Here is a 144,179-nt window from a genome sequence, read left to right as displayed (position 1 = left end):
TGCATGCATGTGCTGTGTTTTAAATCACGCTGTGAAAGCTGACAAAGCCAGGAGAGAGAGTGGAATAATGACCAGCGATAACAGAAACCAGTGAGGAGATCATCCCCCCTCCCCCCAACATACACACACACACACACACACACACACACACGCACACACACACACACACACTCAAACACTTACTGCTTGGAGCACACTAGTCTCAAGGCACAGCTCGAGGCCATGTGCTCATCATCAGTGTCCTGTCGAGCTGGTCAGGTGGTCCAAGTTTCCAGTATAAATGCTCAGCTAAATTACCTCCTCAGACTCATTACATTACATTACATTACATTTTTGGCATTAGGCAGATGCTCTTATGCAGGGTGACTTACACGGGTTACAATTTTTACATGTTATCCATGTATACAGCTGGATATTTACTGAGGCAATTCTGGGTTAAGTACCTTGCCAAAGAGTACAACAGCAGTGACCCAGCAGGGAATCAAACCAGCAACCTTTCAGTTACAAGTCCTGTTCCTTACCACTATGCTACACTGCCGCCCAATTCAGATATCAGGTACCACTTTCGGTCTGATTGAGTCATGGTCTTTTTCAGTTACGGTCTGATTTGGATTTGATTCGGTTCAGCCATGGTCTGATTCAGTTGCCGTCTGATTTAGTAGCGATTTGGTTCAGTCACAGTTTGATTCAGTTGTGGTTTGCTTCAGCCGTGGTTTCACTGGGCCCACCAACAGAGAAGCAAATGCATTTTAGAGAAATGCCTATATGACAGAGCTGAAGGAATGCAACATTTTACTGTTGCCTACTCTGTTCCTCCATGTAGTCAGTTCTATAAAAAATGTACATGCAAAAGAAAGGCCCAGATGTTTTGGAAAGCAGGTCTTTCTTTTCACACCACAGAGCTTTGTCCCCAGGCAAGCAGCGTCACCCATCTCAGCAGGGTGAGAAGGACACACTCCCTGTGACTCATTGAACTTTTTAACCGTTCTCCACTGCTACTGCACAGATAACACACACCATTCCACTGGTGTCTCTGTCCAGCAGTCCTACAGACATAACACACACCATTCCACTGGTGTCTTTGCCTCTCCCCAAAGGGCAATGTAATCAAAATTCCGCAGAGCCCAATTGAACTGCAGCGTATAACTCATGGCATCACTCTTAAATCTTGCAGTCACCTGTCACATATTCTTGACACAACATCACGTATGTTATATGTTCATACTATTGGTCGGGGTGTAAAGAACATAACAGCGAGCGTGACCAATATCTGTAAGAGCCCTCTGAGGTGCGGGTCCGAGGATAAATCACTGTGTCTGGGGAAGGTGCTGAGAGATGAGGAGTGAGGAGGGGTGTGTGTGGGGGGTGTGGACTGAACCTGTGTACGGAAACAGCCGGCTGCATTGGTGCATCGTGAAGCTGTAACATTCGGGATAACGTCCCGAATGAATTAAGAGGGGAGTGAATAAATACCATGCGACACGTCCGCTGTGAGACAGATTGAGGTTTCAGGCCCCCCTCCCCTCCAGAGGGCTCTGACGCGGGCCGATGAGTCACACCTCCGGGGGGTTCAGCCTCCCCTCTGTGCCTGGCGGACCCGTTCCGTACCCCGTCGGGACGTCTGACTGGACCGCGTCGAGCCCTGTCCCGATTAGAACATAGTGATCTTTGACCGTGTCTGCGTGACACAATAGAGGGAGGCTTAATTTGACGTACGACTGTGTCCCGTGCCGTGATGGCTGCGATGGTGCATTATGTGTGCGGGAGTTAGCACGCCAAACGTGATTACGGCCGACATCGAACAGTCCAACACCTGTCCAAGCATTTATTTCCGCACCGCTGCGCTGGCTGGCATTTGCATAATGTGGATGCGTGATGCATTTTTTGTGTGTTTAAGCGTTGATTAGCTAATGGAGGGGTTGCAAAGTGCCGAATGATTACTGGCTGACTACACTATTAGAGCCGGCCGACCCCTGAGCCTGCACTGCTAAGTTTTGTAATATGTCATAATTGTTGTGCAACATGCCTTGCATACAGTTTGACTTGACCTGAATAGCAAGGGGATGCTCTTGGCTTTGGGGATTATAGTTTTCAGCTTTAAATAGCAGCTTTTTACTTGCGAACATCCCTGGCAGGAAAGCTGGGAGGTGGGGGGGGGGGTGTGCCAGGGATGTCAAAGAGGGCAGAGGGGAGGATGGGAGGATGGGAGGATGAAAAAAGTAGAGAGACAGGGCCCCGCCCACCTCCTCCATCCGAAAGAAACAACGCCACGGTGTATTAACTGCCAGCCACATGGTGCCCGGTCACGTGGACGACCAATCACGGGGCAGAATGCACCGCTAATGTAGTAGGTGATACAGAGAGAGGGCGAGGGAGAGTTAACGAGAGAGCGAGGGAGGGCGTGAGAGGCTGAGGGGTGGCAAGAAGGAGGGTGGTGAGACAGGGCGCTGAGCTGAGAGAGAGCAACACAGGACCTTCCCGACAGCCTTCAAGGGCTCAAATACGTATTGCCAGGGGGGGAAGTTTACGCATATCATTCTGCATGGCCGATATTCCACCGCATGAATATTGAGTGTGTATAATTACAATGACCTATCTTCCTGCTGATTCAGCGATGAATTTCACTGCTGCGATATGCAGTTGTGGAGGTGCACCTAATGTAAAACAGATGGACTTGTGAGCCCTGGCTCATTCTGCATCTTGGGATTAAGCATTTGAATTTAGATTGTACACCGGCGTCCTGGAAATGTGTTGAATTAGATTTTGAATAATTGCCGGATTCTCGTAATGCTGTTATCTGTCAGGCCGCTCCATCTAAAACAAACCCATTGTTGATGAGGCTATAAGACGGGCATATAAATGCTGGAGTTAATTACTGATGGGAGTTTGCAGGCATATGATGGATTTATTGATGTCTGTCACTGTTTACGTGTTTGCTATTACAGTTGTTTAAGCCTGTGGTGATATTGCCTTTTGTACAAGCAGGCGCTCTAGGTAACAGATCTTCCTGATCTGAGCTCCTCTTGTGATGGTGACATCTGACAGCCTCTGGCTTGTTGATAAAAATATAAAAAATAAGTTAGAAGAAGCATTATAAGGTCAATCCGGGCCCCAGGAATATTCATTTAAAGGGTACGCAGGGATTCGACTGCAGGCACCAGAAATTAACATGAAACAACCATCAGCTTCTTAATTCTCATTTACTCTTTATTTAACAAAAAGGGTTTCAGTGTGTATTTTATTAACCAAAGAAAGGTGCTCATTCCACCAAGATGCATGAAATAAGTGTAGATAAAAATGTTCTGCACCAATTTGAGTTATTGAATATGGAAGAGTCAAAGAATATATTTTGATTATTAACAAAAAAATAGGCTGAAATCTCTGTTTATATTGTTGTCTGGTATAGGCACTGCCCCAATGAAGGCTTTTAGCCAAAAGCATTGATCTTTAAATAACTGGAATATATTCTTTCACTCTTCCATCTGCATTTTATTGAAAGGCTGTGTAAATAATAAAGGTAGTAGGGAATGAATGTCAATGGTGTAATTCGGGGAACTTCCTGTCAGACAGTGGTGGGCGGGGCTTCAGAGGGTGTGCTCAGTGACTAAAGACACTCTGGGCTTGTTAGCCTGCCCCTTAAGCTGCGTCATGCTGATCCACGTTGGCTGTTATGCTCTGCTGCCACCCTGCTCACATCTCCAGGAGGTCAGGACCATTGCTTTCGTTAAACTCCAGGCTGATGTTGTGTGGCCAGTCCAGAGACGCTGAACTCTGTTCCCCCATCAGCTTCACAGCGGTGCCCGCAATAGGAAAATTACCTTGGTGTTTCTTAAGTTGCTGATTGGTGCAGTGCAGGCTTTGGAGCAGTGGCTAGTTAGAACATGGGTTGACTGGGAAAGAGAGCGACCGGTGAAGGCGACGGTTGGAGCTCGGAAAGGTTGGAGCAGCTGAGGATCTGAGCAGTGGCTGATCGGAGCAACGACTGGTTGAGGCAGAAGTTGATTGGAGGAGAAAATGGTTGGGGCAGAAGCTGATTGGAGCAGAGGCTTGTTGGAGCAGTGCAGGGCTGTAGCAGGGCAGTGCTGGAGCAGGGGCTGGTTTGAGCAGGGTCAGTGACTCGGGTTTAATCTCTCTCTGAGAGCTCTGGAGCAAGCAGGACATGAGGAGAGCTGCAGGGGGCCACTAATCTGAAAAAAAAAACACACTAAAACACTGCGCAGTGATATGACCTGGCTGTGGAGAGTGACACACATTTCAGCTCTCACACACACACACTTGAGACACACACCCACACATACGCATACATAGATGCATGCTTATGCACATGCGCATGTACACATACACACACAAATACACAAAGTGAGAGAGAGTGATAGAGAGGGACCGAGAGATAAAACAATGTTCTCAGTTGTAGATTTAGAAAGAGTGGATTACATCACTCGAGAGAGCAGAAACCACTGATCTGGAGTGCTCTCGATAAACCAAGCCACAGATTTCAGATTCTCAATCTACAGACCTTGACGGACCCCCAGTATCCTGCTGTTAAATCTCTCATTGTGCCCCCTCCCTGACTAGCTGGACACTATTGTGCTTGATGATGAAGGCTGTCTGGTGACTCCATTTACAGTACTAACATAAAACATACATGCTGCAGAAATTTGACAGTGCTTTGAAAAATGGTGTAACTGGCAAATGCACACAATCCAAACAAGAAAGAAGGACAAACTGTAAATGCGAGAGAAAGGCTGCAGGAAAATTGAGAGAAATCGAGAGAAAGGCTGCAGGAAAATTGAGAGAAATCGAGAGAAAGGCTGCAGGAAAATTGAACGATCTTTTGAAAAGCAGTCGCTGTCAGGAGTCAGGGTGAGAAAGAATGACGGTTTATTTGGTTGCATAAAAACACTCCTACAATCTGACAGCTGTTGACTGAATAATTTCTTCTTAATTTAAAATGAATAAAAAAAAACAGCTGCACCAACAGATAAAAAAACCATATATTTATATTCTACAGAAGTTCTAAGAGAAAAATAGATGTGCCCTGACCTTTTGATCTCAAACACACTGAAACCTGGGACCAAAGTAAGATATCTGGAGACTTTAGTGAGGTACCTGCAAGGCCTATTCTACTTACTAAAGCTCCATCACTCAGCACAACCTTGACTGTGCTTAGGGGCTCTGTGATGATGAGGAAAAATCAACACAGTACGACACTTTGATTATGTCAATAATGTCTCTGCTGCTGTAGGTGTTTGAATTCCACTGAGTTCTGTATGCATATACATTTACATTTACATTTATTTATTTAGCAGATATACTAGTTTTCCATATACTGTATATATACCACAGTAATTCTCCAAATGATAATCTGCCTTGATTAAAGGAAAGTTAAGACAGGGAAAGTACCAACAAATATAGCAATTTTTAGCCAATATAGCTTTTAGTCAATGTCAACGTTTAACCTGGGAACATTAAACTTTTCAAAATGCTTTTCCTCACAGTGGGACATTATTTCATGCACATTATGTAAAGTATGTCATATTTTTAATAAAAAAAAACATCTTACATCGGAATCTCCATTTCACATTGGCCACCTTGATAATGACTTTTTCTATAATGGGCTCACATTACAGGTAAATAAAAATGCACCCACCAATTGCTAAACATGATGGCATAGTAGTGTAAATTTCATCCCTGGGACCTTTGTTGCCTCTGTTACCTTTCTACTCCCCGCCACAGAGTACTGGAGCCTGAGCAACTACATTCTAACACTGTTCTACGATAATTCAGGACCAGAAGAAACTGGTTCTAGACTGATTCATACACTGCAAACACTGTTTCCAGACCAATTCAGAGGCAGCAGGTACTGAACCCACACTGATTCCAGTGCTGCACACCATGCTGGAAGGTGACTAAGGAGTTACAGACGCTGACCCCAGACCAATTCAGGCAGACTGAGTCTGGATAGAGACGCTTGACCTCCTATTTGTCTGGACACACAGCATGATGCATATTTATGAGATATTCTTTCCACAGCTTGGACATAAAATAAGACAGGTAATAACATAACGGTGCAGTCCAGTGGTACAAAGTAGACATGTGTGACCTGACAATACACCCACCGGCAATAAAGAAAAACACATTACCGGCCAAAATCACAGCAATGTCATTTCACATTCAGATGCTTTATAGCAGCTGGGATAAAACTTGTCCAGTGAGGTTTTCCTGTCACCCAAGAATGCTTATTAAGGTGACAGAATCACGCCGGGGTTGCGACCCCACTCCAGGGGGGATTACAGGGGGGATTACAAGGCTTTAACCCACTGTTATTTAAACACACTGAAAATCTGGCGCCCATGACGAGATCGCACGGGCCAAGTGGTGACCAATGAGGGATCACATAGACCATGACACGGGGCCAGGTGCCACAGACCGGCCAATCAGGAGCTGCCACTGCAAAGCTCTGGCAGTGGCGTTTCATCCCAGAGGAGAGCCCATAGAAACATGCTGATCAACCTAATGTTCTAATATCTGTAATACCTAATGTTCTAATATCCATAATATCTCCCCTTCTGCTATCTGCAATAGCTAAGAACATAAGGCAATTGTTGGCAATTGCTTCTTTTTTGTGTTTTGCATCAACAGCGAGTGAACTAGAAAACACTGAGATTAAGAACATTTCAGGAAGGGATAAGTAACTTTAAAAGTAAAGTAATACATATTTATATATTAGTAAAGTAATATATAACAGACTATTACTATATAATAATAATATGGAATGTATATAAATACAGTATGTAAATATGCAAAGTAATATATAAAGTAACATTACTTCAGATGATTAATATCATTTTGACATTTCTGGGTACCTGCTACACGCCTATGCTGCCATAAATATATTTCTCATGTTTTTTTCAATCATTTTACCTCTAAACAAGAATGCATAACAACACTATTAATAGGACCTTTTGAGTGAATCTTATCTTTGTATTACAGTCTACAGAACATAGGAAAGTTTAAATTAATGTTATACATTCCAGAAGCGAAATAAATGTAATTAGGAGACTTCCATTAATGATTATTTTTGCAGTGTGATGAGTTTGTAGTGGATGTTAATACCACATACCACGCGGATTCCCTTGGGTACAGCAGAAAATTGAACACAAGTGCTGACAGTCTCTTTATGCTGGATCCATATCTGAGGTTGTAGCAGATACTGTAGTTTAACTTGTGTGGCACAGGCCTGGCGGCAGTGGAAAGTCAGGGTCATGGCTTTATCGTCACTGCGGGTGGGAACGAGCTGCTAACATTGTGAGTATTGTGGCAAAAGCAGAGACACAAGCAGGAGGAGACGCTAATCTCCCTTGCTCTGGATTTGTTTTGTTTTTTGAAAAAGAGAGATGGTTTTCTGCAGTCGCCCACCATCTGCTTGGGCTCCTGAGGGGGGGGGGGGGGGGTTCGGCAGCTGACCGGTGGCCCGTGGCGGCTCAGTGGCACGGCACGCGGGACGCCCTAATCGGCCCGTCCCCTCCGCCCGCTCTAATCGCCCTGTCCCTCTGCCCGCTGCGCCCTGCTGCGGCCGCCCCATTAACAGGCTCAAATGAGACAAATGAGACGGGGGGTAGTGGAGAGAGGGGCCCAGAGTGGGAACTGATGGGGCGTTTGTCAAAAACCAGACGGGTCAACTCAAAACGAAGGGCTCGTCTGGTGGGATTACAGAACATTATCATAACATTCTGATGAAAAATAAAATAAGAAAAAAAAGACAGCGTGCTCATCTAATATTCCTGACCTCTCTCTGTGTCTCTCTCTCTCTCTCAAATTCAAATGGACTTCATTAGTTTTATTTTATCAAGCAGATTGCCAAAGCATCCTAATAAATATGTTGAATCAAATATCATACATACAAAATAGTAAATCAAACAATTCCTTTCCTCCTGTCCTTCCCTCTGGATATTTTTATCTCCTTCAGTCTCTCCATCTCTCTCCCTTTATTTCACTATCTCCCCCTCCCACACTCTGTTTTAGGCAGTAGGTGGCTGAGATGGGAGTTCCACTAGGGTGGTTGAGAGCCTTCCTGTGGCTGTTGCTGCTGCTGCTGCTGCTCTCTGCTGCCCCCTGCTGTCTGGGTCGTCCGTTCGGGCAGCCGGCGCCCACCGTCAACGTGGCGGTGGTGTTCAGCGGCTCCGCCTACCAGACGGAGATCAAGGGCCGGCTGAGTCGCGAGAACTTCCTGGACCTGCCGCTGGAGGTCAACCCCATCACGGTGCTGGTCAACGACACCAACCCCCGCGCTCTGCTGACGCGCATCTGCGACACGCTGGCCACCAACCGTGTCCACGGGATCGTCTTCGAGGACAACATCGGCTCCGAGGCCGTGGCGCAGATCCTGGACTTCATCTCCACGCAGACAGGAGTGCCCATCGTGGGCATCAGCGGGGGCTCGACCGTCGTTCTGCCGCACAAGGTCAGCGCTTTAGAATCAGGGCCATCCTTTCAGAATCAGAGCCAGTGCTTTAGCATCATCAGTATTATTTCAGCATCAGAGCCAGCGCTTTAGATTCAGAGCCAGCATTTCAGCATCAGACCCAGTGCTTGAGAATCATCACCATTATTTCAGCATCAGAGCCAGTTCTTTAGAATCATCAGCATTATTTCAGCATCAGAGGCAGTGCTTTAGATTCAGAGCCAGTATTTCAGCAACAGAGCCAGTGTTTTAGATTCAAAGCCACCACTCTAGCATCACAGCAAATGATTCAGGATCAGAGTCTGTTTTTCCATCATCTGAACCATTGTTGATGCATCAGAGTCAGTTTTTCAGTGTGAAAGTAACTGCATGTCTTAACTGCATGTCTTAGCCTGCTGGTACTAAAGCAACTTGGTTAATCCACAATAAAAGCTTGTCATTTGTCATTGTGAGTGATACACAGCCCAGTTCATGATTTGTAATGAATTGATTCAATAACAACACAATCAATTGATTCAACAATGACTTGTTTTCCTGGTCACTGACTCGTGATAAAGTAAAATAATATATAGAATGTAAGTAGTATATAAGTATAAAGTATCTAATCGTATGTAGGATAAGGTTTCCCACCAATACATCAGTGAATATAAGCACTTCTGTTTGCATTCACGTACTGTTTGCTAAATCCACTTTACACCAAACCGCGTTAGGGAGAGAAGCACTTTGATTGGCTTAGAATAGCCCAGGTTCAAGGTGCCCTGAAGAGGCAGAGGCATTATAAGTATTATTATTATATATATTAAACTAGCTCGCAGTCAGAAAAAACATCACATCAAAGGCAGCTACGGTGGAAGCAACCGCAATTATAATGAAATCACCGCGCACACGAGCCACCCGGTATTAATTTTTCTCGTAGGCGAGACGCAGCCATAAATAATGCTGGCCATCGGGAACGTAACGGGATGATGAGCAGGACAGTGTCCACTGTAATATGGATTTTTTAAAAAAGGGCCAGCGCGGTGCGAGTATCGCGGCTTTATTAGTTCTATGCAAATCGCACTGCGGCGAGAGCGAGGCGGATTCTCCGGCCGGGGATTTTCAATCTGTAACAATAAACAAAGCGTTTGTGCCCGGGAAATGGGGAGCGATAAAGCAGGCCTCTGACCTCCCGTTGTGAATACGGGAGGAGCCCGGCGATGTAATGTTTAATCAACGCTGCTCATTTCCGCAGAAACCGCGGTCCTGCTCGAATTTACAGCCTGCAGAGATCTGACCGGCAGAAAGTATGAAGTCTGCCCCGCACCTTCGATTTCCATTAGTTCTTTTGCAGATTACGCGTCTCCTCTGTTTCCCGCTGTCTCTCTCTGTCTCCCACTGTGCCGTTCTGCCTCCCTCTTTCTCTCCCGCTGTCCCCCCTGCCTCTTTCTATCTGCCACTGTCTCACTCTTTCCGTCTGTCTCCTACTATCTCCAGTTGTCTTCCCCCTGTTTCTCTCTGTGTCCCCGTACCTCTCTCCATTTCTCCCTGTCTCCAGGCATCTCCCACTGTCTCTCACTGTCTCTCCATGTCTCTCTGTCTCTCACTGTCTGCATCTGTGCACATGTCACTATCTTCCTCTGCCTCTCCATGTTTCTCTCTGTCTCTCACTATCTCCAGGTGTCTCCCACTTTCAATTCAATTCAACATGATTTAGTGGACTCTAAAATATCGCCAAGACAGAGCATTCCATATACACAAAAGTTAAATTAAATAGCATAAACCAATGTGATTATAATAAAATCCAATGCACATATTTGTATTATATGGGCTCCTGAATGGATCCATGGTTAAGGTGTGTGGTTTCAATGCGTACTGAGGTTTGCGGCCTGGGCTCAATCCCAGCCATGTCATGAGCTGATAATGACCAGGACCCCACAGCAGTGGAACAAATTAGTTTCATTCTGACAGGGATAGAGGTGGACAGGTCACCGAGGTTTTACTCCTCTCACTGTTCCTCACAGTCACTGTTTCTCTCTGTCTTGTAGTTTGACTTAGACTCAACACATTGATTTCAAATTCAGACAGAGTCTGGTGTAAAATTTTAAAGGCCACCCTGACTGTTCAGTGAAAAAATTAAATACAAAGAAGCTATCTGTTTAGACATGCCAAGCATTGGGAAATGAGCCTCGGAGGGGACATTGGCTTCGTGTGTTTCTTATGCCTCTAACTAACCACACACACAAAACATCTAAATAAAATATCAGTGCATGGTCAGATGTCATTATGTTAATAACAATTTAACCTGACGTCTGACAAGCTCAAAGTCTGGAAATTGTGAGTTATGTTTGTCTGTGCCCCACGGCAGTACAGAAACAGCTGCAGCTGTAGTTTGGTATTCTTTGTTCTAGGGCGCACATTATTGGAAGCTGTCAAGTAGCTGGATTAATTTCAGGAAAAATATTTTGTAATCTAACTGCTAAACACGGTCTGGATAAGCAATAGAATCATGGCTTAGTAAATACCTCCTGAAAATCCTTTAAACTCTAATTACCTGATCAGAAAACACAAAAGCTAATCACTTGAGATAAATTAGAAAATTAATACACTATGAAAAAAACGCAATTACCAAAAGGTTGGCGGCCATAATTGAAAGTCTCTTGTTTATCTGAATGAAAAGAGCCGCCAAAGGCAAATGATTTCATCCAGAGAGACTTGGCTTTTAAGTGTGTATAGGGCACACGAACCTGGCTGCAGGAAAGTCTATGTGTGCATATTTGTCTGTCTGGGTGGGTGGAGCGTGGAACATCGAGGCTGGTGGAAGAGTCTGACTGAGGGGGAACAGGGCAGAATACCGAAACTGAAGGAAGAGTCTGATTGGGTGGGAGAAGAGTGGAACATTTATTCTCCACTCAGGTTAGACTTAAAGAATAATTTGTAAAAATTATGAAAAAAGTATTTGTGTTTGTGGAACTGACAAGCTCCTAAAAATTTTAAGACTTCAAAAATGACAGCACTTTTTAAACATCATGATGGCATTTTCTGCAGCAGGAAGAAATAGGAGTGCAGACATTTCACCTCTAAGTGGTCTCATCACGTTCCACTGATAAAAGCCCTCTGCAGGAGGCTGATGAAGAGAGGAGCAGTGAGAGAGACATTATCAATAGTGCAGACACACACCTTCTGCATTCATCTAGCATTTGGGTCAGAGCATCTGTGTGAACATCAGACATGCCATTATTATGGCAGCTGGAAGAACTCTCCTATTGTTGAAGAACTGTTATTATTATTGGAAGAACTACTGCGGAACAACTCAGCATGTAGCTTAAATGATTAGCTTTAGATTTAGTACAAATATGTAATCAAACATTCCACATTGATCTATTCCCTATTTTTCATTCAGGAGAGACTGGTGCCTCTCTCTCCATGTCTCTCCTTCTCTTGAAGTCAAATTCAAATAGACTTAATTTACATGAGAAGAATTGTTTAAGATAATTGACAGGGTATTTTGTACTACAGTGTACAAAGTACTACAATGTTTATGCATATATACACATACATAAACTCTCAGTTTCTCTTTCTTTGACAATGTGGGCAACAGCTGACATTACGTTGGTCATTTATGACATAAAAGTTTTCAATTTAAAAAAGCATTAGTTATCCTGTTTGAGAAAGAGAAATCGGCAGTGGTTACATGGTTGTTTTTCCATTTAAAACCTCTGAAGATATGACATGCCTGTTGTTGGAGAGGTTTAGCACAAATTTTCTCATCCTAGTGTTCATATATATCTACATAAACACAAATACATTATTCTTTAATTTAGTTATCACACTGCATTTATACATGTTATGATGAAATACACTACCCCCTACATCCCTTGGAAGACATTTAAATAGTCCTGTAGTCTAAAATATCAGAAGCTAATCTGTTTTACTTTATTATTTTGGTGGGCATGCTTGTTTATTATCTTGAGATGTGAATTTGGTGAGATGAGACAATTGTGATTGGTGATTAAGGACAGTAATTGAACTCTCTATATGTAATATTTCATTTTTGACTACTCTGTTGAGCAATTTCTCTCAGAGAAATGGTTGACTAGTTCATGTTTCCTATGAGACAGGTATTGGGTCCATCTTATAGAGTAACTTGATTGGCTGGAGAATTTTGTGCCCTTCTCATCTGGAGGTCCAATGGCAGCTCTCCCCAGCCTGCTCTCAGAGCTGTGTCCTTGAATCTCATGGCAGTCAAGATGGCAGCAGCCTATCAGGGCTCTCATATAAAGATCCAGGTGGTGGGGAGACCACCACAGAGGACTTGCTGGAGGAATCCTTCTCTTTCTGGAAATGATACTGAAAATGAGAGAAACATATGATAAGAAAGAACAGAAAAATCAAACAAATTTAGTCCAAGCAACTGTACTGATCTGGGAATCTCTGCTGAATTTAGGCCAGTTAATTGTAATTGTCTGTGAATAGTGTTGAACTCAGTCATGTGACTGTTCCGATCTAGGAACACTGCCGGTGTCCATGGATTCCAATCTCACAGAGCAATGCGAGTCCATACATCAAGATCATATGAAATTCAAACCACAGCGCCCTGGCTGTCAGCTATCAGTCACCAATAGATCATTACTCACAGTCATGTTTGTGCAGACAGCAGGACAGATCAATAGTATTGATGGTGCTACATATACACATGGAATCATAAACCTTCAGGGTCTTGCTGCTTTGGGCCTGTTTTGCACAAAATCACCTGGACAGGTAGGACATGCCAGCAGCAACAGGAAGGGAAGAAAGAAATTCATTCACAAAATGTGTTCATAATGTACAAGTGAACACAAGTGAAACTCTTTACCTCTTGCCATACCCCTAGAATGTGCTCAGTTATCCAAATAACTGTCAGTAGACAAAAGGTCAGCAGCGCAGTGTAATGATAAGGAGCAGATCTTGCAACTGAAAAGTTGCTGGTTCGATTCTCTACTAGGGCACTGCTGTTGTACCCTTGGGGAAGGTACTTAACCCACATATGCCTCAGTACATATCCAGCTGTACAAATTGATAAAATAGTAACCTACTGTATGTAAGTCACTCTGGATAAGAGTGTCTGCTAAATGACTGTAATGTAATATCTTTTCTTGGTATTATCAGTGTGCATTAGGACCTAGTTCAACTGCCACATTGACTTCCCTCTGTCTACTTTTCAGTCCTTTTAATTACTATTTTCCAAATTCATATGTTTGCAGTCATTTGATACTGCCTCTTGGCCAGGGCTCCCTCATAAATGATTTTAAATCTCAACAGGACTTTTCCTGGTAAAATACAGAAAAAAATCAAGTACAAAATATAAATCATAAAATTCTCATCCTTTAATAGCAACATATTTGGAATAACATGTTAATTAACTGCTATATCAATGTAATTATCATACAGATAATAATTCATATGCTACACGTGAATGAAAAAGCTCGTCCCCACCCAGCTGATCATGGGAAAAGAACATTCAGGAATGTCTGCAGAGCATGTGACTGAATGGGACTCTCTCTCTGCTGGAGTTAGGTCCAGTGGACCCAGAGGGGCACACACCCATCTCCCCCACTGCTGCGCATAGCTGTTTTGGTGGCTGTGACACATTGAGCTCTTTCCTCTAATCTGATCCCAATTCCAGCCCTTTCTCACTATCCCTATCAGCCGCTGCTCCTCGCTCACGCAGATAAATCTGCTCACTTCCACTCACTTCCCCTCAGAAAGAGGAAACGGCGTCACGCTCAGCTAACCCCCCCAAATAAAACAAACCTGGATAAATACCTAACGGGAACGTTTCTGCATAAGCGGTGTGCAGGGGTGTTTTTCCTCCCTCCTTTTCACATTAGTTCAGAGATACGATACGGTAATTTTCCCCACCGGCTCCTGTTAACTTGACCGTGACTGCGGTGGGATTAGCGGGAGAGTAAATGCCTCTAATCTCTCAGAAATGCACACCATGTCTGCACTTTACATATTCATCTCTCTATACTTAGTGACGTGTGTTAGCTATCCGCAGCCCTGACACTCAGCTCCCTGCTGCAGCGGGCCAGCTCCTGGCTGTTCGACACGCCGCGCTGCGACGCGGCTGCACACAGACGCTCAGCACGCGCCCTGGGATTTTCCTCACTCGTTGTGTGGTTAAGATTATCGTGATGCGTTTGACCCCTAACCTGTCTCCCACTGCCTCTGCGCTGGCCCTCTCCCTCCCCCCTCCCCCGAACCCAGCGACCCCAAAAAACGTGACTGGCGCCTGCCAACATCTGGCTTAGATTTTTCCCAGATCATCCCCCTGCACTTTGATCCTCCCCTGGAGCTTCTGCCACCCAGCCTGTAACACTCTCAGAGACAGACAGCCTGTAACATGCCCAGAGGCAGACAGCCTATAACATGCTGAGAGACAGACAGCCTGTAACACTCTCAGAGACAGACAGCCTGTAACATGCCCAGAGGCAGACAGCCTGTAACACTCTCAGAAACAGACAGTCTGTAACTCCGAGACAGAAAGTCTGTAATACACTCAGTGTAGTCGGTAGCTCTTAATTTTCTCAGAAACAGACAACCAGAATCAGTGACATCAGCAGTATTTAATAGGGTACAAGTGGAGTGTCACATCTGTGTGGCACTACAGAGAGTCTGGGCGGTCCTATTAACTGGAGAAGTGTTTCACAGCCTTGGTCCAGGTGGACTACTGTGTGTGCTGGTCTGGAAGAGACCAGCTGCATTTCAATGAGTGCAAATTAAAGAGAACTTAAAAAGCCCTCTGTGTTGCATATGAGACAACACAAGAGACAACCCCCATTGACAATGTACACCCCCATTGCCACACACACACACACACACACACACACACAACCACAAACGCACATTAAAGCACACATTAAATAGCATACCACACATTAACACACACCATTTGCATCGACAAACACACACACACACTGCACACATCAGTACATACAGTACAGTAATATATAATATACAGTGCCCACAGAAATAAGCAGGCCCAGAAGCAAATGTGCTTCTCTCTGCTGGACAAACTCTCACAGCCTGAAAGCACCGAGAACAAGCGGCGCACAGAACCGCAAGCCAACAGTACTGAGAGATTCTGCGCTGACAGCGAGGGGTGGTGGAGACAGATTTATGACCCCTCCTGTAGTGGCTCCGTGCCTCACCTGCAGAGGAGATCTGGTCTGAGGGCCGGGGAGAGCGCCGGGAGCTGTTCCCTTGGGCCTCCATCTGCACAGAGGGAAAAGTGTCAGAAACAAGCCCCGAGCGGGCCGTGTCTTCAGACCCTGCCATAGGACACACCCGTCACCGGCACATAGCGTACACAACCTTTCAATCACAGAAAGGATTCAAGCAAATGGGAAGGTAAACAGCTCTGTTCACAGCGCGGGAGACTCTTAGAGCGATGAAAAGCATCAGCAGGCACAAGCTGAACCCTGAACACACGGTCACCTCACGCAATCCCCATGCGATCCAGCAGCTCCGAGCTGAACGGAGCACTGAAGCACAGCTCCGCACAGAAGTGTGATGATGAACCTCAAACACAACGCATACCGCTGATTTGTGTGTCTGTATATAGCTCCTGACCCAAGGTGTGGAGAAGACCAGGTGAGTAGGAAGGCAGGCTGCGGGCAGATAGACAGCCACGTGTGTGGAAGATAAAGGGTAAACACTATGAGTTACAATAAATCATGCTCGGGTCAGTGTTCCACTCACTGAAGAGCCTGACCACAGAGGGAGAGATGGTCCCTTCTGACCCGTCGGGCCCACTGTTCTGGACTCAGCTCTGCCGCGCACTGTGTCTGGAACAGACAGAGCAAGGAGCTACTGTAGCCATCAGGCTAGCGTTCCCACCACTGTGAAGGCCACCGCTGTCACACCGGTTCTGAGAGAGCCAGGTCTCCACACGGGTGTCCTCAATAGCCACCGGCCCATGTCTAATCTGCTCCCTTTTTCAAGCAAAGACATTGAAACATGTGGCTGCATCTCAGATTGATTGCTTTATGTCTCGCAATCCAATGTTAGACCTCTGGATTTCAGCTTAATCGCTTCACTGAAACCTGCATTGTTAAGAATCCAAATGACCTCTTATCTTGTCTCTTAATATTCTCAGACTGTATGATGTAAAAGGAGTTTTTGACATTGTGATACCACTAAATATTAATAAGTTTAGTACCTCCCTTAAATGTTTCAGGTCCTGCTTGACCAACAGAAAAATATTTCAGACCCATACACGGCAACTCAGACCTGGATACCCATTAAGAGATTTAACTTATCAAATTAATGTGGCCTGCAGAACTTGTTCAACCAGTTGGAAAAAAGCATAACTTGAGTCCCTGCCCTTATGTGTCCCTTTTAGGAAGAGGGCTCTGCCTTCCTCCAGCTGGGCTCCTCCATTGAGCAGCAGATCAATGGCATGTTCAAAGTGATGGAGGAGTACAACTGGGACAGCTTCGTGGTCATCACCAGCCTCTACCCCGGGTACGAGGCCTTCGTGGACTACATCCACTCCTTCACGGACACCAGCTACTTCCTGTGGGAGCTGCAGGATGTGCTGACCTTCGACATGTCAGACGGGCTGAGCGAGATCCGGGCGCGGCGGGTGCTGCAGCAGATTGACGCCCAGGTGCTGCTGGTGTACTGCTCCCACGAGGAGGCGCAGTACCTGTTCCGCGTGGCGGCCACCGTGGGCCTGGTGGGGCCCGGCTACATCTGGATGCTGCCCAGCCTGGCAGTGGGGAACCCGGACGGGCCACCGCCGGACAGCTTCCCCGTGGGCCTGATCAGCATCATCACGGCCCACTGGAAGACCAGCCTGAGGAAGCGGGTGCGGGACGGGGTGGCCATTGTGGTCAAGGGGGTACAGAGCTTCCGCAAGCACCAGGGGCCCCTCCCCGATGAGGACGCGGACTGTCGGGGGCCCCCCAAGCCCCCCAGCAATGACACTCTCTTCAGGTGAGCTGAGGCAGGAAGAAAGAGGCAGAGGCCAAAGAGGCCAGGGGGAGGAGTCAGGGAAGAAGTACTGATTGGAGGAGCAGGAGGGGGAGTGGCCAAAAATGAAACAAAACGGGGAGGGGCCAAGAGGGGAGGAGGAAAGGGGTCTGTGAAGTTTCCTGTGCCTTTTTTGTTAAGGTGTCAAGGTTGAGACGGGCTCTGGCGTGGCATGCACAGTGTGTAATGTACTTTTTGGCAGGGGGAAAATCGGATGGGCGTCACGCTTCCCAAAATTAGGCGACCGTGCCTCTGATTCTGGAGGAGTTACCAACAAAGTGCCACGGTGGGGAGGCGTGACAAAACTGTGTGACGAAATCAGAACCTGGCTGAGTGAGGCACGGCGTGTGACAGGACCGGAGCACCGGCCAAAATGACTGGGGCCCGAGCCTGTCCGTGCATAGTTACATCTGCCAGGTGTAGTGGACAGGCAGTAACAAAAAGCAGATTGACCCCCTGTTTTAACCCCTACCCCCTGTCCCTGACCCTCTCCCTCTCCCCCGCCCCCCCAACCCCCACCTCTCTTTGTGCTCGCTATGCCCACGCTGCTTGGATCAGAGACAGAAAGAGAGAGCGAGAGAGATGAACACTCATGCCAGCCCAACCCAAAAGAGCAATCTGGTACCATCTGTGCCAGGAAACACACAGCTAATCCTATTGGATCAGAAAATATTAATCAGCCAAAAGCAGGCTCAGCTTCGGGGGAAAATGGAGTCAGTGTTTGGCACTAGAGGAGGTCAGGTGATTGGGGAGACTGGAAGGGGGAAGGGTTTTGCGTGAACGCGGGATCAAGAGGGCGGAGCTCTAGAAAGTGAAATTATAATAACAGGAGCCTGACTGATTATAATATTTATGAAATTCCAGGTATGTGTCAGAAGTGGTGTCCTTTAGAGCAGCAAACTGTATGAACTGAGTAAAAACTGCCACCTGAACCTGACGATAATTTCAGGTTCTGTTTCCTTGGCGTCACATCAGATATCAACCCCCACACACACACACGCCACAGACAGATTGACCTGTGGTGAACCATAGCAACTTTGGTGATTGCACGGGATGTGTTACTACAGATATAACCCGCCTTTCTCTCTTTTTTCCATAAATAATTTTTTATTATGATTCCTTACACCTGCTAATGGGATTACAGAGATTAACAGATTAAGATGGCTTTTTACCCTGACTGGCATCACTAAACATGTGTTAATCACCTCTACTGGACAGGGAGGTTGGAGGAGGGGGAGGTTGCTGACAATATATTTTTAAAAATTATGGTCAAAATTATCCCCTGAACCCTTCTTCAAGACAAAGACCTGGAAAATTGTGGCATATTAAAAATTGCAAATTAATTAATATGCAAACACGTTGAGATGCCAAATAAATTGATACTTCCACAAAACATGCATATTTATTAACACATTACAGAAATATTAAACACATCAAATGCATTTAGGTGACACTTCCCTTTACTCACTTCTAGGCTGCAAAGGTCCTGAAGAGACAAAAAAGGAGACAAAAGGCATCTTGCACAGGATGCAAACCCTCTTAAACTTGTCTGTTTCAGACACATGCTGAATGTAACCTGGGAACACAGGGACTTCTCCTTCAACAGTGACGGTTACCTGGTCAATCCCTCGATGGTCGTCATCACCTTGGACCGCGAGCGACAGTGGGACAAGGTAAGATCCTCCCCAAGCTCTCTGAGATTATGTTTTCTTGTTGCTGTTACCACTAGTTGATACGTCTTTTAAATTCATTGGCGCATTTTCATTGACAAAGACAAAAAAAAAATCAACATTTCACATTGTTGTATGTTTCAGTTGCCTGCAATGGGGTCAGAAGTATCACTTTAGTTTCAGTAGTACACTGCCAGAACATTCTTTCAAACATTTAAACATAACATAATGTACGTTTCAAATTTGATGCTCCTGTACATCAGTATTTCATTTATATGCTAAACCTATTCTACTTACGATTACATATAATCATTTGGGGCATTGCATTTTAATTAAACAACACATCAGGAAAAATAAAACAAAAAAAACTCAATGTACAACATTTAATTAAAGCTGTTGTTAATCAATAAGCCTAGTCAGTAACTACAGCCCAATTAAAACTTGCGTGGAGGGGGACTACTTCTTGCTGATGGACAGAAACATCTGAAAAGCCAGTCTGTCAAAAAAGAAAACTCAACACACAGCTTCCATTCAAAGGTCATCCTGGTGGCCTGGTGCTGCTGTGCCAGGGGCAGTTTGTCTTTGTCACTCATTAATAGCAAACCCACGGTCACGGTTCTATCGCCACATTGTAGTCTGGGCCTGCTGTCTGCACTGGATTAAATGTCAGCTCCAGCATCTCTGGTGTAACGCCGCCCTCAGTTAACAGGCATTTTGGCCTCATTTAAGGTTATTTCGGCCCTCTGTGCACGGTCCTTAGACATCACACTGCCATGGTTTCCTGGGCTGAGAGTGGCTGTGTCACCTGGTGAAGTGTTGCGTCTTCAGGCAGTACTTTTTTAGTCACAGCTGACAGAGGGCTGCGCATCAGATCCCTGCTAGAGAGAGAACACAGCTCCCGGCCTCAGACTTACTAATTACCTCCTTATTGATGTTTTCCAGGGTTGGTTTAATTTAATTTCATTAATTTCAAATACTCTGTTACAACCCCAGGCAAGGTGTCTGTAATTGGAAGACCTGACAGATCAAGCTGACTCGGTCGGATCTGAGAGGGAAGTGGATGTAACAATTTGCAATAGGCAGATATGGGTGGACTCAGTGGAATAAAAAAATGAACTTATCTACTACAGTATATGTGTACAGCTTGTACACATGATTCTATAACAAGATTCCCTCCTTCCTTCACAGCTGATAAATGTTCTGTACCTCTCCCTCTCTATCACTTTACATACAGCGCATCTCCCTCCATCACTATAAGTACAGTACCCCTCTCTCTCTGTCACTATAGGTACTGTCCCTCAATCATTACATTATGCTACATTACATGCATTTAGCAGGTGCTCTCATCCAGAGTGACTTCCAGCACAAAGGAACATATGTGTATCCATTCAAGCTGAATGAGCAACATTGTCAGACCAGGCTAACAACATGCCCACACCAGTGAGTGTGAGCATAACACTATTCAAGCTCTACCACAAGTTAACTTGTGCAACCTGACTAGACAAGGGAAGTCAAGTATACTAAAATACATCCCAGTCACTATATCAGAGAATACAAAACACATCATAATACTACACATAAAATGAACAGCAAGTAATACAATCACTCTAAGTACAGCACATCTCAATCTCTCTGCATAGCACACCTCTCTATATATAAGTCTAGTACATCTCTGTCTATCACTATATGTATAGTACATCTCCTTCTCTATCATTATATGTATAGTATATCTCTTTCTCTATCATGATATGTAAAGTACATCTCTGTCTGTCACTGTATGTGGAGGGCATCTTCCTCTGTGTCATTTCATTTATACACAGTCTCCCTCTCTGTGAGAATACTGATCTCGTTTTTGCTCAGTCCTCCCCTCCGTGTCTTGTCATTTCCTTCTGCTCTGTGATCTTTCCAAGAGTAAACACAATCTCCGGTCTCTGTCCCGTTCCTGTGCAAGAAACGCAAACAGTGATGTATTTATTGACTTCCCGGAGCCTTTGTGCCTTGGCAGTTTGAAATCATCGTACTGAGATAATGGCTTATTTAAAAAATCATGGAACCTATTTGAGCATGACTGTAATAAGGAACCCTGGGAGACACCACCATTGAAAGTGTGGATTGTGCTCTCGCTTCCCCAAAAAGTTGTGACTCTTCTCAAGCAGAACAAAGGGTTTGCCTCTGAAAAGAACACAAAGGAGACTACAAAGTGCAGCCAGGGCTTTTGTGTACGGTGTCTGTACTCCGACTTTGGTTTCTAATCAATCACTCCACCTGGATCCTTTTGCTGCCGCCGTTTTCCGCTCTTGTGCTCTGCTTCGCTGTCTCTAAACCCCTCGGCCTCTCTCCCACACCGATCTGAGAACTGTACCACTGAGAAAGACATCCGGCTTTCTCGATCTCAGCCGCCACGCAGCCCGTGTTCTGTCACCGTTTTACAATCCGGATAAATCACCGGCCCGCTGTTTTCAAACGCCGTGCGCCTCAGCGCTGACAGCCGCTGTTCTTTAATGTGTCTGAGGAGTAGTCCTTCAAACTCCGTAACCTTTGCTCCCGCCCGGCTCCTCCACCTCCTTCTAAGATAACTTTTCGAAGAGAGGAGTGTGGAACATTAATAGGGGGAGGAGACAGAGAAAGTATTCTGGGGATTGAGAGTAGGGATATGTCTTAGTTTGACTGTTCTTGTTTTGTTGCAATGTTCTCTGCACATCTGTGCTCATAGCAACACAAGCTAATTGTTGTGCAAATAAAGCAATGTTTTATTATTTGAATTTGAAGGAGTATATAATTCAGGTAAACAGAAAGGGTGAAATATTACTATGAGAAAATGCTAAAACCATGCAGATGACAGCTCAATTTGTCCATTTATGACATAACATTATGGTCATAATTACCACGAATTCATTACTTTAGCGTCTTGGGAAAAGGAATAAGGAGGCATTTCAGTTTGACTTTTCTTTATTGTAATACTGTGTTTTTCCTTGTATAGTGTTCAGTGTATCTATAATTGCTTCTGCTACACAAGCGACCATGAGCAATAAATGCAAATAAAATGCAATAAAGCATTTGTGATTTTGGAAACGAATTTTAAGTGGGCGAGAGAGAAACGGAGACAGGCAGAAATCGAGAGAAAGAAAGGAGAGAGAAAAGATAATATGGCGCTCAGTCAGGAAGATATAGTTCAGAGAGTACGTTGTTTGCATTCGAACTCAAACACTGATATTTGTCATACACGTCGGCATTACTCCTCTCTGAAATTGCACTTCACCCCAAGTTCCAAGTTCCAGTGAAAAGTATCCATACGGACAGAAAGGTTATTATCAAGAGGAAAAGGCAATTTGGGGTGAAGCGTTTGTTCAGCTCAGCACCGCCGGGCCCGGCAGCTCAGGTGAGGGACCCCATTTATTTTGCTGACCCGCTGATTTTCGCCATAATTAACCGTTCAGGAACGGAGCGGCACTGATTTGCGTTTGAGACGGTCCGCGCCGCTCCACGGTCTATGCTCTCGCTCTCACTCTAATGAGCCACAGGGAGCTCATGTACCCAGGCCTGAATTTCCAGAACAAAACAGCAGGGATTTCAGAAGGATTAAAAGGGCAGAAGCCGCCCGAACCACTTTCTCTCCAGATAATAAATTCTTCCATCTACAGTACGCAGTACTACGCTGCATAATAGTTGCAGCGTGAAGATTCAAGTTAAGATTGTGATCATTTTCTTAGTTTAAAAAAAGAGACAGAACGTGCCATAAAAGTAAAATGGACTTTCATCTCTGTTTTGATTATGATTTTCGCATTTCTGCGCCGGGCTTTTCGGTTAACGGTGCCCCGCGGTCAGAATTAGAACCTTCTGTCTGAGCACAGTGGGGCTTTAATAAGCCACAGCGTTGAGAAACGGCGTCCCGAGCAGAATTTGATGAGATTGGAAAATCTGATGCATTCCACAGGACCTAAAGTCTGTGAGGAAAAGCAACAAAGAGTACGAACAGCAATACAGTCTCTCCAGAACATTCCTGCCAAAGCAGTACTGATCAGACCATTTCCGGTGGAATCGCTGAGAGATCAGGCATGCTGAGGTTAAGGGGAGAAACAATATTTGGTCTTCCTTCGTGGACCTGTGTTGGTGAACTTCTTTACCGAATGTGGAACCGGGAGCTGTCAGTCACAGCTGGAGGCAGGAGGGGCAGAGAGAGATGGAAATAGAAAGAGAGAGAGAAGGGAGATACAGAGATCAGTGAGGGAGATACTGTATGATGGAGAGAGGCACTGTTCCCATTATAACTCAAAAAGGAAAGATACACAGAAAGAATGACATTTATAATAAGTCATTTACAAAGAAGTTTGTCTTCAGTTGCCATCAGTGAACCAGGATGAAAGAAAGGTGTTATTCTTTGTTTGATCGTTGTATTTTTTTTTTTTTTTTTTTTTTTTTGGGGGGGGGGGGGGGGGGGGTGTTGGGGACGTTTCAGAGTGAATCCTTTATGCAGTACTCTATAATTAACATTCAACATAAATGTAAATGCAAGAGCTACATCTAATATCATCACTCTTGCTGCTTCGATCTCTCTTCCTGTGTCATTTCTGTCTTTTTCATTGCTACTAAGTAATGTGGTCTGCCGCAGTGTGTGACAATGTATGTGAATGCTATATTGACCAGTTTGATTTACTGATTCTCTATCTTCGCCAGCTTGAAACAGATCACAATACAAGTTGATTTTTTTTTTTTTTTAGTTGCGTCAGCATAATGGAGAGGCAATTACTGAGAGAAGCATTGTTTTGCATAATAAATCTATAATTGCAGAAATGAAACTACTCCATGATTGAGGAAAAGAATGAGGTACGACTTTTTTAGACGCTCATTTCAGAAAATTACACCTGCGGCATATGGTAATACTTTATGATTTATAACACCTGCAATCAAAGGTTCACTTAGGGAATAAACTACATTCAAAATATCTAACGATGTTTTTTAAAAAAACAGGACTAACAAAGGTGGGATTGCACTTGCACAGATGAATATATCCAAACACATAAAATCCCCAGAAGATTTTATATGCGAAATCTATTTCCTCCAAATGATTTACATCCTGGATATCGTTTTTAATGACTTTCCCAATGCTATTTGCACCCTTGATTCAGATCAATTTCAGTTTGTAGAGACAGGGAGGCAGAGAGAGGCGCTCTCCCATTTGGTCACAGTCATGGGCTCTCAACATTAGCAGGAAGATTGGAGACACACTGTGGAATAGAGAGTGTGGAAGTCTTTGATGTGAGCATTACACACACACACACACACACACACACACACACACACACAGCACACAGAGCTCCTCCTGGGTGCTGGGCTTGTGAGTGAAATTGGGATAGAGGAACTTGAGTTCGCAACAGCAACACCTATTAGACCCTCAGTCACTCTAGCTATTGAGTGTGTAATGCTGTTATAGTGCCAACCGTTTAGTGCGGGAAACCAGGTCAACGCAAATGTTTGAGATAGACAGGCTGTTTATTTAGTAAATCAATCACTCATATATATTATGTTCCTTAAAGTGACTTCAATGTAATTGTAAATTTAATTACATCATTCCCGACTTTTACTGTAGCAGGAACCATTTGTTTCAATAACTAGCAATAACAAGCAAAAAATGCAGGCTTTTCATGGTCACAGCCCTTTTACACAAAGCACAGAATGCATTGGTCCACCTCTTCCTCTGTCTGTGTGCTGCAGCAAATTATATTCTTTCTTAAAAATAATGTTTTTGCCACTCAAATGCATAAACAGCAGAGCTACCAAGTGATTCACCTTTGACCGTCCCACCTTCAATTCCGTCCATGTTATCAGACAACAAAGACTGGTAGCCCACAGCAGCACAATAAATTGGCTGCGTTCTGCAGGGGTTCAGGGTGATTAGGTCAGCAGGGTCTTGTCCCGCTGCTCTCAGACACCCTGCGAGTCATCTGTCTCCTGTTCCTCAGGTACTGTCAGCGGAACAGCACCTATTGTCTAACTGGCGCCCACTTCGCTGTGGTGCACTGTGGGATTTGTAGTGTGAAAAACAGCAGCTGGCTGCAGAACTGTATGAGGGGGCTGCTTTTGTCTAGCTCCAGCATTCCCATACTGCTGCAGAGGCTGCTGCAGCGAGATGGGCCAAATGTGCAAACAGCGATTCCAAAAGAGGGGTGCATAAAGGGAAGCAAGCATTTAAAAGTAGCAAGAGGAAAATTTTTTAGCAAAAACCAAACATGTAAACAATTCAATAAAAAAGGCTCAGATGGCATAGAAGGCAACCACCTGTACGTGATTTGATGTCTCATCTGGAGACCACAAAAACTGACTTGTTGGGAGTTGTTACATTTGCATTTACATTTATTCATTTGGCAGGTGCCCTTATCCAAAGTGACTTACAAGAAGTGCATTCACAAGGGCTAGGCAATTATTTGCACAGATATTGAATCATTAGTGCCATCTATGAAATATAATGCCATTTTGGGAATGGACTGCTGTCATAGGCTGTACAACCTTAAAGTATTACAGCTAATTTCCATCCATCAAGCCATCAAGTTTGTAGCGCCACAAGTTACTATTGCTACAGTGCTTTTACCACTTACGCTTTTAGTGCTACCAGATTTTTATCTTCTACCTTCTGCTTAAATCACAATCCGTTTTACAACCTGAATTCGAACAGTGGTTTCTGTGTCTGCACTGAAAGAATGAGGAGCTCATTCCACCCCTGGGGGGCAAAAGTAGAGAAGGGATGTGAACGAGATGAGGGGCTCTTCCAGGAAGGGGGGACTAGGGGACCAGAGAATGCAGGAATGCAGGGTGTGATGACAGTTTGTAAGTATGGGGGTGCTGTTTTTGTTAGTGCTCGGTAACATCCAGAATTTAATCCAAGCTGTAACCGGTAGCCAGTGTAGAGAGATGGGGAAAGTTGTAAATCAAGTGTCCTTTCATTCCTCATGAATTAGAGAGGGGGATAGACATGCACTGATGTGACCCCCCCGCCCTCTGTCCCTTTCTCTCCCTCTTCCTCATTCTCTTCTTTCCTCTTCCTCCCTAACTCTTTCTTCCTCCTTCTCTTCCCTCTCCCTTCCTCTCTCCTTCCCTCCCTCTCTTCCTCTTACCTCCCTCTCGCTCTTCCTATCTTTCTCCCTCTCTCTCTCTTTCGTTCTTCCTCTTCCTACCTCGAATCTATTCCTCTTCTTTTCCTTCTCTCTTCCTCTCACTCTCCCCCCCTTCTCTCTTCCTCTCACTCCCCCCCACTCTCTCTCCCCTTCTCTCCTCTTCCCTCCCTCCTTCTCCCTCTCTCGTTCTCTCTCCGTCTCCCTCGCCCTCTCTCCCCTTCTCTCCTCTTCCTTCCCTCCCTCTCCCTCTCTCGTTCTCTCTCCCTCTCACCCTCTCTCTCTCTCAGGTAGGGGACTACGAATCGGGGATCCTGCAGATGCGCTATCCCGTGTGGCCGCGCTACGGCAGGTACCTGGAGCCGGTGTCGGACAACCGTCACCTGACCGTGGCCACGCTGGAGGAGCGGCCCTTTGTCATCGTGGAGAGCGTGGATCCCGTCACGGGCACCTGCGGCAGCAACACTGTGCCATGCCGACGCCAATCCAACAAGACTGAAACGTGAGCGTTCGTCACATGAGTAACACAGCGCAGCATCTACTCATTCACTGTGTCTAAATCAGTAACATTTACACATTAACTGTGTAGCGGTCTACAGCATCCACCATTCACTGTTTAACAATGTAAAGCATTTACACATTCACTGTGTTACAATCTAAGGCATTTATTTAACATTGTGTAACAGAGTATAGCATCCACCCATTCATTGCATAATGCAGCACCACATCCACCCATTCAGTGTGTAACACAGTACAGCATCCATCCCTGCTACCGTGTAACAGTTACAGCATTCACATTGACTGTGTTTCATGCAGTAATACATCAACACGTTCACTCTGTCTAATGAATGTTGTTATGTAAAGTGTCTGACAAATAGCTTCAATCGATCTCTTTTACATACAGAATAGTTTATCACTTTGTGACATCCAGTGAACAGATTCAGCAATTCCCCGTGCTGTAGCTAGAACATAGCTTTAATTGTTTTCTTTCTTACCATTCAGCCTGTAGATCTGGATCTGTGTAGCTCTGAATCAGGCACAGGGGGCAAGGCAGTGCGGGGTTAAACCGAAAGAGCACGTTCGCAGCACTGCTGTAGTGTCCGTTACAATGAGCGAGCTTCTACCCAGAATTCCCCCGGGGGAGTCCGGTGAGGACGCCGGCCGGGCTGACCTCTGTGTCGCAGCATTGTGACTCAGCCTTTGACCCTGGGACTTCACCCAGCCGCAGCGCAATGTCACCGGCCCCGAGCGCTGGCAGCCCGTGGGCGAGGGGACGCTATGCCAGACAGGGGAGCGGGGGGTGGGGTGCAGCGTGACCCGGTCGGTTGTGACCCGGAGAAACGGGATTAGATCGTGTTTAAAGGTGAGAGGAGGATACCTGCAAGGCGCGTGACCAAACCTGTCCTAGGCCCCCACTCCGAGCCAATCATCACCAGGGCTAACACCTTTTTTACACGCGCAGACAGGGCCAGGGAGACGGGCCAATCGCGGGGCGGGACACCTCATATCCGGCTCTTGTGGCTGTTTACACCTCACGTCTCCCGCACACTGAGACACGGTGCGCTGCAATGAGGACCTGGACGCCCCGAAGCCCCCTCTCATCTGCACTCTGCCACTGCTCGAACCTGGCACCTCTCCTCCTCTTGGCGGTTAGCCTGCCTAGCACACATCTACTGAATTTAACAAGGGAATCAGAGAGTCACTGGGGCAGCAGTGTAGCATAGTGGTAAGGAGCAGGACTCGTAATGAAACGATTGCCAGTTCAATTCCCCCGCTGCTGTTGTACTGTTGGGCAAGGTATTTAACCTAGAATTGCCTCAGTAAATATCCAGCTGAGTAAATGGGTACCATGTAAAACCGTAACCTATGTAAGTCTGTCTGGATAAGAGCGTCTGCTAAACGCCAATAATGTAATGTAATGAGAAGTGGTCTTATCTGTTTGCCGCACTCACAAACAGTCCCCCCTGTGATGGGCCCGACCACCTCGACGCTGTCCCTGGGGGGCGGTGCTTGGTTGTAGAGGCTCCGGCTTGCTGTAGGTGTTGCCGGCACGGCAGCCTGTGGAATGCACCGAGGCCAGATGGCTCCGCGTCTCCGAAGACGGATTAGAGAACGGCGGTGGCAGAAACGTAACCTGGGCGGTAACGCAAAGCTAACACCAGATCTTTAACAGCGGAACAGGCTCCGGCCTCGGCCTAAAACAGCCTCATCAGGAGGGAACAGAAACTCACCACTTCTTTTCCTTGTTTGCCATACACACAGAAGTCATTTGCAGTCCCCTCCACTGACTCCTGCCCCCACCCCCTTCATTTAACTCAGACCCCTCCCCCCAACCCCGATGAAGCGCAAACACACTCCCTCCTATGGCGGTAAATTACACTAAAAAGTGAGGTAAATGGGAAGGTGCGGTATCTCCCGCCGGCTGCACGCGCCTCCCGCAGATTTATCTTACCACAGCCACGGTATTAATCACGGCAGGGCAGGGAGCGATCGTGCGCTGACCGCCGTTAAGCAGGATGTATGTGCGACCGGCGGGGACATCCATTACCAGCTGATGGACGGATTGTGGCCGTCTCCTCCATCTCTCAGCGTCGGCCCGCTAACAGCGGCATTTATTAACCATCCAGAGAAAGACAGACGGACCCGGCTTTGAAAGCTGTACGTGTAAAAGCCAAACTTCAGTACGGAATATTGCTGTGCGTCACGAGGCAGTCCTGTGAGGCATGAAGTCATAGAAACTTTAAATGAACAATGAAGGGGGCAGTAAAGATTTAAAAAGGGATTAAAAGCCAGACCTGATGGTTCATGCTGTTTAGACACAAGCACTTCTTGCACCTCTTGCATTGTGAGAGGTTTATTACACTGAAGTGATAATATTGTTCTCGGCATCGTTTTTATTTTCGATATTGAAAAACAGCGTGGTAAAACACAGATAAAACTCTGGAAGCACAATAAAAAGGTAACTGTGTTTGATACTCATCCAAATTAGCTCCTACTTTCATAAATCAGATATGGTACTCACAAATCCTGCTAAAACCCATTACGGCTAGACAGAACTATAAAGCATATTCTCTAAAGCTCATTCTATTCCATTTAATAAAATGTTTTCAGTGGTTGGTTCTCCTGTGAATTCCCCAGCCCCTCCCCAGTAGGGACAGATGGACAGAGAGGGCACCAGCTCCACAGGGCGAACTCGGTCATGTCTGACCATACAAATCCCCAACTTCTATATACCAGTTACCAAGGCCCAAACCACAGACCTCACCTGTCTGTAGACCAAGAGTCAAGGCCCAAAATTCAGACCTCACCTGTCTATAGACCAAGGGTCAAAGCCCAAACTGCAAAGCACACCTGTCTGTAGAGTCAAAATCTACATCACAATCAGTCAGCTTGCAACGATTAGATGCTTTCATTGTGAATACAGCAATCATTTTCATATGTAAAACAATTTTCAGAATGTGTCAATAACTATGATGCTACATTTGTAAGGTGAACATTATGACAAAGAAATGACAAAGCCAGATTCTTTACTGATTACAAAGCCAATATAAGGAGTTGAAGGACATGGCTTGTTGTCCAGTTTTATGGAAAGGAAGCTGTGTTCCTGTGTTGTCTTCTCTGCAGAGTGCCAGTTAGGCTGTGTTTTTGAGTAATAGAAGTTCTCTACTTTACCTAAGGTTTTGTTTTTTTGCTTTGTTTTGTTTTTACTCCTGTGATGATCGCGCATGTTTTCCAGGAACTCACAGGTGAATAGAGAAGGCAGTTTTATTAACTCTACAAAGCGGAACAAATAAAAATCTGCTAAATCAAATGAGGGAGTAAATCTCGGATTCAGAGGGGAGTGAGAAGGGGAGGGGGGGGGGGGGGGGGGAGAGACACCCCTGATCAATACCAGTAATGTACTGATGGTATTACACCGACAGTAATCTCGCTGCTGTGGTGCACTGACAGTAATGGGCTCCCTGCATGCAGAGACACTTTAAATCCAACGCACCGCTCATATATTTCGGAGATGAGGACTCTGAGCGGGCTGCAGTTTGTTACCCATGAGCCCTTGTGCCTTTTGGAAACTACGCAGCTCTGTCAGGGTGGCATGAGTTGGAATGCACATGCGTCACATTGTCACAAAGCCCCAGGCATCCCAGGCACTCTGTGTGTGTGTGAGTGTGTGTGTGTGTATGGCTGCTAGGAGAGCTTCAGTCCAATCGCTGTAAGGCCCACAAGGGATCCAGACAGGTGTGTTTGTGACTCTCTCATTGCTGCTCCCTTAACCCCCTGCTGAACACTGGCACAGAAATGATGTATACTAAAAAACCCTGCAGGGCTTTCATATAAGGAGACAGCTTTACAGCTGTTTCAGTCCACTGTCCCTGTTGCTCCTGCAGTTCTGTTTTCACAACCTAAAGAACTCATATAGAGTAAATGTCTGTTTGTGGGGCTGAACCTAATAACAAGCAGTCGTTTTGGGAATAGGTGTGGGATGTTCTGATGACCCCTCTGATGTGGCTGGTCTCAGAACAGTCCCAGTACCCTGATGCTTCTGATGTGGCCTGTTCTCAGAGCAGCGTCAGTCTCCCGATGCCTCTGATGAGCTCTGTTCTCAGATCAGCGTCGGTCCTGATGGCTCTAATGCGGGCCGGTTTCAGATGAACAGCTGGCAATGGGTCACTGGTGACTCTGCACTAATGACAGCCACGGCGGTCAGAGCGCTACCGAGTCACCACTGTGAGCTGGATGGCAGCGAATCGCAAATAAAGCACCTGTTTCTGCATTCTGCTCCCCTCATAATGATGAAGCGGCAGGCGAGCAACCCGAACCGAAGGCAGGGCTCGTATGCTGGCCCACAGGCAGCTGGTGGGGGGGGACGAGAGGCAGCGGAACAGGTGTGTGGAGGTTCTGATATCAGGCCACTACAGACCCACCCCTGGTGCTGTTCCATTACAATCCCATCGCCTGTGGATGGCGATCATGCCAGTTTGATTCAGATAAGAATCTTGTTTACGTCAGTGCAAAACCTAATGCATCAGCATTTTTCACCCCTGCCAGTGGAAATTAAGGTTACCAATCCAATCCATTTTATTCAGATTATTCCACAGTGGCCCAAATATTGGCCCCTTCTTCATATATCTGTTATCTCTCCCTATATCTGAAGACTGGTGAAATTTGGTAGTGCTGTTGCTAAGGGGTAATGTGGAGCCCTTCACCAAAGCAGTCGATGGGGAGCACATTCAACAGCTATGGCTGGTTTTTATCATTATTTTTCCCCTTCTCACCCTGACTTTGGACTTGCTCCTTGAGCACCGGGCTCACCACACTGCAACCCCTTCCTGCACTTACACAGGGAAGTGCTTCAGTGAGGCCTGTGCCAGCAACAATCCTCTGATGCAACTGCCTGCAGCCAAGGAAAAAAAGCATTTTCTTACTGGTCAACATTTAAGTTGTCAGGAGTCCAGGAGACCTTGTGTTTGTAATACAATAACAAGGTTTGAAATCCAGCAAACCACCTAAATCTAGGTACATGTTTTGGACAATCCAACACTGAATTTTCTTGACTGTGGTAGGAATAAGTGGTAAAACAAGGGTCTTCCTTAGGCATCGTCTTGTTAAGTTTCCATCAGTTGGAGAGGCAGAAAATCCTCCATTTCCTATTGGAAAACCGTGCTTAGACATGCCTTACTTACCATGACTGCATCCCTCCCTCCCAGTAATTGTTGAAGTTGTGTTTAATTTTTGTTTTATATAAATTCCTTAAGAGAAAACAAATTCAGAACTTATCAGGCAACTATAAACACCGTGGGCCAATATGGTATTTTTTTCCCCATTCTAACTTTCATCTGTTCATAAGAACCAATCATACCAGGTCAAGACCTTTAAAGAAGCAATGCACAAGGGCCATGCAGCTCTCTGCATCTGAAAGGAAAGTTTCTGGAGAGAATGTCTGTAGCACTGTAAGGGAGTTTGCAGGGTTGGGCTGAGGTTGGGGGGAGTGTGTGTGTGTGTGTCCCAAGAGTCCTAGTCTGTGTGTATGCGTGTGTGTGTGTGTGTGCGCCCAAAGCGTCCCAGTCTGTGTGTATGTGTGTGTGTGTGTGTGTGTGTGTGTTGGCACAGAGGGTACAGTATGGAAGTGCAGCATTTTAACCTGAGCGCGCCGTGTCTCGGTTCGGGGCTGCAGGCAGTGCGTACGGCGTGCAGGCTCTGTCCGTCCAGAGAGGTTTCCATTTGCCCCGGCAGGCTAATCCAGCATTTTGCTTTATTTCTGCCTTTGTTTGTTTGTGATTAATTTGTGTCGGATTTGTTTTCGGTCATCCCCGGCTGTCAGCCCATCTGTCGCCGCGGTGACATAATGCAGTGCCCTGCCGTGCCACTCCCTGCCTCCGCGCTCCTGACGTCACCCAGCCTCGCGTTGTGGAGAGGGGAGGGCTTTTTTTGTCCCCCCCACCCCCCCTCCTCTAGTTGGTTTTGCTGCCGACAGAACTCCTGGCCTGGGTCTGTGGCAGCACACTCATGGCTCTGTCAGCTCAGGCTACAGATGGATAAAGATAAGATGGGCATCTTTGCTGCTCTAACAAGTGCACAGCACCCCCCCATCCTTCTCAGATGCACAGCTCTTCTTGTAAGACCTCTGCCTGTGCCTCGTCTCTTCTCCTCTAATGGCTATTTTTCCAGCCATTATTATACATTTCTGGTCATTTATTCTGTATTTCACCCAAAGGGAAAAAATCCCCCTTGATCCAGATTTGTTAGGGGATGAAAAAAGCGTGTTGGACCTTAAGCTCGCCCACTGAGTCGTAAAGTGCAGCCGATTCCTAACGATCGCCTCCATTAAAATACACCCATTGTAAAAAGCAAGCTGATACACAGCGTCCGTCAGCAGCAGGCCCTGAGGCAATCGATATCTGACAGAAAACAAGAGCGGCCCCACATTTCATCAACGGCGCTGAGGGGGGAAAAAAAAACTGGCATGACTTCGAAGAACATTCTGTTGTTTTTTTCTTTTTGGTTTCCGACAAACTTTTGCAGTTGGAGAATACTATCCTTCTGCAGTAAATGCTGAATTACAACCCGTTCGGGCTCTCCTGGGACACTGCTGAAACCTGAAACTTCAGTAAATAGATTTATAAAATGTCTGCAACTGAAGCGGCCCCAGGAGGACCAGAGCGTTGCCTGGCGTGCTGATGATGTCACGTCCTGTTCAGAGCTGTACTGTCCTGTCTTGACAGCATTGTGGGGCACACGGAACCCTACACCAAACTCTGCTGCAAGGGCTTCTGCATCGACATCCTGAAGAAGCTGTCCCGCAACATCAAGTTCTCCTACGACCTCTACCTGGTCACCAATGGCAAACACGGCAAGCTGGTCCGGGGGACCTGGAACGGGATGATCGGAGAGGTGAGAGGTCATGGCCACGCCCTTTACCGGTGCTGTGAACCTATGAATACTGTAAACTGTCTGTGGTAATGTAATACTGTTACCTGTATACGATAATATGTAATACATATAATAATATATGGTAATACAATACAACTACTTGCACTGTCAACACTACAATGCCTGTCACCTGTCTATAGTACTGAAATACCATTACTGCAATACTCTCTTTTCTACACTATTGCATTGCTACTATATCTATATTACTACAATGCTATTACTTGTCTGTAACACTTAAATACTATAAAATCTGTACTATTGCAATGCTATTATCTGTCTATACTGCTGTAATACTATGACCTGTCTATGTTAGTACAGTACTGTAACTTGTTTATACTGCTAATATACCACTACCTGTCTATACTACACAAAATGAAATTATACTAACAACTACAACACAGAACTAAAAATGCGAAATAGCTTGTCAAGATGAATTATTTTCATTTTTCCATTCAATTTTTCATAGTTTTTATCTCATTGAGAAAGTTGTCTTACGCATAGACTCCGTTAACTTGTCATACGAACTGACTCAGTTAACTTGTTTTAGGATTAAACTCTGCTGAGATCATTTGTCTGCTCGCCTGACAAGGGAAGAGAAGCACAGAACTATAAAAGTACAGTGCGGCGGTAAACAAAAGTGCTACTTTAAAGTTCGAGGAGCGAAGCAAAAGTATAAGTAGCATGAAGGATAAGTTTATGACCCGCGCTTTAAAAAAAAGAAGAAAAAGGAAGCGGTCCAAATTGAGGGAACAAAGCGCAATAAAAATGTAACCGTCCTTGTAAATAATCTCCTGTCATCAGATGAATAGATTTTCCCCCCCGCGCGCGGTTCCGGAGGAGTAGAGATTACGGCACCGGTTTCTAACATTACCGCTCTCTCCGCCGCGGCGAACCTATCGTGCTCAATGGGGCGTCGGGCGAAGACGAAGACGAAGTAAACGGCGCGGCGGGTACCGAGCGCAGGGTATCCGCGCTGTAAACACACAGGCGAGCTCACCGGCATGACAAATGTTAGCGCTGGTGCGGGAAAGGACGTCAGCGGGGGATATTTATAGAAGACCGGGGGAGTTAAGCATAATCGCTGCTGCGGGATCGGGGCTGACTGGAAATAAGGCTTCTTCCGATCTGACTTACAATGACCTTTTGCAGAGGGATTAAGAGTCCCACGCTCAGATCCTTGTTCATAACCTTCCTCTGCTGCAGGGAGAGCACTTGTGTTTCTAGAAATCTAGCACATATGGAGATGATGTCCAAGATTTGTATTCCCGTACAAGGCCTTGGAATAGTTATCCTGCTTTCCCTGTACTGAGGGGCGTATATAGGCACAGCCAACCTGCTGGGATTCGAACCCGGGCTGCTTGGTGAAGCACCCCTGCTCAAATGTAGACTGCACACCTTTCGCTCGTGGAATATATATTAGAATTCAACTGCTTGTAGTCGATAGTGTGCTTGAGTAAGACAAATACTACAGACTGAACATGACATACTGTAAGATCAGACTAAGCTAATAAGGCATTTATTCATCCAAAGCCCTCCTGACTTCAGCACCACTCAGAGAGGTATATCACTGTACTGTAGATGACTCCTTATACTCACTTAGTGAGTGTGTTTAAGTGTGTCGGCAGCCCCAGAGAGGAATCTGAGCTGACAGCTGGGCCCATTATGGATCTGCTGAGATGAAGCGCTGCTCCGCTCTGTTTGTGCACAGGTGGTCTACAAGCGAGCCGACATGGCCATCGGATCCCTCACCATTAACGAGGAGCGCTCGGAAATCATCGACTTCTCCGTGCCGTTTGTGGAGACAGGGATCAGCGTGATGGTCGCCAGGAGCAACGGCACCGTCTCCCCCTCAGCGTTTTTGGGTGAGGGCGTTTCCTCTCGCCTATCCTTCCATCCAGGGAGGGCATAGTCATTAGGCTGGATTCACTAGTCAGAGATTCCCCCTTGCAGAAATCTGACTCAGTCCAACATAAGCAGATGAATAAATCTCATAACAGGATCAAATGAATTGCAAAGTTAAAAGTCACACACTTGGCACAGCTCAGATAAAGCCTCCATCTTATGATCAGATCACCAGTTGGCAGCAAGCGGAAGCTCATTAACCCTTTCCTTTCTCCTCCTGCTGTGGTTGGCTGCTCTGATTTGCAACAGAAAGTAGCTTATTAACCCTATCCTCTCTGCTCCAGCTCTGATTGGCTAAAGACAGAGGCCCATTAACCCTTTCCTTTCTCTTCTCAGAGCCCTACAGTCCTGCAGTTTGGGTGATGATGTTCGTCATGTGTCTGACAGTGGTGGCCATCACTGTCTTTGTCTTCGAGTATTTCAGTCCCGTCGGCTACAACCGTAGCCTCGTCAGTGCCAAAGGTTAGTTTATCTGTTTGTCTGTCTGCCTGTCTGTATGTCGACCATTTGAGAGGACAAATGGACAAAGATGTAGAGATGTTAAACTGCCTGTGCTGTCACTTCACAGGACTCAGTTTAATCCATTCTTGATTAATGATTCCTCAATTTACATTTGACTTAATTGATTTTTAACTTTTGACTAATTTATCATGACCGAAGCCTCAGACCAGTATCATTTATGTACTTCACTATTGAGATATGAAAGATCAAAAAGCCAGCTTCACAAACACTTATTGTAGTTATGAGCAGGTAAAGTCCTTCCTGTATTCAGAACACTGACACGTAAGTGATAAGCCTTGTGAGGTAATCCAGGATTTTGTGGGTTAGGAAATAATGCCGTTTTCTGTGTAAAATTTCAGCGTAATTTGATTCCAGGTGCTGTGTGGTGAAAGAGGTTTTCATTAATGTGACTGCTGGAAGGAGGAGGAAAATAAAAATGTGTGCGAATACAAATGCATACAGCTATAGATGATGATATTAATCTGCATTACATTACATTACATTCACACATATCATGTGTCAATGAAAGATTCAAACAGAATGTGGTTGGGCTTAGCTCAGAATGAGCTAATATCCAAATATGTCAAATAGCCGCATTCAAAGACAAGTGCACAAGCACCTGCCCGAAGGCTTGCCTCTTGATCGGCAGCTGAATATAAATTCTCATCAACCTACATAAAGCTTTTCACCTCTCAATCTATGGCTGAAAGTGAAAAATATTGGTACTCCTGTAGAACGGCACTGTCCTACTTCAGTTCTCTCAGTGTTCTCAAAAGAGGGCAATCTAGAAAAATGGTTAGAAACACTTTAATGATATGAAAAATATCCTGCCATAACCTCTACCTTCCTGGTGGCCATTTCCCCTCCCCCATCATCCAGACCCTGGTGGCCCCACCTTCACCATTGGGAAGTCGGTCTGGCTGTTGTGGGGCATCGTCTTCAACAACTCGGTCCCCATCGAGAACCCCAAGGGCACCACCAGCAAGATCATGGTCCTGGTCTGGGCCTTTTTCGCTGTCATCTTCCTGGCCAGCTACACGGCCAACCTGGCCGCCTTCATGATCCAGGAGCAGTATATCGACACTGTGTCGGGACTCAGCGACAAGAAGGTACCTGCTGGGGGCAGTGAGGATGATTGGGGGGAGAGATGTATTTTATCAGCATGGAAGTGTAAGAAATCCAGCTCATCAGAGAGGAATCTATCCAAGGGAAAATAAAATATTTACGATCAAAATCATATACAGAGCACAGTGAGTGAACTGGATACGAATAGGACAGATCTAAAAAAATACAACTACATCCTCCTATGAGTCAGGGCCAGGGGCTGGGGTATGTGGGCGCAGATGAGGGGTAGTATTGGGGTGGCGGGGGGGGCTCTAAGGACATGCCACTGGAGCAAATGGGTGTTGTGAGAGTGTCACTGGTGACACCCCTAAGCATCAACATCTCAATATTTGTCGAGGTATAACCATGAAGGTTGTCTGATATTGCATTGACTAGGAAATCCATGCTTAAATGGCTGTGGCTCAGGGTCTGAATCCCCGACGCTTTGATTTTGGAGTCTTGGGGATTAGCGGATTCCCGGCTGTCCATTGTGCATTAGAATTCTCCCCGCGGCGTCTAGTCACTTATCGGGCTCCCCATAATTCTGTGTGAAAAACAAGAAGCCTGAACTCAACGCCCACAAACTATCTGAGGGTGTTTGTCAGGAGTCTGGCGGGACATTGTTGAATCGATCCAAGCCACAGGAAAACAGAGTATTCACTGTTCCTGGACCTACACTACCCTCAGCTGGACTGTTTCCAAGGTCTCTTTAGCTCTAATAATAAAATAAATCTTTTGATGTTTCAGCTGGTCCCGTTTCTCAACCGCTGCTCAGTGAGAATTCCACCTGATGTAACTACATTTACCCAAACCCGTACAATTTTTGTGGCCCTGCAGCCAGTTCGGCCGAACATAAATCAAGTTTTCCGACCTGATAAAAATGATGCATTGCGTTGGTATAGCTCTTTCAATAAGATCTCAGAGCGCTCCGTTTCTCATCTGAGAGATGGCACGTCCTACAGTGCAATGTCCCCATTACCATTCTGGGCCGCTGGCTTCATGACCACATTCGGAGAAAAGACTGCCCCCTGTCTGTCAGTTACTGCGCCCTCCAGCAGATATTCATACCTTCTCTCCACTGGTCAGGCACCTCTCCCCGGTATTTGCCACCAATCTTTGAGGAAATGAGAGAGCATTTAATTTCAGAAATGAAAAAAAAGTAATCACGTCTGAGATCAATTCTGTTAATTGTGCCCTCTAATCATTGGCTGCATTACAAATTTAACAGAAGAGGACCAGATTGAAATCGTTACCTTAGCTGACCAATTAATCAGCAGCTTGGCCCCTGGGGGCAGAGAGACAGAGGGGGGGGATGAGCACTCTCACTGTGTAGACAGATTGATCGGCGTTAGCCCTAGTGAATATTACTGTCGGTGGCCTAGGTGATGGTGTGTGAAGTCCAGTGAAACTGCAGTCCAATGCCAAAACCTCTGCAAACCTCGACCCCTTAAACCCTTTGTTTTGCTGTAGTATAACATGGACCTCCTCAGACATCATCTTTCAAAACTATGCCTGTTTTCATAAACTGCAGTCCCAGCCTCTGAAGTGAGGAGACCTGACCTTCAGTTTCTTAATTGCGGGAAACAGTGGCTACAGCATGCCTGCAATGTTATGAATAACAATTATGTATTAGCGTAGCAACAACATTATCCAGGCACTTACGTAGAACATTATCCATTTATACAGCTGAATATTTACTGAGGAAACAAGAAGTAGAAGCAGAGTGGTCACACTAGGGAATCAAACTGTCAAACCTCTGGTTATAAGTGTGGTTCCCATACTGCTGTGCTCCATTGCTACCATAAAGCAATGCATCGCATGACATTCTGTGTTCCTTTTATACAGTTCCAGAAGCCTCAGGAGCAGTACCCACCCTTCCGGTTTGGCACAGTTCCCAACGGGAGTACAGAGAGGAACATACGCAGCAACTACCCCGAGATGCACTCCCACATGGTCAAGTACAACCAGAAGGGGGTAGAGGACGCCCTCAACAGCCTCAAAACAGGGTACCTGCACCCCCCCCCCCCTCCTCCTCCCTGTATACGAACAGCTCCAGCCTATCAGCTGCAGGAATGTAGGTCATGTTATCCAATGGTTAAATCTAATCACAGCAAAGGCACAAGCAATGCATCCTCACTATCACATTGGGATCAGTTCTGCGTCTTCTCAGTATCCAGGGTTTTTTACAGTGCAGATTTGAGTTATGATTGAATAAAGAACAGAGGAATGAAGGGATAAAGAGGAACGAAAAGCAAACAAGCAAATGAATAGATTTCCTGTGGGGTTAAAGCCTGCCTGTCCTCTAATGCCTGCGTTGTGGTGGTTTTGCGGGCAGGAAGCTGGACGCGTTCATCTACGACGCGGCCGTGCTGAACTACATGGCCGGCAAGGACGAGGGCTGCAAGCTGGTGACCATTGGCAGCGGGAAGGTCTTCGCCACCACGGGTTATGGCATCGCGCTGCAGAAGGGGTCGCCGTGGAAACGGCCCATCGACCTCGCCCTCCTCCAGTTCCTCGCGGATGGTAAATCAACGTGGAGAGGATTCTGTTTATCTCACTGTTAATCAGTGAGCCGTTTAACCCCAGGGACTTGGGGCAGGGCACCATAAAACTATCAGTTCTTGTACCCCTTCTGTCAATGCTTTGTGCTTTATGATGTACACGTGCCTGGAGCCTGGGTTCTGCCTGGAGCCTGGAGCCTGGGTTCTGCTCTTTGTACCTACAGTGCTTGGAGCAAGACATGACCTTCGGCCTAAGTGATTTGTTTGAAAACCTTTACTATCTTGCAGGTCCTCCAGGACACTGTAGTTTATACATAAAAAACACATAAAAATCTAATAGTGGTTGAGCATTAAAGATGTAGTAAAATGTCATAATCATGGATGCTGTGTGGTAGAAATCCATATATCTGAGTAAAGACACCAGCCCCTGCCCGTGGTCTCCGAGTAGAAGCTGTTGAGTAGAAGGTCAGATAGGGACATAGGGAAGGATGTGTTATTGAAGATGATACAAGACGTTGATGAGAACAGCAGTTTCTATACTGAAGCATGCCCACGTGCAGAGCAGTGAAGCATTCTGGGATTTGGAGTCTCAGACCCAATCTGTGTCCCTCAGGCGACACTCAGAAGCTCCAGACAGTGTGGCTGACGGGGATCTGCCGGAACGAGAAAAAGGAGGTGATGAGCTCCAAGCTGGACATCGACAATATGGCGGGCGTCTTCTACATGCTGCTGGTGGCCATGGGCCTGAGCCTGCTGGTGTTCGCCTGGGAGCACCTGCTCTACTGGAAGCTGCGTCACTCCGTCCGCAAGTCTGAGCGGCTGGACTTCCTGCTGGCCATCAGCAGGGTAAGCAGCCTGTGTCCTGGGTACGGGGGTGGTGCAGAGGAACAGGGGGTGGGTTTTACTTCTTAATTTCTCTGGATCCGTGAGTGGCCCACAAGCACAGCCTTGAACATCTCCTCTCCTGTGTACTACCAAACCAGCAAATGGCCTTTGCCTGTTTTCCAAGATGAGTCCCAATATCGTTAAAAGTTCAAGCATCCGTTTCTATAACTTAATCAGTTAATTCTGTTTGTGTGGGAACAATTGACTGATGATATAACCTAATGCAGGCAGAAAGATCTACATGGAATTCTGGGAGAAGTGGCATTTCCCTGGGCTTTTAATCAAAGAGGTGTGAGGAATTACATCTATCATAGGGACACATATTGGGCTCCATAGACCACAGTTCATTGTCAGTCCAGACAGTCTTTACCCTCTGAACTTTCCCAGCAGGAAACATCCTGATGAGTGGACATCACAAAACAGGAACAGTGTATCTTTGCAATTGTTAACAACAGGATCAAATGCTAACACTCCAGCAGAAACGGGTTTGAAGTATGTGACACGTCTATTGTGTTTCTCCTATGCGAGGATACTAGCGTTTCTCTCCGAATCCTGAGGGCTTTCAGAATTTGCATGCCCACAGCAGAGTAAGACATAAATTACAGCGTGAGAAAATTAGGGGCAAATGTCTAATAACAACAGGGTCACTCCAACGAACTTAAACACTTGCATACACATTTAGGGGGGGAAAAAGCAATAAAGCGATCCCTTTTATGAGGGTGTAGGCAACGCTGTCATGGTTTAGATCCCCCTGAAACTGAATTCTAATGACCTCATTAACGGCGACACAGCCTTCATCTGAGAGCGCCGTTTTTGCGACGGGGAGAGAATCCTGATCGAGCACTCGCCCCAGACCCCGTCTGAGAATAAACAGGGAAACTAATATAACAAACCACACGGTCAGCTCCTTATTCCATTATTGGCTGTGACCCCTGCCGGGGAATGACAAACACGAGCAGCAAGGCAAAGGCGCGTTTTCTCGAACAGACGGTGCTCCTGAAGGAGGCCCAGACGCCTAAATCTAATTCCGCTCTGATGCCTCACTATGTAATTGTCTCAACTTTATTTGCCGGCGGACTTACTAAACATTGATTTGCTTGGTGGGTATCGAAAAGCAAGGGGAGAAGGGACTGTTTTTATCTCATGGGGGGATTAAAGTTGAAGATTCGCAATTGGGACCCCTGTGCGTCGGAGCTGAGGTGCAGGAGGTCACAGAGTAACCTTTTCTCTCCTTCTGCAGGGCATCTACAGCTGCTTCAACGGGGTGGAGGAAACGGACCGGTCAGGGAACATGCAGAACCCTGACGTCACCAGCAGCTACACCCAGGCCAACATGCTGAAGATGCTGCAGACCGCCAAGGACCTGGTGTCGTCCACCCGGGTGGAGGACTCCTTGGACCACGCCACCAGGACCATCGAGAGCTGGAGTCGCCGCGGCGACACCATCCGAGGAGGAGCCCCGGGCCGGGGCGCATCTGGCCTGGAGGTGGGCCCGGGCCGCCTGCCCTACATCTCCAGCATCACCGACAACCATGCCCCTTGCCCCCAGCGCTTGCATCACTATGGCGACGGCCACGCCCAGCCGGCGCTGGAGAAGCAGAGGGCGTTAGCCCGTCCCACGCCGCTGCGCTACACTCTGCCCACCAGGGGGAGCCACCTGTATGACCGCACACTGCCCATCTCCAGCCTCAGCAGCCCCCACATCGCCATGAGGGACCCCCCCGCGTCTGCCACAAACCCCCTTGCCGGGGGGGCTCTGTACATGGAGAACCCCCCGCGGCAGCCGGTCACCCCCTTCTCCTCCTACAGGGACATTCCGCTGTCGGACTTCTATGTGGAGCAGGAGGGCCCCACGGGGCGGAGACTGTACCCAGACGCCCCCGCCCGGAAGAAGCGGTCCCACAGCTTCATGGTGCAGGCCCCTGAGCCCCGGGGCAGGCACGACTACGACACCCCGGCCGCCTGCTTCACCGAGCTCAGAGCCAACCACCTGTTGGAGAACCACGCCCCGCCGGGCGGCGCCGTGGCCTGTGTCGGCGGCTCGTACCCCCGGGGCGGGCCCGGCTGCGGCTCCTGCGTCCGGCCCTACCCGGAACCGGAGCTGGAGGAGCTGCCGCTGCTGGGGAAGGAGAGGCTGAACCGCCGCGCCTCCTTCCTCAGGGCCACCTGGGGCAGCGACCGGATCCGCCAGCTGGATGAGAAACTGCCCGCCCCCGCCCCCGTCTCTGTTCCCACCCCCGTCCCTGTCCCCGCCCCCAGCCTCGCCCGCGCCGACCCCCCGGACCTGTTCCCCCGTGTGGTGGTGGCCAACCCCCCCGCGGCTAAACTGTACAGTGGGGCGGGGAACAGCCTCTGCTACGCCATGCCGGTGGACCACGCCTACCTGGGCGGCAGCCGCGGCCACCCGTACAGGGGGCCGAAGCTGAAGTGCTCGCAGTCGGCCCGGCTGCCCTCGTACCGCGAGGCGGTGCTGCAGAACGCCGCCGCCATGCGCCGGTCCTCCACCGTGGTGCACAGACACTTCTCCACCTACCTGAACTCATACGCCGACGTGCCCGTCTACATGGGGGGGCCCGCCCACTTCTACGAGCACTCCAAGGAGACGTGCGACCTCTTCCCCTGCGTGGGCCACTGCCCCGCGGACTCCGCTCTTGTGCCCCGGGTCGGGGGCAGGCAGCTGCTATACCAGAACAACGTGTTCGGGGGGTACGAGGGGGCGGGGCGGGCGCGGGAGGAGCCGCTGCCCGGGGGGAGGGACAGGAGGCAGGTGCTGGTGGCGCGGAGGGTCACCAGCCCCTATCTGCCCCGCCCCTGGGGGAGGATCTCCAGCCTGGAGTCAGAGGTCTAAACTTGAGACCCTCACCAGCAGCAGGAGGTCTGAGGTCTAACCCTGGACTGTCTCTCTCCCGCTGCCTGTTAAACTGGATTTAATGGGCTGATTTAAGAGAGAAATATCTGGGCCTGGCTGTTGGCCTTTGGGTCGAACGATTAAACAAAGAGCGCAAACACTTGGACTTTGGGGGAATGGGTAACTCTGTGCAATAATACATTTGGCTGCAGGGCTAGCTGGAGAGAGGACTCCCGCATAGTCACAGCTGGAGCGAGCAAACCCCCAATGAGAAGGGACAATGTCTGGCTAGTTCTTAATATCTTTGGATTGTTATTTGATTTGTAAATGCCGCGGTGCTGTTCAGCCGCTGAGACAGACTGAATTAACGGGCTCCGAGTGAGCGATTCACACAGTGCTGCTGAACACACTGCTGATTTCAGGAGGGGAAGGGGGGGGTGGGGTCACATATTCTTGGTTTTTGTTATTCTTTTTTTTTGCTGTTGTTTTTAATCATTTTAGTATTCTTCCATTTAAACAGGGCAGGAAAGCTGAAATTTTGTAATCTGTCCACGGAAAAAAAATGTCTTCCAGGTGTTTTATAAGCGCAGGGCTAGAGTTAGGCGTTAAATTGAACTCCTTGCTCCAGTGGTGGGTGGCACAGCTGGGACTGGAGATGATTCTGTCGTCTGTATTTCAGAGGTTCTTCCACTTCTTTAATAAATGAGACGGGCCTCTTCACGGTCTGTTCGGACCTCTCTCGGCTCTGTCTGCGTCTCTGTGGAGGGCAGGAAGCCGGCTCTCTTTATTCACAGACAGCAGCGGCGCGTCGCTATGGGGATGCAGGTGTCTACGGAACACAACAGGGGATGCACCGGTGAAAAGAACCGGAAAGTCACCGAAGATTGATCACAAAACACCACAAAAACACTGCAAAACAAGCCATACCTCAGGTCATCTGGACACACTTTAGTTAGAGACACTGTGGAGTGGTGGTTAGAGCCCTGCATTTTGGAACTGAGAGCTCTAATGCAGTAAGTATAGCAATAGTCTCACAGCGGTGCAGCCTAATGGTTAGAGCTCTGGTGTCACATCTTAATGGTTTGCAGAAAGTTCAGGAGGGAGGTTGGCCATTTGCCCTTGAGCGAGGTACTTTATCTCAAGTACTTCTACAAAAAATCCATCTTTATCAATGGATCACAGAAATGATAAGGTGCAGAACTGTATATGCATCACCCCGGACACCCTGGCATCTGTCAGGCAAATAAAGATTAACTTTCTAATCAGGGCTGTTGTCCCTGATAGATTAATCAGGTCGATTAATCAAGAAAGCTTTGAGCAGCAGCCATCGAAGGGGCTTTTTCTAACCTTTCAGCTCATATTAGAGTTTTGTTCATTTAAAAGTTCATATGCTCCACAAACGTTAATGAGCAAAGTTTTTCACGAGTTCTGGTGTTAGCATGGCCATTAAATCTGGCTCAAGGACAAGTCCGGCACGTCAGTAAAGCCCAGGACAACGATTTATAAAAATACCGCCGATGTAATGACAGTCCCGCCTGGCAGGACATTGTAAGATATATCAAGATATGGCGATAAGGATTTGCAGTAAGCATACAGCAGAATCATCACGTCGCGTTTGAAGCGGAGAGCCGGCTGTGGAAATCTGTTGCTGTGTTGAAATGCAAACCGGATAATGGGCCCTATCAATTACCGTAGGAGTGAAATTACTGACAGCCCCGATTAATAATATGGGGCGAATGCCGAAGGGTGAGGGCTGAATGCAGTTGCGAAAGCCGTCCTATCCGTCTTCTGCCCGGGAACCTAAACGGACGGTAACAGCGGGATGAGGTGATGAGTGCACCACAGCTGGGAGGCTCTTTGCGCACGCTGTGAGGTTAAAGTCTTTCAGTATTCACCACAGATCTGCCCTCTCCCATGGTGCTGTCATTGCACAGATCACTTTGGCCCTCGGGAGAAAAGGGGAGGGGAGGGGGTTTGAAGTGAAGTGCACGGGAAGTGAAGCGAGGCTCACAGGAAGTGCAGCAAGACACAAAGACACAAAGACACAATCGGGTGGCGCTCACAGGAAGTGAGGTGAGGCGTAAAGGAAGTCAGACATTTATGTCAGACGAGGGACACAGGAAGTTGACTGAGCCAACAGGTCCCCTCACTGTGGCTTTGAGTGTCTACGTCTGAGAGAGGTCAAGTGCACAGGTCCAGGGCACAGATCTCCACTATCTGGATGATTGTTCTAGCTCCCTCAATGAGGATAGGACACACTCTTATCTGTATCAGAATAAATTTCCTGTTGCCAAAAGCATTACTGCTGGCCCCCAACGTGCACCTCAAAGCCCTGGTAAACTGTCTAAAACCCCTCAGGTCCAGCTCTCCAGCATGCACCAGATATAACTCACTGCAGCTTCACATTCAAATCCACCTCTGTTGGCTGTTCAGTTTTTTTCATAATGCTGGCCTCACAAAGAAAGCCTTCTGTTGGCATGCTGTGTTTATCAGAGCAGGCGCAAGCCGAATCTGAAATTCCAAACACGACAACTTCTGATTTGTTTCCATTACCAGCCATCCATTGTCACTGCAATGTTACCAGGGAGACTAATAAACCAACAGCAATTTCATCTCCTCGCCATCCCACCCAGAGATTTACACAGCGTTGCTCCTTTTCTCAAAGGTTCTGCTTGAGCTTCAAAGCAAGCATCTGTCACACACTGAATTTTCTTAAAGACAAAAGTCATTTTTGTCCCAGGTCTCACTGGCACCTGTGTAATGCCAGTTTCAGCCCAGCCACACCTGCTACTCTGTTTGGAGAGACAGACATGGACGGGTTGAGATGAAAAGTTGGAGTTTTTTTCCTCCCCCAGAAGAAAGCAGGATTGATGGGACAGCAGAACAGATTTGGTAGTTGATAAATGATCCAATACATGCAGATAAATTATCACAGGGAGAGAGCAATTGGCTCAGACTAAATCCGGCAGCAATACACAGCACGTCACACATATCCTGCTATAGAAATGATAAACATTTAACAGTCAAGAGGGTGCTTGTGCTGTCTAAATACCGAATATACAGCTCGGAGATGAAAACTATAAAATGTAACTGCTAGTATTTCAGAATAAATTGTCGATGTTGCTGTCGCCCCATCTGTGCGTGTATATGCCTGTAGTTTAGCAATACAAATTAATCAGGGTGTACTGAGAAACACATTGCACCAAAATGTACCATGGTAAAGAATGTAAAGAAGTGTCTGGCTTGCGCTTACACTTGCGATCTGATTTAATTCACACCTTGCATAGACTAAAATGACAAGAAGGGAAATTTCAAATATAGCAGTGCTGCTTTCATTATGAAAATACACACGTGAACAAAGAGCATTGCCTCTATGCTGACACCACACATTTATGCTACTTGGCCTGTGGTTTATATAATGTAATATAATATATATGTATGTACATATATATATGTATGTATGTATATATAGCATTACACATACGTGTGTGTGTGTGTGTGTGTATAATACTCCAGCTGTGATTTTAACAATGTTTAATGTCACTGAAATGTAAGTGAAATGAAATTAAGTTAGAAAAGAATGCTCTCAATGTTTAATAAGAGAGTGGAATGCACTGCTACTGATACAGCCCTTTTCTAAGCAAAAAAATAGCCTTTTCTGAAAAGACTTTATTCCCTGCGTTTGCCTTTTCAAACGAATAATCCTATTCATTTCACACAGTAATTAACAACTAATTTCACAATCAGTGTGCTTTGTAACGTGACAAATTTGCTCTCTCTCAGTATTTTAAATGCTCCATGGCTCGGCTTTTATGTTTCAATCCACTGAAGATTGATAACGCAAAACTGCCCGGAACCAGCCAATTCATTCCGGAATATTACTACAGAAATTCGGGGGAAGATTCTATCTAACCGCAGGGAATCTGTCATGAATACAATTTCGCTCTCCCCTTTCTCCTGTGATAGACACTCCCATTCTGCAAGGCCTAGTTGGAGGACTGTTCAATATGATTCCGCAGACAGATCACAACTTCCCCATTATAGCAGTGGATTATATCAATGTCTCTGCTTATGTCTGTGTCTAATTTGAGAAAAGACACACCTGCTTTACTTGCCTTCTGCTTTCTCTTAGCGCACCTCAGATTTGCCGATGTACAGTGGGATAGATATTAAGAGACACAAATTACACACAGGCAACAATAAAACAGCTCCCATATTCATATATGATACAACTTGTATGGTTTATCATATCTGCACTCATAATGAGAAACAGACGCTCTATGGAATGTTTTAATGAAGTTTGTATTACTTCATGAAACAATGGCAGAAGGGTATGTAAGGAAGGTCTGTGATTGGATGGGCTGCTACATTGCTCTGTGTGCAGGATGGAAAGGACTAGGTGCTGCAGTTCCATGGTGTGTATTGTCACGTGTGCAGCATGTATCACAAGGATTTCAGCTCCTCTACTCTAACCCTGACATGTCCTCTTCTTCCTCTCCACTCCTCTTTCTCCCCTTGTTCCTCTCTCTCCCTTCCTCCTTCACTCTCTCCCCTGAAACACATCACTGCGTGGGAGGGCGAGTATCGACCGTTTTGTGGTTACCTGACAGAGTAGCGCGTTGGAGGGGTGCCCGACTCGTGCCTGGAGGACGCTGGGAAGGTTTCCAGCTCTGATCCTGACCGGGATAAGAGTCTTTGACATCACCGCCACGTAGCGGGATGAATGAGTTGATTAACCCCCGAACGCCGTTGCGATGGGTTTGCTTAATGAGACAGCTCGGGTAATCGGCATCGGGCAGAGTGCCACTCCGTGATGCCCGACCCTGCGGGCGTGCGCTCATTAGCTCCTAAATGGATCGGAAAGCCAAACGCGCTAATGGGGTCACGGCTGAGGCCGGGCTTGTCAAGGTGGGCCCGGCCACGTTCGGAGGCGCCGTGTCCCCAAAACCGCTCCTCCTTCGGCCGCGTCACTGCGGCAGTCAACACCAGGTTAACCCTGCGTGCCACCCTGCAAACGATCACTACCCCCACTGATTCATCCTTTAACATCCTCTTACTTCATATTTACAAGACAAAACATTTCATGTGCGACTTCCCTTTTTATGGAGCGTAAGTTTAATTTTCATACCTTTACAAGCAAAGAAAAAGGAGGGGGGGGGAAATGGTCTTTCCCCCCCCTGTGCTGTGCCCTCTTCTCTATGAGCCATCCCATTTATTATATACATAATTTCATAATGACGGAGCTCTCTGCTGAGCGGTAAAGCCTTAAACGACACTGCCGAGCGACGGAGGGGGGTGAAGATTCGGCCACGATTGATGGGTCCTTTTCGCGAGGCTTTATGTTCCCTCCACCAGCCCGGGGGCCATCAATTTCACCTTAATGATCACACCCTAACGATGTCACCAGCAGCGAGATGGAGCTCACCCCTACAGAGCAGCAGAGAGGGGGACCATGGGAATAAATACTATAGACTGTACACGTACTGTGACTGTAGAGGAACCCTAAAATGAATGCGCAGTCCGGGGAAGGGGAGTAATGTTCGAAACTGTGGTTCTGAGAGGCATGGGAGTGAGCCCTCAGAACAGACCAGAGAAAAAATTAACCGGAGAGTGAATGAAACCAGCATGACAATGCAGCCACGTGACACAAACTCAGTCTGTGACAGCGTCCAAAACACAGGCAATACTGCAGTCTGCACACTGTCATGGGCAGCTTATATTTACTCACACAGTACATGTGAGGGCAAACACATTCAACACGCGGGATAGAGGAGGGTCCCTGAAAAGACAAGGAGCACTGTGCTTTCATTCAAAGGAAAGAATGTTAATTTAGAGCAGAGGCTCAAACCTGTGCAGCACAGGTAAGCACAGCACTCAGCGCTGGCCTGGGCTCTCTCCTCTGGACTTGGTAGTATTGAGAGCATAGGGTCCCGCATGCTGCTGAGGGCTGGCAGGTGCCGACGGCCACGTGCCCAAAAAGCTCCGCGCCTTGAGGTTCTTTTATTTTCCCTTGGCATCCTTATTGACAGGTCAGATGATTGCCTGCGCATAAGAGATGGAGCTGGAAAACATGACAAACCCAGACTCTTTGCGACTAAATTAAATCCCTCACAAACAAAGCCATTTTTCACAGCTCCATTCCCTGTCCACTCTCGGGTTATTTTAGGCCGCCGTGCTCATCCCCCCAGGCGCCGGAATGACCCAGAGTGACCCGGGACGGGTCCCAGGATGACCGCATACGGAGCCCATCACAGAGACCCAACCAGTCTCTCCGAGAGCCTGAACTCTAGGCCCTCCCTCTGTGGGCTTCGACCCCCCCAGGGCCTGGATACCTCAGCATTACTCCCGACTGGGGGCAGATGTCCAGAGATCGGGGCGTGAGGGGCAGCGGAGCCCCCCAGTGCGTGGCAATGCTGAGCATTAGGCTGGCGATGGGTGCAGATGCCACCGGGGCAGATTGCGGGGCCTGATGGAATTGAATTTACATCATCCACCATAATCCCCCCTCCCTACAGATGGCACTGTGTCCCACGAGGGTTAACTTGTGAGCCTCTGATTCTGAGAGGCGGCCAACAACGTGCGGGCAGAAGAGGGTGACCAAGGATGAGGAATATGATGAAGGTCATGTAATGGCCATATAATGAAGGTCATATAGTGGTCACATAAAGGTCATGAAGAAGAGGAATAAGAAAGGGAAGAAGAAGAAAAAGAAAAGGGAAGAGAGCAACGACCAAAGAGAGGTTCCTGTTTTCCACCTGAACTCACCTCAGCACTTCTAATATGTTCTCAGTCCACCTCCACCTCCTCCTCCTCCTCCTCCTCCTCAATACAGTGAAGGTGCTATAGACCCCCTGGCACCTCTATAGGATCGCTGACCACGTCCCTGGTAATCACTGTTGGAATAACCTTTCCTGAGGTGAGCCAGGTTTAATTTTCAATGCAATTAATCAGCGGTTTACTCTCCCTGTAAATATGATGGCTCAGTCCACTAACCTGCCCCACGAGTCCACAGCGATCCCTGGAGCTGTGACCTTTACCCGCCCTCTACCTCCTCCTCCCCCCGGTCCTGTACATGATCGTATGCTTCCAATGTGGGGGGCGACTGTGTCAAACACAATACAGGTGTGCGCACTCACGTACACACACACACACACACACACACACACACACACGCACGCACACACACACACACACACAGGCACATACACACATACACTCACACACACACACACACACACACACACACACACACACACACACAAACATACACACACACACACACAGGCACATACACACACACAGGCACATACACACACACACACACACACAGGCACATACACACATACACACACACAGGCACATACACACATACACTCACACACACACACACACACACACACACGCACACACACACGCACACACACACACACAGGCACATACACACATACACTCACACACACACACACACACACACACACATGCACACACACACACACAAACATACACACACACACACACAGGCACATACACACACACAGGCACATACACACACACACACACACACACAGGCACATACACACATACACACACACAGGCACATACACACACACACACACAGGCACACACACACACACACACACACACACACACACGCACGCACACACACACACACACAGGCACATACACACATACACACACACACACAGGCACACACACACGGACACGTGCAGGCTGCAGGACCCTCTCCTGCGTCGTCTCCAGCAGAGGAATGATGGTATTCTCTGCACATCCTCGCTCAGAATAAATTATCCCACACTTCATAAATTCTCCCAGATGCTCAGGGTCACCTTGAGAATGGAGGACCAGGGATGCAGTCAGGTGAAGAGGGGGTGAAGCACAGAGAGAGTCCAGACAATGCCAGGGGTGGAATTAGGAAAAAAAACACAATGCACTTTGATTTTAAAGCATAGAGAGCATCTCTACAGCTTTTAGTATCCCCTTGTTAACTCACTTCTTTGTACATTTTTTCACCCAACTTTTGTGGGGTCGCCAATTGTACACATTAGGTATGGGAGTGCAGGGCAAGATGAATGAAATCCTTTAATACACAAACATACACTGATACAATCGTTTCACTCACTACAAGTCCCACAGTGCACTACGGTGAAGTGGGCATCAATTGGAGGACTGGCACTCCTCCACTGTCGTCATATGGTTGACTCGTGAGACCCCAACTAGTCACAGGGTGCTGTGAGCAGTGTGATCAGGGTACTCTGGCTGACTATCCCACCCCTGTCCCCAGCAGAATGAAGCCAGCTTCATGACTGAAAATGACAAGGCCGTGTTCAATACTAGGCTGTACAGCTTAGCCTGTGTTTGTAACAAGTTCTTTCTAATTGTGAAAGTCACAGGGAGCACCCTGTTAATTCACACTGGAGAGTAAATGATTTCTGAATTCACACTATCTGGCAAATGTGAAGCCAATTCCAGCAGAACAGTGAATCTTAAAGTACTTGGCACAAGTGGCTGACGTGGCTACTTTTCTTGTGTACCAAGTATTTTATTATTTTTTACCTACCAATTTCATAACAGCTAAGAAGCGCAAACACAGCCTGGGCTGTGCATGAAAATGATTGTCACTGTTCATAATGAATGATAGATCTGTATGTCTGGCTACAGGAGGAAGAGCTGCTCCCATATGAAAGAATGGAGACTGGTGTGAAGTGAATTGGTAGGGCTTGTATAGCGTTATGCTCGCACTCATTGGTCTGGCAGTGTTGTTGCGTCGATCTGTCGGCTCTGAAATTGATCTGGGGTGTCGTCCCGGGAAACGCACCGCAAGCGCCCATAGTCTCTCCTAACTAATCCCGCTTGGCATGCAGGTGGCTTAAGGTGCCACGCCCACACTTTGGGCCGATCGTTAGAGAAGCTCCCGTCCAGTTGACGGCCGAATCCCCAGCGATTTCCCTCGAGTCATTAATAAAGGGCCTGGAAACGATTACCTATTGAATTATTATCATTGATTCGCTTAGCGGACGCCCCAATCGAGAGCAGCTCAGCGCGCAGTGAACTCGTACATGAAGACAGAGCGGGCATCAATATGAAGAGCGGCTGTAAAACAGTCACAAAGCGAAACAGATCTTACGCAGCCCGTAATGCGATCAGAAAGTAAATCACGGCAGGATCGATAAGCTTTAGAGCTCCCGCGCCATTCGTGATAGACTCAGGCGAATGCAGTCCCAGGGGCTTCAGGTGCACAATGTATAGCACGTCATTCATCACCTTTTAATTACGCTGATTAATTACCCTGAAGAGACTGAGAAGGAATCTACAGTACAGTACATGCTACCCTGCACAGTCTGCTTTGAATTAGGGAATATTGCAAGAAAAAAATTGTAAAATCCAAAAAAATGAATTAAAAAGCCAACATCAGAGGCTTTATTTACAGGAATGTGATTAAGCTTTGTGGTACTTTCCGTGACATGATGTGTGTAGTTATTCGTGTTAAAATGGTTTCGGAGAAAAAAAAAGAAATCTGTCATGTCTTAATTTAATTTCAGCATGATGTCCTTTAGGCTTGTGAAATCTGGTGTGACGGTGTTAAATCTGACCTCCAGCGGACTCCTGACGCCGCGGTTTGAGGTGATAATGTGCTTACGAGGGCCCGGCGTCTGTGCACACCAACTGCTCTCTCGCCGGCCCCACGCCATGTTTCCGGACGGGGATGGAGGCAGGGAACTCTGCGGTGTGACCTCGGGGAACAGCCTCATCGTGACCTGAACATGACCGTGGAATCCACGTATCTGCTGCCTCTGCAGGGCAGTGGGGCATTAGCCTTAGTGTTAGCATTAGCGCTGACTATCTCACGTGCTGATGGGCATGTTGCAAAGAGTCGAGAGATAGCATCGGCTCTTCTCTGGGCGAACTCACGCTTACAGTCTGGCGCTGCGTCCGACCCCAGTGCCAACGTTTTTCGTTTTTTTTTTAAACCTTGAATGATTGCTGCCCACAAAACACAGTTGATGGCTTCGGTGAAGCCTGCCCAGAATCCACAGGGTAAATAGGAAATGAGTGGGACAAATTCAATCAATGCACTGAGCGACCATCTATTTATCATTTATTTAATGCTTGTGGTCAAGATGATGCATTGCTGGCTGAATTAGGCTTTTTTTGATAGGTTATTGCTCACAACAGTGGAAAGAAAGTGCAAACATCACCACTTTCTTTCTTTTCTTTCCATTTCCTTTCATCTCCTTCCATTTCTCATACAACACAAATGTTTAGACCTCAGTATGCTTTGACTTGGAGACCAGGAGCACATGAGCCAGTGAAGTGGTAGGGGTGATAGAAGTGTGGGGTGTGAGGGGAGGGTTAGGCTGGTTATTAGAGAATTGAGAATCGAGATTTGCATTGATGAAAAATTCCCCACTTCCTCTTCGAAGTAAAAGACAGCTGTTCATGTATGCCACTGGGCTTGAGGACAGGAGACTAACTGAAGTTCCCTTTGCAGCAAACATGACCTCTGCTTCTCTCTATCTGACCAGAAAGAAATACCTCACCTCACACATACACACAAACACACACACACACACACACTAAAGCCACACCATTTATCAACATTACTCCCTGCACATACTTTTCTCCTTTCCAATTGTACACTGACTGCACAGCATGAGCTCAAGCATGTACAGTGGACATCACAGGCGGCTCTCTCCTGATCATTTCTCTATCGATTTTTTTTTTACAAGGCCGAAAGCAGTCCCTGACAGCGCCGGAGAAATGAACGCACCTCCTCCTCTGGAGTTTACAGCCCACAGTAATGACCGCTCACCTTCACACTTGACACACATAGCAATTCATTTTTCCCACAATTGTCAGGAGTGTGCCGTGGAGCACCTCGAACCCGCGGTGACTCGCATTGATCTTTAATGATGGTCCACTCCAAAGGCTTTTATCAGAGCAATTAAACAGCGTGATGAAGAATTTAGCTTCTTTGTCTCCACTAGCATAATATTCCAGTCAGTCGAACTGAGGAGTCATTTTGCACAAGTCCCAACTAAAGGCCACTCTGTCCTAAATTCATTATTGATCTTTGTGTGTGTGTGTGTGTCTGTGTGTATGTGTGTGTGTTTTTACTGTAGCTGGATGCTTGGCAGTTGATTGAATCAGCCCTCAAGACAAATATTTGATTGGATTCCATTAGGCCATGACATAGCTTGCTGCAGAAACAGAGGACATGCTCTCTTGATAAGCCCAGAGAAGCACAGAGGCACACACTGCAGCGTCACGTCTCTGCCGCTGAGCACAGCGAACTACGCGGAGATTCAGGAAGCATACGGTCTGAGCTGACCCGTACCGTGTTGAATTTTCCAGGTGAACCGGTTTGAATCTTCTTGTCTCTGCGTCCTTTCTGAGGGGAGGGTCTCATTATGAGGCCCCCTCTCATTAAAAGAGTATAAATTAACCAACCACAGGGTTCCACTCCAAGTCCCTGTAAAGACTTGGCTTCTCCAGGCCGCCATTAGAGTGCTTGGAAACAAAAGCCCTTCTAATAAAGAGGTGCTCAAAATTCCACTCTGAATGTGGCACTCCGGCTTCGTTGTCCTGCTGTGACCCGCCGTAATAAGAGTTATACCTGCCGAATTCCCCTGACTCCTCCAGGGGACACGAAACGATCTCTCCCAACACCCACCCCCCCCAAAATCTTATTATCAGCACTGCAGAGTCAAAATGCTTTTACTCCTGCTTGTAAAAAAAAAAAAAAAGGGACAAAAAAAACCAGTCGATTCAGTCTGAGCAGGACAATAAAAGTGCTAGAACAGATAGAAAAGAGAGAGAGATTGGGTGGGAGGGTGGGGAGGGGGGTGGTAAGTGGAGCGGGAAAAGTGATGGAGAACACACAAACTGTTTATGGAGCCGCGAACACTCCTCTTGGGACCCACAGCACCAGTTCCCCCAAAGGAAATCAGTTTGGAGACAAGACCCATTAGAGCAGCCAGCCCTTCTTATCGGAGAAAATATCCAGCATCTCGCACATGGGCGGGGGGGGGGGAGGTGTGGTGGGGAGGGCGTCATGCCCTTGACTGGAAGCGGAACGAGCCAATGTAAACTCCCCCCCCCCCCCCCCCGATTCTCATCTGCAGTCGGGAGGGACGCGGGGACCCTCCTCGCACCCACACTCGCTGAGGGGGACAGGACTCACATAGTGCTGTATCACGGAGAACGCCGGCGGTAAACGGACGGTGTGCAGCGCGGCAGGTGGGTTCTGTGTTCCAAAGCCAGCCGCAATCTGCCGTTTCATAGGGTGTAAAACCTTTATGGGCCACGCAAATCCATCCAGTCCCCCATCTCACCCCCCGTCTGCACATTTCCACTCAAACCCCCGGCCCAGAGTTCGGCCTCAATAACAGCATTTAGCAACAGCAGCAATGTTTGACTGCATCTGACTGAGATAAACAGGGACACAGTGGCTGAGCTGTTTGGAAAATAGTGTCAAAAATTAGAAATAAAAATGTGGATGTAAAGGTAGAGAGAGGGAAGGTTACAGTGAGAGGCAGGAAGAAGTAGAGAGAAACAGGGTGGGGGGAGAGAGACACAGAGAGAAGGAAGGAAGAAGAGGGAGCGAGAGAGACAGAGAAAGACAGAGAGAGAGCTCCTTGATATTCATATGGCAACAGCTGTTGTGGCGCACCAAGTTTTTACCCCTGTGAGCGCCTGCCAGTGTAAATAGATTACCCAGGGGTAAGCCAGTCTGTGCCATACTGCAGCGGGCTAATTGCATCTGTTGCTTTGATTAAGAGGCAAACGAGTCCCACAGTTTGGGTCCAGAGGAGCAGCTGGGATTTTGGGAGTTGGGGGTGGGGGTGGGGTGGGGGGCTCTCTGCGAAGACTCAGCAGGAGGGGTGAAGGGTTCAGAGGAATGCCGACCAGGATGAGCAAAGACCCCCATTCTCACAGCATCCTCTTCCGCAAGTTGTAGTTCAGTGATAACCAAGTCTTGACAACAGATTTATTTTGGTCTGAAAAAAAGTGTTTTTTTTTTTAATTGGAGGAGCAAGCAAGAAATATTTGGGCATCTTGTCTATTTAAGTGCTCATTTATGTTTGTTTCATTATGAAATAAAATTAATTTCTTAATTAGCACTCTCAGTAGAATAATCCATCACAAATTTATTGCTTAGGGATGGTTTCTCACAGAATTAAATGTGACATTAAATGTGACACATAATGTAATCGTTTCTTATGAGGAATAAACACTCACAAATAAAACATTTTCAAAGCATGTTGAAGTGGATTATTATGGAGTGTGCCTAGGTGCTGTTGTGATGTGTCTGCTGTCAGACATGAATTATGTTAAAATGTGTGCTGACTGATACGGGGTTAACGTGTCCTGATTGGTGGGTTATGGGTGTTTGCCTGTGTGGCTACGCATGGGAGTACGTGAAAGAGAAGGGGAGAGAGGGAGACGAATGCAGGAAGGTGGGGAAATGACATGTCAAGAGCTGAATTATGCGACAGCCAGTCAAAGTGTGAATTTCTCTCTGATTTCTGAGAGACCCCCAACCCCCAACCCCCCCCCCATTTTATATTATGGTAATAAAAACGGGACAGCCGAACAGGAAGAAACAACAGGATGTTTTATGAGGTGTAAAAGGGACCGCCTCAGCCTGCCGGCCATTCCTGTCCACAGACACACTCGCGCACCTAGAATCTTGGCCAGGTGCTCATCTCCATCCAACCAGCCAATCAGGATTGATTTCCTGCCTTCACCCGCTGTCCTAATAAGACAGGACGGTCTGCGCACTGTGAGAGTGGAGGCCAGGCTGCTGCTTTGGGCAACCGTGTTTACAGACGGAGTCAGCGGGATGCGTCACACCATGGCAACCGGCTGTAGAAAGTTCAACCCAAAACAGCAACAAAGAGGACATGGGGCAGAGCTTACTCAAATCACCCAAATCACACATTAAGTGCTGGACTTTACAGTGGACCTACCCATTGACATCATCTATTTGCTAGGCAGAGATCATCTTAACTACCATCATATAATTAATAGCTTAAAATCATCAGTTTATACATATTTGCTACTGTTAGGCTCAAGCATGCAACTTAGCACCCCATCTAGGATTCAAACTTACAACCAGCTGGTTACCAGCACAGTTCCCTAACTACTGCTCCTTACTGCCATTCATAGGTTGGACACCTTTCAATGCGGGAAGGTATATTGCTCTGACACAGTTCCGCTTTTCATTTTGATAAACAGTCATAAGCGAGTTGCCTTTTCCTGTCCTCTAAAGCATTCCACCCCCACCTCCATTTCTCTCCCGGACTCTCACTGCGCAATTTTACACCCGATAAAGTCCCAAAGTGCTCTACCAAGCTTGTACTCCAGGCACAACGCCACACCGGGCTTTTAAAAACCCTCTTGTCTCCTTAACTTTCCAGTAAAGCCCTTTGCTGCCGCCCCCTCTTGCTCGCTCTGCCCTCTGAAAACAATCAAGGTCACAGCTGCTCTGATTCATCTGGATTGCAGGGGAGGCCCGGGCAGCTGTCTCCTGCCAGAGCAGAGAGAGGGCGAACTTCACTAGGGCGCAACAGCAGCCCTCACCAGTGAAGAACGGGGGGGGGGTGCTATGCAGGAAGAGGAGGACACGGGCTGTCATTCATGGCTTGGTTTTTGTGAGTTGAGTGATTGCGTTTCTTTCCTTACTCTTCAGGGCGACAGCTAAACTAGAGAACAGTGTCAATGGTATTGGAGTCTGGTGCCTCCCTCTTCCAGAATCCTCCCTCCACAGACACCCTCTGTAGTCCTCCAGAATCTTTCTTCAACCTTTTTCCACTATCCCTCATGTCTTCCTCCTGAATCAACCAGTCTGGAAAAATATCACAGCAGGGTGGGTCATTAATAGAGTTATTAGTGACCACAGATAATGCTGCAGTACCAAACTAGGCCTCTAAGCACCCAGATTCAAAATCCATTTTATTGACTGTGAAATGATGCAAAGATGATAAGATTGAAGCGAGAGCCGATCTAAGCAGATCTGAGCCTCACCAACACATCCCGGAAGGAACCCTTTTCATGTGGGATGAGATCTAGCCACTCCTGCCTCCAGGAGATGCCAGGTGCCTCCAGGTGCCACCGTACCCTGGAAATGATTTAGCAGCCCGTTCCCAGTGTCCCTGAGGTCTGAAACATTGGGCCGGTTCCACCGGAGTGGGGGCGGCACCGGGGTGCGGGGCGGGTGAGCGTAAATCAGAGGGGCGCTTCTGTGGCAGAGGAAAGCGTGAGGGACAAACATCACGGATCGGCGCCGTAAATAGTGACCATAAAACCAAGCCTTACTGCAATACCTAACAGCTCTCAGCACATCAAATCGCCTCACTCAGCAAATCACCTAAAGCTGCAAGGGCACTGTTTGTGTATATATTAATTTACCCCTCACGCATAGGTTTGGGCCTGAGGAGAGGAGCTGAGAGATGACCGTGGTGTAAGATCTGGACTCTGGCTGTCACTCTGAGGGACTGAACGGGGAGCTCCGGGTTTGAGACCGCAGTAATCCTGCTGTGCCTCAACTGTGCAATTAGCTGTTGATAGTACGTTAGCCTCCCAGATGAAACTGTGCAGAGATTTCACGACAAATTGTGTGGACATGACGTCACAGCAATATAGCGGATAGTGATGATGGATATCCCGTTTCACTTCTTGGGCGAAGAGCGAAGGACAAGGCCTGGTCACACAGGGACACAGCTGACTGGCTGGTGTCCGGCGTGTCAGTCAAGTAGCTGCAAAAGTGCATTCTGGGAGGAAACTTGAACGTACTGAACACACAAATGTTGCGGGAAAGGGTGGGGAGAGGAAGGGTGTGGAGGAAAAGCAGCGGGGTGAGAGCAGCAGTGCTATAGAAAGATAAGGAGCAGGGCTCATAACCCAAAGGTTGCCAGTTCAATTGCCCAGCAGGGCATAACTGCTTCAACCTTCAACTAATACCGCACTGTATAAATTTATAAAGTGTAACAATTGTAAGCTATGTAAGTTGCTCTGGATAAGAGCATCCACTAACCGAATGGAATGTAATGGAATATTGCCTGGACACCAAACTGTAGGGCCAGTAACTAACACAAATGGCCATTGGAGCCATGAATTCTGCTGGTGCAAATAATGACGGCTATTGATTGAATATTGAAAGCGTTTAAACCCTGAAGTTCTTTTCTCTACAATATCCTTGTGCAAACAACTTTCTAGAGGCCGAGAGACATTGAAGGAAGATGCCCAGGGGACAGTTAAATTAGAGTGCTGTCTGCAATAGGTCACAGGCCTATCAATGCAAGATATCAATTTCCTTTCAGCTGACGCATAAATTCACGCTCTCCTCCATTACCTCCTGCCATAATATACTCACATTATATAGTATAAGGGCAATTTCCACATGAAAGGCAATTAAGCCCTTCTCCCCATATTACTCCCTCCCCCACAAACACACGTGCACACACACACACACACACACACGTGCGTACATGCACATGAACACACACTCACATGCACAGGTACACACTTCCCCCTATGCTTAATGTAGGAATGCAAAGGTAGATCTCCCACAGGCTGACAGAGAGATGGTCACTTCTAGCCTCCAATATCCACCACTGTGAAACATACTAAAGTCCTCTCCCTTTAAACAATCTCTGCAGAATAACACACGTTCAGTCTAAAAGTGATCTTTTTCCCCAGCTTATAGGTTAAATGGAAGCTGAACTGAATCCCAGATTCCCACTCCTATTGGAAGGGCAGAGAGGAGGGGTGACCTTGCTCCGCTCTCTTTCTCTCTCGCTCTCTCTCTCTTTCTCTCAGGCAAATTGACAGAGTGATGAAGTGACGGCGCAGGAACCTGTCACATGCACTCTCACGACTCTGCACGGGACTTCGTTTTCTGAAGGGCTGCGCAGCTGACTTGCACATAGTCCTCAAGCAGACGTCACATGTTTCCGAGTCACACTTTTATCATCATGCTCAGGATTCATCATCCTGAAATAAGAACGAGTGTGTTCGGTTTTCTCAAAAGAGTTTTGTCGCCATGAGAAAACTCCTTATAAGGATCCTATTTTTCTCTGCTGCAGGACTTTTATCTTCGGTTAAACACTCTGAATTACATACTCCTATGAAGCCAATTCTTACTGACATAAAATTGTGTCGGGGCACGACGAAATTTCATTTTCTGAAGTAAAAAAAAAGGTTGAGAATAATTAACATTACACTCTCTTATCTTCAAGACAAACACTCTCAGTATGACAGGCTACAGAAGGGCTTTAAAAGATGAGTGCTCTTTCGGTGGGAAAATGTTATTCTTGTTTGCTTTGCCGTTCTGCACGTGGCAGTCAGTGTGTCCTTATTACCCCGTTGGGGGGTGAACAGGAGGAAGAGGAGGGCAGTGCAGGAGAAGTGCAGATGGCTTCAGAGAGAGGAGAAATTCGAGCTCATCATTTGCAGGGGGGAACCTGAATTCTAAATGATGAATTTCACTAGAAAGACGTTCAAAAGAACCGGCGAACAGATTGAGCGGGAAGAAAAAAAAAACATCTCTCTGAAATCCAAAACACAAATCATGCATTTCAAAGTGAAGGAGCTCTCGGTTTCCCCAGAGTTGCACCTAAGGCTTTGAGGATGTGAGGAGAGAATCGTGTACTCGTTCTCCAGAGAGAGAGTGAATGCATGTAGGAACATTGAGCTCAGACATGAAGGCGCGACATACTAGGTTGATGAAAAATATATGCAACCAACCACAAAATACTTCTTTATTTTTCTCAGAAATCATAAAATAAATTCATCCAAAATAAAGTGCGGTTCGTGAGATTCCTTTCCCGTGTGCAGAGCCAAAAACATTTTGTACGAGCCCAGCTGAAACGTCACTTGCATCCCTCACTGTACCGTGTTTAAGCCTGAGGTGGCCTTTTAAAACAGATGGGTTTAAAGGAGAGTACTTCTAGGAATTCAGTGAGCATCTGACCATACCTCTGACAAGTCCTCTGCAAAGGGGAAATAAGTTTGACTATGTTTTCTCCCTCACTGTATCTCAGTCCCTAAGATTCACCATTCAGAGTGAGAAAATAGGAAAAACAAAATATACTGGCCTGTGTGCATTGCAAACATTTTCTTAATGTTTTCTAATCAGTGATACACCAGCTTGGGGCCAGGGGGGTCAATTCCTGTAGAGTGAAAAAACAAATGAAAATGTGTTTCTCAAAAAACAGGTCCCTCCCCACATGTACAAAAGCCCTACCTCAGGGAATCTAACTATCCCTGTTCAGGTCTGTTAAAGCAGCATCAAAGAGCAGTTCTGCAGAACTGAGACATGCTACTTTCCACCTGGGGACTGCTTGTCCGACCCCCTCTCTGTCACCCAGAATCGATCCCGACGCTCTCCCTCTCCTTGTCCCGTCGTGCCTGGCCCTGGGCCGGCGCCCGGCCAGATGGGGGCCACGGGGGAGCTGTTGGCATCGTTAGAGAAGTCAACATTTCACAAACATTTCATTACTGCAGATGAGTCAGGCGATGATGGCCTAACAGCTTACACGCCACAGAGATGCATTTCATAGTGCTGGTGGGAATCAGACACAGGCATTACTGCGTACTGTATGCACACACACACAAACACTAATGCACACACACAGACACACACAAAGCAGTACACCTCATAGTACTGGTAACCAACAGGGACGCGCAGCACAAATGAGACCGATACAGGTTGATTAAATGTTATTGTGATTGAGCTGATCTGGGAACAGTCTGGTTCCCACTTCTGGGCTTCTCCTGCGTGCGGCTTTTAACTTCACGCTGCGTGAAAACCAACTTGCTCACGTACAGTAGCAGACTGTTTTAAATCAAGCTGGCACACAAGCTGAGAAGAGAGCTCCGCGTGGAATATTCAGCGTCGGCAGCGTTTATTCACCCACAGATGAAAACGAGACCTTGCTTTAGATGCAGGGTCTCCGCGCTGCCCCGTCGGCAACATTCCCAGTTAACTGTGCGAGCGGGCGAACGAGCTGCAGGGCACTGCGGAGCTTTTCGGTGCAGCGCGGTTTTTTCAACGGATAATGGCTCGCACAAAACCCGCGGCGGCTCCCGAGCTCATTAAATCCTTCAGGCAGAGGCGCGCCGACGTCCTTTTGTTTCCTCCGTAAATGGAGGTGGAATAACGCCTTCGCCCCGGCGTTCCTCCTCATTCGTGTCATCCCCCCTCCAGCCCGCGCCGATAAGGAAGCCAAAGCCCTCGGCGAGGCGGGATTCGGAGCCGCTCCGTTCACACGCTCGCCCCTAAGAGCCTTTTATTCACAGACAAAGTTAGCTAATCCTTCCTCAACAACCCAGTCCAACAGAAGTTCATTGTCACTTGTCACAAACTTCACAGAACTCAAGATGAAAGACTTATTCACTCACCCATTTCAAAATGATTAAAAACAAAACAAAAAAGCAATAATTTATCACATTTCATGTTGCCGATTTGGAACAGTGTCTTTTCAGGAACTCAGTAAGAGAGCAAATAGATTCTTAGATATCAGAGCAGGGCCATACAAATCTCAGTGTTACAGTTGTCATGTGTGACTCAGGGTCTCACAGAGACCGATGTCCTTAGAACACCTCCTGTAAATGTTAATGTTAAATCCAATCTAACTGTGCAATATCATCTGTCACAGAGTCTGCTCCGCTGTTCCGAGAACCACAATCATTCTGCACTATCCATAACCTGCACCAACTAACTATGAAAAATACGCCACGTGTGTATCAATCAATGTGAGCCTGACTTTTTCCATCTGAGCCTGCTCTTTTTTCCTTTCCAGAGATAAGGAAGGAAGAGGACGATGAGGAAGAGGAGCAGTAGCTGTGCCACTGCGGCTGTGGATCAGTAAGCCCGATTAGGATGTGTCCACAGCGCCTCCTGCCGGCTCCTCTTCTGGCCATCGTTAGCACTGTGGCAGGTGTAAATTGCCACTAATGGAGCCGCTCTCTGCTTGCACGGGAAAATTAAAGGCGGGAGGCTCACGCTGACCCGCTAACAGCTCCGGCGTAGGTGAGCGGCGTGCCCCGCCCGCAGCTTTTCACACGCCGGAACGAGGGCCGCTTGTGAATCCCGGATGTGTAAACTGGTGAACAGGCTCAGCCATTGGGAAGCGCTGAGCCACACAGCCGTTTCAGAGAGAAGCCCAGGCGGGAGCGAGACGACTGTCAAAAAGGAGGAATCAATCAGAGGAGGGAGGGAAAGAGAAGTGCAGAGATAGGTGGGGGAGGGGGTGAGAAGATGAAAAAGAGGAGAGGAGGAGGAGGAGGAGGAGGAGGAGGGAGAGGGAGAGATAGCGGGTAAATGGCATCTCTGGGTCAGGTCTGAGAATACCTTCTAAATGAGATCCTTCCCTCAGGAGCCCCTCTCAGGTGAGAGGCAGAACAGACAGGTAAGTGCAGTAAACACAGATGTACTGGAAGGGCCCGCAGCACAACACCACAAACACAGGCACCTAATGATTATTTACCTGAGGTAAATAGCTTTTCAATATTACCTCTGCCTGAAGTTCCTGCCCCGGGCCCGGAAGGCCACAATCCAGCAGGTCTAGCAGCTGTATGAGACCCATCATCACTGGCTGACCTGAGGAGGGAAACCAAACTGGCTCAATCAACATAACGACTGCTAGAATCAGGTGGAAAGGTTTTAGGCTGGAATGAAAGGTTAGAGAAACACTGCAGGCCTCCAGGGTGGGCAGAGAGACACCCCGCAGACACTGCTGTCCTCCAGGCCTGGGCATGAGCAGCCACAGACACCATGACCAAGAACCAAAGACAGCATTTAATTTTTTGCAGTTTCCTTACAGTGACAAATCTGATGACAACTTCCCACTGCCCACCCATCAAAACATTGTATAAATCATCCGCAAATTAAATAAACTGAATAAATTATGCTTGGCAGAGGTTTAATTTCCAATTATAACCACCCTGTCCACCCCGCAGAGGCACGCGAGGGGCAGGCCAAATTCAATTACGTTGCTGCAGTTGGGCCAAAATTTAAATCCGGCGGAGGTTTATTATGATAATGAAAGAAATGGATCTTTTATATCAGAAGAAATGATTGAGTGGCTTCACGTGAGACGGATGATAAGGGTAAGTATAGCGTGATGACGAAGGCTGGGGACAGCGAAATCACCCACGGCCTCTTCCTGCACATTTTTCAAACTGCCCGTGAACCGCCAAGATTAAATCATCATAAAGGGTTCATTATAAATTACAGCGATATCTCTTCCACTTATAAAAATGATTAATGCATTTCAAATGGGCTCTAAAAATTCAATGTCCATTTGCCAAAGCATGAAAAAACTCTTTGGGAAACGTATTGTTTTCGAGGAAAATCTCACACATTCGTGAAATGACATTATCTACAACTAAACTGTTTCACATGCAAAGTTTTTAAAACTCCAACTTCAGACTGTTACCCAAGGTTAGAAATTTCCTGACCTGCAGTTCTCCTTCTGACTGCTTCACACTTCAGTGCACGATTTCACAGAATTAAATCCTCAAGAGAATCGAGAATTTGAATCACTGTTAACACAGGAACAGTTTTCCTTCATGTCTCCCAGGTATCTGTTGACTTTTTGCTCAACTCAGCTTAAGCGTGGACCTGTGTGGATTCGCCTGTCGGGAAAGTTTCTCCATATTACGAAAGAGAATTTTGCCCACCATTTTACCTACAGTTTTTCAGCACATTTCAGAAACCCCCTGCGGTTTTTTCTTTCTTTTTTTCTTTGTTAAGTGTGATGCTTCTCCACCTAAACTTCATTTTGAAGCTGTGAAGAGCAGTGTAAACTTCACCAAAGAGGTGGAAACCCTACTTGTTAAATATAAGAAACAATAAACAAATGAGTCATCCAAATGGATGAACTCAGATTAATCTAGATTTAATAGTACAGATTGTATTTTCAGATGCTAAACTGGTTGATTTTCGTTTATCTACCTACCACCCAACATATCATAATCAGTGCAAGCCATAATTATGTCATCATTAGTGTCATGTGATCAGTGCCATGGTGGAACTACTGTCCTTTCACCACAGCAACACCCCGATGGCTGAAAGGTTAAGTGTGGGATGTTACTGTAATCGAGATAACCAGGTGGAGTATGGGCACATCAGGGAAACAGTCCTCTGAATCAGTAACACTGTATATTGGGAAAAAGGCAGCTTACCTTAAAAACATCCAGCTGGACTAAACCATTTAAATATGTGAAGGGGGGGGGGGGGGTGGGTGGTAAATAACCAAAGAACTTCAGAAGCCTGATTAACGCAGAGACGTTGGTTCTACCTGCCTCTCACGGAAGGATAAACAACGTCCCACGCAGACTGAGGTAAGCGAGGACAAATCTTTCACTGCTGGATGTTTTGGCGTCGGTGCTCCTGCTCGCTCCCGGCGGATTAGTCTCGCTCAGAACTCAACACCTGTGTGCTCTCCACAATGAACAACAGGAGAGGGAGGGGGGGGCGTGACATCAGGGAAATCTTGCTGCGGAAGACACACATTCATGACATACTCATTCACACAGAATTGTTTAGACATCACTGACTTGCATTGCAAAACAACGACACCTTAAACATTTTTACGGCTTACATTTATTGAGGATGTTACACCTGAGATTATGATTGCATACACGCACGCATACTAATTACTTTAATTGTATATATTTTCTATAGTGCTATTTGTCTGAGGATTGTTTCTTTGGTTTTAAAAACCACTTCCTCATTCAAAGAGCTGTGTGCATTTATGTGTGTGTGCCTGCAAAAATGAATGTGTGAATGTGTTTGTGTGTACATAATTATTAAATCCTTTTAGTGTAGAGACCGAGTAATCTTACAAAGTCAAATGGAGACCAAGTGAAACTTTTAGATACAGAGAATTCCAAGTTTATTTTGAGGAGACACTGATTGTCGGGTAAATGAAGTGGCTTACATGCAGATCTTATCTGAAAGGGTGCTTTTACAAAGACAGGAGAGAAACACCACAGCCAACACCTTAAAAAGGACAGGACTAACCCTGCCAAAAAGGCACATTATTCTGTCTCCATTCAGAAATCTTTACACCCACCCCCTTAAAAAAAAAACAAAACTTTTTTTCTTCTTTACACATAGTTTATACAGTGTCATTTGGTTTGACCTTTGAATTCACTTTAAGCTAATGCAGACCCCCCACTGCTGTCAGTCGGACAGTGTGTACACAGTGTGCATGTACAGCGTAACCCTGCTTTGGGTCGAACCTCTCTCTGCAGACACCGCACAGAGGGTCTCCGATAAACGGCTACAATGGAACCGCAAACTGGGTTTAACCGTGAGGAGACTCCCACGTACAGCGACTCTGAGACTGCCAAAAAAAACCCCAAACAAACAAACAAACAAAAAAGGCAAAAAACGACTTTGCATATCCTACGTGTGGGGGGAGAAACCGCACTGCTGCTACCATTGGTAATTACAGCAACGTAAGACTGCCACTGCCCATTGGGAAGAAAGGTGTTTGAGCCCTGAGCAGAAACTCAGACTGCCAATAGCTGCATCCACTCTGAGCAGGAGCCAGCTTCACGAGCTATCAACTAACCTTAGGTTTTAGGCAGACGCAATGCAGATACTCCAGAATATTGTGTATTTAATCATTACATTAAATAATTTTAGCAGGACACAGACCTGTTTACTGAATTACCCATGAAAATATATGAAAAGTTTTAAATATGGGTAAGAACCCAAGGCATGACATTTAGCGCTGGTGCGATACTTCTTCAGACAAACCGAAAACTCAATTCCCTTACTGGATCATTAACGTCCCGCTCGTACGGAGCAATAAAACAACCAATTAAAAACGATAAAACACGCAGTTTCACACACAACCAATTAAAAAACAATAAAACACACAATTTCACACAAGCACTAACAAAAGCACAGACAGGCGTGAGAGTTAAACGAAGCGATCCCTTTTAAAAAATAAAATCACGATTACATACAAAAATCAACGAAAACCGTGACACACTCATGACAAATTCACAACCTGTAAAAGTCCTGCTTCTGAGAGAGGCTTGACATTGGAGGAATTCCCCCCATCGTATCCAGAGGTGTAATGCAAACCAAAAACTAGTTACTGCAAATACTGAGGGACAGTGTAGGGGTTAAAATCAGTCCAGCAGCTAAAGCAGCTGTCTCTTGACTGACTGTAAATGGAACTCCTCAAACACAGCTGCTGGCAGGAGAGATAAAAATTTAAGAGTGCCCTGACACGGAAGCAGCCAGTTGAAAAGTCTTATTACACCAGAAAAATGACTCATGGATATGCCAGCGAGCAAAGACAAGCTCGCTGCTGTGGAGATACAGAGACCCACTGCCATGGCCAGACGGCGTGACAGCGATGTGTCATGTCGTTAGCCGGAAGGACACCTGCTTGCATATCTCACAGGCTCTTTAGGCACGGGGGATCCCGGACGAGCCCCACTGAATGTAGCAATCACTCACCCCGTGCCATCAGCCATCAGCCACATGCAAGTCCCTGCCTAGTTTCTAAGGTCACACAATATCAGGTGCATGAACTGTTGAACGGCTGAAAGGTTTAAAGGCCGCAATGTCAGACACGTTGCCTGGCGAGCTGTGGTTCTCTTCTGATCTCTGGTGCTGCTCTGTTCTGCACTGCATTCTTCAAAGCTGAGCCAGCTCGCGGTTCAAAGAATGAAGGCAGCGGTCACGGAGTGCAGAAATGGCTGCAGTCTGACTCTCCCTACGTTCTCTGGTTCCCTTCCTGCTCACTGCCGAAGGCCTCGCAAAGCTTTCACAGGGCTGAGAGATACGGACTGACACAAGAGGTCACTGGATGCTGTCAATCCGAGTGTTCTTTTGTTTTCTTTCCCACCATCTTCAGTCTGCACAAATCTGAATAGGACAGACAGACGTACCAACACTGTCAAACTCGGGCTGAGTTCAACCAAAGTGTTTGAAAACTGAGAAAAAGACAAACAATCAGAAGGATCTGGGACAGACTGAAGACAGACGAGCAGCATGGCAGTGACTCAGAAAACATAAAAGCGATTGTCAAGACACTTTTACAAGGGAACTGTGACACTAATAACAAAATGCCCTTCTGTTAATCTTTTTTTTTCCTGTTCTCCATCAAACAGCCTTTCAAAAATGAAAAATTTGGTCCTTCTTCACAATTTGTTATTTGTTAACTTAATTTGCTAACTATCCTTACTGTAATGATGTACATGCTACAAGATTCACACACTGTATAAAAGTGCATGGCCTGCACGCTCTGGCCTCTACCTGTCCTGTAAGGCCTCACATATGATAAAACAAATCTACAGATAAGACCGGAACTTTCCCGCGCGGCTCCCTCAGTGCTTCGTTTCCGTCAGGATGATGTTGGCCGTGACGAACATCAGGCAGGAAATGGCCCACAGCAGGACGAAGGCCACCCAGAAGGTGTGGCGGAAGGGGGAGCGGTGCTTGTTGGCCACATCCCTGCCGAACACCGGCTCCAGGTGGCGCCGGCTGAGGAACACCAGGAAGGCGGGGATGATGTACTGGATGCCCGTGCCAGCATAAGCACCCGTGATGCCCACCAGGGACTCCAGGTCGTGGGTGCAGAAGGCCACTATGATGGGGGGCACCAGGGTGATGAGGGGGAACACCACGCGGTCCACAACCCAGGGGTACGTGCCCCCGTCCCGGTGGAAGAGTGTCTTCCAGTTGTTGCGGAGCGTGACGGCGATGATGGGGAAGTTGGTGCTGATGGTGAAGACGGGGAAGAGCCCCAGGAAGTAGCGCAGCACCGGGATGTCCAGCACGTCGCAGTTGTCGGTGAAGTTGAGCGTGTACATGTCCCTCAGGAGGGCGCTGTCAAAGCAGAAGATGGCGGTGAAGGACAGCAGGACGTAGAAGGCCAGGATCAGCACGTAGTCCGCCAGCACCAGCACGCCCACCCGCTTCTTGTCGGAGATGGGCGTCACCAGGGAGGGCAGCGAGTGCTGGCACATGAAGGAGTACACGCACACACCGAACAAGTTGGGGATGCCCGAAAACTGCGCCATGGGGGGGTGTCCCTCTCCTGTGCCCTTCCCGATGCGGATCAAAGCCAGGACGATCATCATGCTGAAAGCTGAGGGGCAAGGAGACAGGGAGAGAAAGACAGACACAGAGAGGGAGACAAACATAAAAATGAGAGGGAGAGAGAGGTAAATTATTATGTGGTCACACATGAGATATTGCCATTTACTGTAATGGAGCTAAACAAAAACGGTAATAGAGGCTGTGAGGAAATGTACTCAAACTACCCACAAGGTTGGATACTGCTGCAGAATGCATTCAAGTTCAAAGGGCACATTATGAGATTGATTTGAGGTTGAGACTGAGGTGATTTAAATCAGATTTTGTAAATGTATTATGTAAGGAAAGCCAAACACTCACCTACCCAGACTAACACTGCAAAGACATTGCTGCACTGGGTATTGGTGAGTTAAAGATTAGCAGTACTGATTTACAATGGTGTGCACTTTAGCAAGACATAATGTCCCATACAGATCCCCCAAGATTCTCCTGCCCCACAGATCTCACTCTTATTAATTTCAGAAAAATTAGTGTGAACTAAAAGAGACGGTTCAGACCCTAAGACAGAGTGGGGCAGTGTTCCTGTAGCCAATATTGGGCAGTGTTCCTGTAGCCAGCGTTGGGCAGTGTTCCTGTAGCCAGTGTTGGGCAGTGTTCCTGTAGCCAGTGTTGAGTGGTGTTCCTGAAAACAGTGTTGGGTATTGTTCCCATCCTTTCCATTATGGGTATTTATTAATGTCACAGTTAACATGAAGGGTGTTAAAACGTAGAATGCATCCACAATTGGCCCAGCTGGTGAGCAGAGGGTTATTCTGGCGGGCCGAATCCTGCAATAATGAATCTCCCAGCTCTTTCAAACCTCCATCCTCCCTGTGTTCCTGCCACTCTCCATAGGATAAATGGGGGGGGGCTCTGAAAGGCATGCCTCCACAGCTCCACTCTAATGTATGGCCAGGACCATAACATGATTCACTTTTACTAGAAGCATAAAATCCCACCCGGAAGATAATGAAAGGAAAATGAACAATAACAGCAGGCGGAATGTGCCTGCGCATGAGCAACATTGAGTTCCCTGAATTCAAATGACCTCTTCTGAATCGCAGCTGCAGGAGCAAGAACGGAATCCTTGACTTGGTGTGGTGTTGTTAAGTCCATCCGAATTCTTTTACCTCCAAGTCAGTTTTCAACAATTCGCTTTTTTTGAAAATAATTTCAATGTTCAGTTCCGCGTAAATGCTAAATGAGCAATGTAAGGTAAAGCCTTTGATCAGTGCAGCTAATCTGATGGGACAGTAAATCACCGGTTACCTCAGGTGCTGAACAGACTGGGTCTCCAAGACCGGGAGTGGACCTGCCCTGGTGCTGAGACACGTTTCCCCCCTTACCGCTCGGTCCCTTCTTCAGCACTGGGGCTAAAGAGGCCACTGCTGCACTGGCATCACGTTCCCTGCACACCCAGTCTGTCTCTGCATCACATCAGCCACACATCCAATCTCTATCAACATCATATCTAGCCTGTACACTCACATCACACTGGCATCATATCCTGCACGCACCCATAGCTCTGACTCTGCTACACGTGACCGATTCCAGCCCTCTGACCCCCAGACCTTCTCAAAAGGGATGTTTCAGCCACGGCCATGCGGCTCACCCCACCTCCCCGTCTCTTCAGAGAGCAAAGACCCCAGGAACAACCCTCTGCATCGCACACAAGCGAGCGGCCGGGGTGAAGGGCTAACACCCTTACAGCAAGAGTATCAGGTCAGGCGGAGTTACAGTGGAACAGCTCCCCGCTTTTCAGTGAGGGTGGTGACACAGGCAGGAAACATGACTTACAGCGCACAAAAAGTACAAGAAAACCAAATGCAAAAGGCTAGCTGGCGATCTATCATAACTTTAGGCACTGAATCATAAATTCTTTGCCAAGTTTGATATTGTATTGTATTCACAATGAATATACCGTGGCAAGTATTGTTTATCGTTTACTCGTGTAGTGCTTTTTTACTGATTATAATCAGTGTCTGGAAAGTTCTCTCATCCGTCATTATGATGCACTGCGCCTCCTGGTCATTACAACAGTGGGGAGCTGTAATCTGGCGTACAGCGTCACATCGCAGCCGTATTTAACCCGCTGATTGTACAGCGCCATTTATTACGCTGTGAAAGGAGCAGCCGTGAATGTGCATTTCATCTCTCTCTGCCTCTGCGTAATGTCCCCGCAAAGCCCTCCCCCCTCCCTCCCTCCCTCCCTCCCTCCCTCCCTCTCTCTCTGTCTCCCTGTGCCTCTGCGTTACGTACCTGCAGGGAACTCGCTCAGTCACACAGGGGCCTCTGCGTTTTCCCTGGGCAATTCGCCGCAACACCTGACCTCCGCATTACCACGCGCCGCGCGGAGCCGCGCGCTCCTGAGACGCCGATTCCCGAACGGCGAACGCCGCGGCGCCCCCGCGAAAGCGTGCGGTGCGAACGCCGCCGCCACAAATCACGGCCGCGCGACGTCTGTCCGCGGCTCTGATTTACGCCGCAGATGGAAATGACCTTGCGGAGAGCGCTCCAGCTTTTACAGCTCTCTGGGGCAGGATTTAAACTCGCGCAGACTACATTTTCTTTAGCTGTAAACAAAGCTTTCCCCATTCGCTCCGTTACTCTAAACGCAGCACGGGCTGACAGCATCTCGGTGACATCTTTTTTCTTTTTTTTATTGCTGGTTTACAGACTGCTGTCTATGCAGAAAGTACATGATGGTGAGGTGTCTGTGCGTGTGGTGAGCGGTGCGTGAGACTGTACGTGTGAGTATGCCCGAGAATGTGTGTGCATGCGTGTGCGTGTGTGTGTGTGTGTGTGTGTGTGTGTGTGTGTGTGTGTGTGTGTGTGTGAGTATTTACAGAAACACTACAAGGGTAAGAAGCTGAAGCAGAGGCTGCTCTCTGAATGCTGATGTCCAGTTTGAAGTCGTCAGTGGTAGGTGTGGCGTCAGCGTCACAAACCAGGGGAGCTGACTGCATATGCAAGCGTGGTGTGTGCAGTGACCTTGAAATTTCTATAACGGACTTACATCCCACTTAACCATTGCCTGGAACTAAACCTACATCCCAAACACTTTTTTTCCAGGTTCATCTAATAGTCATCTTATTGACAGTTAAATGTTTAACTTGCTGAAGGGACGAAAAAGAGGGGCTGCAGGGACACGACAGCCATGCAATATCTGCTGCCACTGCAGACCAGACTACCCACAAGTGCAGGTCACTCTCGCTAAAGCAGCTGAGTTTCAATAGAGCGAGCAGCAGGTCTCTTGTTCAGCAGACTCCAGCTCAGGTCAGATACAGTAGCTCAACTGCAGAGTGGTTGCTCCAGCAAGTCAACAACAGGGCTGAAAAAATGTATCAGCCAAAATTCACCTGAAAAGGAGTCAATATCACATACCCGTGCAAGAAGAGTCCCAGCCACATTTCTTTCAATCCACTCTAGTGATGACAATTCATTACAAACACATTTCAATAACAGCAGCAAACACCTGGCGACGTTTCAACTTACCAGTACAGAAACAATATTCTCCTGTCACAAAAGGCAACTCTATGGAAGGGAAAAATATTTCATCCACGCAAAGACAGTGTGCCATTTGTGTACAACTTTTGCTTACTTCAACACTTTCTTGTACAAAGAAAAGAAATTACACTTCGAATTTTGACAGCAAGTGTAACCAAACAAACAATGTGCATCTCTGTCACTGTCCACGTTTGTGGGCATGTAGCTGCACAGCAAGCGAGCAGCAGACTACACACGGCAGCCAGGACTCTGCGTGCGCCTGCGCTCTGCTCTGACAGCTCCGTCCGCCCGCCACTCTGCTGAGTTACGAGCTGCTGTGGTGCCAGCTGCTCCCTCACCTGCGTCTGCGCAGCACCTGGCCAGCGTCCTCAACCCCTCATCAGACGGCCCTGCCTCTGAGCGCCGCATGGCGGCGGCCATTTTCAGCGCAACACGTCCAACACGTCCAACACGGACAGCTAGGACTCTAGCGCAGAGTACAGACGCAGACAGAGGAGTGAAGTCCTCCCCCCATTCCCCCCCCCCGCAAAAGACACTGCTTCATAGGGCTCCGTCTCCCCCAACGTGATGATGGCTGGATGTGTGCCAAGGTGGCCAAAAGACCAGTCACTGTCACGTTAAAGTAAAAGCGTCCCGTGAGGCCTTTAATACCTCACACCGATGCGTTGCATAAATCCTTGAAACAACCTCTCTTCGATGTTTAGAGGTGCATTCGATAGTAAGAAGTTAGGGTGGCGTGCCCTCTGTGCTCTGCACCTCCTGCTGTATTTCCGGCAGTTTCCAAGGGGCTGACACGCCCCACGGCGGTCTCAAACACCGGGATTTAACTCCAGCCTCAGGACACAGGTACATGCATGCATACAGTCTGCACTCAGCTCGACATCTCACACCACAGAGCAAAGAGACAGCACAGCGGAAGCAACAGGCTGCCGATCCTACGGCACGTCAACCTCAAAGGCTTCCGAACGCTCTCGTTTAGCTCCGTTTCATACCAATCTATTGTGTTCTTAAGTTCGAAAAGTATTCCAGTGCAACTGCAAAAGAGTTTCCTGGCACCGTTTCCCCTGAAGACTGCTGAAATAATGAGACTGTTACATACAGAAATACACATAATTCTCCTTGAGTAAAAGAGAGCGGTGCAGAGTAGGACTGCCGAACATCGCTCCAGTGGTTAAGGCTGCGCGCAGAGGACAGTTTGGGTATTAGAGGGCTTGATAGATTCTTCCTTCTCTGTCTTTGGTCACAGCGCTGTGAGCAGAGCCCTAAATCAGCTCTAAGAGGAGCCCGGGACAGGACATTAGAGGCGGAGGACGAGGCGAGCGGAAAACTGCAATGAAAGAGAAAGTTTCCGCGGGGGGACACTGACGGAGGGGCCCCGCCGCCCGCCGCCTCGGAGAGGAGACGCAGCTAATTCAAAATAACGACTCGGGCGCGATGAGGAGGAACGGGAAGTCAGCACAAAGTTCTGAGGAGGATTTTTTTCTGCTTCTTTTTTTTTTTTTTTTTTTTAAGGAGTGACTGACAACCATTGTCTTTATCAGAACAAATAAGATACACTAACCCATCATTTTTCTAACGCCCGCTACAGTGGGGATATACAGTATGGAATCTGACACTCCGGTGCCACACACCCACGCGTATGACACAATCATTACACTCATGCACTGTTTCAGGGCACTGTTGGGAAAAGGCTGCCCTTTGAAAGAGGGGATTTTCTGCTGCAAGAATAGCGAGCAGGGGAAAAAAGAACCTGTCTGTATTCTCAGCCTTCAGTTCATTCCATGAGCAGTGAGGCTTCCACTTCATGATAATATTCAGTCAGCACATCGCTGACAGACATTTAGGAAGCAGAGAGCTGTACTGTTGTCACTTCCACTGTAATTACGCAGGTGCAGGGCAATGGCTTTTAATCAGACAAGCTTGTTTAAACTGGGGCCACGGAGCGTGAGGCCGGTGGAGTCTCGTGTGCTACTGTCTCTCTCTCTCTCACAGGGCCAACGGTGAGAAGACAAAGCTAATTCAAATCAGGTTCCTGGTTTTGCAGCAGTTAAACGGAAGGGGGGGTAGAAGCCAGACTTCTTAGCATGGGCAGCACAGCTGTCTAACCGGGTCTCTGTACAGTGTGAGTAAGTGGTCCAGTGACTGTGCTTTATGACAAGGTTTCCCAAACTCAGTCTTAGGGCGGGGGTGGGGGTGTCCCCTGTGCGTGCCGGTTTTTATTCCCCGCTCTTTTAATCTATTTAGATAGGCATGGGAAACTCGCTAGGCCTTAAATCTCGGCAAAGCCCCCGATTCACTGCGATGGCTCCTGCGGTGAATCTCGGATCTCGCAGTCCCAGGTCGGCGCTTTTAATCGGCTTGTGCGCGGGGACAGTGGGGCGCAGATCCTAAACCCTCACACTTTAAAGGGTTTAGGAAATCACCCAGAAATAGGATCAGGGCGATGCCGCGGAAACCGAGGGGACGGCCGCAGACAATACGTATTAGCAGTAAACGGTGCTTACAAGCTGTGGGCAGCCAGTAAAATTCATTCTGAAATACAGATTTAGATCTGCATGGCTTCTGTCATCTCATATGCGGTACAAGGTGGCTTACAAAAATCTCTTCAGAGAAGCGACCTGGTTTCCACTCAGTTTCCCCTGCCGAAACAGACACTCGTCCCCCTCGTCGCCCCCCACCACCCCCCACCCCCCCGCAATCTCATCAATATTAATGAGGTTGTGTTTTCTGTGCTAATTAACAGGTGATTGGGTGCTGATTAGGATGCACTAAATGATTACATGCTGCCGTGTACACCGAGCTTCCTGGTGTAACGAGATTATTCATACTTATGCAAATTTTAATGAGTGTAATTTTTAGGAAGGAAACAATACTCCAAAGAGGCATTCAGGTTGAATACCATTTCGATCGTGAAAGGGAGGCCACACCCTCTTCCAGATAGAGCACTAAGTTTTTATTTTTCAGTTCACTGGGTTTTCTTTCCCCCCGCAATTCACTCTAACACAGGCGGTGTAGACTGAGAGCACTTCCACAAAATCCCTCTGAATGACCTTAAAAAGACCTGCTGGTCTAGGATGTTTCCTTCCAGCACTGTTTACTTGACTGACGGTGATATACAAAGAAACCAATACAAACAGGTGTGCACCCACAGTGGGAGGAATGCGAGCCTGGATCAGTCACTTCCTTTCAGTAAACATGGCTGGGGATCTCTTTAAGGTGACCCAGGATCAGTCACTACGATTAAGACAGCCTGACAGGGAACCGGTCCCAGGATGACCCAGGACCAGACATACCCATGTACCCTACCTTACTGGGGACCAGATCAAAGTGGCCCCAGACGAGTCACTCATATTCACAGGCTGACTGGAGATCAGTTCAAGATCAACCGGGATCAGCCACTCCCACGATTCAGGTCTGTTGACATGACGCTGCCTGTGGCCAACAAGTCCCCTTACAGCACGATTAAGGGAACTCAGCTCCAGTGGAAGACTCCCGTGTTTTGCACATAATATAGCACAGGCTGACTGGGCTCCGGTTCAGTCTGGGTTCTGAGACACTGAATCTCTCATGAGGAAGGCCACGGATTCAGCCCCCCAGCTGCGGTTGGTGCTAGCGGAGCTGTCAGGAGGCACAGACCATTTGAATCATTAGCTGATGCTGCAGTGAGGCTCACAAGGCTGACACACACAGTCCATCACAGGGAGAGGTGGGTGGGTGGAGGGACACACACACACACACACACACACACACTCCTGCGTGTCTGTGCTTTCTGCGTGCTAAAGAGAGACAAACGGAGCACGCGCCTGATGCGCAGGAGGGGGGTGTGTGTGTGTGGGGGAGGGGGGGTGTGGGGGGGTTTGCGGGCGGGGCGTCTGAAGATATGATGCAGTGCTGTTTTCATTTTAACGACGGCAAGGGCGACGGTTTATTTTTGTCTGTCGGCCCGCTGAGTGACGGTCCAATCAGAGCCGGGGCCGGCCTGTCAGGGCTGCGTCGCGCTGAGGGATGGGGAGAGGAGACACGGAGCGCGGCCCGGGATGATGGACGGAGCGACCACAGGGAGGAGCGCGGCCGGGGCGGGGGGCGGGCGGGGCGCGGGGAGGGGGGGGGGGGGGTTTGGTATCGAGAACAGACGCTGCTTTCGACACAGCGTGGCTTTCCTCGCCGGGTACGATCTGGCACGATGTGCCGCGGAAAGGAGTGACCTGGAGAAAACCACGAAACCGTGAACAAGGGATAACGGTGTCTTTAAAACGGAGCGAAACAGGGGGGAACTGCAATAAACAGTCTTATACGTTCCGCAGAAGATTTACGCGAGGGTGCTAACACTAAACATGGAGGGAGAGGGTTCGTTACGGTCTGAAGCGAGGAGGAATGCCGGTTTAAGCACTGAGCTGTTTTTCTGGTTTACTCCTATTTAAAAAGATTGTGAGTCACATGCAGCAGAGATGATTTATTCAAAATGACATGATGACCAAAGAATAAAATCCACTCCACCGTACTGTCCCCCCCCCCCCCCCCCACCCAGGTGGTCCCAGCTGCATGGGACGTAGGGGGCACCAGGGGAACACAGGGGGATATTGAAATATAAACAGGCGTCCCACTACGCCGCAATTCAAGCTGATCCAATTACAGACCTGACAGAGGACTGCAAATTGCTTCACACTCCTTTTTATTTGATCCCGGCTGCATCTCGAAGCATCTCTTTTCCCTGGTGAGAATACGGGCAGTAGTGCATGTGCGCGCAAGAATGAGTGAGTGAGCGTGACTGTATGTGTACCTGTGTGTGTGTGTGTGTGTGTGTGTATGCAAGCTCTTACCTATCCACCTCATGAGTGAGGTGAGGATCTGCAGGTATTTGGTCTTCTGAGCGTTGAAGAAGGTGAAGGGGCCCAGCAACAGGGTGAAGATGCTCTGCGAGAAAGAAAGAAAAACAGAGATGCTTGTTATATCACGACATAATTCACAAAACACAATTAACCCAGGGAAAGCTCAGGCACTTTAATATCACAAAAAAAAATCCACCCAGAAGCTCTTCACATTACAACACAATTAACCCGGAAGACAGCAGGAATACTTTTATATTGTGACAAAAACCATCGAAAAAGCTCTTCACTTTAAAACATCATTAATCCCTCAGGGAGCAGAGGCACTTGACACCACTCAATTAAGCTGAGGGAGAACAGAGAAGCAGCTCTTTATACCATGACACAGTTCACCTGGAGGTGCTGTCATTTTATCCCGCTTTAGACGGGTGTGCTTACAGGAGTGCCAGAGGGACTGAGATGAGACTCAACCCCAGCTCTGAGGTTCTGCCACCGGGTTCTGCCTCCCTAAGCCTCTCCACAAACCAAAACACAGGACCCTGGCTTTCAGCCCCCCAGGAGGGACACAGCGGGAGGACAGCGCTCACCAGGCCTTCACCTAATGCATTTATTCATTTAATTCCCCACGGGAGCTGCTCCCCTGATCTCTTCATCTCCTCCGCTGCTCGCGGTCCGCGGCTCTGACGGCTGTCTCTCCCCCCCCCCCCCCGCTCTCAGAAAGTGCTTACGCTTCACGCCGCATGTAATAAACGCAACGATGGAGAGAACAAATCTTATCAAGACAAAAATTCCATGAGTCAATTTTCCTGGTTTTTTTTTTTTTTTTTTTTTTTCCCCTTTCTCAGGGATATTCAGATAATTGTGTTTCTACAGAGGGACACGGGCGATGGATAGGAGCCGTCCCGCTTCTGACGGGACGCTGGCATTCCGACGCATCAGCCTTTTGTCGGGCCCCGGGGCCGCGGCGTTTCAGCAGCTTAAATCCTGCCTCAATCACACACTCGAGTGAGACGTAATAAAGCGCGAGTCGCGCGTGAGACATCGCCGCGGCGACCGGGCGGACGGACCAGAGGAGTGTGTGATGAATGGCCGTGACAATTTCTCTTCAGAAACGTTTTCGACAACACCTCAGCAAAGTGATTTAGGAGCGGAAAAAATGCATTCTAGGCCGATTCCGAGGTTCCGATTCTGAAGTTCCAAACTCCTTAAGCCCTCAAACCCTTATTGTGGGAAGTGGAAGAGGCACAACCCCAGTGTTGAAGGTTATTTAAATTAGATATACCACTCTGTAGTCAATGAGGTAAGGGGGCTCAAAATCATAAAATAATCCACTGACACCCACAAAAGGGAAACCAATCAGTTGAGTGGTAATGATCCAAGAATCCAATGCAAACATCCCACAGGCTCCCAAACATGCACCAGAAAATCTTCACTTTCTTGGGATACTGGTCTACTACAGAAAAAAACAGAGCAACCAAAGCAAGCTTTAGCCAGCCTCTTCTCTACAATGCCGGAGGGGAAAGCAGTAGACAATTACTGACTAAAAATAAAAAGCCTGTACTACAGCCAATGATAAAGATGAGGGCAGCGACACCAGTTTGATGATTAATTTAAAATTCATTCCAAAGCACCACTTTTCACCACTCCTTTGCCCCCAATTCCCTCAGGCTCTGAACTGATTGCTTTGTGATAGCATGCCACATCACAAAGTCAGAGCCCTTACTAAAAGCTTAAGAATTAAGTGGGAACTTGGGCATTGACACCACATGGTCTCGCAGTGATGATGTCACACCCTCTCCATACCGACCACTCTTACGAGGTTGAGGCCCTGCCCATGAGGACAAAAAAAATCTCACTCTCAGCCTAGCCATGTAAGTTTTTACTCCTCAACAGAATGTTAACCAAAACAACACTTCACCTCTTTCTCTCTCATTTTCGGTATCAACATTCAATCATTAAGGCAGATGAGCCAGTTTTGAAACCAGGTTCAGCGACACATACAGAACATTTTGACAATACTGAAAGTGGGTGGCATAACTGTATTCAATCCACATAAGGAGCACATACTGCTTTGCGTTTGTGTGTGTGATAGACACCTGACACGTGTGGGCCACTGCAAAGCCCAGGTGACTGGTATATTACCTTGGGGCACTGACAGTTTGCTCACAGAAAGACATGCCTAATCCTCATTTTATTAATTCCTTTGCTATTTTTCCCCACAGATGCGTCAGCCAAGCTCATAAAACCGAGGCTCTACTGCTGTCTGCAAGCCCATACAGCACAGAGGCTGCTCCGTCTGCAAGCCCATACAGCACAGAGGCTGCCCTGTCTGCAAGCCCATACAGCACAGAGGCTGCTGTCTGCAAGCCCATACAGCACAGAGGCTGCTCCGTCTGCAAGCCCATACAGCACAGAGGCTGCTGTCTGCAAGCCCATACAGCACAGAGGCTGCTCCGTCTGCAAGCCCATACAGCACAGAGACTGCTCCGTCTGCAAGCCCATACAGCACAGAGGCTGCTCCGCCTGCAAGCCCATACAGCACAGAGGCTGCTCCGTCTGCAAGCCCATACAGCACAGAGACTGCTCCGTCTGCAAGCCCATACAGCACAGAGGCTGCTCTGTCTGCAAGCCCATACAGCACAGAGACTGCTCCGTCTGCAAGCCCATACAGCACAGAGGCTGCTGTCTGCAAGCCCATACAGCACAGAGGCTGCTCTGTCTGCAAGCCCATACAGCACAGAGACTGCCCTGTCTGCAAGCCCATACAGCACAGAGGCTGCTCTGTCTGCAAGCCCATACAGCAGAGAGGCTGCTCCGCCTGCAAGCCCATACAGCACAGAGGCTGCTCTGCCTGCAAGCCCATACAGCACAGAGGCTGCTCTGTCTGCAAGCCCATACAGCACAGAGGCTCTATGACCCAAATATCACCATTCTGAGGAGAACAGCAGACAGACACGGCCAGAGCAGAGAGCACACGACAAGCACGACTCCAGCAGGCAGGACACGGTGCCTCACACTGACACATGATATAGTATTTCATGGTGGAGGAGTGGGAAGATACTTACAGCCCAATGTACAAGGCCATGCAAGGTAAACCCTCTCCAGGGGCATGCTGGGAGACCGAGACGGTCGCCCCATGTGGTCCGACAGACTGGACAGCCGTAATCTCCCCAGCACCAAACGGCAGAAGAGGGATTATATTCCCAGTGCCATCCGTCTCCAGATCCCCGGCCATTTGGTCCCTCACATTAATCTGCACTCCTCGTGGCTATGGAGCAGAAATACTAAGAAAAACTGACTCTTTCACTTACTCTGTAAGTGAGTGCTAATAAGGATTTGGGATACCATGGAAATATGATGAAGAACACAATTAGAAGGTCAGAGACCTTTCTCTCTCTGCAGCATACAGTAGCCACTAATGCAGGGAGTATGAAGTGCAAAGGAATTTGGGTACTTATTTTTTATTTAAAAATGTGTTCTCATTCATTTATTGCAGAGCCAGTTTCAGTCTTTATTTCCCTCCAAATTCTCCACGGTCCACATTCCCTTCAGTGGGAGAGGGTGAGGATTTTATTTATTTTATACACCACACACGGATTTCCACACCTCACAGCAGCACACACACCACACACTGTCTTACACAGCGGCCCGTGACAGCAGTCTGCAAGGAGCTGCACTGTGATTTCAATGAAAAGCACAGACACAGCCTCCTCCGTCTGACACGTGAAGATTCTGACGGCAACTGGGGGCAGGTACTATCATCAGACTGGGGGGGGCGCACCTTGCTGTGTTTGGTAAAAACAAACACCAGCACACTCCACCGTTTCCTGTGCAAGGCCTCAGTCTGCCTGACAGCTGATGCAGGCCGTCAGCAGGCGGTCAGCAGGGCTGAGAGTGTTGCGGTGTAATGGTAAAGTGTAACGTCAATGGAAATGGAAATGTTACGTACGCTGCCAAGACACCCTGTGTTTCAGAGTGGAAAGACGCGAGGCTGATTTTACCGAGTCCCTCTAATTCCCCGTCCGTACTCTCCCATTTCCAACATCACAGCACCAGACCAGAACGGGACGCTCAGGATCTATAAATACAGCATCTGCTTGCAGGACATGCAGACCCTCTGGCTGATGGCTATAACAAGACTATTAATCTATTTATTGAATTTCCCTCAAGGAGGACAGAGAGAAGGGGAGAGAGACGGAGCGAGGGGGGGGGGGGGGGGGGGGGGGGACAGACAGAGAGAGGGAGGGAAGGGAAAGGGGGATAGAGAGCCAGAGAGAGATGGGGATGGATTTTATTGATATTCTCTGAAAGGGGAATATATATACTTCGGCAAACTACCTGATCAGGGGAAAACCAATTTAAAACAGGAGAACATTAAAAAAGCACAGACCCCACGAGCATGGCCTGGCTATGCTCAGCTCCAGACAGTGGAGACCGAGCTGCACAGCTGGGAAACAAATATACTTTGTCCAGACAGAATTATTTTCCTAAAATGAATATCCACAATCCACTAAAAAACACACTCTTCTGCAATCTCCTGGGACAAAAACTTCAAATCCTTCAAGGAGATAAGAGAAAAAATGACACACTGGTAGCACAGCATATCATTGCCTGCCACAGTGAGAGGGACAGTGAGTGATGTGCAATTTCTCCTTCTATTTCATTCTAGAAAGATGCAAACACAGACTCAAAAGTACACACATTTTTTTCTGTACGGTTCATTTCCATCTGTTACTTAAGCATTGTTTTTGTTGTTAAATACACTTTGGCAGCATCGATGTGAACTCTGTCACGCCAATAAAGCAAGCTGGATTGAGGTGAACTGGATTGACAGACAGAGGCAGAGAGAGAGAGAGAGAGATTGCGATCGATCGAGACTGAAAGAGAGAGAGAGAGAGAGCGCCGGAGAGAGAGAAGCGGAGGAGAGCAGGGTCTCGGGTGCCCCGCCCTGTGCCGTTTACGAGAGAGGGCTCGCCTCCAGCCACATTAATCACCGGGATGCATTAAAACCGGCCCGCCACCTTCGAGACGCTAAATTCATTACTGAATAAATGATACAGGAACACAAAACGTCTCCCTTTCGCACGATTTTTTAAAAACTGCAAGCACTCGGCCCCGACTCCATTAACGGGGGAAATGAAAGGCATTAAGGCACAGGACTGCATTTTATTTTGTCTCCCGGCCCATCTGTTCAGACCAATGAGAAGAGCCGCTTTCGGGGTGCCTGCTCACTGTGCACACAGCTCCGGTCAGAGCAGCACTCCCGTGCACAGAAACAGGGCCAGGCAATCGCCTGCAGCTGACTATCCTGGAACAAGATAACCGCAACAACTGCCTTTTCAGGGGATCTACCGCAAAAGGTGGGGTGCGGACTCACCTCAACCACCGTTAGCGGCTAGCACCCACCTGGGTGATGCGCGGCACCCCATTAGCAGCAAACATTCAGCACACGTCAGCTGAGGTGGAGCAGGAAGGAGTTATTACAGTCCGCAAAACGGCAGGTATACCTCACTCCAAAGATGCTCATGCAAAATCTAATGCTTAGACCATTTAGCAGCTGCCAGAAAAACAAAAGGAAAACAAAGACATCTCCTTTCTTCTGTCTTTTCTTTTTGTCATATGTGGTCTGGTTGTTTTGCTGAGTTTAAGCATTTTAGCCATCTTTTCCCTGTCTGCACCAGTGGGTATTTCACACAATAGCCAGACCACAGAGTCTACAAAGGGGTCGAAATTCTGGTCAGACTTTGCCATATTTTTACCATAGAGTAATTTCAGACACCTCCCATTTAAACAGACCATGGCTCCATAAACAGACCGCTCCCTTTAAACAGACCACTCCCCCTTGAACAAGCCACTCCCCTCAGACCTGACTACTTCCCATTCAACAGACCACATCCACCCAGATAAACCAGGAGGCGGCTTGTTTTCAGCACATGGTGAAAAAGCAAGATTTACGACCCAAAGTGGCATTTCACTGCAGAAATTGGGTCGTTGAGAAATGGCGATTTGGCTCTTGCTTAATCGGCTGACGGGCATCTTTTGCTCCCAGCATCATTACATCCACAGGGGTGGGATGGGGGGGCTAGTGTACCGCTAAATTAGGACCTTGATGGAACTCCTCAAAAGCACTAAATAAGTCACACAGAGAGATCAGAGGGGGAGCCGTTTATAAAGGCGTCCCACAGTCAGGCATAATTGAGGAGGGAAATGGGAGATGCCCCCCCCCCCTCCTTAACACGACAGCACTGGGCGTCCGAACACTGCACTCCTGAGGAGTCTGGTAAGGACACGCCGGTAAGGGCGCCGACTGCTCTCAGCGGTTTTACACGGGCACACACTCCTAATGAAGTCTGAACCCGGCCAGCCGCTGCCATACGACACGGACTCCGGGAGCAAGGCGGCGCGGGGGCAGGCGTTTGACTCAAGGTCGCCCCGCGCGTGCGAGCCCAGCCCGGCGTCCTCTGTCAGGGGAGTCAGAGAGGAGGAAGGGTGAGGGCAGAGGATCATTTCATGTGAGTCACGTTTGGCTTCGGTCGCCCGCGGAGCCGGATGATGACATCCTCCTGCCATGTCCTTGCACCAGAAAAAACAGCTTTTCAATAAGGGAAACAATATTGTACCCAGCATGCACTCTGATTTCTCACCCTCAAGCAAGGCTGGGCCTCTGTTACTGCTGTTAGACAGCCTCTACTATCTGTATTTAGCTTCATTCCATAAAGAAATTAACTTTCCAAACACAATATGGCAACTGCCAAAGATATGTAAATGTAAAAGTATGTAAAATCTCATCCAACTATACCACATATATGATGAATTACACCAATTATCAAAAAAATTTCATTTTTTCACCTACTGTAGAATATACATTAAACTTAAAATATTAACTGTCTATACCACATACATAACCTTGTATTTATAAAGGCAATGCTTTTTCCAAATTATTAATATTAATATGAAATGAAATTGAAATCTATAATGCATACACAACACTGGAATCAAAGACATCTGGAACAATGGTAAAGCAAAACTAAATAAACTAATATGCTTAACTTTTATGCTAATGTTTTTTTAAACATACTTAAGGGGTCCCAAGTGGATCAGCTGGTAAAGTGTTGGTTTTTAATGCAGAGGGGAGCCCTACGATGTGGGTCCAAAAGCAGCTCTCTCATTTGTCAACAATGCCCAATCCATGGCTGCACGGGTCAGTGGAGTAGTGCCTATCCTCCAATCAGCTCCCATTTCATTGCAGTGCGCTGTGTGACTTGTAGTACGGCAAACAGCCATTGGCTGCCTGCGCGTTGGAGGATCGCATTAGTCTTGCCTCAGCTCTCCTGCATGAGCGCAGAGATGTTTGCAGTAAGCCTAACGTACAGGGTTCCACAAATGCGAAGGCAGCATTAAGAAAACACATTGAAAAACCAAACAGCATAAAATTAATGTATTCATTTCAATTCCTTGTGAACAAAAACAGACTACTGAAGCACTTCTCAGTGTGTCTTTGTTCGCCTTTCGAATGGATGCTTCACTGCGGAATCAAGCTGATTAGAAAATGCACTGTGATCAAGGCAAGCGCTAGAACACTCTCAGGCAAAAGAACCCGTCATTAGCATGATAAAGCAAATCACTTGATTCGCAGCGAGAGGCTTATATGAAACATTACAGACATAAAGCTGAAAAACACGCCCTCCTTGTCTCATTCTCCACACAGCAGTGCCGCCATCGGCCACTGGGGGGGCACGCTCCCCGGACGTGACACAGAAGGGTGAGTACGAGTCGGTTCAGTGAGACTTATGGAAATAAACACTTACACACAAAAGGCACACACGCACACATGCAATTCACTGGCCCCCGTTTGAATGTCTATCTCTACACAACACACGTGCGCATACAGGCTCGTCTTCTCTCTGACGTTCTCCCTGCACGTCACTAACGCAAACACATGCATGTACGCGCGCACACACACCCGCGCACACACCCACATCAAATCCGCAGCATTGAAACCTCCTCAACTGGGCTGTGGTATGTGGCGGTACACCTGACACGTTTTCACTGTCACTAACAATACACCGATGACGCAACGGGCAATGAGGTTCTAGACAGCACCAGTCCAATATACCCAGATAAACCAAGACCGTATCCTGCATGACTTCCTGTCTAATTGTCTAAGTCTCTGAGTATCCTCTGTGACTTATATTTACAAACAAATATGCCGATGGATTTAAGGGAGAAGGTGCCTCTCTCCTTTCATCGCTAAAGAGCAGACTGCTGAAGCATTAACCCAACACCCCTGGATTTCAACCTGCGAACTGCGCAAACGGGGGGGAAATTCAGAGCCCTTTATACCGGAGGCATCGGTCATTCCCACCCTATGAGAAAGCGAGCCGCGTTTGGCCGTAAGCAGCGCTGATTAATGTTTCATCTAAAGTATGATTTATTAAAGCACGCATTCCAGAAAGCCACGACATTTAATAAAATTTCATTTAAAAAAAAAAAAAAAAAAAAAAAAAAGCTCAAACCCACGGTGCCAGAAAATGGGGGAGGAAATAAGCTGAAATGGCAAGAGAGGCAGGCGCCACACTCATTCATCTTTTATAGCTGTCCAAACTAATTACGGGAAAAGGTCAAAGGGCAGCAAACTCGCGGCATAACGCCAGTAAATAACTCGGCGCGGGCTCTGAAAGTTCACACCTCCAACTCGCGCACGGCAACGTCCGTAAATAACTCTGTGGAGGCTCCATAACTTCACACCTCCAGACGCGCGCAAAGTAACATCAGTAAATAACTCATTAAAAACCTTCCTCTCCCCTTCTAACGGCCATGACCATAAATCTCAGAGAAAAAGGTTATTTATCCGCATAAACTGCATCCGTTTGCGCCTCGCGAGCAGTTCATCCAGGCTGACATTAAAGTGTAAATAAATAGATAAGAGAATCATAATTAATAATGATTAATAATAAATTAGTTGGAGAGGGAGCCACCTGTCAGGCAGGTGTGCGGATGAAACAGGGAGGCTGAACAGACCGGGGCAGCAGGCGCAGTGGCAATGGCACACAGTAACAGGGGTGTTCAAATGAAGGAAGCCCTGCTTTACCATACACCAACAACAGCAAGCCCGACACAGGCAACCGTACAGTGTGAGAAAAGCGAGATTCACCTGCCTCTCTCTGTAGCCCGCTTCCCCCTTTCCCCACACTCTTTCTCTGGGGGCCCTTTAACATAGCTAAGCAAGGGTATGGTGCAAATGATGGTGGGGGTTTTAAGATGTGACAGTCACTCTTCTACAAATGCAACAAAGTTTAACTATGTTTGTGCTTTGGATTGGTTGGGGTTTTAAAGGGGGGTTTTTTACCTGTTCATAGATGCCCTTTCTGACAGTTCTCAAGCAGGGCTTTTAGAGTCAAAGTGTCCCTCTCAGTGGATCTGCAGAGCCCTTTGGAAGCAGCGGGTTCACCTCCCAGCAGAGGAGTGGGGAGGAGGCAGGGAAGCGTGAGACAGAGGGCAGGAGATGGAGCGGAGAGGGACTGCCGGGGGGGGTGGGAGTACTCACCAAAAACACCCTGTACGCGTCTTTCCTCCTGACGGGTCCCCAGCAGGACTCTGTGTCATTGTACTTCACACTGCCTGCACTGCAGGAGTGATTCCCACTGCAGAGAGAGAGAGAGACACACCCGTAAGTCCCAGCATCCCACGACGCTGACCAATCAGATCCTCCCGCCGAGAGACAAGCGGAGGGCAGGCGGGGGCAGCTTCAGGGAGTTCTCTGCGCCGTCGCCGGGCGCGGACTCACCATGCCACCTCCATCAGCGAGATGGGCACCGCCGCCGCGTAGATGGCCAGGTCTCCGTACAGGTACACGATGATGCAGATGTAGAACATGTTCACCCCCACTGTGGGAACAGCACCACACAGAGAGAGAGAAAGTCAACCCGCTACCACGTCTTCACACTGCAGAAACTGCCGCTTTCTCCGGCCCGACCTCCGGACATGAGGAGGGACGCTCAGACCAGAGCTGGGGCTGATTCCATTTCAATTCAGTCAACTCAAGAAATGAACTGAAATTCAATTCACGGAACTGGAAATTTTTCACCGAAAATGACGGGACGACTTTCAAGCTGTGAACTGATTTTCAGTTCACTTCTTGAATGGACTGGATTGAAATGCGACTGGCTGCACCTCCGACTCACACACAGGAGTATCAACAATGCCTTTGCTTCAGTGTAAAAAGATGGCAGCTCCACACTGCCTTCTGGAACTAGCTCTGACGCTGCCTTAATGGTGATATATAGGAGACACTAAACTGGATTGACTGCTGTGTCATAGGGCCAGGTAAATTAATTAGGTGTATGATGTGTGGACCGAACCAATCAGAAAACCAAAAATATATTTACTTCCTGACATAAGGAGCATCCATAATCTAGATCAAAATGTATCCCCGTGTTGATACCATATTGTTTACCACTGGCCACTGAACAGCTCTGCATTATAATCAAGATCAGGGATTGCAAATGAAGGCCCAAAGTGTGTTGCCCTGGGGTCCAAACCCTGCTGTGACAAGATTACCCAAACACTCCAAATAGTTTCCAAACAGTCTGAGCATACAGCTGATCCAAGAACAGTAAGAGCCAGCTCAGCGCTCCCTGATCATGAGCTTAGAGCTGATCCCAGCACAGTAAAGGTCAGGTCGCAGCTCTCCCAGAGGATCGCTCTCCCACCAATACACCGATCCTCAATTTCTCCCCTCGGCGCTGCGGTAACAGCAGTGCTACCTCTCACGGCTCTGCCAACAGAATATTAATCACACTAATTAAGAAAGTAATCACCTCATGAAAAAAACCCACTTATCTTCCCTCCCTCTCCTCCTCATTCTCCTACCCCCTCTCTCTCTCTCTCTCCCTCCCCTCCTCATCTCGCCATCGCCATCCCCCCCCCCCCCCCCCCGGAGCGGAGCGGAGCAGATAGAGAGCTTTTAGAGAAGACGGATGGTCACGCCAGGCCCAGAATCCATCATGCACTTGAGCTGTGGTAGAGGGATGTTCGCTCCCGCTGCCCCCCGTCACTCACTCGCATCTGCCAAAACGTATGAGGGAGAGTCCATTAAAGGCCAATAAAGAGAGGGGGTGGGTACTGTTTACGGCCTGAGTTATTCCTGTTTTATCAGGGACGAGCCAGTCGCGCCTTTCTGGGGGAGGGGCATCCGTTATTACCACTTTCACGGTTCGTTTTATTTCACCGAACTTCACTTCGCCGTACTTTTAATATCTCTCTGTGTGCAGGTGTTTGCGCGTTAAAAAAAAAAAACTGACCGTGAAGTTAAAAGGAATTCTACGCCTGTGGCCCCGGATCATATTTGAGGTTCAGATGGCCTCCTTATATAAAGGAGGCAGACGTCACATGCCCCGCAACCGCGCCGGCCAATCGGGGCCGTCCTGAGATCAATACTTCAAACTCGGCTTTAAATAAGCGCCCGCTCTGTTAAAGCCGAGCCCATTAGCCGTTCCCGCGCGCATCTCCGTGTCCCCGCGCTGGAGGCAAGCCTGTTAGCTCCGGCGGCAGATGGGACGGGCAGAGGCACACTGGCTGCAGCGGGCAATGACAGCGGAGTCACGGCATGACAAGCCAGATAATTACACCCCTGCAATAACCCGCGACTGCAGCACGGAACGATGCGACGGGGTCCTCACTGCGACACGCCAACGAGCTGTGACCACACGATAAAACAGTGCCGCCGGGTACTAAACAAGAGATGCCAATGACCACACAGAGGGGAAAGAACGGCTAACACGGGTTAATCACGAGGCGTTAGCACGGGTTAATTAACTGATTCAAACACCGCAAGCCTCTTGTCTGTTTCTCTCTCGCTCTCTGGGGTTAATCACCCGACTGATTCAAGCATTGATTCAATCTGTGTCCCATCAGTCTCTAACGCGGTAAACTGACACACCTCAGTTTGCACAGGACGCCTCCTACAGTCCAGCCAACTCACGGGCTGTCCCGGTTTGACCACTCCAGTTCGCCCTTTGGTGGTTAGAAGAGGACGACCCCTGGACAGTCAACTGAGGTGTTTCTCCCTGACCCCAAAGCTGGGGTCACCCCGATGCCTGTCAGCTTTCCACCCCCGCATCTAATTCCCCCCCCCCCCCCCCCCCCCCCCCAGAGGGCAGTGGGAGGAGGTGAGGGGGGCAGCCCCCGGGTGAGGTGATCTGAGGTATTGAAAATGAACGCGCTGACACTGTCATATCACTGCCACACGTCAGCACGCCAAGGTCGCAGCACAGGAGTGACACGTCCAACAGGAACAGCCGATCGCCTTCCTCCCAGCCTCACATGACCCCGGCTGCTCGCAGACATTATACAGCTGTCCGTCACACGGAGAGGGACGTCTCGTCACTGCGGGGAGAGGAGAGAACTCAAAACCCGGTCGCCCGTCGCCCACCTCCACTCTGCCCCATCCCCCCCCTTCTTCGTGACTTTACACAAAGTCGTCTTCTAATCAACTTGCAAATCATGGCGGGGGAAGGTTGCGGCGCTGATAAACCCGGCCAATCAAAATTCCTGTCAGCGCCGCCGGACCACTCCCTGTGGCCTGGATCCAAACGGGCAGTTCAGCGCACACTCTGTGCTGCCACTAAGCCACTGTGAAAGCCACCTCTCTCACCAGCCTGTCCCTGACACACACACTTCCAGCCCTCTCTTTAACCACCAACATTACACAAGACCCGTATGCACATGTATCACACGGGAGCAATAAGATAACCTTCAACTTCAACTCCACAGGGATTGTTTGAGGGCACAAAAATCATTGATGAGAGCTCAGAGACTTTCCTCTGACTTAGAGAGAGAAACTGTGCCCGGTTCACCGTACTTCACGCAGCGTGAGCAATGGGGCGACGGAGGATCCGCCCTACAACCGTTATGGGGTCAGTCAGAGTCCCTCCCTCAGGCTGGTCCACTGTCTGCGTTTCACAGCCCTGACTGAGCTGATTGCAGGCTGGAGCAGACACCTCCCTCATCCCTTAACTCTCATTAACAACACTTCAAGCTGGGCTCCGCTACACTCGCAGAGTTACGCCTCGCTGATCAATCGTGCCCCTCGGCCAGCATTACCCACATCAAATTCAAATTAAAAAACACAACAGCGACTACCTGGGCAGATAAACAGGAGGCAGGAGCGCGTTATCTGCGAGGCTGCTGAGAGGCGCGGCGGACCTGGGAGCCCCTAGGGCAGGCTCCCTGCCAGTCTAGTTCCTCTCCGATTACAGGGAGCGGGCAGCTCTCCCACCGAGCGCGGCAGTCACTCCCCCACCTCCCGCTGCGGATCGATACTCCCGCCGCTCGCCATACCCGCGGCCAGGACAAGCGCGCGGCCCACTGCGCGCCCGGGAGGTCACCATCGCGAGCGCTTTAACACTTCGGCTTCGATAAAGTCACGGGAGGTGGGGTGCCGTTTGGGGAGGGGGGGGGGGGCAGCATTCAGCGGGAGCTCTCACACAGCTGCTCACCCTCCACAGCCCTGGCCTGGCCAACACCTGCTGCAGCTGGGACTCCACTGCGTGGCCCTAGTGCACCGCCTAGTGGTGAGGAGATGAACTGCACACGCGTGAGAGGAAAACTAAAAAGTCAGCCTGCTGCGGAACTATGTTGTTATTCTTGCTTCTGCCAAAGTGACAGAAGCAATGTGGTTGAGGTATTACAGTGAATGAAACCGAGACAACCCCCCCCAGCCCCTAAGTTAACGCTGCCTAACAGAGAGATGGGTGCATTTTTTGAGAGCGTGGTGGTGGGGGGTTGGGGTCTTTCTCCACACGCAGAGAAGGTTTGGCGTGAGGGAGGAAACAGGGAGGCTGCCGGATTTATGGCTCAAGGTTGAACCCGTCCCGATTTTGGCGTGCCATTATATCATCCGTCTTCCGCTCCGCTGAAAAAAGACAAAACAACTTTGCTGCTTCGCAGGAGATTAACCTGCCAGAGTGACGGGGACCGGAGCAGGAAATGACAACCCGGGGCCTTATAAATGCGCATAATTACCCTCCGTCGGAGCCAAGCGCGGCCGAGCATCGGGCGAGACAGCCGAACCGAACCCGTCCGCAGTGTGACCCTCTGTCTTGAACCACACTGCTCAAAGCCCGGTCTGATCACGCGCCTCGGACCACACCGCACCCCTCACAAGGGGGTCTCTACACTCAGGCAGCCATGTCAGAGCAGAACATGGGACTGCACAAGTCCTTACATATGGCCACACATCTGCAAGCCTGTTTCAGGTCTTTCTTCGCCAGGGGGACAGCATGTTCAAATGCGCTTTGCCACTACTGTTAAGCAGCTGTTAAGGAGGTGAATACAGCAATTCAGATTCCTCTGCACTTGACCAAAAGCTTTGTGTGGAAGCAACTGATATTTAAACACTTCAAGCCAAGCTCCGCCCAGAAGGCGGGGCTGGAGAAATAAGTTTGACCGCTCACGTGAGCACATCTCCATTGAGACAGACCCTACCAATAGGAAGCAGGGGAACAGTCACTAATCTGTGCATTTGCCCACATCTCTGACTCCACATTTGGCTGAAACCTCACGCTCAAGCATTCTTTTTCAGACTGCCTGTGCCAATGCCCGCATTTCTGCCTCTGTTTTCGCAATCGAGTGACAAAACGAAGCCATTGCTTTTTTTGTAATGAGGTACCGTTTCTCATTCTGTTTGACTTGGATGTGTTTTTGGCAGCACTAATACGAGTCTGTCTTGCCAATATAGCAAATAAAAACTGATTAAAAGATTATTTGGATCACACTGTTGTAGCGTACTAAAGTGCTCCAAAATAATACTGAAAAAATTCTCTTCTGCCCGAAGTCTATTTTGCAGAAGTCGTTACAGAATGTGAAAGTGAGTCTGTGACTGGTGGTGTGTGTGTGTGTGTGTGCGTGTGCTGGGGGGGGAAGGGAGAGGAGGGTGGGAAAAATTCGCCTGCACAGCACTGCATGGCTATGGCGAAAGCCAGGGGAGTATCTTACCTTTGTTAAAGAACATGGAGGCCATCTGTCCCATCTCCACCCTTTCTACGATGTCAAAGTGATCGACTGACACCCCCCTCTCTGAAACCACAGAGAAAGGCAAAGGGACCAGACCTTTTACACGCAGTACACAGAGACGACAGACAGCATCATTATGGATCATCACCTCTCTGCCATTTGCAGTGCTGAATCCATATAGAACATGGCTGTTCTACAGTCTTTATTTTCTTGTGCCTACAGAACTTTGGACATTTGAAAAAATAACATAAATAAAAATACATTTATGTGCCCAAGGCTTGTCATTGAGAGAGGAGAGGCTGACAGTACTCACGAACAGATAAAATGGGCCGGGCCTCCAGTGGTTCTGATCGTCCCCGAATGATGACATCATCATCGGAATAATCAGAGGTGGACTCACTGTCATCAACCTGAGGATGAGAGGAGAGGTAAGTGCAAATAGCTCGCGTGTTATGTTACATGATTCGTTATGTTTTCACTAGCATTATTAAGCTCATCATAGTTTTCAGTTAGTATTTGCTATATTTTCAAACGGAAAATCACTGTTTCCTCAAAGCTAAAATTAGCTAGAACATTTCCAATCTAGTGTTCTAATTGCACCTGTTTTAGCATACTCGCTAAACGGCTAATCACACCAGTGTGACCGTACGCGCGAAAGCGTTAACTATTAATAGTTTAAAGTATACTTAAATATATAAATACATACAAAACACAACACATTTACATAAAAAATTCACATAATAAATAAAACCGACACCTACAATAATTTAACACTAAATAACAGCTACAGTACTGTAACGTCCGTTTCGGAGCACCAGAGGGCAAATATTTCAATCGACAGCTCAGAGCAGGCATTTAAGTGGCACCGAAATGAGGGACCAAAATCTGCATTGCGATTCGGGCCAGTAGATACCGGTCGTATAGGAACTAGTGCCATATTGGCACCGGGTTTCAGTACCCAACCCTAGTTCTGACGCTTGAAAACAACTCTAATGCTAACAACGCTAATGTTAACATTAAGCACAAGAGCATTCTATTCTCTTCCCTACAACAACACTACGCTAACGCTAACACCGAGCATAATGACACACTATTGTCCTGCAACACTGCAGCTTCCAAGAGTGGCCCCTTTGGCAGCCGATGATGAGCTTTTTATCTGATCTGCATCTGTGAACGGGGTGAGAAGAGCTGCGATGTGATGTGAGGAAAATGAAGAGGCCCTGCCACCCTGCGCAGTGAGAGAGCGAGTCCCTGTCAGCGGCCCTCATAACTCCTCATCTGCCGTAAGAGCCGCAGATCTGTTTCAATTCCACTTCAATTACGGTCGACATTGAGGGTGTCAGCAGCTGAGCACGATCTACGGCACAGAGCGGCTCAGACGGAGACACAAGGACTCAGCGCCGGGTATGAAGATGCATTCGGCCTTTCGCTCGAAACTGATCCAGAGTCAGCCTCCTTTCTGGCGAAGACAACCCGGTGGAATGACCTTTCGGACCCAGAGTCAGTTTCATCTGCTCAATCTCATAAAAACACATTCAGACACGAGCTACATAATAGAGTGGTCAGGCGCGGTTCATAAAAAGCCGTTCCTTCTTTCAAAGGGAAGGATCGAAAAGACCTAGACAGACACCGTTAACGGGCTGTTCGCCCTGTCACCCTCTGGTGGCACAACGTCGTTACTGCAGGCTTCCTCCAGTCACAGCCAAAACATTTTATCTTAAGCACAGCTGGTACAACCAATGTGTGACAGCACCTGTGCTAGAGGCAAATACATCACTGCGAAGGGACATAAAGGCTCTGAAACTATGAGCTAGCCCCTAGACTCTGGCAGACCAGCCAAAACTATCCTTCATGTGACTGGCTAATTCAATAACAGCATATTATTCCATCTCTCTGGGAATACATGCATTAGCTCCCTCCTCTCAGTTCTGCGACACAGGAAGTGTAGGCCACCCCCTCCTCCTGGATCATCTCCTTCCTTCATCCATCTAGCAAGCAAGCTGTATGACACAGAAAGCACTCACCTCCTCCTGCTCCCGCCTCTTCCAGCGTAGCTGTGCGTTGGCGGCGGCCATGGCCTCGATCACAAAGGTGGTTGTCATGTAGCTGAAGTGAAGGGACAGGAGGAGTCAGGGAACAGACAGGACACAGAAAAGACTGAACACCGCACCCCACTGCACACTTCCGACACTGCTCTACACGTGATGTGCTGCTGTGATGCTGTTACGCTCTACAGATCCCACGGTCACACTGTAACACATGCCACTACGCTCCCCAGTGGTGGAACGAACTCCCTGTCCTGCTACGGACAGCTCCTTCACCCCATTCCTTCAGACGGGGCCTGAAGACGCACCTCTTCAGACTCTACCTGGACTGACCCAGCGCACAATTGCTACCCCCCCACCCCCAATCAGTGCTGTCGTAAATTGCTGTGCTTTTTAAATTGTTTCTTGTTGCCGCCTTTACCCTGACGCTCATTGCGCCGTTTGAAGTTGTTGAAGTTTGCCGTTTGAAGGTGTATCGTATTAGTTGCCCTATATGCTGTAATTGTACAAATCTGATAGTACTGTGTCCTCAAACAGACCTTGCTCTCAGCTGAGAACTGTCTCATTGTGGAACTGTACACATCCTGTCCCCGTACTGTCGCTATACTTGCTGTATGCACTTTTGTAAGTCGCTTTGGATAAAAGCGTCTGCTAAATAAATAAATGTAAATGTACACACTGTGATGCTGCTACACTCAACACATCCCACTGTCACACTGCTACACTGCTACACTACATATATACTTCTTTCGAGCATCAAATTAAACCCAGCTTAGATTGTGGACACCCTTGGCTAAGCGCTCCATGATCTGTCTCTCTACCATACGGTTTTGGTTTCACAGCCACCATGTACTGCAAATGAAGCCTTCCAGAGTGAATTAAAGACTCCAGGCTCCCCCTGGAGCGCAGGTGAGAGCGCTTGACAGGGAAGGTGCCTTTCACAGCTTCCACACAATAATGACCCAGCTTTCCCTGAGAGTTACTGATGTTACAGATGTTACCGACGTCATGAGCTGAAAGCTGATTCTTAAGAGAGCCACAGCCTGGATCTTGACTCAAGACACAGGAAGCTCTCACCCTTTAATTCACACAGATTAACGCAGCAGGACAGGGCTCAGCAGCACAGCTGAGTGGCTTTTCCCATTAATCAGTTTAATTACCGAGACACATCTGTGACTGTCTCTGTGCAGTTTCTGCTGCTAATAACTGATCTAGGATCAGCTTAGCCAATCCAATAAATGAAAAAGCGCTGAATTGAGCGGGAGTCACTGCTTGAATACAGACTATCTGCACAGTAAACAAGAGGATAGGAATGTGTTAGCCAATGTGGTTCTGTGAAGATCAGCTCCCTCTAGTGGTCGAAACAGATGCTATGGAGAAAAGGGTGGGGGGGTGGAAGAGAGAGAGAAAAAAAGAAAAAGAGACAGATGGACAGAGAAAGACGGATATGAAGCCAGACAGACGCTCACCTCATGAAGGCCAGGAAGCAGATGAGGGTGACGCTGACCACCCAGCCGGCAGTGGCGAAGGCCTTGGGCATCGTCAGCGCCCCGGTGCCCACTATCAGATTAAACATGTACACCAGGCCCACCTGAGGAGAGACACAAACATGAAACATGAAACATGACACAGAAACATGCAGACAGCTGGAGGTTAGTAAGAAGGTACACTCCCAGCATCACAGCATCGTGACAGAGTAGTGGCGGCACGAACGGTCAGCGAGCCAATCACCACTGACCCACCTCATACACACCTGTGCCTAATGGTATAGCCGACCCACTGTTCAGCTGAGTCTGCAAAAATACAGAATTCCCAGCTCGCCTTATGGGCCAAGGCAGGTTTCCTGCTGAGCACTTTATCGTGTTTAACTGCAAATAGTACTGTGGTGCCCCCATGCTATAACAAGCATGTGTGTCTACTGTACTTTTATTGGTGTATGTTGAACAACTGGTTTACAATTTAAGTCAAACTTCCATGACTGCCTTTGTGCTAGGCTCAGAGGGGACTGAACTGTGCTATGTGTCAATCTGGTACCAAATCCTGGATTTCGTTCAGTGTCAAGACCAGTGATAATGGACTGCGGGCTCAGTGAACTCAGGTCATATTAAGACCACTAAATCAAGGTCTACATGTGCAATGCCTTGATCTGAGACTGCAGCAAATGTATCTATGGCTCCTGGCTGAAACACACAAGCAGCTACTAAAATAAAGGAAACGCCAACATAAAATGCCTTAACCAGGCCACCGACTGGGCCACCAAGAGCCGCCAGAACAGCTTCAAAGCACCTTGGCATAGATTCCACAAGTAACTTGAACTATTCAGTAGAGATGCGACAATTCTTCCAGGAGAAATTCTACAATTTGGTGCGTTTCTCACGGTGGTGGAAAACGCCGCTTCAGACGCCACTCCACAACCTCCCATAAGAGTTCACGTGGACTGAAATCTGGTGACTAAGACGGCCATGGAATACGGGCTCCATTGTTTTCATGCGCATGAAACCATTCAGTGACCACTAGTGCCCTGTGGTTGGGGGGCATTGTCATTCTGGAAGCGACAACTCCCATCAGAATAGAAATGCTAAACCATGAAGGTGATCGCTCAGAATGGCTTTGCACTTATTGGCATTTACATTGGCCTCTGAGGGGTTGAGTGGACCAAAACCATGCCATGAGACTGCACCCCACACCACAACAGAGCCATCACAACCCTTCACTGTGGGAAACAAGAACTCGATCCTGCAGGTTTCTTTTGGTGTGCGCCACACGTGCAGTCGCTCACGTGTTGATAACGGGGTGACGGTTGACTCATCTGACCATGCAACTTTCTTTCCACAGCTAGGCAGACCACTGCCCCACTTTACTCACCAACATGCATTTTTACGCATAATGAGGGGTTTATGCACTGCAGCCACACCAAAGTATCCCTCTCTGTGAATTCTCAACAGATTGCTCCTGATGAAACTGCCTGCTCGTGCCCTAGACTGACATTTGCAGTCAACGGACTGACTCACAGTTGCTCCTTTGTTTTGCCCAAACCAATGCACGGACATCTGAGTCGAGTAGTGTGTACTTTCGACCACAGCTGCCCTTAGTTGATGATGTCTTTCCCTCAGACTTCCAAGACAACATGTCGCACTTCAAACATACTTGCCCGTGACATGGAGCATCTTAACTTACAAAAAACTACTGTTGGACGGAAGGCCAGCTCACAGCCCGTTTACCCTTTCTGTCCCTGTAATGCTTTACTTTTTTTTGCAATCTTCTGAGCTGGAAAGAGTGGACGACACACAACGTTCCGGAATTAGCACAAACTCACAAACCGCCAGGCCACAGAGCCAGCAGAAAGAACGGTGACAAACGACCCTGTTCTGCTGAGGTCAGCTGACGCTGCCACATCAGACCCGGCAGAGGTGTTCAGGTCAGCATGAACATCGTACAGAAAAAGGGGAAAAAAGAGCAACGCGGCGCGTGTCTCCCACAGCCAAGCACGAGCCTTACAACACACTCTTCCTCTTTTCAGACAGCCAAAGTGAGTAACAGAAAGTAACAGCCAGATCCATCCGGTCTTTCCTTTGGAGCTGCACACAAACAACACTCTGTATGCTTGGAGACAGCACTCTGTAAGGACGCACAGTTCTGCTGAACAGGCCTATTAGCTGCTTCTTATACAGGACAAGTGACACCCCACCTTCAAACGTGCATCATCATATTTTCATCCTAAATAAACGAATCCAGGGATTTGAGGAGAGACTGGACAGCTTCCAAATGACTGAGAAATTCAGGCGTAAGACACCTGTCAGCCAGGACTGATGCTTTGTCTCAAGACTTACAGAGAAACAGCCCCATGAGCCCTAAACAAGAACCACAGCTGTCTGTAAAAGCTCATTCTCAGACACAGAGTCAGTGCAAAAACCAAGAAACTACTGTGTCTGCAACTTCTTCTTCCAGTACTACCACAGAGAACAAGGTAGTGGACTTTGCAGTTAGGTCATGAAGCTTCGGTTGAAGAGCCCTGTTGACACAAGTATCAAACGCGTCTCTTAACTGCGTGTGCATTTTTTTACGATACGTTCCCGACCATGTGGGGAGACAGCCAGCGTTTTGCATGACTATCGACTTTCACCGCAGAAATGGCCATGTGACTTACGATGCCGTAAATGATTTACAGAAGAACAAGAGATCATACACCAAACACGACTGGATTCCCAGTTATAAAATTACAATTACTTAAGACTTTAATTTCTGTCCAGTATAAGCACTGATACGTACAAATGGGGAGTAGGGCTCTCCCGTCTCCGTAATTCCACCGGCCATGCTGGAAACAGTCGGTCCTGAAGTCAACCGCTACACCTCAAAACCTACAAAAAAAGAAAGAAAAAAGGACAACTGTAATACGAAACTGACAGCATGTTTGCGGATGCTTCACTTTCACCCTCACTCTTAGAAACACTTCGTAACAACACTAGCATGTTTTACATATCAGCAGACTAGCTAGAATTTATCTCTGAATTTTATGAGGAGCCAGATAGCTAGGCAGCTAAGTACCTGATATAGTTACCTGCACGGAGACGCTAGTTTACTATACAAATGATCCTCACACAACGTTACAGACGTTTTAAATAACTGCAGCTACCAAGTCACTTACATGTAACCATTACGAAATTAGCAACTGATTGTCCATTGGCTGGCTTGCACTGGGGGGCCTAAACATTCAAGTAACGGTAATTGGCGTAACAAGTTAGATATCTAGCCTATGTTGAAGTGTAAACACGCCAAGTCAGCTCACTGACGCTAGCCATTTCGACGTAGGGATGGCTAAGACGTTACAATCCCGACCTGTCAACTAATTTAGCAGAACTATCTAGATCCTGACAACTAATCAGCCCTTGTACAAGCGGAAATACATTAACAGCCCCATTGTTAACGCTAAGTAGCTACTAGCTAGGTATATGCACCAATATCAGGTGGGAAAAGTGAACGAAAAAAAGCTTATGTTAGTAAGAGAAACTGATGGTTACCTAATAAACACCTTATAGCCTATATGTTTATGAGGCTAGCTAGCACACTGTTTCACTAACTGGCTGTGACATTATATTCGCTGTATTACTGCTAACGTAGTCTAGCGAGCAAATACTACCTGGCGGCATGCATGCTACGCTTCAAGTTATCCGGTTGCCATTTAGCCAGCTTGCCAGCTAACAACTTACCTGCCCGCGGGTCGAACGTACTGTGTTGACAGCTGGCCAATTTAAATTGGCCCCCCGAACGCGTAAACCGTCCACCTTGTTTCTAACTAGCCACACCGCATAAAGTGGTAACTGTGGGAAAAGCGACCGGAGAACGAATGACAGTCGATATGTCAACTTTAGCGCTCATATTCTAATCTTCATTATTTTTTTGTCATAGTTCTCCGTACACAACACCTCTGACGTCGCCACGTTTCACTGCGCATGCGTTGAAATGTAAGCAGGTCACGGGACCGCAAAGATGTCGTACACACTAAAGATATTCCACTGTTTGGGGGGTAAGTCGGTTAAGTAGTGAATTGAACAGAGGGTCTGCATTTTAGCTAGATATCGTTGTATCGCGTATTGTAGCTAGAGAAACAATACATACGGGTTATGCTGTGAATTTACCCCTGGCAGCACTGTTCTTCCGTTGTTTCTCTAATAAAACGGTTTGAACTCAGGTCAATCGAAAAACACGAGAGCACAGACTTACATATGATGGCAAAAATCGATTATCTATGAAGAACCGCTAAACGGAAGATGTGGGTTACACGTTTTCGCTCTGGCCGGATATTTCTTACCTCTTGTGACGTCTCCTGATCACTTTTGATAGCACAGTTTTGAACTTTATTTTTCCGAACATGAAACCTATTTAAACTTCAGAACACGTCCCTCGATTAAGTCTAATGAGTCTTAATGAGTTGTCATTTAAAGGCAATACTCAATTTGTAACATAATTTGTTCTGTACTTACTAAATCTTCTCTGCTCTACGTCTCTACTTCTACACAATTCAAAGTAAACATTCTGCTCTCTCTCAGTGTGTTTGTGTTTGTAAAAAGACACAAAGGTGTACATGACTTTAATGCAGATATTAGTCATGGAAACAACTGTCCAGGTTTGTGGCAATGTCTTCGTACACTTTTTGGATGTGTGTAACAGCAATGCAGCTTTTGTGGTGTTAATTCTGCTGTTTTTATTGTCGGAGAAGGAAGTTTGCAAAGGAAAAAAAACTGCACCAATGAATCCCAAAGAGACAGAGAAAGCTCTGGATGAGGAGAGGCTGAGAGTCACCATGCATGTGAAGAGAGAGAGAGAGTGGGATCACAACACTATGACAGCAAACAGAATGCATCTCTTCCCCCACAAGCTGAAGCTGCCGCGGGAGCGACAGAGCTAGGCCGTCCACTTGAGGAAGAGGAGGAGCAGGAACAGGCCGATGGAGACGACGTAGACACAGATGAAGGCCGTGTTTACGCGCCTCGCGAGCCTCTCCCGGCGGCGGGGCCTCGCCCATCCCTGTTCCGCGGCAGGAGGGGTCAGCCTCCCCCGCAGGGCCTGCAGCTCCAGGAGGATCAGCCGCAGCACCTGGGAGTCGGCGAGCCGGTCCCCGTCGCGCGTCGGCTCACACACGGCTGCCACACGCTCACAGCTCGCCCCCTCTCCACCGGCCTCTGAAACGGCAGGGGTGCAAAACCAAACGCTCGGTCCACAGGAACTGAAAATCAGGACGATCTATGTTTGGCTGTGGCAGCTAGTTCAGAGGCTTGGTCAGAATCAGTGCAGGGTGTCGGTTAGGTTAGAACACGCAGGAGTTGGATTCCAGTTGTACAGGTTATTTAGATACGAACGCTGTGCAGGTACGGACACTCCAGGCCCCTTATGGGAACAGGAGGCAGAGGTATAGGCTATACATGTGGTTGGAGATCAGTGACACAGACTCTAAACAGATGTAAAAAATGGCATTCCTTTCTGCACCTGAGGACAGCAGTGGTGCCTACTCTATAATGTCCCGATTCTTGGCAGTGATTTGGCAAGAAGTCTGGGTTGAATGATGACCTTATTGGCAAACAGATGAGGTAATTCAGCTAGACCCCACAGTAGCGTCATTTTCACAGGAAGAGTAATGAGACACCAGGAATAGGAAGAAGAGATGAGGGTGACAGTGACATTACATGAGAGATCAGTTGAGAGAAGACTTAACAAAGCAATTGCAGTAACACAATGGTGTTTTTATGAAGCCAAATGAACACCCATCCATCTCAGAATGGACCCAATGAAAAGCCATCCTCAATCACAGCCTGTTTATGTAGCAAAATAACATCCATGTAATCATATGTAAATGGACTGCATTTATATAGCGCTTTTCTACTCATTTGAGTACTCAAAGCGCTTTACAGGTTTATGCCTCACATCTACCTACCAGTGGCAAAGGCTGGGAGCAGTTTGGGGTTCAATGTCTTGCTCCAACATTGCGCCAGGAGGAGCCAGATTCAAACCAGGGACCTTCCACTACCCAGTCAACTGCTCTACCTCCTGAGCCACTGTATATGTAGTCATGGGGCCTTAAGATTACAAAATTAACTGATTTACTAGGTAATTTATTACTAGGCTGATTTACTACAGCCCACACAGGGTGGCGTTTCCACTACACACTAACCCAGTGATAATGATATTTTCAGCTGATCCTTCATCACTCAAAGATATATATTTCAGAGCCTAAAGTAAACAGTTCAAGGGCCTAGAACTCCAGGTCATTTTCCAGGGACAGTTTTTAAGTCAACAGTTTGCATATCTTGTCTTGTTTCTCAAGGGACAAAAGTCAGCACTTTACTGCCAAGGACATAAACTGCAATTTCCAAGACATTTTCCAGTTCAAAGTTTGAAATATATGGCATATTCAAAAATTATGGGTTTTGTTTATACTCCTCAGGCCTTACAGGAGTGTCATGTTCTGATTTGACAGCAGAGGAGCTACAGCTGAAGTCTCTTGTAACAATCCTGAAACATAACTGGTTTTGTCCCTTCTCTCCCTGGGGGAAACATTCAGCTTGTCTTATCTACTTTTTGTCATATATTGCAACACTTCAATTCTGAAACAGCAGATCCTGATCCTTTAATCTCGACTCGTAGTGGTAAAAACCTTTGAACTGTCAGTTGCACACCGATTGAAAGGCAGAGAGTGAGCGAAATGCACTACCCTCAGAGTGAAGACAGTCACTCCACTTGTAAACAGGTCTATCCTGTGGATAAGGCAGGGTGGGTGTGTGTCTCTCACCTTGCTTGCAGTGACCTCCGTCCTTAGAGGGATCCCCTGTGGCAGCGTCTCTCTCGATCAGGTAGGTCACCAGGATGGTCACCAGGATGCTCAGCAACATGAAGGCAAAGATGGCGATGCAGTAGACGGCTGCGAGGAAACGCACAAACGCCTCGTCAAAAAGGGGCCGGCTCTTTTGCAAAATGCGGCGATCAGTACTGACGGATAGTCAGAGACTGTGTTCGGCATGCGGTTGTGGTCAGGCATTTTCGCCGCAGTGACACCGGCCCGCGCAAGCTGATGTCAACGAGCAACGCCTCACCTATCAGCGGCGTCCTGTCAGACGTGGAGGGCAGGATGTCGTTGAGCATGAGCAGCAGGACAGAGATGGCCAGGAGCACGGTCACCTTGAAGCCCAGTTTTTCCCCTCGCGTGTCAGAGATGAGGAAGGAGGACATGTCCAGGATGAGGAAGAAGAGGATGGGCAGCAGGAAGTGCATGACTATCAGCAGGGGCCTCCTCTTCATGGTAATCTGCAAGGGAGGAAGAATGATGGGGGAGTGAGCACAAGTGACCACAGAGTTGACTGTAAGACCCAGAGCATCAGATCGCTATGTTAGTAGGGTCTTGAGAAAACTGAGGTATTAGGTGCCGGTTTAAGTTTGGTGGAAGAAACAGCTGAAACGTTATGTTGGATGTGACGTTTTCCTTTGTCAGTACCGTGTACTTGAGCAGATCCCACTGCATTCCATTAAAGGTGTCTTTCTGCCCGGACACGGATATGCCGAGGAAGTCCCACTCCCCCTGCGTCTGTAGGACGTTCAGCGAGCCCTGCGTGATCCAGGAGGAGTTGGAGGATGGCAGTAGATGCAGGTCACGGTCTGCGGACATAGGGCAGAGACAGAAATGGACACTTTTTGGCAGGGTCAGGGGGGCAGTCTTGTGACTCACCTGTGGAGGATGAACCTTTGTGTGTGCATGGGTGCATGTGGGGGGGGGGGGGGGGGGGGGTCTTATCTGTAGGAGGCAGTCCTGGGGCTCACTTGTGTAGATGGAGGAGCAGAATGTGATGATACAGCTCTGGGTGTCGAAAGGGAACTTGTACATGTCCATCTTGCAGGTGCTGACCACCCGGAAGCCGTCCTCTAGGGTCACTTCACCGCGGTGCGAGACGGAGACGTACGGGACCTGTAAGACCTTGTCCTTCTCCTCCGTGCTGAAGGCACACACGCACACACGCTGCCATCAGATTATCGGACACCATCTCTCCCTCTTTATCACTGCAGCAAACCGCTGACGTTATCAGCTGTTCATTTTCTCATGCTCCTCCACGGGAGCTGATTCATTCATCACTCCTTTCGTTTTGTTTACATTTCATATTCACCTCAGAACAGAACACAGGCAGCTAAAGGCCAGAAGGAAGGGTGCTGAAAGAAAGTGAACAAATGTTTAGCTGACAAGTCTGGAATTAACTGTGCCATTCATAGAAGTGTGTAGATGTAAGACCTTTTTGTAATTAGTGCAATGAGTCCACTGAGCTTGTGGACCACTGAACCCCTAATTCAAAACAAACCATGTTCCTTTGTCCAGTCTGCTCAATAGGTTGGCAAAGAAACTTTTATGAAGAGGTTTCACTAAAGGAATGTACCAAAAACACATACAGTACCAGCCAAATGTTTACTTTTTTCCACATTTTACTATTTTCCACATTTTAGAATAATAGTAAAGACGTGAAATAACACAAATGGAATTATACAGAGACCAAAAAAGTATGAAACAAATCAAAACTGTCTTATGTTTTAGATTCTTCAAAGTAGCCAAAAAATATTTGTTTATATATAAAATAAAGTTTTTTGGAAAGAAATTCATACGTAAACATCAACTTCATAATTTATATTTATAAAACATAAATTTCAAGCATTTAAGCATAAGTTTTTAAATCAAAATGAGTTTGAATGCATGTCCCATTATCTTAATCAGGTGTGTCCAAATGTTTGACTGTTACTTTATATGCAGTCATCACACAAGAGCTGAGGCTGCAGATATTGTAACATAAATATACTGATAAATGGTAGGGTGGGAGTGTTATGGGGTGGTTGTTGCACAAGCTGTAAGAACATTTAAAAAATATTGCACAATGGTTGTGAATAGAGTACTTCAGCATCCACATGCAGCAGAGCATCAGAAGGTTTAACTGCTGCGGGAATACTGCGGTCAAAATAACACTGGGGTAACATCAGAATTAATCGTCTTACTTTAGGACCTCACAAATTCAAGGATGGCGACAAATTCAAGGATGAGCCGTGTTATAGTATGACCATGGACAGATTTGGGACCGTTGTTGGGACCAAACTGTGACTCACCGCTCCAGGATATTGACATCTGGTAGCCAGAGCATCTCCTTGGGAACGGTCACATTAGAGATTCCACAGAACTGCTTTGGGTCCCAGGTCACCAGGTCATTGTTCCAGGTCTTAATGTGAAGGGAAGACAGACTGAATCAGTGTTCTGATTTGCTGGCTCATTATGAACATTCCTGAAATAAAATAAACTTGTTGTTTATTTTATGTGCAGTATTACAATGTATTATGGATTCTGTGTTCTAGTGACTAATGTATGGTAGTATACTTGGCTTCCATTGTGTAGTCAGATTTCACAAGTTAACTCACTGGTTTGGAAGTGTTGTTAGCCTGATCTGACACCGTTGCTCATTTAACTTGAATGGATACACTTATGTTCTATTGTGCTGGAAGTCACTCTGGATAAGTGTCTGCTAGATGGCTGCAAGGTAATATATGTAATGTAATGTGTGGACTAAAAACAAAGCACCCATAGCCAGCATAGCAATGCAGAGAGCCTCAGAACCTCCTCATACCAACTGGAACCTCCTACACAAGGGAGTACTGGAGGACAGAAGAAATGCGGGAGCCAAATATCTGGTCACAATATTGAATTTCTGTAGGCCTTGGGGACAAGAGCATGTGTCATTACCACTTAGTGGAAGAAAACATGGCTTACCATTGACATCCAGATAAAAGGAATGAAGGTCTGGGATTTATCAATCTGCAAATAAATACACACCCATCATTTTATACATGAAATATTGATATACATCACTGAGCACCCTGATTCTGTTTTCATACCAGTTGGTCTGACACTGTCATTACTGACATTTGTCTGCCATAAAAATTACATTTGAAAGCATCAAGTGCACAGTATACTGTAAAGGGATACACACACAATTCATTTCAAATGGCATCCATTTAGTACAGGTTAAAAGTAAGCAGATGAACAATGCTAATAATCTCAATATAATCACATGTCAGGTTGCATCTGTGTGATTGCCAGAATGGCACAGGGGGATGCAGTGCTTTACTGAGAGGAACAGGCAGTCAGACCCTGCAAAGAGAACTGGACGCACGCACCACAGCTAGGATGGCGTACAGGTACACATCCAGGTGAACCACCGTGGGCCGCGTCCAGTCAGACACAGGCCGAGAGGATGTGAATTTCTCATTCTTCTTCGTCAGGTTCAGGTGATTGAGGACATCCTGGTAGCTACAGACTTCCCGAGGAGAAATCTCACCTGAAAAAGCAGGCACTGTTGTAAGCTCAGTTGTAAAATATACTGGGGTCAGGGGTTCGCATGAATGGATTATGTACTACAATAATACAACAACTTGTGTGGTATTTAAATGGAGATAAGTTACATTAAATCATGTCTGTACTGCAGTCGGCTTTGTGTAATATCTGGATATGACTGGCCAGACCAACCAAACACCATTCAGGTGTTACAACTACCACAGTAAAAATGTATCTCTCCCAATCACATATTAAAATACAGTTTTGAATGATAAAGCTTCAAATAATAAAAAATAAATAAAACAGTGATTACATTAGCTTCACACCTACAGCATTCAGAAAACAATGAGTTTACTTACACACACTTATCTCTGCTCCAATAAACCAATTCCAAACTCTCCATAAATGCATAAGGTGACGTTAACAATGCAAGTACAGGACAGTTACCCATTTTAAGTTCTCTCACATCAGCAAGAACACCAACTGTATCGCTAACAACTAATACTAACAAGCTAACTACATAGCTACACTGTCCTTTTTCGAAATAGTTACACATACTGTAGTTAGTGGCACACACACAATACAAATGTGCACACATACATTTGTCATTTTAACTTTGCGTATGTTTAGTATTGTTCTGTGCTGACAACTAACAACTTCTCCATCTTTAACAAACTACCGTTGACCAAACCAAAAAAGAAGACATCCAAAAGAGGAGTCCTGACTCACCAGCCAGAGCGAGAGGGCACATTAGCCACAGAGCTCTCATGACCCTGACTCATCCGTGAGCGCCACAGAGCAGTAACGGCTAGGCTGTGTCTGTGGAGGAGTGAGACCAGCAGCAGAGATCCTGCGATATGGCTCACTGATGCAGGGAACTTCAGTCATGATGGAAACGGGCTGCTTGCCCAAGCCTCCAAGCCTAATAGTTATTGATTTCATGGATGGAAATGAAAGCAATACGTCCTCATCTCAGCCCGGTCGTCCGCCACAACTGGGTTGGGCCACAGGAGGGAGGCCGCTAATTGCGTTAGAACGGTTGCGCTGATGGATGGGCACTTCTCACATCTGAGCACAACACAGCTGCTCCCTGAAGGAACTGGAGGCATTAGGAAGTTCTATGCCCTGTGTCACCCCTGGGAAATGAGACTGCTACTGCAGCAATCTCATCTCCTGAACGCATGTCTGCAGTACATTAGATCATTACCTACAGGACTAATACACAAAAGGGTCATTAACCCTCATTACTGATGAAAGCCCGAAATCTCGCCTCCGCAACAAGTAGGAAACAGATATTGCATGCTTTAGCTGGTGCCAATTCCTTTTATTGTCAAAGGCTGATAATACACTTAGTGTGGGAAATCACACTTTAAATATTCTGGGTAAGAAGGATAAAGGTCCAAGATGCTCTCAGATGTCTCCTTTCAGTCATTCAAGATGGAGGAAATGGAGAAAAGTGGCTGACTCCATGGCAGCCCTCTGGCAGGTGGCAGCAGAGCCATTAGGCTGGTTTTGACTCTAGCTGGGTTCTGAATTCCTTCAATCTGACGGAGCCACTGACTGAACATTGAGCTAGGACTGCCATTGCTCGAGTGTCTCCTGCTAGTTCTTTGTGGCAGATTTTAGAGAGGGTTTAGTTTGAAGGACATGAGCAAAGGTGTTTCTGGATGTTACGCAATCTGGGTGAGTGAGATTTCTGAATATGGTGCCACAAATTGTTCTAGGACACAAGTTCCTGATTTGTCACGGGAGAGAGCCTGGAGTGAGAAAGAGTCAGGGAAAGCATCAACCACAGCATGAAAGTGGGAAAAAAAGTGGTGAAGTGAAGAAGCCGAAGGCAACAAACAGTTTTTGTCCATCTGCCTGACAGCATCATTTGTTTAGCTTGTTCTGTTGCACTTTTGATTTTAGTTTGCTATTTTCATGTGGGAGAGCTGGTGAAGATTTTTTTCATTCTACCCTTATACCTCCTTGGTTCCTGTGAAATGCCCGTCTGTAAACTGTGATCTGTGTCGTGTTCTTCTTCCTGTGCTGTCAACCCTGATCCCTCACACAGTGGATGTCACAATAAGGAATATTTATCCACTACTTTGTGTGTAAGTAATATACAAATATACAGTTATGAATATTTCAATTGATTCAGGAAAGGATTAAGCGTTCATTGGGCCCTGGAACAACCAGTTGAAAATTGAATTTTACTTCATTGAGACAGCTGATGTACAAGAGAAAGGTATTAGCATCCATACGTTGAATAAACAACTTTATTTTACTCTTATATTAGCATAAATATATCTTCATAGAAAACAATCAATTCATTTTTCCCCACAAAGAATGCATGGCACATTAAGAGCAGGGGTGTCAAATGAAGACCAGTGTTAATTACATTTGATTGGACTTTGGAATTTAAGTGAGAGCTCAGCTGGAATGAAAACCTGCTCACTCGGTGTGCCCCCAGGACCTGTTTTGGGATACACACTAAATTCGACTATTCTTCAAATTATAAGACTGAGCAATTAGAAACAATCGAGAGAGAGAGAGAGAGAGAGAGAGAGAGAGAGAGAGAGAGAGAGAGAGAGAGAGAGAGAGAGAGAGAGTACAACTATGGATGATAATCAAACCCGGAGCTTCGCCCTGATGAACACCAGCACTTCTATGTCTGTAAACAGTGTCAGAGAGCGACAGAACGTCTGCGGTCCTCCCGCGAGGCAAAGCCCCATATGCTGAGTGCATTCCTGATATGGTCTGGAAACATTCTGGCACGTTCCGTGGCACTCGAGCACTCCAGAGCAGCAGCGGTGACTTGAGAGCTCTGTTTATTGCTTTGGCGTGAAGGCCCAGCTGACGCCACGTCGCTCCAACGCGCCGCGCTGCCTTGCGTGGGCCGGCCACCGCCACCGCCGGCTGCTTTCAGTGGGACACGTCCGTGGGCAGCTGGAAGTCCTTGAAGCTGTAGAAGGAGATGTCCCCGTGGTCCACCACCGCGAAGGTTACCGGGACGTCCCCGCTCTGGAGGGACAGCTGCTTCAGAGCCCGCAGGTCAGGCACGGGACCCTCGAAACTGAGACAGGACACCAGCCTCCTCAATCAATGCCGCTGACATTCCCATATATGGCATTTAACCTCATCCAGATCAATGGTGAATACACGTTGCAGGTTCAAGCTGAATGTGTAATTGGCTGTTTCTTTAAGCTACATGTGTTGCATGCTGTTTCGTTTTTTTTTTTTTTTTTTACCTGCACACGCACATGCGTGAGTAGGGCTTCCCTGGATTACTCTTCTTGAAGTCAGCGACCGTGTCAGGCTGGTACACGTTGAAAGAGATCCTCCACTCCTCTGACCCCTGTCCCAGCCTGTGAGAACACAGAACCAAATGCCTCCTTAAGCTAGTCTCCTCTCTGTAAGCAGGGCTGCATTAAAGCCTCCCTGGGGCCCAGGGCTAACACACCTTCTGGGGCCCTATGTCCATGTTTTTCAACCGGAAAACTAAAAGCACATTGACGCAACCAAAGACCTGGCAACGATAAAGACAAGCCGCAAATTCGACAAATAGGGGATCTGCTTCCAGTCGGGAAAAACTGGAGTGAGAGAGTATAGAGTAGCAGTATACTCTCCAAAAGCCGACAATAGAAACAAAAAGCATTCCCCGTTGAAGGAGAATAAACTAGCCAATCTTTCTGTACACTTTCGCTGTTATGCAGGGAATGTATGAACAATGTTTTACTCAAGCATCTTTTCTGGTTTTTATACATGCGCTCAGATTCTGTAAAGGAAATGTCTTTATTCTGGCACAATGGATGTTGCACAAGGGATGCTTTCACTCCTTTGTTAACCCAGTAACTGCGCAACCCCTCTGTAGTAGGACCCCAACATACAACGCCAGTGGTTGGCAAAGGCTCTTCATTTGAGGGGGTTACCTTTGAAGATGAGTTGGTGTCAGCAAAGAATCGGCATCAACGGAGGCACTCGACGATGGCAAGATAGGCTCGCGTGCCTCTTCGAGCACCGATTCTGGGGAGGTGGGTGACAAGGTTGTGCCGGACCCCACACTGGGAGTACTATCGTGGCCTTGGATATCATCTTAATTCTTTTTGAAGGGGGATGTAAACTTCTGCATTTTGCTGAGAGTTTCTTCACTTCTCTCCTTTTTTTGTTGAGCTTGTTTTCTCTTTTTAGCACCACTATCATATTTTCTAATAGCCTGTGAAGTGACTAGCCTACAAACACCACTCTCACTGACACTGACGATGAATTGTTGCGACAGGACTATGTAGGCTACTCTAAAGGTGGGAAACTGGACCAAAATGTTCAGTATACAATCAAAACACCATAAAACCCCATTCAAAAATTCAACGTAATCTGCGGTTCCCGGGGCTCCCTAGTGGCCGGGGCCCTGGGCTGACGCCCATGTTGCCCAATAGGTTAACGCGGCCTTGTCTGTAAGTGTCTGTATCCTCAGCTCTCTGAGGAGTGGTGGGTGAGTGAGGCTTGGAGCTACCATGTGTTACCGGTGACTCAGTTACTCGAACAAATCATAATATTTTGGTGGAGAGAACGAAGTCTTTATCAGGTTTGTACCAGTTTGTGACTGACAGCACATGATAGCTTCACGAAGCCTCACTCTCCCCTTTGGTGTCCTCAGCATGAGCTCCTTGACCGAGCTGTAGTTTTTATCAGGCTGTCAGTTACCAGGCTGTCAGTCTGACCCCTGACAAAAGCCTCAGAAACACACGAGCAGTTATGAACACACAGGAAATGGGGTAAACAAGCCTCTCCTTCAAGAGGAAAAGACTGAACAAATACGCAGGACAAAGGCTCACACACCGGGATGCTCCCTCCAGCAATCGCGACGGCTGAATCACACTGATCTTGTTCAGCAGATCACCTGCCAAAGACAAGAGAATTTCCACCTGTATGCATTCATTACACACAACATATTCATGAAATAAGCTTGTGTCATGTGTTTTAGTGCATGTCACACATACATCTCTTGTGATTACTGCTTGTGTTAGCTGATGTGGCACTGGATTGGTTTGCGTGGTAAATGCTGTTGCTTACCAGGACTGGTGTATTGCCCTGGCTGAAGGAGAGGCACGACCGCACCCTCCCACAGGTGTGCGGGTCTGTCGCGGCGGCTGTGCCGGCTCCTCCTCTCCAGCAGCTGGTGGTATTCTGCCCAGTTCCGGCACCGCCGCACCTCCCGGTCCTCGTTCACGCCCCGGCGGAACCGTGCCCGCTCACGCTCGCGCTCCCGCCGCGACATGCGCTCCTCCCGCAGGTTCAGCTTCCGCAGCCAGGGGGCGACGTCGCAGGAGCCCACGGAGAGCGTCCCGGGCAGGAGGGAGGGGTCGGGGGCCGCCAGGCTAGGGGGGCGGCCTCTGCAGCCCAGGTCTGGGAAGGAGATGGCGCTGAAGTCCCAGCGGGGCCCGGACCGCCCCGGCTGTCTGACCTCAGGGTCGGATGCCTGCTCCACCCACCAGCTCCTCTGGGGGGCGCTGTCTGCCGTGGACTCTGTCTCTGCAGGTCCCTCCGCCACTGGCCTCTCATCTTCTCGAGTGCACTGGGCTACTGGGTCCACATTTGAGCTCGAGTCTCTGGGTCTCTGGTCTTCAACATCGCCCACCTGCTCTAACACCATCTCCTCCCCTGCCTGCTCCTCCTGCCTGTCTGCCTCCCTGCAGAGGGAAATCCAATGGTCAGAGTCAAAGGGACAAATTTCGCATGGTTTCACTTTACAGCAGAGTCAAAGCAGCAAATTTCCATCACAAAATGATGACACATTATACAATACAATTGTGAGAATCTTACTATGTGAATACACATACAAAAGCAGACCCCCAGGTTGTCTATTCATTTGTCAACATTTATTGTTTCATGTTGTTTCTACAGTTAAATAAGAATGTGCAGAGTATGCACTAGGTGGTGCTAGAGGCTGATAAGGCTTGATGGTTTTTTTTTTTTTTATATAGAGTTCACCAAAGAAGAGTAGTGAAAAGAGCCAGTGTAGCACGGCTGACTGTCAACATTGTAATTTCCTGTTTCAAAAAAGTTTTGCCAAAATGAACCTACAAGCGTACATGTTTGTTCTTCTTCAAGTGTGCAACACATTGATGAACACAGACAGTACTGTATACACAATAATACACACACATGCGTGGTAGCATTATGAACTAAGCTTAAACAGAAGAAAATGCACTGCCACACAAAGCAATGTGAGAGAATACCGCAGTGTATTTGACTGGCAGCTGGTGCAGATATGGATGGCATTCTCACACTAACAGGTCTGCTGTGAGTTCAGGTGTGCAGGGTGTGCCCACTCACCCAGAGGCAGGGCTGTGGCTGCGTTTCCTTTTCAGGTTTCTCTCCTGCCTGTCGCGTGACTGAGGTAGGTTTAGCTGCTGTGCATACACGGACCTGTGGGACAGATGTCAATAAAACAGCGTTTAGGAACGGCAGTCAAGGGGACACACTATCACAATAGTACACATCGTACACATCCGGGACTTCAAACGCAAGCATGGGGGAATTACCTGGGTTCAAATCTGGTCACTACATAACCAAGCCTCTTCAAGTGGGCAAACACCTTCAGAAAGAGAGAGAATGGTGATGTACAGAACACAAGACTTAGCTCTTGCCCAGCTGCCTCCATTCCCACTCTGTACCTGGTACTGGTGCAGGCTGACAGTGCCCTGGGCCAGAAATCGCTCATAGCCCTCTTGAATTGAAAGAGGCAGGTCATGGTAAAACACCTGCGCATTCCCCTGTGTGAAGACAACAAGGGATGGGAAAGAGATACGATATGGAGGTGGTTAGCATCAGAGATTAAAAACATCTGTACCTAGGTTTAAAAGCAATGGAGATGTTTGTATTGTGTAGCTATGAGGAACTGAGCAGATGAAAAAGGACCTGACCACATGTGACTGTTTGTCATGTTTCCACTTGCACACTGCAGATGAAATCTTATTGGCTATTGCATTTGCACTCAGACAGAATCTGTCTGACTGGCTGTCATAGGGTTACTCACACATTCCATGAGGTACAGGGCTTCTTCTGGAAACAGAACTTGCTTTCCATGTTCAGAGAATCCCATTGTCTGCCAGAACTTCCCCTGTATTGGGACAGAGAGGTCACATCACTGCTGGAACTGGTTTAAATATAGCCATAAACACAATCAGTTTTAATATTTAAGTAATACTGAATCCACCAATGTACTGCTCAGCTGACTGACAGATCAGTGTAAGCAGTGGCGCTTCTGAATCTGCTTTAGTCTGCTCTGCAGTGACCCTATTGACACATCAGCACCACCCCACCACCAGAGGTCACTCACAGCTGGTGACTGCAGCTCCACCAGCCCCTTGCTGGGAATCCACTTCGCCTTCACCAGGTTTCCACTGCATTCACCCACAAATACACACAGAATGAAAGAACCGTTACGACAGCCTCCGTCTGCACATGGCACTACAACACTCATTTTGTTTGCCTGTCTAATACTTCATATAAACCTGTACAAGCCTCCTCCTGTGCTGTCCTCGGCAAGTCCAGTTCTACCTGTCCTGCCCCACACCCATGCCAAGGGGGTGGCACTTACAGCCTCTCCACACGTTCCTCTGCGATGAGGTTCCAGTGCTCATCCAGGCTGTGCTGCAGTCTCTCCCTCTGCTGGTCTGACCCATCTGGCAGGAAGTCCTTCTGGCCTCTCACCGGAATCTTGTGGCTCCGTGACCGTGCCGCAAAGAGGTCTGAGGGGCTGCACCACGCCCAAACAGAGAAACTTGCTCAGTAGCTCACCACACATTCAATACTGGACATGTTACATGACATTATCTTATTGACAGTTAGCAGACGCTCTTATCCAGAGCGACTTACGTAAGTTACAATTTTTACATGTTAGTCATTTATACAGCTGCCTGTTTTACTGAGGCAAATCTAGGTTCAGCACCTTGCCCAAGGGTGCCACAGCAGTGTCCCAGCGGGGAATCGCAACCTTTTGGTTACGCGTTCTGCTCCTTACCATTATACTACACTGCCGCCCATGTCCCTAATACCTGTGCACATCTATGTATATGTAAAACTTTAGCTTGTTTGCATTTTTTCCTAAGAAAAGGGTAAATAAGTATCAGGAAGTGAACCACAGGAAAAGTATTTGGCTGGCTGCCCATGAGTCACAACACGATATTGCACTCTGTGATTTTAAACTTCCGAACCTCCCACCTTGAACAAAACGCACCATCACTGGGAGTAAAGCTCGTCTACAAGACCAGGAAGAAGTGCTGAGAGCACGAACTTTACTGTTATGGTGCACAGAAAGAGCTGCATGCTGCAAGAGATAGTTCATGGGGCTTTTCTGCGCTAAGTGGCTATGCTTCCCCTTTGCCCACACGTGCACAATCGCGAGGTTCCGTTTCACCAAAACAACAGACATAACGCACCCGACATCACACGGATATCGCGATAAAACAGCTTACTTAACGAGTATGTTCCACTGAGAACACATATTCTGACCCTTACCTGAGTAATTCACTGCAGAATTCCATCTCTGTAACTCTCCCCGTCTGACCAGAGTCTGCCATGTCTGAGCAACGAAAACACTCCGCTCTCCTGGGTCCTAGTGCCCCTGTCATTCCACTCATCGTCACGGAGTCTGACGGTACATACTGCTTGCCACAGGATGGCAGTAGAGGTCAGAAAGTTTGACGTTCTGGCAGGAGTCTGGTGAGCAGCGCGCCTGTAACTGGTTTTCAGTGCACTCAGTTTATAATTACTGATCAACGAATCAGCCACATGTGGTTAAAACCCTGAAACCAAATCATTCCAGTTTAAGTGCTGACTCCGTAAGAATCAAGCAACCACTTGCAAGAATACTTCTGGGTTCATTCGCAAGTAGGGCTAATAGCACAGTTGGTATGAAAAGCTTATAATAATCGAAAAAGCCGTTAAATGTTTGAAATCTGAATATGAATAATCTATCTGTAAGAAATAGCTAATAACTATCAAGTAGACTATTTTGAACGAAGTTCTCCGATTTAGCTAAGTGAGAAGGTGCTGATTCGTATGGCAAGAAAATGACATGATTCTCTGCCAGTGGAAAATGCAACCCTTCTTGAGCTTTAACACAGGAATCTCATGAATAAGAGAGACAAAGCACTGCAAGTCGGAAGGTACCTGTGATTCTGCGTGCCACACTGGACAAGTCTGTGATCTAACAGTGACTGGGCTATTTTGTTAATTTGGAGAATTTAGCTAAGAATGTTTCTTAATCGAATATGAGAACATTTTGTCAATTCATTTATCACTAATGTTATTCATTTGTAAACACAGTATAGCCTATGTACTTCTTATACCGTTTATCATCGTGATAGTGGTCTATTGCGTGTTGATACTAAACAAAGACATTGTTAAAATAACCGAAAGTAATATAATCTAAAATTAATAAGAAGCCAACTCCCGCTACACTTTGATAATCCCTTCTCATTCCGAAAACGGGAGGAAGCAATGCTGTTGTCTGTGCTCATTCTGAAAAGACTGGCATGTTTGTGAAACAATTTACGCATCTCTGTGGTCTCCGAATAACTGGCCATTGGCGCCTTCTAGTGGTATCAAAATACAAAACCTATGTAAACAAGAGATGGGAGCGTGAGACTTCAAGAGCTAATATATAGGAGAAGCGACATGTTTTCAATGTCTCACTGCTTTTGACCAATTTTAGACTTTTCAAATAGATAGCAATGTATGAAGTAATTTTGACAGAAGTCAATAATCAACAGCAGATAGTAGCTCCACCCATTATGGAGTTCATGGAACTTCACTCTGCCATCACTAAATTAAGCCACACAATTTGTGGACTATTGAGATGTATGCAGGCTGACAAAACATCCTTGTTAGCTAGAGTAATATGGCTGTTGTGGGTGAGATAATTACAGTTCCCATCATGCACCTGCAGCAGTTGTTATATTTACCCACTCACATAGCAACATGCCAATGAGCATTCAAGTTAGGTTGCCTGGAAAGGGGAAACATGCTTACAGTAAATAATGGCATGAAATTATCACAACATCTTTTGCAGCTCTTTTCATTAAAAGTATCTGAGACAAATATGCCTGCCTGGAACTTTAATGTGTCAATAAACTATGTAAACAATGCATACAAATGTATAGCCTAATGTACCCCTTATATTCCTTCTCTGACAAGTTACCACTAAATGAAACCTGTCCTTGTCTCTGTTTTTCTGTCCCTGTCTGGTTTACGTTACAACTGGGCTCCAATCCATTAGGTTTGATTGGGATGCTAACTGTATACAGATAATATTTAACATCTCCATGTGTAGTCAGCTAAAATGCATTGTGAAAGGTGTGTTTTGAAAGATTTTTTGTGCTTAATGCGCTTAATATGAATAAAATATGAAGGTGTTCCTCATATTTTTGAAAATAACTCGAACAAATTCAGGGCAGCTCCATCAAATAAGCACAACTACCAGCTCAATTACTTATTCCAAACCCAACTGAACTAATTATGCCCACTCAATTAAGATGATTAATTGGTTGTTTAAGGTGACTTAAGGAACTCAAACACACGGTTGACAGCACAGTGCTCTGCCAAATAACTGAAATGGTACACTTAAATTATGTCACATCGAGATCAAACTGAAAAACCAGTCAAACCTGATTAATTGAGAAGTCAGTTGTAATGAAAACAAACATATATGTTGGGTCCCTTTTAGGGCAGTAAGTCTAGCGTTGCGAATTATCTAAAAGAGACACTCGGTTCAGTGGTTTGAAACCACCACTTTCGCTAACAGAAATCAGTTCCGGAGTTCTTGGAATCCGAAACTCTCGCGAGGCTCCTACAAACCCTGTTTGAAACGTTAGTCATGAGCAGTTACAGTGGGTCTGTCCTCCGGCCTGTGCAGGATGCTGAATTTTTCAGGTGGCTTTGAATTGGATGAAATTCAGATGTAAATTAAGGTAATTTAAGGTGTTATGGCGTTTCTATACGTTCCGCAAGGCACTGGTTATGTATTGCACACAACCCATTCTGGTGAACAACCTGCTCCTCTCCATGTCTACTTTGGTTGTTGTTTTATATGTTCATTTTATAGAGCCCACATGTAAAAATGGACGCTGCGGATGAGAAACACGTGCCAGAATCCTGCAACTCGTGTAGTGAGTAAGCTATATAACCCTGCGTTACGTCGTCGTCGTTTCTCCTCCTCACATGACATCCGACAAGGATGTTTAAAAAAACACACACAAAACATTGAAATTTGCATTGACCAATAAATATCATATAAAGATACCTTCCTACTACGAAAGCCAATAAACGTTTACCTCCGAATTCCTCTAGTGTCCAATCCACTACGAACAGACCCTTACAATTGCGTCACTGTTACAGATTGGCAATTTGTCTTCCGGCCAATAAGATGTCGTCGTAAATGCTCTCGCGAACCCAGCCGTCCAATCAGAGAGCGAATTTTGCTTTGTTGTTGGTGGTGACACTCAAGTATTTGTTGTTACTGGAAGGAGAGGGGAGCGAGTGTTAGGGGGAAGTCTGGGTGTAGTGTGAAGAAAACGGGGAATTAATTTACGGCGCTTTGCGGTTATTCTTTGTTTAATAGCGGTCATGTCGGTGAATATGGACGAACTCAGACACCAAGTCATGATCAACCAGTTCGTTCTGATCGCCGGTTGTGCCGCTGACCAGGCGAAGCAGCTTCTCCAAGCGGCTCACTGGCATTTCGAGGTGTGAGTTTGTGTGAACGTGTGTGTGTGTATGTGGGTAAGAGAGAGAGTTTTCACGGAATGCAAGGGGCTTTTCTGCAGAAATGGACTAACGTTACTCTGTTATTCTAGAGAATGGGGAACTAGGTAACTCGTATTTTGTTAGAAAAAGATACAGTTGTGAGGTTATGTAAGGAAACATGGATCAAGCTAGCTAGCTAGCCATTCAGTTATCTGCCACGGTAGATAACGTTAGCCACCATGCTGTGAACCCATCCAGCTAATCCGGAAGACAAGGTCGGGGAGATGGAGTCCAAGCTGGCTAGTCATATCTAGTGAATGTTCTGCGATCTGTGTCATTTTCTTGATAAGAATGTTGTTGTGGGGTCGCATCTGCTCACTAACCACTAACAATTAACTTGTATGGCTAGCTAGTTATCGCATTGTAATCATGATGCTAACTAGCCAGTCTGTTAGTATTAGGAATATGTATTTGTTTCGACGCTCAGATAGCGACTAACACACGAGCCTTATGAAAACACTGAAACAAATGTCTTGTGTAGTGAGGTAATTGGCAACCTATACACTAGCTACAAACTTTACAATGCGGTGGCATATCTGGGTAGCTATATTGATCGTCTCAGCTGTTCCAACATCAGATTAAGCTTGATAATATATTCGTGTGTAGCTAGCTGAATGAATACCGAACTAGCTAGATAAATCTGAGTCAGTTATCTTTTCACTTTGTTAGTTTGCTGTCTAGTTTTCACAAATGTCACCTTAGCTAAAATCAGTTGATAATTTATATTTTGCAGCTAGATCGTAGTAGAATGTGCACATAAAATGTAGCAACGTTAGTGAAAAGTAGCCCAATCATCGATATTGGGAAATAGTTGTGGATTTGAGGTTTTTAATTTTATTGGTCTTTCTCGCATTCTCCAGCGTTTAATCAATGATGGCTGCAATAACCCCATTTAAGGCGATTTACTGGGTCCGAGAAAAAAAACTCAAGTGTTATAATATTTAGCTAACTAGCTACTTATTAAACCATCAGTACAACTGTACATACAACACGAGGCATTTCGGTTGGTTTTCAAATAGGCTGACGTAATAACTCAATTTGTAGAACAGGCCAGTTGATCGTCCATGAATGTCAAATTGGTGAATGAAATCTGGGCAGACATTCAGAACCTATACGAGGCTGTTAAGTTATTTCTGTCTGTTTTACAAAAGTGTGTGGGTTAAGGACAATCAAATCCCAGCTCAAACGACCTTTCATCGATTTTTTTTTCCGCCTCGTGATACTCACAGGGCTCATAAATGAGTTTGTGCAAAATGCAGTTTAGGCACGGTGTCTTAGGAATTCGTTGCTGCGGGGTCTGGGGGGTTAACGTATATTTTTTGTTGAGGAAGTGTGGCCTGCGTGTACTTCAAGAGCGCAAGACTAACTGGTAAAGTCAGTTCTGTGTATACAAAACAAACTCCTAGGCAGGCATGTACTGACGACCCACCTGTTAAAATCCATTATCTCCGTTTACAGCCGTTAGTGAGCATTGATGCGGCACACTCATTATCACGGCAACACGTGCTGGAAAGAACAGTAGCCACAACAAAGGTGTCTGTGTTCAGGAGCACGCAGCGTTTCTATTCGATTAGGAGTCATTACTCTCCATTGTGTATACAAACATGCACACACACACACACACACACACACAATTAAATGCACTGAAGAGATGCTGTTGTACTTGGCATATCCAGTATGCGATCAGCAAGGTCAGGGAAGGTGTATGTTACTTCAGTAAAGTGGACTCCAGCCTCTTTCAAGGCCTATCAAGAAGAATCCAGGGGCACTGTATTTAGAACAGGAACAGCAAGAACTTTTCAGAAAAACCTAATTAAGATCCATTATCTTTCCACTTCTTCCATCCTAAAATTTCAAGCTGAGATATTCACATATTTATTAACCAAGACTTCTGTTGTCAAGTGATACCTTGGTGTTTCAGGGGCTGTCCAACAACCTGGTTAAAGGGAAGCACGCTGCATTCAGTGGAAGCTGTGGGGGGGGGGGGGGGGGTGTTTACAGAACAGTGATTTTTTTTTTTTTTTTTTTTTTTTGCTTAATCACTTATGTGAGTTCACATTGCCATGACAGGGTACAGTACATGAGTCCTCACTGAATCATGATTACAGGCTGTCTTTAGGCTGTGAGTACTAAACCCCCCATTTATTGCCACCCTTATTAAAAGGGTATGTCACTGGTGTAAAATATCAGTCTCTTTAGCTCCCTTGAAAGACTGATCAGCAGTAATGTGTAGTTACAGTTAGGCCTTGAGTTATTGATTTCAAACTTAGTTGTACAGGAGTGCATTTGAGTTTGGGCCTCTTTTAACTGCAGTGCACTTGCCTTGACTTTGTCGTTACCAATTTAAGTTGCCTTTTTGATATATCCGTCACATGAGTTGGTTTCTGGATTGAACGAAGGAATTGTGGGGGTGAAAAAATCATAAGTAATGTTGGAATTAGCTCTGTCAAAGTTAGTTCCGTCAGAGCTAAGGACTGAACAAACGCCTTAGTCACAAATTTGACCTTAATTCATTCTTTTGCAAAAAAACAGGAAACAGTTTTTTTTTGTGCGAAAGGAAGAGTATCCCTTCCTTTTGCCATTTTGTAGAAGAGCACAGAGAACAAATGTGACAATGCTGATGTAACTGTGGCAAAACGCACATGAACGCTTCTGTCTGTGATCCACTTTCACTGGCAAACTCACAGGCACGGTTACGACGAAGGAAGCTCATGTTCCTTGAGGCAAAATGCTGCTTGTGAAAGAGTTTCCCCCTCTGAGAAGAGTGTGAGCACACAGTGTATGCAGCATTCACTCTCACGGCTTCTCCCCTCTCTCTCATGCAGATGGCCCTCAGCACCTTCTTCCAAGAGGCCACCATCCCCAGTCATCATCACCAGATGGTAAGTGCATTCAGCTCCAGAAAAAGAAACAAAGGCGCGTGGCATGTTTTACATCCAGCGGGTGTGTTTGGGGGAGCGAATTCCTGGCAAGACCGTGCCTGAAAGCCAGCCGTTCTGCAGAAAGGGGAAGAGGGATCTCAGAACTGTTGACGTTGCGTCACCGCAGCGGACGAGTCGAGATGTGGAGTTTCCACAGCTGAAATCGCTCGCATTCCCTTGGCTCAGAGTTCAAATATTTTTTTCCTCCCCCCACCCAAAACGCCGGGCAGGACTGGGCCCGAAACAGCCTCACAGGGTTTAGAGTTACAAAGTGCCAGACAATAAAGGTTTAAATTGTGCAGCGATGATTTCTGTCTACAAGAGATCTTAACCATGCCATGCCACTGGAATTGGGCAGGGAAAAAACTCTTAACAAATCTTAGAAGGGAAAAACTGTCCCAAACATCTGATGGCCGTAAACATTCACTTGATCTTGAACTTGACCTCTGGCATTGTTTAATATTGTTATTTATTGTAGGGTTGCTTTTGTAGACCACCCCGAACTTATGTGATTTAATATAAATTCAGGGAAAGCGTTTCCAAACTCTGTACCCAGATTGTTAGTCTGAGTCTGTTGATATTTGGTGTGAATTCGGTCCCAGTGTGTCTGTGTGGCCGGGTTTTAGCAGCTGTTGTGGCTCTCCTGTGTTTATTCATGAATTATTTTATTGTGAAGTCACGTTCCCTGTTTCAGGAGGAACGGTTAGTATGAGGAAGTATGTGAGGGAGGGAGCGTAAGGAAGTGGTTGGCAGGGCCAGGGTTTGTTTTTGCTGGGTGCAGCCGTTGCGTCACACTGCTGCTGCCTGCGTAAGGGAGAAACGGGTGTGGAAGGGGACAACTGCTTTCGTCCCGCTGCCTTATAGTGGAAACAGGGGGGTGGACCTCATTCGCAATAATTCAGTAACACTGGCAAACTTAGAGATGCATTGGAAAAGTACCAGAGAGTTCACGCAGACACACACACATACAGTATTCACGTGCTCAGACATATGCTGGTGTTGATTTTTCCAGCTCCATTAGTTCTAAACTTCAGCACATGACTATTTCTGATGAAGGAGAGGGCATCAGTAGCAGGGGGAAGGAGAAAATAACAGTTCTTTACCCCTACTGTGGTCCAGGCTGGTGTGCTGTATTGTCAGATGTCAGAGGTCAAGGGTCAGTGTCAGTCCAGTCAGCTGTAACAGGAAGGGTTGGAACAGCTAATGCAGATTACTTGAACAGCTTAAACCGTAAACCTAGAGATGAAATAATTCATTTATTTTAAATGTGAAATGATTTTTAGCCACAGTAACTTGAATGCCACGGTGACTATGTTTTTACAGCAGAGAAAATATGAGGCAGTCAGAATTGCAAGATGATAACCCAGGACAGGTGCCCAATTACCATTGACCTCCGACCTGCCTGGGCTCCCCTGTCTCAGGCACGTGGAGAACGGGCATGACCATAACACCCCCACAGCCAAGGTGAAACTGAACCTCGGTGCTGTAATGTCAGAACCTGGGAGGGCGGGAATTGGAGGCGGGCCTGCTCCGCAATGGCATAGATGCAGCTTCACAGCACAGATTCAGCTTCACAACACAGTATTCACAGGTATCACAGTGTTGAGTAAACAAGGGGAACTTCCACATCCAATCCCAGCCACACACGAGCCGGAAGGAGAGCAAAGATAGTATGGGGCGTGTGTGTTTCATGTATGTCATGAGACATGCTTGTCTTCACCTGTGTGTGTGTGCATGTGTGCACGCATACGTGTGCATAGTTTATGAAGAAAAACATAAGGGTTCCAGAGTCTGGTGTCCTTGCTGCTGATCTCTGGACCTTGTCAATCTTTTGTGGTACTCCTGCGTGACACACACACACACTCACAGAAAGGCACATTCACAGTTCCCTGTGTGTGATGACCTTCTCAGAAATGACATGGCTGAAGGTTTATTTATAACAGCCCCCGGAAAAGTCTGAGACAGCAGTGTGAAGCGAGCCCTTCCCCCTGTCCAGCTGCTAGCCGCTATGTGCGGGTTCAAGGGAAGAGGTGTTTATTTGGGGAGGGAAGGAAAGACAAAGCTGGTAACGTTAGCAAGAACTCGACATTGAGCGAAAGAGCAATGGAATGCGTTTCGGCTGTTTGGGGAGATGAAGCATTAAAATCGCAAGCGCTTTAGGTTTTCGGCAGGATCACTGTACCATGTACATGTTATTCAAGAATTTCACATAATGTATCTCATGGCCTGCGTCTGAATTCTTGCCCAGTTGGATTTTGCACCGTGAAAGGAAGCAGTACTGGTTGATCCGGAAGCAGTTGACACAGAAACGGATTGAAATGTGTGGACTGCTTTATGAGTCGGGGTTTTGTGGCTTAAATGTCCTGTGTGCTCTCGCCCCCAGATGTGCACCCCGCGGAACACGCCCGCCACGCCACCCAACTTCCCGGACGCCATCACCATGTTCTCCAAGATGAGGGCGTCGGACTGCGCCGGGGGCAACGGCACCAGCCCCGCCCCCATCTCCATGTCCTGCTCCCCTCCGGCCCCATCCTTCTGGGCGTCGTCCCCGCCCCCCCACCAGCCGGCCTGGCTGCCTCCCCCCTCGCCCACCGCCCCCCACCTCCACCACCACATGCACCCCGCCCCCATGTGGCCCCCGACGTCCCAGCCCAGCAGCGTCCAGCCCCCCGCCACCGTACCTGCCTTACACGGACAGAGATGAGACTCTTATCCGCAGGGAATGGGGGTGAGGGATGGGGGAGAAATGAAATTTGGGGGGGCGGGGGGGGGGGGTTGTTGATGAGATTTTCAGGTTTGCTGGACTGGGAAGGGAAGATAAGGCACTGTTATTTTTTTTCTGATGAACTATCTTTCTCATCTTGGAGACGACTTCTTGCTTTTATTTTTTTTTTTTTTTTCCCCCTTTTCAGTCGTTGATGCATAGCTAGCATTTCACCAGGGAAGAACCACTAGTGATCAGAGCGAGGGTTGAGATTAAGCATCCCACCTTCAACGGCCCTCAAAAGGAGAGCTGGTGCAAAGATGGCCGTCGGCGGACGCAACACCCACGCTGACTTCAGACACACAATCTGGGCTGTGGAAACGTTTGTTACGCAAGGACAGAGGTGCTTTCCTGCCCCGGTGTTGGTCCGGAGTCGGTCCAGGCCTTTCCTGGTTATGCAGGATGTGTGAACAGACAACTCAGCGATCAGCAGTCAGCCTTGAGAAATACCAGGCTGAGAAATGAACTGTTGTCCTTTTATTCCTTTCAGTGGCAAACAAAAGAACCTCAGAGAAGGCGAATGCAGTACATCCCAACAGCAGCCCCACAGATCAGCAACATCGTTACCTCTTGTATCTGGGTGTGGCGTCACAGAGGAACTTGCACACAGATGAAAGAACTGGACTAAGAAAAGTGGATTGTGGCAGAGAGAAAGGTGGAAAAAGAGCATGAGGATGTAGGATTGTGAAGTTGAGGATTAATTAATGTCTAATTACCTTCAGCAATAATTGCAGGGAAAGACTATCAGCTAACTTAAAAAATAAAAAAAATCGAAGGTACATACATCAGGTTAGATTTGTGCTGAATGACCTGGCTGAGTCTCTAAATGTGGGGACAGTGAAGTCAGATGGCACAAACAGTGACACAGAATTGCCCTGTGAAATGTCATAGTGGCTGTGGTCGGGTTTGAGGGACAGGTATCCCTGCAGGATTAAGTTAAGTGTGTGTTTTGGCCATGCTGTTTCATAGGTGCAGATGTGACCTGTAATGATGGTTAAGTGTTCACACAACAGCGCAGCACCTCCTTATAAAGTTTGAAGGCATTTAATAATGAAGATATTGACGAGACAAGTGCAGTCTTCAGCACTGCAAATCATAGCCTGCAGGGACTGGTGCAAGTTAGTGATCGGATGGGTGGTTTGAAGTAGGGAAGGTGGTAACATTGTAGGAGTTTTAGGAGTTGGGGAAGCAGGGATGTACTGCCCCAGCCATGCCAGAACATTTGCATTCTGAATCCGTTTGTGTCCGTGTCAAATGATTTAAAGCGTCGATGCAATGTCATGAACAATGGGAGTGTGAGGGGGGAAAAAAACACAGTCACGCTGTGATCCGTTGTGACACATCTTTGCTCGCGTATTTTCTTTATTTAGATCGCTAACACAGACAGTCACCAGCACTCCACAAGCATGTATAAGAAGTTTCGGTTTTGATCCGCTCTGTGTTCCTTCTCATGTGGCGTGTATGTACGCTGAGGGCGCCGCTTTATAGCGGCGCCGCTAGATCTATGTTAACCGTGTTGATGGTCCGGGTTTCAAAGTCTGCAGGTGCTGAAATGGCCCTCCATCTGCCCTGTGACATCCCGCCTTTATACGGGAAAGAAAAAGCAGTGCGTTTTGGGTCTGAGAAGAATCACACTTTTTTTTCCATTTCATTTGTCAATATCCGTCAGTAGTGGGAGGAAATCTCTAGATATGTCGTTCTTTTTTGTGGGTTTTTCCCTACAGTGAATGATGAAACTGGAAACTCGACAGGTTGCCGTTTTTTGCAGACACGTTTTCCTTTTTGTGAGGGTGATCGAGGCTGCGGTTTGTGGGCGTTTGACACAACCTGTCCATGTTCGGTTTTCGGTCCGAATTCAGAATCTCAGCAATAATGTAGGATGCGGTTCGATCTCCTTGATCTCTCACTGTGTCACATTTTAACCAGCCAAATTTTACGTTCTGAGACACTTCCGGATGATCAGCAGACTTAATCATGGTACCTGTAAGGTACAGTCCTCAGAGACAGTGTGGTTGGGTGAGAAATATTTACCTGTGACCTATGACCTAAAGGTTTCACCTTTCACGGAGAGTTAAGCCTGATTTATGCCTCTGCGTCGAATCGACGGCATACCCCTCCGCCATTGCCTGACGTGCACCTCCAAAAAATTGTAACTTTGCGTTGAGGCGACGCAGACCACAAGGGCTGTGATTGGTCCACTCAGTACATCATTTCTGGCATTTAGCTTTTCCGGTTTCTCCCTCCCGCTATACCGCCATTTTTAAAGTGCTCGTATCGGAACACTCTTTCCCTTTCGGTCGCCATTGTTCACTGTGAGCGGAAAAATGAAGCGGGAAGCTAAACAATCAACAAGGTTCGCTATTGACCCTTCAGAAACCACACATCCCCTAGCGTTATGGCGGTGAATTGCACAGCAATGCAGAACTTTGAAATGTTCGCGGCGGCGAAGCGACGGCGGGGGTACAACGCAGAAGCATAAACCACGCTTTACACTAATGCAGAAAGCCGTTCCCTTTCAAATATCAGGAATCAGGAGGCACTTACCTAATCTTATAGGCAACACCAAAAAAGCATACTACTAAATATCCAATTGTCACAGAACAGAGAACCAGGACTAAGATCAATGCAGTGTGGGGAATCATGGGAAAATTTGTATTCTGTAAGCCCAATGTTTGTGTAGTTTTCACTCTTCTTTCTGTTGAGTTCCTCTGTTGAAATTTGTATTTATATATTTAAAAAGGTGTCATCTTCTATCAGTGTTTTTTTTTTTTTATTAAATAAAGTTATTGAGATTAATACGTGAAGTCTTTGACTTATTTGATCATGCGTTTGTCTAGAGACGTGGCTCTGCCTACAGTGGGAAATGGGAGGGTTTGAAGGGAGTGCTGGTGGGACTCAACACCTCGTTCCCACGGCCCTACACTGGAGACAGTGCACACAGCAGCTGCCGGCCACCTGACCCTTCTTCCGGGAACGCGAAAGGTTTTCTGATAAATTGTTTTCACGCTCTGCTCCCAAGAGAGAAAGCGAAAAAGCCGCCCGTATCTTGACTGCCTGCGCTCCGCCGTGAGACCTGCGGCTGCCGCAAGTTGTGCAATTTGTTTGGGTCGCCACGGAAACGGCCCTCTGTTCTCACACGCTGTGGAAGGATGTGGTCGGAGCAGGCTGTTGAGCCCAGACCGGGTCCGCGATAGAGAGCAGACCCGGGTCTCCAGCCAGGCTGGGCTCGGGCAGGGAATTTGAGCTGGTCCCAGGACAGAGCCGTGAAGAACGGCTTAAAATAGTTGGTGAAACCTGGTGAAATAACTGGTGAAACCTTATGACTCACTTCCTGCTGGTGGTGCGCTTGGAGTTGCTTTGCGGTTCCCAACACAAAAAGCAGCAGAGCGGAGTCATAGAGGGCTGTTGGTGTAGACCTGGCTGGGGGGGGGGGGGGGGGGGGGGTTTCCATGACGATTTGCTTATTGGCTCGGATCACTCATGTATGGACCTGTCCGTGCCGCCCTTGTGTGCACAACATTCACGTAATCATTCATGTAAACCAGTCGCCCCATGTGTACTTTTACAATACAGTTAAGACGGTGCCATCAGCCAATGAAACGTCAGACGCAGACTACACTGATTCGCTCCCTGAACCACTTCCCCTGCGCTGTGCTGATGGGCCTCTCTCTTACTGTGCACGTCTGCTACGTTAGTATGAAAATACCATGTGTTTTAAAAAAATGCAAGACCCTCTCAATGTGAATGAAAGTTCACTTTATTTAAATACAGTAGTCATGTTACAGTGACACATTAACACTGTGAGATAAGGAATACACTGATCATTCGAGAGATAAGTTCTAACAAGCAGGCTTTTCCCCTTGGCTCATATGTTTTTTCCTCCTCTTTTTTTCCTTTGTCACCATTTAACCATTTAATGGGAACAGAAAGGGAAAAAAACCCTGTAGAGCACTTATTCAAACATAAATAAGGAAGAAGTTGTGCATCACAGTGAATCTAAAGAGAAATAAATGTGAGCGTACCATCTTATTTTACCCCTGTTTCTTCTGTGCTTATTTTTACCTATTCCTTTCTTTTCATTGATTGTGTAGTGGAGAACAGTTGCAGGGCCTCTGTAGCGTGCCGGAGTCTTCAGCGGGTGTCTGTGAGCAGTCTGCCTCCCTGCCTCTCTCAGCGCTGGGCTCTTTGTCCTTCACAGTATTTTTAGCCGCATGTACGTCCTGCCCCATTTCCCCAGCGTGCTCACTCTTCACACAACACCTGACCATCTGCCCCGCAGTGCTGACACAGCACCGCCGACACCAGGGGAACCCTGCGCCCGGGGGCCTCTAACCGAACATTCAGGGCGACTGTGCTGGATACGGGCACGGGGACGTAATCTAATTTGCAGCACGGCCCGGCTGCAGGATTTAAAGGGATTGCCACTTGCTCCTGTCTGTGTTTGGTGTTTGTGCTCAGTGTTTGGTGCCGGTGCTATATTTGAAAAGGCTTGTGAAAAGGCTCTGATGCAGCATCATGATGCTGGTACAATATTTATATGGTTTGCGGAGCAGAGATCATGCAATATTAAAAGGTTTTGCCACAGGCTTCTGATGTAATACTTTACATGACATTATTGTCATTTATCTTATCTAGAGGGACTTACATACAGAAGGTTATTTTATCCATGTACACAGCAGAATATTTACTGAGGCAATTGTGGGTTAAGTACCTTACCCAAGGGTACATTTACATTTTACATTTATTCATTTGGCAGATGCTTTTATCCAAAGCGACTTACATAGGTTACAGTTCTTTACAATGTTATCCATTTATACAGCTGGATATTTACTGAGGCAACTGTGGGTTAAGTACCTTGCCCAAGGGTACAGCAGCAGTGTCCTAGCGGGGATTGAACCGGCAACCTTTCGGTTACGAGTCCTGCTCCTTAACCACTATGCTACACTGCCGTCCCGGTACGACAGTAGCACCCTAGTGAGGAATCAAGCCAGCAACCTTTCGTTTATGAGCCCTGCTCCTTACCACACCACACTACTGCAGTAATAAAATGGGACAGTAACATGGTTCTGATCTGATACTTAAAAGAGTTTGCTCCAGCAGTTACAGTAGGGTGAATGCTATCTCCTCTCCCTGTGTTTGACTTCATCTAAAAATGGGGGGTTTGGCCCCTTGTCCAGTATATGTGACACACAGATATAGAGAGAGCAGTCAGTCTATACACAGAAGAGTAAGGTCACACATTCCCAATACACAGAATAAGGTGCTACGGCCTGCTTTAAGGCCAATACTTATCTCCATAAACATACATGACTTCATCCCTCCTTCAAAATCCCTTAATAAATATCATAAATATTATCAGAGATGCTCTCAGTCACCCCCCCCCCCCCCACCCCCACCCGCACACACACACAAACACCAACACATGTCAGAAGCTACAGTGTTGTCACAGGCTCGTCCTCGCCTGATTGGCCGAGGTCCACGTGGAGAACCAGTCCCTGTGGAGCCTCTCCCGTGGGGTCCGCTTGGGTGGAGCTGTGGGGGATTGAGCTCTGAGACACGCAACCCAAAGAAGACATGGGGCGATCCCGCATGGAGCTGCCCGAGGCTGAGGAGGGGGCAGAGGGAATAAAGCAGAAAGGTCAATCAAGCAACAAGACCAAACCCCTAGCATAACTGAATGGGTTAAAAATAAAAAACATCAGTAATCTCTTTCTTTTTCTCCTAAAGACCTGTGGGGAAAAGAAATCACCCTGACATTACCCAACAAACCGCAAAATACACCCACACGAGGTGGGTGTGCCCTGGCTGTAAGCCATTGGTGGACTTTGTTCTTTCTCCTGTCTCAGCATGCTCATTCAGAAACTGAACTTTACATTCTCAATAACCAATCAAATGACAATGGGGTGGGCCTTCTGAATTTACTGTAAATCTGTAACATACTGTAAATCTGTAAATAGCTACAGTTCCTGTATTTCAATCAATTTTCCCCATTGATTTCCTCAATGAAGACATTTTATGAAAATGGCAGGCTTTTGGACCCAAGAGAGATGGGGCACAATGGTGGATTTATGGGAAGCAATGTCAGAGATTTATGTCAGTGAATACAGTTATTTACTACTATCTATATTATAGCTCAGAGAGTTAAGGCACTCAAATCAAGCGCAGGCTGAAGCCAGTGCTCCCTTGTCTGTCCACTGTGGTGCCCTCTAACGACCTATGAGGTGTCAGTGGAGTCCCTCAGTATGAGTGGAGATCACTGGCATCAACCTTGCTGTGGTGCACTGTGGGAACTGATCTAAATTGGGTGAAAAGGGGAGGAAAGTATAAAGAAAGTTCTAAAAAACCACTACAGACTTCTTTACAGCATCCGTGGGACATGCCATTTGGAAATTCCAAAACAGGGTTTGAGAAATCATTAAAAAAAAAATTAATGTTGCCAAAGCTCATACTGAAGAGTGTATATGACGTCATCACCAGGGCATGTGCGCGCATCATCATGTGCCAGGGTGGTCTCACCTGAATGGCTCCAGTGAGTCTTAGCACTCTGGGGGCGCAGTGGCATGACTCTGCTTGGCTCGGCGCTAGACTTCTGGGACTGTGATCGGGTCACCTTATCTTTGCCCTTACAAACACCTGCAGCATTAAAGCACAACAAACCTTTTCACTGTCCCTGCTTTCTTGTGTTCTCATGATTTTAAACTGATTTCTCATTAAAAATGTATGCCTACTGTATGTGCAACCATTTGTACAGAACCAAAACACTATGTGTAAATGTGCACGAGAGGTCATTTTAAAATATTGATGTAAATATCAAAATGTTATTATTTGCTACTCATTGTAAGACTAGCTTAAACAGTTCAGTCCTGATTTACAGTATGTCAAGGATGTGGTATTTGTTTCGAAATGTGAAAAATGAGATACAGATTCAGACCTTCCTTATGAGAAATGGTCGGCAGTCTGGACTCTACGCCCCTGACGGCTCTGGAGTTCAGACGGCCCTTATAGATGTGTCCATCCAACCCCAGGATGTCCACCTCCTCCTGCTAACCAATAGGGGCAGAAACGCAAACAGAGATAAGCACCTCCCTCACATACCTTCTGAAACCACACTTACTCTGTACTGTGAAAACACATATTCCCTCACACTGTCTCTTTCCCACACACACACACACACACACACACACACACACACACATTCCGTCACCCTCCTTTTTTCTCTCTCTCTCTCTGTCTCTCTCTTTCTCACACACACACACACACAAAGACAGAGGACCTGAATGCGCAGCGAGGACCCTGACAGGGCGTGGTTCTGACCCTCGTCCCCTTCCTGGATGAACTGGGCAATGTGCTGCAGGCGGGTGTACCGGCGGTTGGGGTAGGTGAGGGTGTGGCTGCCCCCACAGTTCCGGGACATGGCAAGGTAGCTGTAATCTGTCATCTCCGGAATCCTGTCACTGTGGAGGGCAGGGTGTGGGAGGGGTGTGGAGTTGGAAGTTTTAATAAAAGAGAACAATCACTTTCATCAGGGGACCTTTATGAGGGACACCAGTATGCAAGGGAAGCGGTTTGGGGACACACGGGTCTGGTGGGCAAATAAATGCATGTAAAACATCCTAAAACTGATGATATCTCTCACTTCATGACTGAGCTGTATGGCCATGATGTGTGAAAACATCCCATATTAAGACTGAAAAGTGTCAGGGATACAGTGATGAATATTCAGGAGCGCAGAGACAGCCAGCAGGGGCCCGGCTCTCACCTCCTGCAGTGCTGTCGAACCTGCTCCAGCTCGTACACGGTGTACGGCCGATTGCTTCTGTGAGCAGGCAGGCCTGGGGCTGCGGGGATCGTGACCAGATGACTGTGGAGAGAGAGGGAAACGGGGAGGGAAGGAGAGGGGGAACAAGAGAGCAGGAAGGTGTGAGAGAGGGAGAAGGTGCTGAGGGTTGTTCCAGTGTTCATTATAAAGGATGAGTGAATTAAAGTGCAGAATCTCGGGGAGGTTACAGTATGTCCTTCTTGACCGTCGCTGAACATCTAAGATGAAGTGTTCAACTTACGGTCCTGGGGTCATCATATCTACTGGGCGGTCGCACGAGATGCAGTGGAATCTTGCCACCAACTGCCTATAAGGGCGAGAGACAGAGGGCGGGTGGGGATTATCGATTGATTGACCCATCTCAGTAATATCCCCTTGTTTCCCCTGACCATCACTCACTTCCTGATCCCCGCGGCATCGTCGAGCTCGGGAGCGGGCGGGGCCTGCAGCTGCTTACGGATGGCCCTCCAGCGCTCCTCCAGCTGCTGCTTCAGGGGATCCAGTTCAATCCGGTTCAGCTGGAGGAGGACGACACCAAGCATTGAGCCACATATTCAGAATGTAAACCTGGATTTTGACATACAATACAGTACAAAAAAGTCCACTATGTGCATTTTAATGCTAATTCATCATACCTGAAGTAAAGTTCCATGAAAATACAGCATATTTTATGTAAGGAGTTCATAAGCATTACATCTAGAATACAAAGAACCCACATTTCATTCATAGCAGAAATTGGACATGCACCCACTGTTCAATGTTTTTCCTACATGGAGGTTATCATTGGGATATGTTGGATTTCACAGAGGTGGCCAGATGGCTAGCTATTTTACTTAATTATACTGGTTATGTGTTCATACTAACAACCAAGTAAAAAAAAGAAATCACATTTCATTAATGTTGTTGTTTTCTTCCTGTTTAAATGCAATGACCACTCTGGCTTTATTAAAAACGTTTGGTCCTTGTGATGCAAAGCTCACTTCATGTACACACCAATATGAATTAAAAGTGTGGCTTGGTCAGTGTAAAAGAAGTTTTATTTCATTTTATTCAGCACACCACTGCATGGGTCAGCTTCGATTACCTCGGAGACAGTACGGGAAATCAAGTGTCAGCGCACGGCAGTGCCGAGTATGATGTCACACAAAGATTAAAGTATCGCTGCATGCCTGCACTCATCCTGCACCAGATAGGGTGAGAGCTTCAGTTTCTGTCTCTGCCTCTCCGGCGGATATTAGACATAGAACTGACACTGCTCACAGTGCCATCACAAAGCTGACTCATAACAATCCAATTCTGCCTTTCAATATGACTCCAGCAGTCGATGCCGCAACTTCGGCAACATTCGGCAGTGCCTTCTGTCTCACAGAGCCATGACTGTTCTGAGCACTACACTAGCTGTTGGCTAATATGAACACACAGCAAGTGTAATTTCTCAAAACAATTACCTAGGTATCTCACCAACTGAAATACATGTGCAAGCTCACTTGTAAGTTGTAAGCTTGCTGGATAGCTAGCTAATTGGCTAATTGGTATTTTTAAGAAAGTGTAGTTTTTAGTGTAGTGTAGTTATCTAGATATCTAATTTGGTCTGCATGAAGTATGGCCAGACTCCATGGAGACAGAGAGAGTTATGTTAACATGGTGCATTGTAGAACACACAAACAGCTTTGCATCTGTCAAACACCAATGAATAAAGCACATTCTGATAAAAATGAATAAATACAGACATTCCTCACCAGACCTCTGACACAGAAAATAACTGAATCATTTCTAGTGTGAGTAAATGGAATGTCTTTGGTCATTTAGTTCAGTTTGTATTTTAGACTGTGTCGCTTAGCAGATGCTCTAATCCAGAGCAATACACAACAATGCAGGAGTACAAAGTGCATCTAAGAACGTTGTAGAAACAAATTAACATGCTGAAGACAACTGACCACATCTGAACAGTGCTGCAATATCTAGTGTAATATGTCAAAGGCGCAATACAGAAATACAACATACAGGCAGTATGAAGACTACATGGGAGCAGAGACCTATTCCCACATAATGCATACCTTGCACTCCATCTCCATGGAGATCTTCTGGATGACCTTGTGCCAGTCCTGCTCCTGGCCTGAGATCTTGCTGAGGAGGTCCTGGAACATGGAGCTGAGCTGCTCCGTCATGGAGTCAAACTGCACTCGACTCACCTTCGATTCTAGGGCCTGTTTGTCTGCTTTCTGCAAAGGGGAGACAGCTATTATCCTGTGGGTCTCAGTGCTGTGAGAGTGAGAGAACCATTACGCTGTGGGTCTCAGTACTGTGGGGGTGGGAGAGCCATTAGCCTGTGGGTCTCAGTATTTTAGGTGTGGGAGAGCCATTTTCCCATTAGTCTCAGTGCTGTGGAACACTGTTAGCATGTGAGCACACTGCTATCATGCCAGCTCAAGGGCACTCACAATGTCGATCTCCATCTCCACATGGTCCTTGTCAGCCTTCTTCTCTTCCAGCTGCTCTATGGACTTGTGGAGACTCTTAACAAAATGAAAAGAACATTCCGGAACAACACAGACAGAGGCGCACATACAGGCACACAGACAGGAAAACAAAAAGTTTAAGTTATCCAGAGCACTTACAACCCAGCACACACTTTTCACTGAGATTCACCTGTGTCTCACTATGGCTGGGTTTTTTCTCCCTTTCACATTATTGCCAGCTTTACCTTAACCTGCACTGTGATTGGTTTCTCTCTGCTCACATTTCAGTATAATATTCAAAGGGGTAAAAAGCGGGTATCTTCAGAATTTTCAGACAGAAGTGTAGTTAAAGGATTGTACAGATGTGGTGTACATTCTCTCAGGGTCCACAACCTTAGCCTTGCATCTTGACCTTACTTATTTCTGGCAACTCCTTCTATCTCACATTTGTATGTGAACACGGATCCACACCCCTCCCCTAACTGACTGCTAACTGACTACTGTTGGCCCCTCCCCCTCACAGCCCCTGCTCACCTCGATGTGCTGCTGTCGCCGGCTTTGCTCCTCCACTAGGTGGCGTGCTGTGCTGCTCAGTTTCTCACACTCAGCCTGCAGCTGCAGAATGGCGGCCTGCGCGTCGCTCACCACCGCCGAGCTCTGAGGGGAGTGTGTCACCCGTTAGCCGCGGCTGCCGCTGAACAGAGGCTGTGGCCAGTGCGTGTGAGTATGTATGCATATGCGCAATGCTCTCTCTCACCTTGTCCCTGTCCCCCATCAGACCGTCCACCAGCTTCCTCAGGTGACGGATCTGCTCCAGCAGGTCGTCGGGCACTTCCCTGCGGGCTGCGGAAGGCAGAGGTGAGAGAGCGGGGAGCTACCTGAGGTCTGAACACTGAGAGCCACACCGACAGCAGGAGGGGGGGCAGAGGTGCATGCGGGACAGACTTCAAATGCAAACACAATCGCTGCAAGCGTTTTAATTCACTGCTGAACGCACACACACACAAGCGTCATGCACTTCTGAAACACCTCACTATATACACACAGACACTATACACACACAGATATGCACACACATGCCTTCTCATTTGGAGTACTGAAACTCTCATACATGTACATACATACAACCCATGCACTTACTACTGAAACTGCAATATTAATGTTCAGTTTTGGTCTGTCATAGACACAGCTAAAATCTCCTATTCCTATTTGTAAGTGTGTGTGTGAATGACAGAAAACAAGACTTCTGAAAACAGTGAATATCTCTGTCGCACATACTGTATTTGTGACAAATGTTTCGGTAATAAATATGACAGTATGCATGTATGTTTGTAAGTCTCAATAACGTCCTGTGTGGTGCCGCGTATTCACACCAGAGGAGTCTGCTGAACAGGGTCCTCTCAGTCGCGCCGAACTCTACAGAGAGAGGCCCTCGTACCCATGTCGTTAAGCAGGTCCCTGAGGTGCTGCAGCTGGGTGTGGTCGGCCTTGTCCGTCTCCAGCAGGGCCACCCTGGCCTCCAGGGTCTCGTGCCTCTGCCTCAGCCGGCCCAGGTGCCGCAGGGCGTCGACCGTTTCCGGGTAACGCTCGGCCCCGTGGCCAGCGGCCTTCTGCTGCGCTGCTCCGGACTGCGCTGACGGCAGGGAGGGGGCCTCTCGGGGAGAGGAGAGGGGGGACACAGCCTGCAGGTCCTCAGGCTCCTTTGAGCAGAAAAACAGCACCCAAGTCTAAATGTTACTGTTAATAATGTACCACGCTAACCCCACTAATGTTAAATTATACTAATGAATCAAATACTCATACTGAATATCAAATCAAAAGTCATTCAGCTACCCAAGTAATTCTTAAACAGATTTCAGTTTAAGTAATATTTGTAGAGTAGCTTTGGAATAGACAGAAGCTAGACGACAGTGGATGCAGAGAAGGAGAAGCTGAAAACTGTTCAAGGCTGTTCAACCTGCTGCTGTGATGTTCTGTCGCTGACTAGCGCCCCCTGCAGGACGTCCCAGGTGATAAAGTGGGTCAGCTCCTCAGGTTCTGGGTACTGCCCCACCCTCTCCTGCAGCTCTCTCTATGGGGAGGGGAAGGGGTGTAGGGAGGGTGATTATTACATTACATTACTTTACATGCATTTAGAAGACACTTTTATCCAGCACAAGAGGACAGAAGTATATCCATCCAAGTTACCGGAGCAACAACGCTGGAGCTGGTTAACAACATTCCCAAACAAGTACAAGTGCATGCAAAACGCCATTTAAGCATCAACACAAGTCAGCTTGTGTTAAAATAAGAACTCTACCTAGATATTTCACTGCCTGAAATACATTTGCAATCTCTGAAAATAAGACAGCCTAGAAACTATAAGAAGCCTTTAAATCCATACACTACCATAAATCACATACAATACAACTATATCACATGTAACACCACTAAATCACATAATATTTAAACATGAATAGTGAGTATGCCACAGATTCTTGGTCAGTTTTTGTGTAAAATTCATAATGACCATCAGGGAACTCCCACTTCAACTGCTGTTTTCTTTGATAAGGTAAGTGCCCCCACCTCCAGGAGAACAGCAGGAAGAATGTGTTGACTGATTAGTTCAGTTATCTAATGAAAGTGTCAAAAGTGCAATACACCAATACAAAGTTATTGCACTAGCAAACAGTCTTTTCAGTTCTGACGCATGTAAAAGAACACTGATCAAAAAGATAAACACGCACTTGGCCACGAGTCAAACTCACCAGGACTTTCTCCAGATCAGCCACTTGGTGGCAGCACTTCTCCAGGGCCGTAACTCTGTGCTGGAGCTCATTCACACGCAGCTGGAGACAAACAGCACACACTCACATGATGTAAGATGGCTCCCGAAGGACAATGTATCATATGTGCTCAGACAGGGGCATAATTTTATTATGGTCAAGCTAATCGAGTGCGGTTGACCTCGAAAACCCCCTACCATGATATGAGCTAGTGAATCAGGTGACAGTGCTCCTTCTTTATTGGATGTATGTGATTGAGTCAGCCAGCAGTCAATCAGCAGGTTCAAATGATGTAAACAGATTTAGCCCCAAAGCAGTGATCCTGATTCAGTGTCAGCCTTTTCCACATAATTACTGAATGCAGGTTTGGTGTTTAGTTAACTGATCCTCACTCAGCTGTTCCAGGCTGACAGTACTTGGAGCATGCTCACCTGCGAGATGTGCTGTTGTAGGGTCTTGACCTCATCCTGCAGGCTATTCCGGGCCTCCTTCAATTCCCTGATCTCCTTCAGCAGATCCTGGATCAGTGCCATTGACTGACATAAAGGGGGGGGGGGGGGGGGGTGTCAAAGAGGTCGCAGGATTTCACAAATCAAACCCCAGGCCTGTTGGGTCCTGCTGTACCAAACCTGAAACAGCTGTGTTTAGAAGGTTTAGAGGATTGTTGGCTCCCCAAAGCATACGAGGCACCATTTGCGTGAGATTTCTTTTTGTCTGAGTATCCAGTGAGGTAGAGTTTTGCGTTAATCCGGCCCGTAAATCACAGCAAAAACGACATTAAATAAAAGCTGGCATTTTTGTTACGCCCTGACCTTTCCCGTACGTAAAATCCCCGAGATATCTCAGAGTGTTCCCATCGCTCCTCCGGGTTGACGAGTGAGGGAGGGGCTCAATAAGAGAGAGACCCATGCAGCTGTAAATCCCGCCCCCCCTCTCGCCCCCCCCACCCCCAACTCCTTCCCCCAACACGACATGCAATTAATGTCTCAGAAAGGCCTGTTTACTATCTCCATGGCAATATCCTCTGGGTCCTGTAGAGGGACCCCCCCACACACGCACACACTCCCCAACCCACCCCCCCCCCCCACTTCCTGTGAAAGATGGTTGTGACTGAATGCCTCTTATTTTTGCTTGCCTGTCAGTCATGTGACTATTGTCTGGGGGGGAACATTTGGGGTTACGGTAATTCAAAGCAAGCGTTAAGGCACAGGGATGACTAACAGGCTGGTCATTGGCGGCTGAACTTTGACCTGCGGAGCTGCTCTGCCTAATGATGGATGACTCAAACAGTCCCACTATTATGGCACCGGCAAAGAAATGGCTCTCTTTTGGACCATCCCAACCATCACTAAGAGACTGTTGGTTCTAAACACACGTTCTGTGAGAAGCCACACCCCTTATGTAACATTAATAAACCCTGATGAAACATTTACCTTCTACCAGCACCTAATGACAAACCAAGCCCTTAGTAAATTTCCATCACATTGAGGCTGGGAGGATGAGGTTCATTTCTCTCTGATCTGACTCTCAGAAGCCAGCCTGAACAGGGCTTGTGGGTGCAGCATGTTTGTGAAGGATGATGAATCTCAATCCCAACACAATGCTGTTTCCTCAGCGCAGTTAAAGTCTGTCTTCAGTCAACAACATTCTGCCTTCTGTCTCTGTGAAAGCCCTGACTGAAACACAGCCTTCTTCCGTTTCTGTGAAAGCTTTCAACGAAACACAGACCACCTCTGTCTCTGTGAAAGCCCTGACTGGTTTCACTTCTTCAGGAGTCAGATTTTGCTTCTCTGTGAGCAGGATCTCAAAGTGATCGGTTGGTCAGGACCTCAGTGTGAACAGTTAGGTATGAATGAGGCCTGATACGGAAAATTATTAACCACCTTTTTTTCCACCCCTCACTCTGATCACATGCACACAGCTGATCAGACGTAACTCATGGCCCTTTCAGAGCCAGGACATTCCTACAAAGAGGTCCACTATGCCACAGAATGACACAGCACAATCAGCCCGAACAACAGTAGTTTAGAGACGCATCGTCCCCAAGGGCGATGACTACAGGGGCTGGCAGCCTGTGTGCCGTACACCACTTTGAACCAAGCAGGCTCCAAGGACTTTGATGTCCAAGGGCCTCTTGGGAGGCGTCAGGCCAGGTCAGCTAGGGGGTGGTGGGTGAGGTGACACTAGTGACCCAAAGAATCCTGGATGGGGAGATGAATTATTGAGAGGGGTATAAAGAGGAACCTGTCCCCCACTCGGGGGCCAGCTCCAGTATCACCAGAGCCCCATTCTTCCCCTGACATTGACAGAACCCCCTGGGGAGATTAATTAGAGCTCCTCACAGAGGCCCTGAGACACAGATACCCTGCAGCGTACAGAACATGCCCGGGCAGCAGTACAGAGACCTCGCCGCGCCCTTCTGCAGAACCACAGTCATTAACTCTCTGTACATTCACCTGTGTACCCTACCCATCAGTCTACATGTATAACTGTGGCAGCCTCCGCATGCAACATTTAGCAGGGGTTCTGGTGCTGTGGATGCTTGAGCAAAGGGTTGTAGGTTGTAGGTTCAAATCCCAGGTTTGGAAATATCACTGAGCTCTTGAGCAAGGTGCTTTACCTCATCTGTGCCAGCTAAAAACCACTTGTGTAAAAGGGATTCAGAGACGGTCACCTGTAATAAGAGTGTCTGCAAATAAATGAAGCAATCATCGGAGCTATCATCATGCACGGTTCAGGAATTTCACTTCAGCTTTGCACAGCAGTGCAGTATTGTGTTAAGGAAAAGGACTTGTAACCCCAAGGCTGCTGGTTCCCCAGTGGGGCCCTGTTATTGTACCCCTGGGCAAGGCACTTAACTTAAATTAACTCAGTAAATACACAGCTGTTTAAATGGATAACAAGCAAAAATTATAGGCAGGTGACTGGCGAAGAGCTTGTGCTACTCAACAAATGCAATGCCGAGACTTCACAGATAGGTCTGTGCCAGTGATGCTTCAAAGAGAACAACAATGCCAGTCGGGTAAAGGTGTATGAGTGGTTCCTGGCCGTAAGGTTTTGGATGGTGAGGGATTAGAACAGAGGAGGAGAGAGATGGGTCATCTGAGAGCTCAGACCTCAGCACCCATTGTCCTCTCCTGTCATCATTCGCCCCTTCTGTCAGGGGGTATTAAACAGCCCGGCCCCAGCAGAGTTCTCTGATGGGCTAGCCGGAGCCCTGACAGGTATAGTCGGTGACCTCGTCTGGGCACATTCAGTATGGGCTGTCCTGTTCATCTCCCCATTCACTTCCACTACAACCAATCCCCACTGCTCTAGCATCATGGGGTGGAAGTACAATATGTGCCAGCCCACACCTAGTGTTGTACGCGTAAGCCAATGCTTTGGGTAACATTCCTATACAGGATATTTGGACTGGAAAACGTTTATATACAATCAACCACAAGTGCCCACTGAAGCAGTTAGTGTTCCTGATGGCTCATGTCCAGATACACTTGCCCGCAGACAAGACAGTCTGGGCAGCATCTGCTCAAACTACACTTCGCGCACAAAGTTCAACTTTTATACCTGATTAAAGATTCACCCGTCAGATGGAAATGAGCAACGCAGGAGGCCACCTGGACGAAATGCGGCATCCTTTTTGACGTGCCGTTGACTCTTAGGAGCTATAACTTCAAAATTTCTCCGCGTTTCACCTTTTTTACTGTTCAGAGCCAGAAGCGAGACACCTCTACTAATTGTATAAGAGAACTCTGTAAGTATTACAAAACGAATACTGTAGTTTCTGTTCAAATGCAATAGAAAATCCGACGTCGGTAAGCAATAATAGTAAACAATGCTTTAGCCAAGAAGGATTTTTACCTTGGATACGCCATCCTCGTTTGCCTGCGCTTTCCTACGGAGCTGCATCAGTTGCCACATGTCGTTGACCGGCGTGGTGCCGGAGGCTGTTCGGGTCAACAGGTCGGTTCCGTTGGGAAGCGTTTCTAAAGCGGCCATCTGTCTCTCGATCTGTCGTAGCTTGCCCTCCATGTGATGGTATGGGGTTGGCTTCTCCCGTGATAAGGAATTCTCCTTTGGCGGGTCCTGGGGCCCCCGACCCCCATCGTCTCCGTTCCATTCCGTGGTCACATCCTGGATCTTAAGGTGTCCTACAATCGCGTGCAGGAGGGTGTGTAAAGCATTGAAGTTCACCGCCCCCACGTCTGGAGTACCGACCGACAGGTTCACCAAGTCAAACAGACTAATTAGTGCCGACATAACGACAGACCAGTCTTATTGTAAATCAAGACAGAAAAAAATGATTTATTAGCCTATATAGTAAATCCTATGGTCATATCTTCCACCATTTTATCAGTTTTTATAGGATTGCTGAAATGGGAAAAAGGTCGAAAAATATTAAATTAAAAAAAAACTTTTATAAGAATGTTTGCTAGCTAACATTTTTGTACAAATTGATTATACCCTACAATCAAAAATATTTTTTCTCGCAGTTGTTCAGCTGCGGAAAGTCCAAAGTAAACATGTTTGAAATTTAAATTGGTATTAAACCTAAATTATAGTATTACTTCTCAAAGCTTGTCCGCTGTTCAACTTTGTGCCCTGAATCACCACGTCCTCAGCTATCAGCTTTGATTACAGTGAATTGTTTCAAGTTCGTCCATCCTTCCCTCTTTTCTTCCCCTCCCACCGTGGACGCAGATTGGTTATAACGATGAGGGGAAGTCAAAGAATCTCTGTAATTGGGCAAATTGTAAGTCAATCACGAAATATTCTCTCCCAGCAGCATGACTCGAAGCGTTTGTGGTTGCTCAGCAACCGTTAGAGCCGCAGTTTAACTTTGGGTTTATCAGAGGTGCCGGGGGTACAGCTCGAGTTGGTCGTTTAAATATTTGTAGACTTTGAAGAGGCGGCATTTAGCAAACGGAGGAAATACATGAATAATGGCATCCATCAATACTTGCCAGAAAAATCCCTTCGTCACCCTCCTAGTACTTCCTAGTAACGCAGCTAAAAGTCTTAGCAACTAGGATATCAGCCCCCTGCCATCCGAAACAAGACGATACCAGCTGTTCGTTTACATGACAATGAAGTGCAGCGTGGGGAGACATACTATTATAATCAAATGAACTGAGGTTTCTTCAGCGGCTGATTTTAAAACATTATCGCCACTACCACGGCGTACTTTGATAACTACATAAAGTGTACATACTTTCTCTAATAGGTTGAAATTAACGAGTTAATGTTGGCAGTGATAATAGCCTTTTCTTTTTACATCCCTAGATAGCATAACTAGCAACAGCAGAAACATGCTTGATGTGTTCCTGCTGCATCCGAATACATCTCCTACTTAATGGTTAATACAGGTTAATGAGGATAACGTATGAGATACACGACTACAGTTACTTATTTATATGTAGGCCTAAATGTCATTTAGGTGTGTGCCGCTATGTGTCTTTTGCAATATTCTGTTTCATTTGTTAATGGAGCCACATTGTCATTTAAAAATCTATGATGAATACATTTACTAGCAGTTCATATATTACTCTTCAGACATGGCCCAGAGGGTGCCTATGTACATTTGGTGCTGGTGTAACAAGTTCCCACCCGTTACACTGGGTCTCCTTATAAGGATAAAAGGACCTCTCTCCAGTGAACCCAAAAACGTGATTTAATTCATTTGCTGAACTGCTGCTATCTTGAAGTGCAGCAATACTAGTCAGGGCCTGGTGTTCATACGGGTTAGCAGAGGGTCAGCTCTTTTTTCTCAAAGACGCTTATATACATATTCTTGGAATAAGCATAGGCACTTTCTGTTTAAATTGTGTCATTTATTTTTACAAGTATAAACGTTGCCACTGAAGGACAAAACGAGGTTCAAAATAATCTTTAAAAAAAAGAATAAGCATGAAAACCCTGGTGTTATTCTCATTATACAGTACATTCAAGTATAAGATCAGATATTTATAAATATAAAACAGTTTGCATCTGTCCATATTCCCTCAAAATCCTTTTCATCGTCTATATCCCCTTAAACTGATTCAGACACTGAACTCAAGTCCTCAGCACAACCTGAAGAACAGTTTTGAAGATCAAATCATTCCCAGATATTCTGCCCAGCAGATGGCCTCCCCATTCATGCTAACATGCAATAAATGCATCTACATTCAGCAATATACTAACCAGAGGGTGTGTCTACAAATCACAGACATTTTATTGTGAGGTACAAAGTAAATTTAAATGAGTGTTTAATATTCTGGAGTAATGGCATAGTTGCCCTGTAGTTTCATAATCTGGACTCTCAGCTACTGTAAGACATGATCTTTAATCAGAGAAACAAAGAGAATCTCATTTGTGAAAACATCTCAGTGTGACTGCTGTGATTCTTAATTTAACACTTCGGTGAAAAGCGTTTGCACAGTATTTGAATGGTTTGGCAAAATGCTTCTGCATGAGGGTAACGTTTCTGAACGCTGAGATTACAGCTCATTAAAACACACAAATGGATGCCTCCTGGGTCTACACTGTCAGTAAGGACATCAGTGTCCCTCTCTGGAAGGCCACACGTAAAATGTGTCAGTTTGCTTTTACCATTCCACAAACACACAAGTTATTTATCATGGTTCAGCCAATGTCAAAACTTGCCTCAGTCGCAATCTTGCCATGTTTGAACATGATACAGGTGAGCAGACTCGACATAAAAGCACAGACGACCAACCAGTTGAGGCCGCAGTTATTGGTTATTTCTTTGGTCACCGTTTTCAAAACTCTGGGCCTCTTCTTTATGATGAAATTTTAAAAAAATGCACTAGTGAAAACAGTTAAGGCCTACATTTCCTTTGTAAGACACACCACTGGAGAAGAATCTGATCTCCTCCAAATA

The 144,179-nt window shown here is 47.1% G+C and overlaps 5 protein-coding genes across 6 annotated transcripts in view; 2 read left to right on the top strand and 3 right to left on the bottom strand.

The window, feature by feature from the left end:
- LOC118794116 (glutamate receptor ionotropic, NMDA 2C-like) overlaps positions 1 to 44,128 on the top strand; it is a 51,530-nt gene extending 7,402 nt beyond the window's left edge. Inside the window, exons 2-13 of the mRNA XM_036552278.1 lie at positions 8,026 to 8,464; positions 16,827 to 17,422; positions 19,017 to 19,131; positions 26,525 to 26,736; positions 33,455 to 33,623; positions 35,371 to 35,524; positions 35,901 to 36,026; positions 36,945 to 37,174; positions 39,015 to 39,175; positions 39,505 to 39,692; positions 40,284 to 40,516; positions 41,796 to 44,128. Coding sequence (XP_036408171.1) covers positions 8,042 to 8,464; positions 16,827 to 17,422; positions 19,017 to 19,131; positions 26,525 to 26,736; positions 33,455 to 33,623; positions 35,371 to 35,524; positions 35,901 to 36,026; positions 36,945 to 37,174; positions 39,015 to 39,175; positions 39,505 to 39,692; positions 40,284 to 40,516; positions 41,796 to 43,403 — 4,215 coding nt within the window. The 5' untranslated portion in view covers positions 8,026 to 8,041 and the 3' untranslated portion in view covers positions 43,404 to 44,128. The remainder of the gene's footprint in view (positions 1 to 8,025; positions 8,465 to 16,826; positions 17,423 to 19,016; positions 19,132 to 26,524; positions 26,737 to 33,454; positions 33,624 to 35,370; positions 35,525 to 35,900; positions 36,027 to 36,944; positions 37,175 to 39,014; positions 39,176 to 39,504; positions 39,693 to 40,283; positions 40,517 to 41,795) is intronic.
- A 22,234-nt stretch (positions 44,129 to 66,362) lies between these two features.
- Positions 66,363 to 100,360, bottom strand: tmem104 (transmembrane protein 104). The gene is made up of 10 exons (XM_036552781.1): positions 100,138 to 100,360; positions 99,200 to 99,288; positions 96,400 to 96,521; positions 94,910 to 94,991; positions 93,199 to 93,295; positions 92,868 to 92,948; positions 87,658 to 87,757; positions 87,418 to 87,514; positions 77,865 to 77,958; positions 66,363 to 69,550 (listed from the first exon to the last, which is right to left on the bottom strand). The coding sequence occupies exons 2-10, from the start codon at positions 99,242 to 99,244 to the stop codon at positions 68,787 to 68,789; spliced, it is 1,482 nt and encodes a 493-aa protein (XP_036408674.1). The 5' UTR covers positions 99,245 to 99,288; positions 100,138 to 100,360; the 3' UTR covers positions 66,363 to 68,786.
- A 972-nt stretch (positions 100,361 to 101,332) lies between these two features.
- Positions 101,333 to 107,226, bottom strand: LOC118794665 (5-hydroxytryptamine receptor 3A-like). Its single transcript, XM_036552913.1, has 8 exons — positions 107,223 to 107,226; positions 106,619 to 106,779; positions 105,557 to 105,666; positions 104,237 to 104,409; positions 103,914 to 104,074; positions 103,516 to 103,726; positions 103,215 to 103,343; positions 101,333 to 101,610 (listed from the first exon to the last, which is right to left on the bottom strand). Exons 1-8 carry the CDS (start codon positions 107,224 to 107,226, stop codon positions 101,333 to 101,335), a joined length of 1,227 nt encoding a protein of 408 aa, XP_036408806.1.
- A 2,140-nt stretch (positions 107,227 to 109,366) lies between these two features.
- Positions 109,367 to 115,353, bottom strand: tsen54 (TSEN54 tRNA splicing endonuclease subunit). 2 transcript variants are annotated; one of them, XM_036553264.1, is made up of 11 exons: positions 115,281 to 115,353; positions 114,361 to 114,519; positions 114,100 to 114,163; positions 113,797 to 113,880; positions 113,435 to 113,533; positions 113,303 to 113,355; positions 113,094 to 113,186; positions 111,831 to 112,447; positions 111,597 to 111,657; positions 110,009 to 110,125; positions 109,367 to 109,833 (listed from the first exon to the last, which is right to left on the bottom strand). In XM_036553264.1, the coding sequence occupies exons 1-11, from the start codon at positions 115,340 to 115,342 to the stop codon at positions 109,683 to 109,685; spliced, it is 1,560 nt and encodes a 519-aa protein (XP_036409157.1). In that variant the 5' UTR covers positions 115,343 to 115,353; the 3' UTR covers positions 109,367 to 109,682. The 2 variants fall into 2 exon arrangements, with proteins under 2 accessions (XP_036409157.1, XP_036409158.1); XM_036553265.1 differs by having other exon boundaries at positions 110,021 to 110,125.
- A 2,945-nt stretch (positions 115,354 to 118,298) lies between these two features.
- Positions 118,299 to 124,193, top strand: LOC118794762 (UBA-like domain-containing protein 2). The gene is made up of 3 exons (XM_036553026.1): positions 118,299 to 118,508; positions 121,394 to 121,450; positions 123,873 to 124,193. The coding sequence occupies exons 1-3, from the start codon at positions 118,389 to 118,391 to the stop codon at positions 124,191 to 124,193; spliced, it is 498 nt and encodes a 165-aa protein (XP_036408919.1). The 5' UTR covers positions 118,299 to 118,388.
- The last annotated feature ends 19,986 nt before the right edge of the window (positions 124,194 to 144,179 follow it).

Source organism: Megalops cyprinoides, chromosome 19 (genome assembly GCF_013368585.1).
Source record: "Megalops cyprinoides isolate fMegCyp1 chromosome 19, fMegCyp1.pri, whole genome shotgun sequence".
NCBI lineage: Eukaryota > Metazoa > Chordata > Actinopteri > Elopiformes > Megalopidae > Megalops > Megalops cyprinoides.
Note: the sequence above shows the minus strand (reverse complement) of the source record. Positions and strands in the feature narration are given on the sequence as shown.

Excerpts from the sequence above, each read along its gene's own strand:
- tmem104 (XM_036552781.1), bottom strand. The coding sequence starts at position 99,244 with ATGGCCGGTGGAATTACGGAGACGGGAGAGCCCTACTCCCCATTT. Across the intron at positions 92,949-93,198 it reads CCGGCCCATTTTATCTGTTC|AGAGGGGGGTGTCAGTCGAT; the intron begins GTGAGTACTGTC and ends CTGTGGTTTCAG. Across the intron at positions 87,758-92,867 it reads CTCCATGTTCTTTAACAAAG|TGGGGGTGAACATGTTCTAC; the intron begins GTAAGATACTCC and ends CTGTTCCCACAG.
- LOC118794665 (XM_036552913.1), bottom strand. Across the intron at positions 104,410-105,556 it reads GATGTCAATATCCTGGAGCG|CACGGAGGAGAAGGACAAGG; the intron begins GTGAGTCACAGT and ends GTGTGCCTTCAG. Across the intron at positions 103,727-103,913 it reads GGGATCTGCTCAAGTACACG|ATTACCATGAAGAGGAGGCC; the intron begins GTACTGACAAAG and ends CCTCCCTTGCAG.
- tsen54 (XM_036553264.1), bottom strand. The coding sequence starts at position 115,342 with ATGGCAGACTCTGGTCAGACGGGGAGAGTTACAGAGATGGAATTCTGC. Across the intron at positions 114,164-114,360 it reads GAGGAACGTGTGGAGAGGCT|TGGAAACCTGGTGAAGGCGA; the intron begins GTAAGTGCCACC and ends GGGTGAATGCAG. Across the intron at positions 112,448-113,093 it reads AGCCACAGCCCTGCCTCTGG|GGAGGCAGACAGGCAGGAGG; the intron begins GTGAGTGGGCAC and ends TTCCCTCTGCAG.
- LOC118794762 (XM_036553026.1), top strand. The coding sequence starts at position 118,389 with ATGTCGGTGAATATGGACGAACTCAGACACCAAGTCATGATCAACCAG. Across the intron at positions 118,509-121,393 it reads CGGCTCACTGGCATTTCGAG|ATGGCCCTCAGCACCTTCTT; the intron begins GTGTGAGTTTGT and ends TCTCTCATGCAG. Across the intron at positions 121,451-123,872 it reads CCAGTCATCATCACCAGATG|ATGTGCACCCCGCGGAACAC; the intron begins GTAAGTGCATTC and ends TCTCGCCCCCAG.